Raw genomic sequence first — 137,520 nt, 5'->3', positions numbered from 1 at the left:
GGTGTGCCACTCGTACGGGCTGAAGCGGCTGACGAGGAACAGCACGACGCTGACGCCGATGTAGGCGAACACTATGCACATCCAGATCTCGTAGGCGAGCGGGTCCAGGAAGGAGAAGACTCCTGGTTTGGATTTTTGTGGCTTCTTTATCATGATGGAGATCCCCAGAGACATGAAGGGCTTGGAGAAGTCGATCACCTCCTCTCGTACCAAAGTGATGGTCAGGGGAGCCACGGCAATGTCTGCTTTCTATCAGACCAAAGGACAAAAAGAAACAACACTTCATATTTAAGTTGTAAATCAACATTACTCCATGTCGTCCGAGACCTAAACGAATAACTCACCCCATACACCAACTCTCCCACCATCCCATTCCAGATTTTGGTCTCGGCATCTCGGGCTCCATATTTCCCATCCCCCACTATTTTCAATTGATATTTGAAGCCGCAGTGTTTCGCTATCTCCGCCGCCAGATCGACACAGTATCCCTCGTAGCGGTCATTGTCTACGAAAAGGTCAGCGTTCTTTTTCAGCATTACATAGGGAGCTTCCTGAAGGACGGAGACAAGCGCAAAGAAAATACTGTTTTAGCACAAATGGGTTTTAATTACAATACAAAGAAGGCAGCTGACAGCTCAAAGACACTGGGCTCACAGGTCATTATGGATACAAGAGGGCTCTGGTCTTAAACAAAGTCAGGAGGAAATAAGGAGCCTGGTATTATTGTGGCTGCCAATCTGAAGGCAAAATTTCACAGATGCAGTATTTACCAAGATGGTGGTGACTATAACGGTTTTGTTTTCCATTCCTGTTGATTCATTTGCGAACACATCAGATTTGGTAACAGCCATTCTGTCCACCTCATTCCAGTATCCAATCTGTTGGCATAAAAAAGAAATTATTGACGACCGCATGTGTACCAAAAAAATATACAAAACTCAAATTCAAACCATCCACGTTTCAACTTGATTGCATTTTTTAATATGCTCACCTTTACGGGACCATTAGTCTTCAGTTCCATCACATTCACAGAGTAGTTGACTCTCTTGCCGTGTTGATCAAACTGGATGTTTCCCGTCAAGCCTTCCACACGGACCTTAGAGGAACAAAATCAAAATGTTCCTTTTTTATGTCTTACATAATTCATCATAGTGCATTCGACTATAACAGGAAGTTGCTTGTGAGTTAATGTGGTAGAGGACAGTTAGCACAGTTTTTAAAAAAAAAGCTAACTCCTTTTAAATACGTTCCTGCTACAGTGGGGACCCTGACACCCAGGAGATTTTTACAGATGGTATATCGGATGGAATGTGGTGATTGATGAAAAATCTGTGATAGTATTTTAATGAAAGCCAACTGCTGAGAGATAATCACTCAAAACGTTCTGTTTTTGAGTGAACATCTTAGATTAAAAGAGGTATTATCCAAAATAATAATAATACTTGGTACTAGTGACTATTGATTGATTTGTTGTCAAATTGTTCAGCCTTGTCAAGCAACTCATAAAATAAGATGTGAGATGGAAATATTAGTTTAGATTGTTGTTTTGTTTGCATTCTAGACGTGAATGTTTGTGTATTGTCACTGCTTGTTCTCCACCCAACATCCAATACTTTGCATTGTATTGTCGCCTATAATAATACATAATAGTTCAATCAATGTGGATTTGAGTCTGATTTTCCAGCCAGTGTAGAAAAGCATAGATTAAATAATTGACGTTCTCTGCTGCAACAATCCGTGTCGCGATCTGAAATATTTTTGTCTTTCTGCCACTTTGTAGCTCGACGCAGAACCTCTGCAATTATTTTTGAACACCAGGGCACTACCTTTATTGGAGAGGGGAGAAAAAACATGAAGCCACTGACATTTTCACTCTGTCCTTGTAGAAAAGTAGGCAAAATATGATGTCCACTTAATATGGAATAATTAAGGGCCATAAGGACCACACTACACGTATCTTAAATAAACAAAAGATCCTCAAATGTCGGTGAAGAGGTTTGGAAAGCAACATAATTGATTTTGGATGAAATCCTGAATTTCAAGCCTGTTTGATAGATTTATCATCTGCTCTCATCCCCACCCAGTAGCTCCTTTTGTCTTCATCGCGTGGCTTCAGGCAGCTATTCCTCATCTTGTACATGCACATCCAGACTCCCTGGGTATACCGGGCGATGGCATCCATGCCAAGTGCTGATTATTCCTCTGAGATGTTATCGACTGACAACTTCAATCATCACAAAAATCTTATGGCTGGATGCAGATGGTTGCCTCATGGCCAAAACGGTGGAGCACGGGGAACTTTCTCCAAGTTCGGATGGATGAGTCAGAGTGGTAGTGACACAGGGAGAAGAAAAAGGGGAAAGCTTTTGAGGATACTGTCAGTGGGTTGATTGCATGCATTGTTTAAAAATTGCACACAAATTCTAAGGTTAATCTCCTCCTGCAGGTAGTAGCCATCATATGATTTCAGAAGTAAACCTTTTCAGAAAACCAAGAGGTCAGAATAAAAGTCAGAGGCTCTATTGATATTTGTTATCCGTTTCTCTCGACTTAAAAGGCTTCACTTTACTTCACTCTGCCTCAATTCTGACTCGTATTCCAAGTTCAAAATCGCGTGGCCAACACCTGAAAAAACCTCAGAGAAAGATAAAATACACGTTCACTTTGGCCCTGGCCGTCAGGCTTCGTTACCCAGCAGGGGTGAAGCCAATCTTGCCTCGCATCAAAGCTCAGCGGACAGTCTGTCGGCCCTCTGAAGAGCAGCTGTCAGTATAACCGTGTGGTGGGAGGAAGAGAAAAAAAATTCTTTAATCAATCTCTGTGAAGCACTTTCTTGCCATTGTGGCCGTTTTTGTATTTCTTGAGGGAGATCTCCTGTTACCACGGCAACAAGGCTTTGCCAACAAAAGGATCTCTCTCTGTGTGTGTGTGTGTGTGTGTGTGTGTGTGTGTGTGTGTGTGTGTGTGTGTGTGTGTGTGTGTGTGTGTGTGTGTGTGTGTGTGTGTGTGTGTGTGTGTGTGTGTGTGTGTGTGTTTTACCTGTTTCAGTGCTCGCTCGATCTCCACACCCTGAGCCCAGGGCACAGCAGGGTTGGCCAGGCAGTCGCCGTTGTTGGCCCTCCTGGTGAAGTCGATGCGCTGCTTGTGCAGGTAGCGGAAAGCCTCCGTCATCACCTGCACGGCGTCGTAGGTCAACGCAGATGTGTACTAGGACAGGACAATGGGGAGAGATTATGGCGGTAGGATTCACTAAATTATTATTATTATTATTATTTTTCAACAAATACTATGAAAAGACCAGCAAACTTGCTGAAAAGTATTGCTTATGCAGCCAGAGAGAGAGGTTGTATGGGCCGAATATTTCATAAATAATCCTCTTAATTCAACATGTAATTGTATTTACATTGCAAGACTATGAGGAAAAACATATCCTGTAAAAAAACAAACATCTCTTGGGTCAAGGGGAAAATGCACCGTATGTAGGCTTGTGTAGCACTGCGTGAGGATATTTACTGAGCAATGTGTTTAATAATGCACAGAGCGTGTCCATGTGAGTGTAAATTGGGGGGGGGGGGTGCAGAGGGAGACAGAAGTTACCAAGACATTAGAGCAACTCGGGCACATTTAAGTGCTAACAAAGACATTTTCAACCAACCGTCCCACCCCGCCAATAAAGAAAGGAAAAGAAATAGACAAACGTGTGTGTGTGAGTGTTTGCACACACACTTACCCTTATTTTACTGTCAGCACCGGGATACTCCTTTTCCTCCAGGGCTTCCCACCTCTGGTCAAACTTGGACACCAGAGGATCCTCAAAGTCAACAATCTGAAAGCCCGAAACATTGGCACCGCCATACTGGATTTTGGTCAGATCTCCATCAATGAATCCCTGAAAACGTGACAATGAAAATCCCCATTATTGCCTTTGTGATCATTGCATAACAGTACATGGAGTTATAAATGACGGAGATAACACAATTCTTAATAAGTGACGAAGTAGTTTGAACTTACCAGATTGGCTATAATGTAGTGGTAGCCTTTAACATGTCTGCCAATTGTGATGACCTGTAGAAATGAGACACACAAATATAGCAAATTATAAGAAACCACCAAGTCTCAAGCAAACAAGATTTGACTTAATCAAAACCTCTGAATTACTGTAGTTTGACTTCTATACATTTTTTTCCCATTGTAATGCCTTTATGGACAAAATGTGTCACAGTGGGAGATGTCATACACACAATCATACATATAATAATGTCAATATCCAAACCACACAAATCCAAACATAATATATTCAGACATTACAATTTGTCGATCCCAACCCCAACATGGCTGACAGACAGCCCTGGCGGTTATCACAGAAAAAAATAAAGATACTGATGCGTTCGCGGTCACAAATGCTGCTTAACAGAGATACCCAATTCAGTGCCTTACATAAATGACACACCTGAAATTAATCCCTCTGCTTGAGTGGCACCTCCGTTTGTCAGGGCTGCTACTTGAGGCAGATTTGAATAATAATGTCTTGTATATGTTAATGTCTTCGACAAAAAAAAAACTTCCACCTGAACGGAATCGGTTTTCTCCCCCCGGCTGCAGGCACTGATTCAATTCAATATTCGGTTAAAAAGATGTCAGCGTGCTTTAAATGTTCATCGACAAGCATCTCTCGTGGGTAAAAGCTGGAGTAAAGATAACCTGTTCATGTGCATCTGTTTCACCTTTAATTGCAGCTTTGTTTACAGACCCAAACGAACAATTAGTGTAATAATAGTTACAGTGCTTTTCTAAATCCGCTGGACTGCTGGGTCCATGTGACGTTGTTTCTCTAGGTGCTGTATCAAAGGCACATATTTCTGTCCAGTATCACTTTTGCCCTGCAGGGATAATTAAAGGACAATGGGGTTGATTTGATATAATGCCCGAAAACAAATAAGAGGGTTAAAATGAATTGCGCAAAATCTTTATTTTGATTTATTGCAGCCGTCTTGTTTTGGGTTGAGTGTTAACTGAGTTGTGATATACCTAAAGTGAGACTATGTGACTTTTGAAACCTTGTAGGTGAATAATTTCTTGATCAAGTATAACCATACGCAAAATGGGGCTAGTGTTGCCTAAAGTTACTAAACTATAGATCGATATTTCTGTTGAAGGAATCAGTGAATGCACTGATTTTATGACTCTTCCTCACTTTTGTCTCTTGTTTGACTTCATGTAAATGTCACTTTTGGCCTCAAGTCATGCAAAGTTGAAATGGATTCAATTTAACCACATTAATTGATAATCAGAAAGCACAATTTGTCGAGCTGAAACCTGCTGGAATTAATTGAGTGAAAGTGAATGTGTTGCCTAATCTCACATCACACTGCAAAACACAGAATCAAATACAATAAAAAAAAAAAAACTCACATTCACTTACATCTACCAGTCATTAAAAGAAAAACTGTGGTGCGTTGGTAAAATTAGATATATTTTATGGATGAAATGCTTTTGCAAAAAGTCTAAAACATGACAGAAAACACACAACTTACAATAAAATCAAATCCCTCTGCATTCAAATAGCTTCGGAATGAGGGAACTCATATCAGCAAAATAAATACAGGCAGCAATCAGGAGATGTTTCAGCAACAATTCATCATCACATGTTTTGTTTTCATCAGTGTAACTTCTAGAAATATACAGAAGCAAAGCACAAAAGAAAAAAAAAGTGTACAGCATGTGAATTATTATCCTTTCCCTATTTAATTTTTTTTTCATCACTTGTCGCTGCACCACCACTGCAATCTGAAATCCCATTATAACTTGACCAAACCACAATAATCTGCCTCCCTGACAGCAGACGGCTGCTGTACAGTAAGTGCACTATTTGTTCAAACAGCGGAAAAACATGGCAGCAGCATCCACGGTTTCTTTACCTGAACCCAGGTTCACCTAACAGGCTTTAAACAGGCTGAAGTACAGAGCAGTTCCACTTACTGACACGTGAAATACAGGACACAACAACACCACTGAAGCTCCAGTGAGGACTTTTCATACATATATAAGAATTCATGTCAGAATGAGAGTAGCACTGCAGGTTCTCGATACAATACTGCAGGTTCATGAATTTACTCAAATGTTGATGCTCTCACAATTCTGATGCTGCATATATTTCTGCAAAAACCTTTCTGATATCTAGCATATCTAGCAATTCTTCATTCACGTACTGCTGCCCTTACTTAAAATCCACATGGAGTTTTAGAAAATTACTACGTACCGTTCTATAAGTAATGATAAGAACAATTCGCAGCGCACCTGGTCCATGATGTCTTTGACTTTGTCCTGTTCACAGTCCAGGATCACTCGCCTCTCCTTCTTGTTCTCCAGGTCTTGGAAGAGCGAGCGGTAGGCCTCGTCCTTCCTCTCGTCCTTCAGGTTGCCCACGTTGATGGCCGTCACCTGCCACTTCTTCTCCGCCGCCATGTCCAGGACAACCTGTAGCGTCGTCAGGCCTGCAGGATTGATGGGAATGTGGATTCAGGTGCAAACGGGAACTTCACAAAGCAAAGGGTACAGTGATACTAACGGAGCAAAGAGAGTAAGAATGCGAGACAGACACGGATGAACACGGTTCTTTTATCTCTTTTGTGCAGATCGACTGCGTTCACTGTCTGCTTAGTCAAACTCTGTGGAGTTTTGTACAGAAACTCTGCGCCTTATGTAAAGAGCTCATCCCGATGAGTCACAGGAGTTCTGGCGCGAACCCCGACCGACATGTGGGAGGAAAGTGGGTCTAACAAGTCACTTGTCTGCTCCGACAGCAGACATTTCATATCGCTGCTGTGTGACGACGGTGACAAAACAGTCTCTACCCAAAGTCCATTAACTTGCTTGTCTTGGACATTTCAGCTGTGTCATCGATCATTTTCATGGATCTGTAAAGCTTCTTCTTGAACAGTAACAATGTTTGACAACTATAACCAATCTTAATTCGCTGTTCGGCGGAATGTGTTAAAAACCCAAAAAGTTCAGAACAAGCAAATAAGTAAAGCAGGAATTTTGCTGGGGGCCACATGCTGAGCGGGGGATTGCGTTAGTCCAAACAGCTATCTACCGAAGACTGCTTATCCCATTCCTCCTTCCTATACACCATTACCACCCAACTCCGGTGTGGTTGAGTGCTGGTGGGAAGCCAGTGAGGGATGGTGGAGGGAGGAATGGGACGAAGCCACACCTGAGTTGACTGAAACCAGCTATTGATGGACGGTGGACCCCCACACCCCCCCCCCCCCCCCCGTCTTGTTTGCCTGGTTTTGGGAGGATAAAAAACAAAACCTGTAGCAGCTGCCCATCAATCTGAAGTGCAGTCTGTCAAAGGCAAAGCCCCTACAGTCTCCATTTGAATCCATTCATACACTTCTATTCATATCACCCTCTCTATCTCGTTTCACAGCCGGAAAAATCTCTGCTGGTATTGATCCCTGGCCTGCGGAGGGCAGTTGGAGAGCGGTTTGATAAAAGGGTCGAGTGTTTCATTCCGCCTTACCACAGCGAAGTGAATTACAGATGTAATCAATTTCATGCGACACTGCGGCGGTTTTATGGCGGCGCGGAGGAAAATGGAGGCTTGCAGTTTTATCTGAATGAGCTATACATCACAATTACAGTGAGGGTCGTTATGGTCTGGTAAAATATGACTGTTTGATCAATGCTTATTAAATGAGATAATTGGAATTCGGGGTGATTTACAATGACGATGATGCAAGGACATCAGCAAAATGTAAAGGTGAACGTTGATTCTCCAGTAAGTGTGATTAAGGTTGAATTATATACTTTGATGATTGGTCTCTTTGGCATGACTGCCACTGTGTCAGGCATGTGATCGTAATGTGGCTCTTTAGGTTGTCAATGTTTCTTAACGTCATTGCAAATTGCTTTTTATACCAAAGTGATTTTTTTTTCCTTTTCTAATTTCACACTTTTTAAAATCGTATTTGCATTATTCTTTAGAAAAACCTCTGAAATAGCAGCGTCATCAGTGTTTTACATGAGCATGCATAGCCGGGCGGCTAGTTGTGACTGATGTATGGCTCGGCAAAGGTAATGCCAACACAGTTTCAAATGAAAGAAAGTTGTCTATTGACCAAAATATACGCAAACATATATTTAACTTCATTTGAACAAGGCTTCCACTTCTGCTGCAGTTTAAAGATAAAATAAAATTCCCCTCCCCTTGTCAATAGTTTAACCAGTGTTCAAAATTAGGGCACAAGATAACCATAGCAACAGTGTTTTTCCCCCCTTCAGGTAGAATTCAAGTGATGAAACGCACCTAACCACGAGTGAAAATAGCTGCAAGCAAACTTTTCAAAAATAGATGAAGATTGGATAATGTTTTTCTTCTTGACCGTGGTACAGTCAGACACCTTCAGCGCGGGCAAAGATGTTTGAAAAATGCAATCACTTGCCCGTATTGAATTACGTCGGATTCACTTTTTAGAAGATATTGCCACGCCACGCGTCACTGCCTCTGCTTACACAAATCTAATGTTGTGGCGCTCTCTCTCCAATATGCTGCATATATGAATCGGGGGAATTATCTATTTATCTCTGCCGGGGAACCTTGAGACAACCTTACTATGAAAGAAAAAAAATCTCTGTTGTCGTGCTAAATCCTGAACTCACGTGGAGACTTGGCTCCTCTGATTTCCTCTGCAGCCCACAGATAGCTTGGTTTACCATCGCTTCTGTTTAGGATGAAACATATGTTGTGTCCTGGCTCGCAGCCTCCGTTGTGTCAGCCGTGTAAAAAGGCACGGCGCAAGTATTACGCCGGAGAACAAAGATGATGTGTGACCCCCCCCCGCCCCCAAATTGGCCAGGGGAGACTAAGAAGACGTGAACTTTAGTTTGCAGAGCAACGTGACGTTATTCGCCACATTAACATGTAGCAAATGAGAACAGTTTTGCTTGTGAGTGGGATTATTTCTCCGCTCTCTGTCATCGCAGATGCAGCATTGACCGCAAAAGCTTAACTCGGTGCTCATTGATCAAAACCATCTCAATGAGTTGATGTAAGGGAATGTGCGGGCATTTGCATAATATCATGCAAAACTATTCAAATGAGGCAAGAAAAAATGCTCATAAATAATGCATATGGAGGAAAGTAGTTCAATACCTACAAATGCAGCTTCATATTAGCAATAATCTCTTATCTTTAAGGTATTACTTCCTAACTCATCCATTATTATGGTAAAGGTCCAACAGCCTTCCCCAAGGCATACGTGTCCGCTTCCTGCATAATACCAATTGAAGCACCCACTTAAATAAATTGGTTAAGTGCTGGTTATAGGTTTTCTTTTCTTATATAACAAAGACAGCAGAACAGTTCTCCATTAAGGAAATAATTCAAATCTGCAATAATTATTTGCCTCGGGAATTAAGATACTCTCATGAATTATTTAATTGTTTGAATTTGTCCAAAGAAATTCCAATAGCTAAAGGCCTGAATGTTGTAGAACGTGCTAATTAAAGCAAACGGAACATTTGAATGAATTCATAGAGGGTCAGTAAAAGTAAGAATAAATATGAATAAAATGAGAAAACCTGCTATGCGGTTTTTGTCATGACAACAGTGATATTTCAGTATGTAAACGTTATTACAATTATATAAAACCCTCTGGATACCCAAATGATAACATTTAATCATTCTGCATAGAAAACGATCTGTTTCAGTTGTTTGATTACATGTTTCATTGCATTTTGTTTTCCCACTTGGGGTCGACAGAAGGATGTTCTAAAAACAAAATGGATCTCTTACCACCTTTGAGTTTACTGAACAAACTTTTAGCAAACAACTTCTCATTTGCAAACCGAGCCGGTTCAGAGCATCATACGCATACATTTGGAATTATGAGTCTGTGCACCTGATGAGTGTAAACCTTGTCCCCTTTAACTCCATTTAGCTGCAACACTGTGTGTGTGTGTGTGTGTGTGTGTGTGTGTGTGTGTGTGTGTGTGTGTGTGTGTGTGTGTGTGTGTGTGTGTGTGTGTGTGTGTGTGTGTGTGTGTGTGTGTGTGTGTGTGTGTGTGTGTGTGTGTGTGTGTGTGTGTGTGTGTGTGTGTGTGTGTGTGTGTGTGCACCAGCTAACCATCAGGGCTCCGACTGCAGCTGTTGCCACTGGCTACGGGAAAAACCATCTCAATCCAGATGAGCATTTTAGCTCCGTACAGAAATAATCTGCGTCCATACCAACACACGTACAACAGACATGTACATGCCAGTATATACTTGCAAAACAGCATCAGTGACTAGATAACACCAAATCAGGATTCCAAAGGAAATCCCAATTTCTTTCTGTCCATACTTAAAAGACACCCCGGAGTTTTCAAACTTGAACAGGTCCGGAAGCGTTTCGCAAAGTCTCCAAAACTGATGCGTTTAAAACTAAAACCCATTAGTGTGGAAGAAACCTACAGCGGCGTTCAGTGAGCCATAGGAATGCAAAGAAGAACAGTCAGAGAGCTTATCTGCGCCGCATACTGTACATACAGTACATCCATGATCTGAACTTACACACTGACAGCAGCTGACAATGTCGGTGTTGGTTCAACCACGAGTCTCAATATTCCAATAAAAATTATCATAACTATTCTCTCCCAAGACACACACACACACGCACACATACACACACACACCCTCCCATCCCTAACCAACCCTCCTCAGTCACTTACGATCTCTCGCTCTCCCTCTCGGTCTCTCTCTCCACTCTTTGGTTGCCATGGGAATGAGTGGATCACACTGACCTAATTAGACAGCCATGCAATGATGAAATATGCACAACAAGCTCTCTATTGCCACCGCGGACGTAAGGTAGCGACAGCAGGTCAGTGTGAGGACAATCGAAAACCAGCTGGTTGAAACCTGCCCTCTGATTTTTTTCTTTTTTTGGGGGGGGGGGGTATTTGATCCATCAGTCAGAGGAGGGTGGCGGACTGGGAACGCTTGACGTATGAAGAGAAAGTGGAGCAAGCGGAAAGAGATGTGTGGGGATGGGTACTGGGAGAGATAAAGCAGAGGGGGGGTGGATGAAGAGAAGGCAGAGCATGTGTTCCAGGGGGGAAACGTGCAGTGGGAGAGTTTATGAGAGTAAAACAGACTAAAAAAAAGAAATGCTCTTAATCCTGCTGAAGCTGTTGGCACTACGGCGTCGTGTATAGACGGCAGCAATCCCACTCCTCTGAGCAGATCCCATTCCTCTTATTCATATTAAGCCAGCACATCATTTAAATGTTCTTGTAAGAAGTCATCTTTGGGCATTCATCAGGTATGGTTCCAAACTTTTTGATGATCACAAAACTCCTCTCATAAATAAAAATAATGACACATTTTCATTCTACAATGAGAAGTAAAAAAGGGGGGGGGGCTTAAGAATCGGAAAGCCGAGCATCCCTTTTAGACAGAAAAGAAAGGAACTGACACGGCAGCAGGATGCTGTTGAGGTCTTAATTCTATTCTTTCGTTGCAGCGGCAGTATTAATATGGATGTGAACTCTATCTGGAGAAGAGATTTCCTTTTTTTCAGCCCCCGATGGTCCCCGCAGGAGGCGGCAGCACTGTTCTCCGAGGGTACAAGTCACTGAATCACAATTAGCGGACGCCACTGCGACACGAGTTACATGACAAAGCAAAGTGAGATAACTCACAATTAGAAAATTGTGCGTTCTTCAGCCCCTTTGCTGTTATCTTTTTACACTCAAGTATATTTTGTCCGCTATATTACACTGCCACAGTGTGTGATATTCAATCTCACATGTTGCCAGATCATTTAGAAAACTAGCATCCAGGCTTATGAAACATGTCCTATGGGTTGAACCATGTTGATAATTACTGTAAGAGAAATGTCTGTTTAAAAAAAATATTCTAATTTAATTTCCAGATTTTCGACACTATCAGCGTCTAATAGAAAAGAATGGCTTATGAAAGGGATGAAAGGGTAGAAACAGGATAGATTTGAATATGAAGTAAGTCTGGATATTACAGTTGGAGGGTTGATACATTATTATCTTTGACTGCTATGCAGAAATTCATACCATGGTCTCATCCAGGATTGAAATTACAGGTGCACACATTCCGTAAAAAAGCACACATTCCACAGAAGAGGGACATCTTAATGATTTTTTTGTATTTACTGTAAACGGGCAGACTGATCAATGAGTGCTGTTTATCGCCGAGCACTCTTTTCCGTGAAGCATCTACAAATCGTGTTGGGGCAGGTTCGTATATGACAGGGTGATTGACAACAGGAGGCTGGCGGCGCTTGACACTGAGAAAGTGCTCTTGACCAGAGAAATCACCGTCTTAAATCCTACAATCACCCGTTTGTGTGCGTGTGTGTGCGCGTGTGTGAGCACCACTCAGCCCCAGTGACCCGGAGGTCAACGGTACGAGACTAGGTAGCTCCCCAGTGAGAGTGTGAGTTCACCGTTTGATTGTGAGGCAGTGCAGGGCTGAAAAAGGACATAAATGTTCAACAAACCCTTCACATACCCTGGGATTTTTCAATTTCCATGGTTTTTTTTGAATAAAAATACCTTTTTATTACGGTTGTCATTCTTCGGAAAATATCAAATCAGAACGAAAACTAGGGAAAAAAACAAAAGATACTGTATATTATGTTCTCAAATGTTGTTATACCATTCACATTTTGTGGTAAGGCTTCAAAATGTGCTATTTCTTATATTTCAAAAGTTTCCCTCCTGATCTGAAGGTATTTGGGGATTTGGGGCGATTTGCTGCAGATACTGTTGTTCTCTCTGTGTACAATAACAAAATATTCTTTAACTACATATATCAATGAAAAAAATATCAAAGGCAACCAATGACAGATCCAATTTTCTATATAAACTCTATTTGAGGTATATGCTACGCGTTTAGGTTTGATTAAAACAGGACAGTCAGACGCATGTGAGACTGACCGCTAGGCCTGTCACATAACTACTTTTTGTTACGCAATATATATTGTCCCAGAAATGATTGCAATTAATAATATTATCGTCATTTTAAGACTATTTTTTGTTACTAAACCATGTGTGCTTGCCGTATAGTTCTATTGGACATTGCGGGTGCAAGTCCTACACGATATGTGTCGCTCCTGAGAGAAATGTTATCCAAAGTTTCGACTTGCGTTTAGCGCCACATTAGGCCTTTAGAAAAATTCTAATAATTTTCTGACATTTTATAGACCAAACCAGGAGAAGATTAAACATACGACGAGGACAGACGAGAGGACAGAAGCAGCCGGACTTGCTGGACTGTTGTTGACGTTCATTCTTATGTCGACAAACACGCATTTAGACACAATGGCTGTTATTGAGCTATCGTTAAGTCGATAAGGTAATTATTGTGACAGGCCTGCCGACCGCTGCCTTCTGTGTAGACACAAGCCTCACAACATTGGTGGGTGTTGTAATATTTCTCTGGTTAAATCGTAAAATCTTCGATAACTAACCGCAGACAGGATTGCAGACGGAAAGGTCAACGTTTGAGCTGTGAAGCATCGTGGGTTCATGTCATGACCACGGCCAGAGTGTGGAGGTCCACGCCTGCAGGGCGCACCACCTCTACTGTGTCGAAGAGGACTCTGACTGCCCCTCTTCCATTTGATATTACATGACACACAAAAGGTGCTAGAGATGATTGTGTATGACAAGCCATTTGCCCTGAACCAAAATGCCCTTTACATTGCTTCACCTGAACTACCACGTATATGCCTACAGTACGTTTCGCTTATGACCACAGTTTAAGCGGGAATTGACTGGTTTTAAAAAGCCTTTGCATAAATTCAACCCACTGTCTGTTGCAACAGAAGTGGCAGAATTCTTTTGTCTTCACAAATGGCAATAGCCAATGTCTTGTTAAAATGGGAAAAAAAGGAGTCATTTGATCAAGTTTAGACTTTGTATTGGGAACATAAAAACAGATCAGTTGACAGCAGCCTTTGTAAAATAAGTAATTTCAAGATTCCAACGCTGGGGACAACTCATTGGGGGAGTCAGAACTGGAAATGAATACAACAGTGTAAAAGTCTTACCTCGATCGCTGTCATACAGATAGGCAAACTTGTCCCACTTGTAGTACTCGATGAGGCTGAGGAGTGGCCCCTTGATATCCGGTCTCATCTGGATGATGAACTGCTGATTCCCGTCCAGGGGGAAGCTGGGCGTGATGAAGGAGACGTGGAGCGTGCCACAGAATGACGTGATGGTGTTGACGGACTTCTTGTCGTAGAACCCGAAGATGGCGTACACTCCTCTGGAGAACTGCGAACAGACTGAAAAAAAGAGGACAGAGGTATGTCAGTGGGTAAGGGTCTCTGTAGAGACACTGAGATTTTTTCCTTTCAGAAAACACTCTGCAATGACTCATAACAATGTATAAATCCAAGACCTTTATGACGATCCTTTATTGCACATTAGTGCCATGCAGGGCTATTGAGGGACATCTTCTCCAGTTTCTCTTTCAGCTGATGAATGGATAGCTTTCCATAACCTGCGCCAGGGGACTGCTTGTATTCAACAGCCAAAGATCCACTGAACACCAGTTACTATGTGAAACTTTTATGAGTTGATCTCTGATATAGTTGGGGGTGACTTGATGTTGAGTATGGGCTCATCATATGTGATATCAGTTTGTGCTCCACCGTGTCTTCTGTTTGAATTCTGCTCAGGCGGAAACCATTTCAGGCTTCTCCTATGAGAATACGTTGCAAGGAACACACAGTCTGCTACAGTCCGCTGCGAAGATGTGTCCACTGTGGATTAATACATCTTCTCTGGACGCCATTAAACTTGAATGGTTCTCCTTGTTATGATCATTTTTTTGGGGGTATGCGTTTAAGATGGCAAGATTATTTCTACTACACCATCACATTGTTGACTTCAAAATCACCTTTCTTCAATAATTCATGACCCGTGCATGGAAAACAAACAGAACCTTTGCTGGCCTCTGACATTCATTGTGCACAGATTACAAAATGGTACTGTGGACCGCCGGTAAACACAACACTGGACGTCTAAATAATCCTGAGGTTGCAGGGCTGTTTCTCTAACATTGCACCGGGGTCAGCAGATTGGCATGTTACTTGTAAATGTGTATTGATCAAATGTAAGTTAATCAGGCATATTGACTTGGACACGTGTGCCCTCCAAAGTAATTAATCTAATGAGGTATTTCCTCTTCCACGATATAACAGAAATGACCTGCTGACGGAGGGAAATGGAATCCGTACGTCAGATATTACCTAGCATGGCAGGCTAAGACAGCTACGTTCGATCAAATGGAAACGTTCAAGGCGTAAAGGGGACATTAAGGAACGTCTGCTGTGGTCTTAGCAACATGGGGAATGAGGAAATGCTATCAACGGATTCACCAAGACGCTTCCGTCATCAATCTTTACGTTGAGAGGGTGTTTTGGAAAAAGGTTGATTCAATTCCCGCTTCAAGGATTCACATACAGTGATTATTTACAGCAACTTTCTTGTGCTGCTAAGCAACGTGCGTCTTCATTAGCCAAACCTGGGTCGAAAATTGACAACGAATAAAGCAACTTGACATACCCAGTTTATATTCAGTCTTATATAGGGGTAAGTGATTCATCACGTTTTGCAAACCGCTCACCAGTATTAAATAGGATGCTATATGCTAATCCTATCACAGGTCACTAGCTAGTGTGACAGATTGCTAAACAACGACATTGAGAGGAGGTTAGCTAACTATCTAAAATAGCGAATTATGCCCACATAATTTAAATGCAATTAAAGGGGCAGTAAGCGATTTTGGAGAAAGCTTGTTTCTCTTTTTGTTGTTGTTGTTGTGATTTTACCGCTCGGGCATGGGAGTCTGACGCCCTAACAAAGCCCAAACCGTGGAGTTGCAGCACCGACCAGGACTGTGCCAAAAAAAAACAAGATTTTTTTTATATTTATAAATATTCGCAGATTTTTACAAAACTTGAATTGCTTCAGAATAACTTACTGCCCCTTTAAGTGCGTATCTCCTCCAGCGTTAGCGTGCACCAGAGAGCTACGTGAGTTGTGTGTACCAACAACAACCTTCGGTAGAAACCAATACCCCAGGGAAAGAGGGTGTATGAGTTTTTCATGAATAATGTCTATCATAATTTTTTTTTTAAATGTGTTTGACATAATTAACTGCATAGGGTCTATTAGAAAAAATAATTGTTCAAAAATAAACAGATTTCAAAGAGGACCACGCCTCGTAGTGGGTAGAAAACTGATCATATCTGAATTGTAAAAAGGAGTGAAATTATAGATGAATTTGGCAATTATGAATTTGGTAAATATGGAATAATAATAGATTTTTAATATAAACTTAGCAGCTACTTTTCTAAGTCTACCAGGGACGAGTTAGAATAGTTGACTGCTTTACTCAGGCACACAAAGCGATGTATAGAGAGTCAGTGAGTGTTACTCATTCACTTTAAACTTTGAGTTTTCTACCCAGCCGAGAGTCTTCAAACCATTCGCCCCCATAATCAAAAGACATCCTCCCCTTCCTGGAGGCTACTTTAGCCCCATGCTGCCTTTTATGCTGCAAACTTCCAAAACATGCAAAGCTCATCAAGAACAGGCCAAAATACGCGAGGCCAGGGCCCCGGCTTTCATCTGCCGCCAGTGATTCGGGTGATTCCAAAATCTGAACCGATCCATCAACTCGCACAATGAAATGTTCCTCACAGACAAACCGTCGAGGGTGTTCCATCAGTCTCAGGCACTGTTCCTAATCTTTTCAGCAGATGACCTCGCTGATCTCATCTCACTTAAGTCTTGATGGGAGTTAAAAGAGCTGGAGTTTTGACTGTCACAATCTGAACTGGAAATGGATTTCATCCAATTCTTATACGAAGTGAAATGGACTGAAAAATCCCTCACAAAAGGGGTTGGTCCTGATGAAAATACTGATAATACTGTATAGTTCTTGGTCCATACAAAAGTTTTGGACAATGTAGAAACTCAGTTCTTCGCAAAATCCATACGTGCATATCCTTTCTATCACCCTGGACTCCCCAGCCTCTTTCAGGATTTCAGATCATCAACTGTCGCTGATGAAATAGATGCCATTTTTCTTTGTATGCTCATGTCATTTTGTGCTGTAGAGCATGAGAATGATGGGACTTATAGCTCCCTCTATGTGCCAAGCAAAGCTGACATTTGTGTTCAGATGAAGGGAAAACGATCCTGTCATCATCGTGGCATCATAAAATAAACTGTATTCCCACACTCCGCGCCGCCATCCCCCGAAGCGAATGCAGCTGTAGAGTTCCTCCGTGTCACGTCTGTGTATTGTCATGTTTTCTAAGGCCGTCTTCGCTGACACTCCCTCGCTGGTGAGCTCGGCGAGTTTGCCCCCGGATTAAAACTCTCTGAGCTCATGCCAAGAGACTGGATCTCCCCGTGACTGTGCCGCGGCTTATGCCGGAGCAGAACGCTTTGACAACATGTTACTCTTATTACCCCAGTGTGCTAATTCACATCCAGAAGCAATGCACCACTTTCCTCCGTGCGGCGACCGTTCACAGAGGGGTTTTTTCTTTTCTTTTCCTGGGCTCCGGAACGTGACACAGCAGAAGAACGAATACGTTTTTTAAATGGGTGAGACGTCTGCATGTGCTGCTTCAATAAAGGAACTTAGAAATGTTTAACTACAGAAGAAAAAGCCTGCCACAAACAGTAACTCTCAGAAACAGTGAGGATTGTGGGGGGGAAAGAAGCCATTAAGCCTCTGTCACATCTGACTGCTTTTCAATGAATCCAGGGAGTTTTTCCGGCCCCTGAAACCCTCTGAACAGAGAGAGAGAGCGAGGACTGAACCACTGGGTTAATCTTTTTATTTCTAGTTTTGAGGAGGTCGCCCTAATTGACCACCACGAGCAAAAATGCTTCTCACTGTTATAAATTCAGTATCTATTCCGTTCGAAAAGATTAAATGGAAGAAGAAGAAAAAATGCAGTCGCCTTAGTCTGGGGAATGTTCATGTGAGATAAACACACGGTCGATTTGGGAACATGTAATCCCGACATTGTAGCCGCAGACAATAGTGCACAGCGCATAACACTGCTCGTGCATTGTCTGTCTGTGTTCGGTCGTGGGTGTGTGAGAGAATTTCCTCTTTAAAATGTTTAATTCTTTCATCGACACGCCGGCGGTGTGGAAGGAATGAGCCTGTTGTGAAAGGGCAATGTCAAACATATACAACCCCCTGAGGTGAATGCTGTAGAACAGGAGCAGGAGAAACGATCATTATCTATATCACTGTGGATGGAGAATAGATTTCACAGCACTTTATACGCCGGAGTTGTTGCAAAGATCATAACTGCTCCGACATTCTACGAGCTCTTCGCTGACGGCCTTGGTTTCTGCCACCTCGCCGCCTTCAGATCAACGCGTTCAAATGTGCCCTGATGAACGCGGCAGCCTCGAACGCACCACGCGCCACAAAGACTTGGGATCCGCCATCGTCGACTTCCTGATCTTCAGGCTGCATTACATGTCAACAGGCGCCCGTTGAGGTCGACAATGCTGACGAACGCATATGTTTTACATCAACATCTAGGCACAGCTTACAAGTTAAATAGATCCCTCTCTCTATCTTAACACACACATGGAGCGATAGGATGTTAGCCTTGGCTAGGTATGCAGTTTTGGCTATACACATTTTTAATGTTATTATTATATATTAATCATCTATGGCAATTTGATGGTAGTTGATTGATTTGATATAAAAAAGCAATACATTTTAAATTGTTTACAAAGTTGTTGTGATGACAATTGTAAATGTGATCAAGATTATACCTATTTATCTTCGGCTGGGGTAGAAAAAAAAGGAGTTGATTAAGCTGTTAAATTAAGTATTTAAAATTAATTCAGTTCATTTTTGTAGTGCCATAATCACGACATACATTTACTCAAAGCACTGTTGAGACCATGGAATATTTTAAAGAGACTAGTCAACTGTAATGGACATTGTTTCACAATAAAAGTCTTGTTAAGGTTTTCTTTCCAGTGCACGCTAGAAGGCTTTTAATTTGAAATGTCATGGTTGAGTTTGTTTTAACAGCGTACCGCCGTAGATTTAACAGGGCAAATCCTGTTACCTTCTGCAACTGAGGTAAATAAAGGCTCCAGTCCCTATGTGAGGAGATGCTGGCGATGTTCGTTGACTTGTCTTGGTGTCTGGATGATGTCAGCGTTCTGGGCAAAACGTAGCCTCTGTTGATTATTGGTGCTACAAATGTCTGGGCCCTCCGCGGACACTGTGCGGTCGTCAGCCGGCTCTAATCAGCTCATTACCACGAGGATGTTAAATCTGTCGCAGCCGTGACTCTGGCACCGCGTTTCACCTTCCGAGGAGAAGGTGTACCCTGTGAAATATATATTTAGTCCGCCCCAATTAGCTGACCTCCTTTTTTCGCCGCTGCGGCGCCGAAAGGTATCTCTCCGGCCGCTCCGCCGCTGTTTACGTTACTGCTCCGTCACTGGTCACAGATTCGATTTGCCTCGATTGCATGCAAATAAAACATCCAGGCTCAGATGGACATTGATTTGAATTGTGAAAAGCCATTGTGAAATTACAATAATTAAGGATACTGGTTATATTTGTTACTTTAATGATTTTAAGTCTGTCTGAATGACACCCAAACACTTACACCGAGGTTTGATTAAAATAAAATTATAATAAAGGCCACTATGATATTCATATTTTCAATAGGTTTGAATATAAAGGGGGATCATGCCATATTCAGGGCGTAAAACATTTGCAAAGTACTCTGATTATCATATCATAAAAAACAGTGCACTGATGTAATGGCAGAGGAAAAGTTTAGCAACATAACTCTTTTTTTTTATGTGGAGCAAGTTATAATAAGCAACAGAGGGGGACATCCGTTAAATCGACAGCGGACAAGATATCTTATGTTTAATAGATAACCAGCAGTGCATGTGAGAGAATGAGAGTGAGAGAGAGAAAATGAATCAGTCTCTCACACACACACACACACACACACACACACACACACATATTATGTCACCGCGGTGACAATCATCATCAGTCCAGTCACAGCTAACAGAACTGCCTGTTAGATGTCGCGCCCTCTCCGACACCCGTGTCCTCACCACGGAGAAGCGGCCTCGGGACTTTTAGGGGCTTTTTTACGTAAAGCTGATCTGTCACCAGTTAGCGAGGCAGCTCGAAGCCACCACCTCGCCTGTCGGAGCAACGCGAGCACATTTGTCACTGATACAGTAGCCGCGAGGGGAAGAATTTGACCTTGCACATCTCCCCAAAAAGAACTGGACTAAGTCAAGGTTTTATCCGTGCCCTCCACTTCAACTTATCTTACTGGTCCCAAAAAAACCTAATTTGAGAGATGTTTAATTTATGTTTAAGGTACGTTTACAGCAACCAAATAGTTTAGATGAGGGATAAATTCATATCAGTACCCGTCCCGTCTCTTTCCAAAAGAGAATGGAAAGACGAAAGTGATAAAGTATTCATGCTTTCTTCACCCACCAACATCTCAGACCCTCTCGCTACAAGTTTTTGCAATTTGCATTTGTCTATAGACCAAAATAGCAACCTCTTCCCTCAGAAATCATATTCATCTCCAACTAAAAAAACATAAAGCTGATTTTGGTTTTTTCCACTAAACATATCTGCAAAAAAGTTCATTGACCTTATAAAGGTCGTTAAGTTGTAGCTGACCAAACTAAAATTTACCTGCACATACAAAACCAAGTCAATGCTTAATGCAACTGCTCCTTGACATTGTCAAATCTATTGTGGACGGTACGGTACATGGAGCTGATTGTACTTATAATCACCAGCACTGCAAGGCAGCAGACGCCTTTTTCAAATATATATATAATTATATATATGTTTTCAGTCCTGTTTGTCGGTGAAGCAAGGGCAACACAAAGATGCTTTCAAAACCTTTGTATTTCTAAATGTTCTCGTAAAAACTCTTCTTTATATATCTATATATATTTGAATCCTTATCATTATGCCTCAGAAATAGACAATGGACAGACACGGTTCTGACGCAAGAACCATTAAAGTATTTTCATCTTTTCTTCCGGTCTCAATTAAAAACACTGTTAAGCCCCCAGTCGAATTCCTATCCACACGATTCCCAAAGGATTTCTTTAGGTTAAAGGATTAATGGAAGACTCAATGTGCAAAAAAAAAAAAACACACTTAATGTAAAAGCAAAACTATTCATCAATAAGCAGTCAAATTTGTGTTGGCAGTGTTTTATATCTTCTAACAGTTTTGTCTGCTTTTTCACAAAGGCACGATCCGGGTTTCATTCCCTCTGTAGACGGTTGCCAGGGTAACATATTCCAGCCATGTTCTCTCTACCCTCCAGAAAAAAAACCACACCATCGTCTTATGTAGTGTAGAGGCTTTAAATGTCATATTTTTTCTTTATTCCTTCAAAGCAAAAGAGGGAATCAGCCAAATGGCTTCGATTCACTGCTGCACAGTTCCACTTGTTTCCAGGCATTTTTCTCAAAGTTACCACACATCCAAAGATGCAGGAAGAGTTCTCACATTTTAAAGGGGGTTATAAAAAATTCAAACATCCCATAAAACCGAACAAAGTTGCGTCTGAGAAATCTCGTCTTGGTTTGAAATTCTTTCATCTGCTAAATTAAACGGCGCGTACGTGCTGCGCAGCACCGAGAGGCTGTTGCCTGGGCGACAGCTCCCAGTCACGCTCTCGAGCGGCCCGATGTAGGAAGACTTCTGGGAGGTGTCGCTGTGGGCCAGCGAGGCACACTGGGAGGTGTTTGGGGGGGGGGGTTTTGTCCGCCTTTGAGCAGCTCTTCCGGCAGCTGCTCTGTAGAAGAACAGTACGGCTCAGTTCTTATCAACTCCCGATTCCTCCCCCTCCCCTCCCCTCCCCCCTCGCCTCGTCTCTCCGTGTCTCCGTCCCTCCCACTCGCTCTTCTCCTTTTGTTTCGCTGACCTGTTTCCTGGAGGCTTTTCTGACGGCCGTGGACGGAGGATGTAGCTTTCTCAAGGACAGAACTCTATGAACTTCTGGATGCTTTAGCATGTAGCTGAAAGGAGGGCCGGGGGGGGGGGGCTCGGAAACTACAGGAACAGCTCATCCATGCCAGTTATTGACAAATCAGTATCCGTGACTGCTGCTTAACGCTATAACTAACAATGTACTCGACAGAATTTTGAATCAATAAGATTCAAAAAGTGGACGTGCATGTGTGCTGCAGAATTGCTGCCCGTTAAAACCTTCAACCAGTGTTTAAAAGATTCATCTTACACGTCCGTAAACGGACTGCGTAGTGCAAAGAAACACAAGTATCTATCCAACATGAGATAACCAAACCTTTGGTTTCTAGGTAACAACTAATCTTGACAAAAAATTAAGCAAAATTCCAGCACGTAGCAGCGTTCCATCTCACTTGTAGCTTATTCACAATCGTTATGCATTGCCTTTTTACAATATCTTTAAAACATCCCCCTATAAAACACTGCCTCCCTCCAAGATCTGAACAGAGGGAAGCACTGTGTTGTGCTGTGCCGTGATGTGTTGCTGCGCACCGGCACACATCCAGAGGAGCACAATACACAATTCTCCAGCCGTATTGATTCCGCGAAAGCCGGGCCTCATAGATCACACGCGGCTGCTTTGTTCGAAATTCCGACCGCCTCCTGTAATAATAATAAAAAAATGTTTGCATCCCCTGACCTTTCGTGCAAATACAAAAGCAGAACCGCGGCTCCGCGTTCTAATGATCTCGGAAGCCGCCGGAGCAAAATCAGTTACATCTCTCTAGAAAACGCAGCTCCATCCGGCATCCGGGGGAGCAGCTGCCATAGCAACCAGACAGCCAGTGTTTTGCTGAAGATGAGGAGCGGGGGATCAACTCAAAAGAGGTGAAGCAAAAGGGAAGAGGCATTAATGCTCATGATCCTGTGCTGGATGAGACTTGAATATATCACAAGCGTAGGTGCACTAAACCATGTTTCACCCTCTTCTCTTCCTCATTAGTGAAACCATACAGTACAGAGGGGGTGATGGAGCAATGATATATTCCATCTATGAGGCATCACCTCTCAGCTCTCAGGGCTGCGCGAGATGGCCTCAAGTCTCTCATCAGCTCACCATTCGCGCTTGACCCCTGACCCGTCCCCTCTTCTTTGACCCTTCAGTTCATCAATCTGCCCGTGACCTTCATTCAACCAAGCATCGAGCATCTCTTTCAATCAAATGCGAGGCGGAAGAAGGGCGGAGTAAAACTAAAGGTGAATTCACATTTGGTGATCCTTGTGTCTGCACCTCAAACAGTCGGGTGTGGGCCTCGTCTTTCTCTCTTTGGTCGAAATCGGAAAAGCTCAAGGAGAAGGAGGGATTATGTCCTTGTGAGAAGCTTTGTTACGACACGTCGGCGCAAGACGTGCCCGCTCGCAGCGCCGCTGACGCACTGTAGCACTCGGAAAAGTTGCAAAGTAAGAAAGACAAAAACAGTATTTCTTGGATGAGGGGAACTCAGAGCCTCAGATTGATGATGTGATACGGCACCGTTGTACTGATGGAATTCAGGCTGTTTGAGATTCAAATTTCACAGTTTCTCTTGACAAAGTACTGACAAAACAAGAGAAAATAAGAAATAGTCTGTTGCTTGAATTAGCTTGTTTTTTAAAAAATGTTATAGGCCTTCGTACATCTGCAGTTCCGCTCAATCAAGGCTGTGGCCCCTTATTGATAATGTGAGTAATACTAAACTACTGTATACTATACTATACTATACTGTCCAGGGAAACCCAGGATACAACGTGATTAAAGATACAGTATGCGGATGTCAAAAAAGCTGATGATGAGACGCACGCTGTGATCAGCACGATCACATCCTACGGGGGGGAAGAGAAGAGAGCGTCTCCTGAGAGCGGCTCCATCTTTCACACACAGTGTCCCCCTGGAAACAACACTTTTGACATTGTGTCTTTCCGCCAGAGCTTTACACTCTCTGAACCGGTGTCAGTGACAAAGTCTCATGTTAAAAAAAACTAACGGTGGAGATTACAAAAAAAAAATCTTGCCGCCGCAAAAGGGAGCGAGCGGGCGTTGCGACCTTCCGGGGGCCTTGGTCCAACGGAGTAGAAGGAGCATTAGGAAGTGAAAGATTGAGGTTGCGGCTGCAGCTGCAGCCCTCTCGTGGGATTTGATGCCTTCCCCCTTTTCTCTGGGGGATTTTCATGCAAATTTTTTATCCCCCCCCCCCGCCCCTCCTTTGATAAACACCCCTCTTACACAGAAGGTTGTGTTGCCGTGAAGACATGACACCAAATAGAACTTGTTACAGTGAAAGAACACAAACCGGTTTGCGCTCGGCAGCAAATGTGTCCGCTTGGCTTCAAAAAGCCAACACTTTGAATGGTGTGGCAGTCTATTAGCGTATTAAAATGCTATTGAGGTCATGATACGGTGGAGATTGCGAGGGGCTATGAATGGTTTTGCTCTCCACAGATGTGTCTCCCTAATTACGTTGAGTCCGACCGTCAGAAATGGTTTTTGGATAATCGATTGGCAACGAGTCGGCATCATGATTTTTTTTTTACGGAGAGAAGAGACTGATCTCCAGTATATATATATATATTTTTTTTTTAAAAGCACATATGTTGTAAATACAAGCAGGTTATTACAGCCCATAGATACATTCTATTGTTAGAGGACCTCCATTGGCTGTAGTGATTAGGACAGGAGCAAAGGATTTAGGTTATGTAGTAAACAGAGCGATGAAGTCGATGAAGGTATAGGAGGAGGAGGAGGTTTGCTCGATTTGATTGGTTTGACAAAAGCACTGAACTTTCAAACACGACACGGCTGTTCGTTCACCGAGTGACGCCAACAGTGGACATTGTGTCTTTTAACTTTGACCCACAGCTTTATATATCATGATCTTTACAAGTCGGTCCACTGCTTCCGTCCAGACCATAATGGTTCCCAGAGGACGAAGCTTTCTGACTTTTGTGATGCCTTGACTTTTTCTTCTGGCATTAAGGTTTCTTATGTTTTGAGTTGTCCTTTTTTATTTTTTTCGTGAATTTACTCTACAGAGATGAAATTCGGTCCGGAAACTTCCCGAGAGAAGTGATTGCAACCCCGTCATCAGGCCAAAATCTCAATTTGTACCATTCATTGGTTTACGACCAAACGGCTGCAAAACTAATGTCTAAAGTAATGTTAAGATTAGGGCTGCAACTAACGATTGTTTTCACTGTCGATCAATCTGTGGATTATTTTCCCGATTAATCGATTAGTTGTTTCATCCATAAAATGGTGAAAAATGTCGACCGTGTTTCCCAAAACCCCAAGATGAAGTTTTGTTTCGTCCACACACCAAAGTTATCCAGTTCACTGTCACAGAGGAGCAAAGAAATCAGAAAATATTCACATTTCAGAAGCTGAAATCAGAGAATTTGGACTTTTCGCCCCATAAAAACTACTTCGATCGATTATCAAAATAGTTGCCAATTAATTAAGTAGTCGGTTACCAATCGATTAATCGATTAACTGTTGCCGCACTAGTGAAGATAAGAGCATGAACGTGGCGAACTTAGCAGCTGCATTGACCATAAAGTGCATTTGCATTAGCTGATCTACTAGCTGAAAAAGAACATGATAATAACTAGAGCAGAACTGGGAGAGAAAATGATGCGCCGGCATATTTGGATGTAGCATTAACAACATTAATTGGATGTAGCGCTTTTAGCGCGACTTCCTTGTGGCGAGGAAAAAGGTGGAAAGAGAAATTATCAGATCTTTCATCCCGACGTTGAGGTGCGAAAGAGATTGTGAGACCTTGTGAACTGCGGGTCCCCAACACAAAACTCTAAAACCGTCCCGTGCACGAGCGACCACGCCCCCCCCCCCGGCCCCCCGCCTCTTCTCCAGCGTTGACACAGGCCGCAGACAGCTGCGGACCGTCTGCAGTCGCCTGCTGCGTCATCACGCTCCGACTGCCTGTCGACTGCCTCGGCGTGGACACAGCTGAAGATATCTGCGAGTGTGAGTGTGTGTATATGTATGTGTCTCCCACAGACACCTGTCACGCACAGAGATCTCGCCTGCCCGGGGACTCGGGGGCTGACTTCGCTTTTGTGCTCTCTCTCTCCCTCTGTCTCTCTCTCGCCGTGACTCATTGTGTTTCTTTTTCCTTATCCGCCTCTAATTGTCCATGTCATTGTCTGTTTAATGGGTTTTTGTTTGGCAGCTACTTACATACTTGGCCGTCCTTGTGGTCAATCCCTCTCCGGGATCGATTTTTACTCGTGGGAGCTTGACCCGATCTTATCCCGAAAACCCTGCAGGGGCCGACGCCGCCGAGCATACTCTACTTTCATATTAGCTTTAGGGCGTTGTCATATGCTGTTTGTTAATAATCATACTTTTTGTCCGTCATTGCTGTCACAAAGTATCATTTTGTCAATGATTCATCTGCTCAAAAAAACCTGGGGATTCAGTTCCTATGCTTACTCACTACAACTACTACAATTGAATATTGGCATTTGTAATATACCACTAGCGGTAAGTCTTTTCCCTTTGTCTGTGAAGTTGGTCAAAAACCATAAACACAGAGGAACATAAAAAAACATCCCAAGCCAAATAGGAAAACTTGTTTCCAACCTCCGAACTCCTTCCAGACTCGACTGAATCCTTCCATCATTCACCTACTGTATGAGATAAACACCCACCGGGGCGAGGGGATTTATTTAAATCAATAAAGTGTATTTTTTTATAATAGTTAAATAGTGTCACATGTTTGAAGGAGCAGTATCCAAATGCAGGTAAGGGAAAGGGAGTATTTAATAACTAAGGTAGCGAAATACAGACTTACTGTCCAACTCTCCAAAAACTCAAATCCAATACAACAACTGCATGATAGGATTATTGAAATTCAGTTATAGTTTTTGGTGTTTTCAGTCGCCCCATCTCACCACCTATGTGAAGAATGTCTAGGGGCACCACCGGTCACATTGTGAACCACCTAAGATTCCTTTAACCCGGGACAAACATCATCACAGAGCCAGAGAGACTTTCGTGAATGCTCAGAACTCATCTGTGACGCGTTTCCTGCATCGGAGGCCGTTTCAACTTTAACTTTACAGTCGCCGAAGGACAAAATCAAACATAAAAAAACATAATAAAATGAAACACTAAAAGCCCCAACACAAGCAGAATACATTAAAAACAACACTGATTATCAGTGACAGTATAACTTAGAAACTAGGGAGAACCCAGCCACCATGTTAAGACTCAAAATTTGAGTACACACATGTACAGCGACAGTACTTTGCAGAGGCCGTACTTAAAGAATGTTGGAAGTTATTATGTGAAATCTAGGAAACAAAAAAGAAAAGAAACCCGAAAGTGAAATGACCAACGCAAATTTCCTGTAATATTCCCGCATTGGCCGACAATATGGAAACTGTAATATCAGCTTATACCCTCTGATGCATAAGCAAATACTCGCCGTAATTATAGAGAATGTAACTGACAAGACAGCAGCTGCCGAGATGTGCTGGCTACGATCCAACCGAGGCCTTTTTGTTCAAGCAGGAAAACCGTCGGGGGGAACAAGTTCGTAGGAGAGCACAATAACTCTGTCTACGATACGGACCGTGCGCCACGGACCCCCCCCCCCCCCCCCCCCGCTGAAAACGCAAAGCAAATGTGTGCAGGGGACCACAGCCTCTAAATGAAGAGGACAAAGTGAGCTCGGGTTAAGAGACGGGGACAGGGCGGTGGTGATTTACTGGGCTGTTTGCGGTGCAGGTTTTACTGAGATACAAACAAGGTTCAGACCGGAGCGAGGTGAGCGTCAACACTACACAGAATCAGACATTATCCCTGGATGGATTTTTGGGTCGTATAGTGCTGAACATTTCACCCTGCGTCTCTATTTTCGTGCACAAGATGTTAAAGACGTCCTCCATCCTGTTTTCACAGCATGATGAATATTGAAAACCCAACTTATCAGAAACGTGTAACACAATCAGTGTGCTGTATTAAAAGTGTACTTTGATTTTTTTTTTTTGTTTTTTAAAGGTTCCATGTCCCATCTGCTAACACGGAGGAGGTGGGGGGGGGGGGGGGGGGGGGGGGGGGGGGGGGGGTTATGCTGCCAGCCACCAGGGGGCGATCCAGATGTTTTGGCTTCACCTTTGGCAGCTGTCACGTCCAACTTTATACACAGTCTATGGTCGGTATACTTACATTTTTCTTGTTAATACAGTAGTTTAGTATCCTGCCTGTCTAAAAAGTCAGAAAAGGCAGTGCAATATATAGATATATATATATATATCTATATATTCCTTGATTGTATTCACATTCAGCCTGAGTCGTCCTGCCCTTTTCCTTCACTGTTACATTTACATCTTGCTCAGTGAGACTTGACATTACAACAGACACGGACATGTCTGTCTGTTCACTGCCCCTTTGCTCTGCTCATCACACGACTCTGTCCTCTTATTTTCATTCATCATTTCCTATTTCTTAATCTTCCCCTTTGTCTCTCTCTCTCTCTCTCTCTCTCTCTCTCACACACACACACACACACACACACACACATACACACAGTGAAATACGTTTGACAAGAACATCCCCCGTGAGACCAGACAGGGCGACCGGATCAAATCTTAGTCTTCAGTTCTCCGTCTCTGCGCGCTAATAAAGCGTCTCTCTTCACCAGAAAAAGGTTGTTCGGCGAATTAAAGAAAAATCCACTTAACTCTCAGTTAATTCAACTTTGAGTTGATTTGACAAATATTTGAGTCAGTTTTATTAAGACCTGCACAAAAGAGTTTTCCTGAAGACGTGTGGAACAGTTTTCCTATGATATAAATTAATAATTGATTTGCCTTTTTTTGTCTCTGTTTTGCTTTACAAGTGTGCACAAGTTTGGATTTTAATTAATTACTGTTTTCTAATTTGAGATTTATTCAAACTCCTTACAGATGAAAACCGGAATTATGGCTAAAAAACTCGTTGTTCCATTTATTTTCATTTTTTTTATATATTTCAACAAGATTACAGTGAGACTTGCACCAACCTATTAACAATAAATCTACATTTTTAGGGGTGGTGACCCAATGGCACAAATCTTGTAAATTTCTGACCACCTGTAAACAATATCTTTACATACGTATACACTATTTATATGTATCTAAATGACGTTCTTCGTCATATCAGTGACGAACTGTACGTGGCACAGCCAGCTGATCTGTAATCATTCTCGCGACCCTGCGTCTCCAGGACACAGTACCTGGCTGTTGTGATGGATCTCGCCTCCGCCACAGCAACGGCCAAATTGTGCTGTCGGCGTTGATGTTGTTGTCACTGTATACAAGCTTTTGTGGCGTGATAAAAGAAAAAAGAAAAACGCTGCGGGAAAATGGACGAGTTGTTTTTAGTCTTTTAGATGAAAGATACGAGAGGGGACATCGAGATAAAGGGCCACGGATAAGCCTCAGATGCGTGTTTTAAAGATAAGGATCGGGGCTGTGCGGCGGCAATCTGTGGATCTTTATTCGCAAAACCCAAAGAAATGTAAAAAATAAAAAAATGTCCTCAGTCGCACTAATGCAGAGACACTGGACTGGTACTTTCGCCGGAGAGAAATCTGTTTACTGTGCTAACGTACGTGAAGAAATGAAAGATTGAACAAACCACAACTCTGTTCTGGGGTCATTTTTCTGTGCTACTTGCTCGCTCAGCTAAAGGATGGAGTCATCCGTGGCGATGCGCGCCTGTTCGGAGACTCCATACATCATCATCACTTCCTTATAATCTAACCATAAAGCAAGAAGACCTCTCTCTGTCTGTATGTACAGTATGTGTCCGGCATATCTCAAGAGCCGTTGATCTTATCGGCATCACACTTGGTACGTTGTACTGTGAAGGGGCCCAAGGACGTTTGGTGTCGAATTTGGTGCAATTTGTTTCACGCGATATATTTAATATTATTAAATGGACTTCTGTGCAGTAGCGGTGGGCGGGGGAAGCGTGCCTTAACAGGGAAACTGGGGACCGAGTTTAACATGTCTTCTTCTACGTCCGCAGTCTGCGTTTATCCACAGGCCGACGCTCATCCGCAACAGTTCACTTCAACCAAACCAAATTATCGACTCTATAAATGCTGGTGGTTATGTCAGATTAGGAGCCTAATGTGCCCATCTCCGGCATTAAGTAAGTAAGTTAGCAAGTATATTTGATATAATAATAACCTTTCAGAGCAGGTCACAAAGCGCTTTACAAGAAAAGCATACAATGATAAGATTAAAGAATGAAAGACAAATAGAAATTGCAGAAAAGTAGGCCAGTTTGAATAATTGAGTTTTGAGCTTCTTTTTTTTTTAAATGCATTGACAGGTGCTCTATAAGTTATAACAAGAACCTTAAAGCGAATTCTGAATTTAATAGGAAGCCAGTGTAGAGAATATAGAATGGGTGTGATGTGGGTGATTTTGATGGATCCAGTCAGGAGTCTTGCAGCAGCATATTTGGACCATTTATAAGCAGCCAAGAGATGATTTGCTGAGGCAGGTGAATAAAGAGAATCGCAGTAATCGAGTCAGGACGAAATAAATGCACGGATGATCATCTCGAGTTCAGGTTTTGATACAATATGGGTCGGTTTTTGCGATCTTTCTTAAATGAAATAGACAAGAAGGGGTTAGGGATTTGACGTGTTGCTCAGAATGTATAGTCTGATCAAAAAACGACGCCAAGGTTTTCGGAGAGTGGATTTTTTTGGCTGGAGAAAGAGACCCCATACACTGGGAGATCTTGGACGTGATGTTGTCATAATAAGGACCTCCGTTTTATCTGCATTTAACTGTAAATATGACGAGACGTACAGTTGAATATCATCTGCATAGAATGACCTAAAGGAAGCGTGTACAGAGCAAACAGAGCCCTGAGGCGTTACTGAATGACGCAAGCATTTCATGGCAGGTGTATTGCACAGAGCCTAAAGCACAGTGTCAAGTGTCAAGTTGTTCGTACAAACACACAATACCACAAGCCAAAGAATTGTACTAGCGCTGCTATTACTTTCAACAGCAGTTGGTTTAAATAACCAAAACAGTAGAAGATGGTTTCATTTGTTTGGTGCTGTTCTGTATCCCAACCTACTGTATTTCACCGTGACAACTAAAGGGAGGAGGAAACGCAGGTGAAATTCACTGTAATAACTCACTCTTGACCCTGTTTGAAAATATATCTTATAAATATATCTATCTTGACTCAAGGTTTGCTCAGTAGCTGTTTGCATTTTTCTTCCTAAAACTACATTTCGTGCTCTTCGTGAGTGGATGAAGTTGACCGATCACTTGAAGTCAACTCAGGATTAAATATTATACCAGATTAATGAAAAATCAATTTGTTTGATGAATAAGTCGTGTTTATGTTTGGATTTGCAATCACACTGCAAACAAAAGTCGCTCTTCTAGTCAGAAAACAAGTTTTTGTAAATTCATTTACCGTGTGAAAACCTGGTGATCTACCTCAGCCGGTCTATTTTGCCATTTAAAGGTCCAATTGAGGCTTTTTGAGATGCGCCAGCCACCACTCGCTGAAGGACAAAATCCTCCTGACTAGTTTATGGTAGAAACATGTTTGAGCCATGTTGCCTCGGAGGCACCGAGCAAACTGGTACACGAGACAGAGGGCGACTTCCAGCTGAGAGACTTTTCGAGCCGAGCCGTAACTGGTGCCATCGCTGTCTTGTGTGTTTTTTGAGGACAGAGTGATAAGGGCTCGGGTTGGGGGCTGTATTCAGGGCAAGCGGAGCTCCGCAGAGGGTTCTCTAGCCTCATTTTCTGACCGGCCGGCTCCCAGGCCTATTTAATATTTCACAGCTCCCTCCGAAATGGAGGGAGAATGCTCTTAATTAAGTGTGAACAATAAATAAATTGGCTATAACCAATGCTCTCCACCACACGAAATATGGTCGGCTTTCGGCTTTTGATCATGCAGCAAGGTCTCGCACACGTAGAGAGAGATTCACAGTGCGATCTAATTTCTGTATTAAAGGAAAAGTCTATTCACACGAAAGATGCGCTTACACTGTAATCATCGACCGGTAGTAAATCGTTTAGGATGATGGAGGATGACGCGTGTCTCTGGTTTTTTTGGTGTAACACAAAAGTTGTCAAAGAAGGTCACAGGCTGCACTAACTTCTGGAGACTGATTAATCGGATGTTCGCGAAAGATTTTTTTTTTGGGGGGAGAATACTGTGTTGAACAACTCCGCAGATCGCTTCGGTCATTTAACCTTGTCGGGGTCTCAGAGGTGGCGATATTCTAGGAAGTCTGAAATGAGATTCTCTTAAATTTATTGCTTTGGGGTGGATAGTACACACCGATGTAGCCGCACACACACACACACACACACACACACACACACACACACACACACACACATGCTGTCAGAGTGACTCCCCTGGTCTTGGCAGCCAACGCAGGCCTGTCCAGATGAACTGTTATTGATGGAGAGATGTATCATCCTCCCTCCCACTGTCTCTGACACGCTGCCTTGATGGAGTATGTTGCTGCTGCTGCTGATGCACGGGCCGAGTACGACCAGAGTGTGGCGCGTCTGTAGGTCACAGATCCATCTGTCCATCTGTATCCGTCTGTACTGAATCACATGAATCACATCGGCTTGGCAGGGAAAGGGGATAAATAAAAGACTAACATCGAACCAATAGGAGTTTATAAAATAGCGGATATGATCTGCTAGACTATGACAGAATACATTTGAAAATTGATGAAATAGTTTGTGCCAACTTGTGGTGCTTACATATTTTAGAACTCTAAAGCGCTACAGACACAGTTCAGTTGGGCTGTATGGATATTCTGCACAGATGTACTTCAAATATGTCATTAAAATATCTTAATACTTTGGATTGCAAATGTGTGAGGGGCGAAGCTGCATCTCCGTTTCTGTACTTCACGTCAACCAAAGTGTATTTACATTTTCCCCCTCGTGTTTCCCTCCATAATTAAAAGACAAATCGCCATCACCGGATCCAGAGCAGGAAGCTCACACCTGACAAAGCTCCTCCACATTTAGCCGCGGCAGCTCCCTGTAGAGACGACGTGGGCGAGGAGGAGTCCAAGCGGGGGGGGGAGAGAAAGCTTATAAAAACCCTGTCGTTGTAACGGTTTAGCGTTTTGAAAGCTGCAGCTTCGGCCTCAGTATTTCTCCTTTTATTCTCCGCCGTGTGCCGTCTCTTAAAGTGCATTTTAACAAAAGGCAGAGTGGTGGTGGTGTAAACACACTGTAATTACAGATGGAGGGCGGACTGTGAGGCAGGCTGCCATCTACCGGCTTAAAAGCAGACCCCCCCCCCACCACCACCACCACCACCTCCCCTCATCCCAGCCACCCTCACCCCCCCCGGCCTTCCAGCGCCAACTCAAGTCGTCCGTGGCAGGAGGTAGACGGAATTCTCATGCATCCAACACGTACATGTCCACGCATTCATCCTGATAGTGTGCATGGTTATGACTGGATGGGAGCATTTTTTTTCTTTTTTAAAGATGACCCCAGACGTCCGTCAGCCGGAACCATCATGCAGCAGCTCCATTCAGTTGACTACTCGCACACTCAGTACTTTGCTCGACCAAATTGTTAGCGCAAAGCTTTTACGAGGCTTACATACACTCGGATGATTTGATAGATTAAATGAAGCCAACTCTCATCATTTGGCTCATGTATTACAAATAAAAAACTGTCCCTTTTCCCACCGACGCTCTACATGCTGCTCTTTGTGTTCACCTCAAGATCATCCAGAAGGGATACGTTTATTATCGCACACCGTGACTGGCGCCTCACGTGAATTTAGAACTTTCCTTTGTTCTTCTTCCTCAGAAAAGGATGAAAGTGATTCAATTTTGTGTCGCCCTCATCCTTCCAGCTCGGTGGTGGTGTCTCCCCTCGCCGGCGAAACATTTCACCAAACAGCCTCTGCTTTGTCACGCCGGGAGTCTTTCTTCTGCTCTCATGGCAATATATCCAGAACGACTCCGGTGCTATGGTACTGCATGAAAACACACCGCCCCGTCCATCTCATCCAGCCCCACGGCTTTTCTGGAACAGGTGCAGAGTCGGAACACTTTACTGAATCACACTAATGTTATTGATCAGGCGACATTCTAGCGGTAAAATGGTAAAATGGTGAAATCCGACTAACGGTAAATGAATCAGGTTGTAGGAGAACTCCTACAGACTGGGATAACAGAGCTAATTGTTTGCAAGAAACTTTGTTGGATAAGTTTGGACCTGATCCGGAGTCATACCTTCGTAAAAAGATCAGTCAGTCAAACACACATCGCAACAAATTCTTCAGTCTCATCGTGTACTTTGTTTTTTTCAGTATATGGTTACATAGAAACCAATGTCGTCGTGACGTGTGGACGTGGAGCCCGACCCTCGTGTCTGTGTGTGTGAGGCCGTCGCGCGCACTGAAGCTCTCCCCGAGCAGGACGCTTTCATATGGTAACGAAAATCGATTGGGCCGATGCGCGCACCAATCAGAGGCGTTTGATTTATGTTTTTAAAGGGACTGTTGAGGGGAGCAGTCGCCTGGCAACCGCCCTAATGAAATGTGGGAGCCGAGGCTGTTAAAAAAAAAGAAGAAAAAAAACTGAGAGACCCCAGCCTCCTGCTGCCGGCGGCTGGTCCAGAGACAACGGTCGGCATCTCGATGCTTTGTGGTGAAAGAGAAGTGACTGGTCCAAGTCTGATCGAGGGGGGGGGGGGCTGCTGGAAGTGATGGAGTTGGATGCGAGTCGTGATTTCGGGGCTCCATCAAAAAGAACCTACAGTCCGACTGCCGGTCATCTATAGATGGCACCTTCTCATGAATCCTCCCTCGTGTCTCGCTCGTCGCTGTGAATCTATAATAGCGGAGGAGGAGTCTTCCACAAGGAAGCCGACAACGGAGGAGCACCGGGGAGAAAAGACGTGACATCCGTTCACACTGGGTAGATGAAGACGAGAGAACGAGAAGAAAAAAAACCCCAACATGTCCACCTCGGCAAGTTCTCATCTCATTTGTTTCCTCGCCATCCTTCTCGAAACGTGAGACGGGGCAATGCACAATGACTGAGGCGAGGACATATTGATTCCACTTGCTTTCTTCTTTTTAACGAGCAAAGGGAGAGAACAGTCAAATGTCTGAATCGGTCACGAACACGTCGATTCTTATTCGAATCAGATCCGATTACCCCCCCCCCCCACCCACTCCCCTCCACGAGGATGAAAAGAATAACTCGGATGGACATATAAATAAAATGCATGTTTGCAGTGTCGTCCTGACTGATCCCCGAATCTGACGGAATGAGAATGGGATGGATGTGACTGACTGTTACTGTGGAAACCAACTTTCCATCCTCCCGCCCACGCGAATCGCGCTCTTTCATCCTCAACTCCACCCGGCAGCGCAGAATATTGAGAAGACAGCTCGGGTGATCTCCACCATCTCCATGGTGACCGATACATGTAGCCCATGTACACCCCCCCCCCCCCCCCCCCCCCCCCCCCAAAAAAAAGAAAAACTCAAAGAAACAACATGGGAATAGATAAACCAATGGATGACATGGCGCACTCGAGGGGAAGCTCGTGTTCATTCACTGAAAGAGGAGAGGGATGTGTTTCTTGTCACTTACAACAGTTGGTCACGGCGAAACTGTTCGCCACTTCCAGATTGTCGATGTGAGGCGTCAGTCTGAATTCCGAAGTGCCAAACTGAACCATTCCTATCCGAAACGCGCTGTACTCTTGGTCCGCGCCCCTCGGAAAGAGTCCCCCTGGAGGCGACAACACATCACAAATTACACTCGAGACACAAATGTGCCAAGAGATAAGAAGACATTTGCCAAGCCCAATTTCTTTTCTTCTTCTTCTTCTTCTTCGCCTTCTTTTTCGCATTTTACGCACAGCGTCTTCGCCTTTCCACCCAAGTGGGAACTGATGGATATACATGTGTATAGAGATACGTACCGATCTGGACACTGGGCGAGCCTCCGAGCGCGCATCCCCATAAAACCAGCAGGACCGAAACGGATAAATTCACTATCTTGTCCATGTCCACGGTCTGTAGGTGTCCACATCCACCAAAGGGGAAGACGAGCCTTGGTATATTCCTCGTTCCTCTCCGGAAGGTGTTAGATCCGACTCATAGTGGAGACCTTTCAGCCTTGGAGGGGAGGAATCAAAAAAAAAAAGAATACTAGTAATTTTGCGGTGAGAAGAGATTAATTTTTCCTTGCAGGTGGCCACCAGCAAGTGGAGGAATTGTCGCCTGCACTGTACAGGGTCTGCTGCTGTCTGTTCTTCCTCCTCCTCTGAACGCGCGGGGACACTGCGCGTCTCCGCTCGGCGCGCCTGAGACCCCCCCCCCCCCCCCTTTTTTCAGCATCACACCCACAAGTGAGGAATGTTAATGAGGAAAAAAAGAAAAAGGGGCGAAGAGACCCGAGAGGAGCCGAGTGCGTGAGCGCGCCACACTCTCTCAGCTATACGTGGAACAATTGGGTCCAGAAGAGGCTTCTGCGTGAGCAGCACGTGAAATCCTGAAACACATGATGATTCATAACATCCTGCACGGGGGTCATCACATGTCTGCAGCTCTTTTAATATTTCTGATGCTTGTCACTGGCAGTACAGGAATCAAAAACAATTTGCAGTGGACTGATTCGTCTTGTAATCCCCCCCCCCCCCCAACCTTGACTCGTCTGAACGTTCTGTCCCCGCAATAAGCAAATATTAGTGTCAATATAGGCTTATAATGTCACATTTTACATGCGAGTAGCAAAAGAGCACCTTCATATATTGGTTGGTATTGTTTATTGAGTCTACAACCGGGGCTGCACGCTGGTGAAGGCACTGTCGCCTCACAGCGAGAAGGTTCTGGGTTCGAGTCCCGGTTCAAACCAACCAGGGCCTCTCTGTGTGGAGTTTGCATGTTCTACCCCGTGTGTGCGTGGGTTCTCTCCGGGTTCTCCGGCTTCCTCCCACAGTCCAGAGACATGCAGAATGGGGTCAGGTTCATTGGAGACTGTAAATTGACCGTAGGTGTGAATGTGAGAGTGAATGGTTGTCTGGTTCTGTATGTGGCCCCCCCACCGCGACCCCCAAGTGGAATAAGGGGTAGACAATGGATGGAGTCTACAATTATTGGAACTATTCTGTTGGTCGTTTTCTTGATTCTGTTTTTTGATTGAGCGCCAGAAAACAGTGAAATGTTGCATTTCTCTTTCATGTGACCTACAGTCCAGAACCCCACCAAAAATTAGAATGAAATAAAAGATAATTTCAAGAGGTAAAATCGGTGTGAGCTGTGGATCTTGACCTATGAGGTTATTGGTAACTTAACCGCAGCAGCAGCAGCTTTATCTCATATTTATGGCATCAAAAATGAGGGAAAAGCATTATTTTCTTTCTGATTCATAAGTGAGTCAGTCTGCTGAATATACTTTAGGTCATGATCATAAGAGACTATACAGTTTGATTCAAAACGCTGATTTTTGAGCAAGTGGAAGTAGAAATCCTCTCCTTCCTTACAATTTGACGGTCAGAGTTGATTCTTGAGATGATAAGACGAGTCTCGTCTCTGGGAGGAAGATCGCGTTCAGACTCGTGGATCCGATGGTTCGCAACACAATTCCAGTATGAGACAAGAGTTATCTCATGAGAAACAGGTTTTTGTAATTGTTGAATGTAAGAAAAGTGCACGCGCATGGGATGGACAGCTTTTGATTGAGATGTTGAAATGTTTTTGGTCATTTGGAAAAACACAGTGAACCGTTTCTTACTGACCAAACTCATCAAGTGCGTCAGCTGGAGGCCGTCGCTCATGCCCATCAGGAATAACCATCACACGGATCTGCCCTTTGACTTGGATCTGTTGCGCTTGATTTCCATCCTCTGCATACAAATCCAATGCATAATCTTTGGCTCGCTTGTATATATATATATATATATATATATTTATATATAGGTGCCATTTTTTTGAAACGCTGTTAAAGGGAGAAGAGTCGCCTCACAGCCAACAGGAGGGTAAATGGCAACGTCGTCGTCCTGGTTTTGTGATATTGCATATCTCGGCCACGCGCGGACAGATGTGTATTAATCACTGGACCGTGTCAGATGGCAGCCAGGGAGCCAACAAATGAGGCTGAGAGCGATGGGGGAGCGGAGGCAGTTAGGAGCAACGCGGTGTGCAGCATTTCAGCACCACGGACAGCACGTCACATTAACGCAGGCTCCTGTGCCAAAAGAAGAAGAGGAAAAAAAAACCTCTGCAGACATGCGAGAGGGAATTCTGGTTCAACCCGTTTTTCTTGGCTGTGGCCATCTTTACTATTGGTAAATGAAACGAAGGGACAAGGAGATACTAGAGAAAAAACACAAGTGGTGGAATGTGCAGGCAGTTTGTGAAGTTGAAAGAGAAAGTCCATCATGTCTGATTCTGCATGTTACGTAAAACAACGTGTCAAGAAAGAAAAACTGCCGGTTAAAAGGTGGTTTCAAATATAAAGTTTTTAATCCTCAAATATGAAAAATCCCATTACTAAATAAACAACAACCAAAAGCCTCAAATGTTATTCATTGAGAGTTTTACATTTAAAACTACAAAACATAATTTTGGTGTATGGCCACAATAACAAACAGTGTTTTATGTCTTTAAAAAAAACCAACTATGAGATGTATTGACAGCATTGGTAAAATGAACAACCATCACAAGAGCCGTCTCAAATGTCGCCCAGCTCTGATTGGTGCACACGAAGTACGTGATCAATACAGAAATCATTCAAATCTCCCAATTTTCAGCATAATACTTTATTTTTCTTTCTCAGCTCACTCACCTCTGGGGAGAAGCTTGATCCTAAATCTATTTATTATTGATTGGAAACTTTATTTGTCACATCCATGTCGCATGATTGATTGTAGACACGTTGTTTTTAAGATGACCTGCTGTACACTGACTTCCCAAGGTGACATTTCATTGCATTTAACTAGAATTCATCACATGGAACTATACTAACTGAACAATGACTGTATTCCCACTGTCGTTATCGCCAAAACACAGCGTTCTGTCCAGGACAAATGTTCAAATATTAGGCATAATTTCTGGGTAAACAGCATTGCAGATGGTTTTACTGTTTGCCGAAGTTTGGCAACGCTGCCATTTCGTTGAAAACCTGTGTTATTGTCCGACTGTGTGCGTTCCCTGTCCGGTCAGACTAGTTTAACCCGTGCTGCGGCATTCCCAGACCTCAGCAATCAGTCGCATTGTCCAGGAATTTTCCCCAAAACTGAAGGCATGAAGCCAGAATGTGTCTCCAACCCCAGATCCTTAGGGTCCGTATTCCCAAAAAGCACCTGTTGCTCTCAACGTGGACCAGCGATCCAACCCCCCCCCCCCCCCCCCCTTCCTGGAGAAACTCACGTGTCCATCCGCTTGTGCTCCTCGGGCTCCCAGATGTTCCTCCGTCTGACCTTGTCTCGAGGTCTCTGCCGTGCACGGATTCACTCGGCTGTTCTGGGCGTTCATGTGAGCGAGAAATAAGAGAGAGGAACTCGCGGTCAAATCATGAACCTCTGCCGGCTGCGGGACAACGTTCCCCCTGTAGGTCAAGTCACACAAATAAGCCACAGGTGCGAGACGGACATTTCGGGCGGCACCCAAATGAAAACACTTAGCCTCCCTGGTGAATTCACCCTGCGGCCTGTCGCATGCAGAACGCCGGTAAAGAAAACGAGTCGCTGACCTTTTAAAGAAAACTGTCTAAACACTGACTTACAATGACTATAGGGGGGGGGGGGGGGGGGGGGGGGTTGTGTCTCACTCACGGGGCACTTCAACACGACACTTAGCTCGTGATGGACAAACAATGTCGTTGTCGTTGTCGTTGTGGAGATGTGACGCGTGACCTTTCTCTAACAGGACGCACATTTCACTGAACGCCGAGCTGTGTCGTTAAACCGCGGTGCACAGAGGCGTTGGGACCCGGGTTTTTTTTCCCGCGTACGTCCTAAGGAAAGTCCCCATGGCCTTTTTTTTTTTCTGAATTACTTTTCTTCTCTGCTGCGTTGTTTTATCCCACACTTGGAAATTTCCCTCCATGTTTGGAGAATCTCAAGAGAGCGGCTACACGTTTTTTTTCAAATCAAAAATAAGATGAGACTGAGCAAATATTCAAAACATTAAAAAGAGATTGAAGGCCAAGGAACATGACGGCATCACACGTGTCACGCCGTCATCGTGTGATTTGTAGTTTTCATCTCGTTACTTGGTCAGAAATGATTGAGGTCAGGTTTTATGTTCTGTCTTTGTTTTCTGGTAAATTCCAGGGGACCTGACACCACCCGCCCAGGAAGTAGGGAGATGCTGCATTTTAAACAGACTTTGCTAACATGAATATGAGACATGTCCCATCCTGCTAAACTGTATTACTCTGGAGAAAACGTTGGCTTAAAAACCCACGAGGTGACGGCATCAGCAGCGAAACCACTGTGCCGCCCCTCCAGGCACAAGAACAGTAAGTCAGTTCTCTGCGTGATGCCGTGTGAAATATTCAGCACTTATCTTCCTAAGTGTGGCCCCCAGCTGGACAAACAGGCTGTAAAAAAATATGAATTATATCACAGGAAGTACTGCGCATAAAGTGTTGGTGATTAATAAAAAGATTTGTGCATCGCATTATTGAGTGCACATTTTGATTCATTGCATATCGTTCCACAATGACGCCGCCCCGGAATAAACTGAGCCTCCGCGGCACCTCTTTGTGTACGGCGGACATTTTCCATCACCTCAGGCGAAAGCGCTGATGCTAACCGCATCATGCTATTGAACAGCTGAGCGCGAGGGCAACCCACAAACCGAGAGGAGCATGTTGTGCCTCCTGCAGCACAGAGCGACACGGCGAGGAACGCGAGGAGAGCGTGTCCAAGCGTGGACGGGATAGCACACGCAAAACAATGGGAAGCTATGGCTAAGATGTTGGAGATATAAAAACACAATGAGAGCAGATGATTTCCCTCATTCTGACAAGGCTCTGGCGGTTCCCTCCGTCACGGCCAGTGGATCAGAGAGTTGACGTCGGCAGTGTGTCAGTGAAACAGTGACTTACAGGGGGCCGCTCCGGTGCATTCGGCCGAGAGGCGACGCCAATACATAAACGAGGACCTCTGGATGCAGAGGTTGCTAAGCCAAGCACACGGTGCCGTCGGAACGTTTCAGGGGAGTTAACAAAAAAACCAAAAAAAAAACCTGGAGGGTCCCAAGGTCAAGAAAAAGAGCGCTGAGACCGGATACTTTGACCGCATTGGTTTGCCTCAGGTTCAGCGTTCAATCCGGACCGATGTGGCACGGAGCTCCGTCAGCGTTTGACCTCAAAGAACCCTGTTTCAGCCTCGGGCCAGATGAGAGGTTCCGAGCCAAAAAAAACTTAAAACCCACTCGATCCAAGGATATGTAATATGTTATGCCATAACATCACAAAACATGACAAAAATGGACAATGAAAAAGGAAAAATTCTTTACCGACTTGAAAAGTTTTTGCTCCAGTAGGTAACACACAAAATAATTGAGTTGGTTCAACTGAAAGTTAACTAGTTAACACAATTAAAAACTTTTATTTAAAATAACTGAATTAATTTTCTTTCTTACTGATTTAAGTTATTTTTTTAAAGCCCCTGTGTGTAATTTCCTGGCGGCATCTGGTGGTAAAGTTGCAAACTGCCACCAACTGAGCACCCGACAGGGGACACGTTATGGTGGCTTTTAAGTTACACTGACTAGTATTGGCTAGTATTTATTTTTTGGCATCTATTTTCATTCCCCCTCTTTCTTTCTAATGACGCATCCTCCTGAACCCCTCGCTGCTTGATAGTGTTTAATGTTTCCAGCTGAGCTGAGCGTTTATACACTTTGCGTTTTATGACCCTGTATCCAAACACAAATATTGAAAATAATGAGATTTACATAAAAATAATCAAATGTTTTTCCGGTGCTTGTTAGTGTGATTAGAATTGAAGAAACAATATCTTCATTTGAGTAGTTTCATCTCTTTTTTATTGTTCTTTAGTCCACTTTTCCGTTTCTTTGCTTCTGCCATACCCCTCTCCCTTTTTTTTTCTTTTTCTTCCATTATCAGGCTTTTCAGATCTGATGATCTTTTCACCTTTGGCACTTCATCAGCCCGTCTCCCTTTAGCCTCCCGCTTGTCTGGTTTGTGCCGAACCGACTCTAATGATGGGACCTCAACGTGGTCACGGCTATTTCACAGATTGCTTCAGAGCGGCCGGAATTGAGCTTCCTCGCCACCTCTAACCCCTGGCATCCCTCCGCGCACACTTTCCTCGGCGTCCACCTCTTTCTGACTCGGGGCCACCGAAACAAGCAGCCGGTGACTGTGAGGGAGTGGAACAAATTGCGGCTGACCTCAAATCCGCCGTGGCATTCGGAAAATGGCCTATTACGTCTCGGGCTCTCGGATGAAACCCGGAAAATTGTCTCGTGACACTGTACAAATGTGAGAGCGAGCGAGCAAACAGAGGAGTCGCACACACACACACACACACAGAGTGCAGAGGTCACTGGACTGTGAGTACGAGTTCTTACTAATGGAAGGTGTGATGTTGCTTTACTCTGTGATCTGACACTTTGATGGGATATGATTATAAATGATGATGATACTATTTTAGACAGTGGGAGCGATGCCATTTCTTTTGAGGAAGAACATTTGTTTACTGTGTATTTATTTATTAATTTATCAAGTTGTATAAGCAAAACGCTGACTCCCAATAAGCCCCGTGGCCTCTCCTCCCCCCCGCTGCTCCCTCACTAATCATCTCCTGACTGTCATGGTGGTGTTTTTTCTTTTCTTCTCTTGGTGGCCTGGCTGGTTGCCGTGGTGAGAGGTCATGTCGGATTAGAAAGCGCCCTGTGTGATATAGGTTATGGCACTGTGCTACTCGCGGGGTGCTAGGGGGTGGGTGTCGACCGTGCACACACACATACACGCACACACGCACACACGCACACACACATGCAAATACATAAAAACACACACACACACACACACACACACACAGACACACATGCAAATACATACACACACACACACACACACACACATACACACGCAAACACACACACATACACACGCAAACACACACACATACAAACACACACACACACACATACATACGCAAATACATACACACACACGCAAACACACGCACGCACGCATGCACACGCACGCACACGCACGCACACACACACCATCGGGAAGAACTGAATTTGGTGCATTTACTGTAGTGCTGGGATTTTATTATTGTTCCCTGTATCATAAGCAGATTGTATTCTTTTCTTTAGATTTTTTTTAAAAGAATCTTGACATTATTAACTTAACGAAACATAACAACCTAACTGAACGCCTTTCAGAATATATGGGATTCAGCACGAAGTGGGAATCATCTTCCTCCCTCTCTGGCAGTGCCGTCATCTTACTTCACACACACTCAACTTGGCGCTGCGTCTGTTTTCCACCCAGGAGAGCGTTTTATTTCCTTATCGGCACATTAAAAAGACAAATATAGATACGGCCATTGGAGGGCACTGCGACCCAGAATCTCTCTAGATTCGGTCGAGGCCGAGATGATTCTTCTCATGAGTCAATATTAATTCCAAATCAATGTTGTTGTTTTTGTAACGTGACTTGGAGAAAACGTGTTTCTCTTAATCATGTGTGGTTCATCTGTTCCGTTAGGAGTTTCATCTCAGTCTTGGGGCGACGCCCTCCTCTTTCCCATGTCTGTAACCATGGCAGCCACAGAGAGAGAAATAAAGAGTCGTGTTTTCTGATTCTGTGCTATCCAACAACAACAACAATAACAAAAAATCCAGCCCCGCTATGACCGTTTTTTTTCTCTCTCTCCTTCACATGAGAGAAATCCTGAGCCAGTTTTGCCTCCAGCCTCATTAATATGGCCCTGTTGTCGTGACACGAGGGTCAGCGTCTATCTTGCTCCATTAAGCCAGCGACAGATTTCATACGAGGAGTCCCACACTGATAGTCAGGGGTCATTTTCCAAGCAGGTTTGTATGAATAATTGATGGACGGTTTGGCCTCAGTGGCAGAAACAGCTGTGTTGTTGCTGGGATGTGCGGGGAAACATGCCGACAGAGCAAAGGGGAGAACGCGGGAGACGCAGACCTATCATCGCGTCTCGAGCAAATATACAGACGCACGTAATGAAGCTGCCGCGAAAAAATCCCGCCCGCGCCCAAGCACCCAGACGTTCTGCATTGCCAAAGTGTGAAAAGTTATTTTATTGAATTTTCTTTGCTTGTAAATTGCACAAACAGTTTGGTCACATCACCAAGTGACCCGTCGACACACACACACACGCACGCACGCACGCACGCTACAACGGGGGAGGGGGATATCAAACGTTCCATTGGCTGGAGGAGTGGCAGTGTTACATGACCATCTAGACAGGAACAGGAGTGTTTCACATACAGTACCCAACGTTTCTTCCCAAGAGCAAATCATGAAGATAATAAAATGTAATAAATACTTAACATATATATATATATATATTCATATTTCATCTTCATATACATGCTGTTATTTTATTTTTTCTACATGCACGGCACTGTTACACTTTGCAGCGAAGCTTAAATAAAACGTTTTAAGTCATTTAAACTTGCGGCAAACTCCCCACTAAAAAATCTAAATAGACTATTTACAAATGCTCTTTTATAGCTCTGTGCATCTTCATCTGGGCCGTTAAGCAAACGATCTTTGTGGATCTGTTTACACAACCATTCATCACAACAGTTACATCTGCAATCCTGTATTGTCCGCTCGAGTACCATTATCAACAAATTACAAACATTTCCTTACAAGACGCTATATATCTATTTTAGGTAAAGAAAGCTTACGTTATAATCATTGTTTTATGCACAAATGATGATAGATGTCTTTTTTTTATGTGAAGATAAATGTAATAATAGTAATAATAGTAATGATAATACATAGGAATTTCAATTTTTTTCTCAACACATTTCTCAATGTTTACTTTGGAATCAAACTCCCCGAATGCAATCTGATCAACAAAGACGTCATGGGAGTGAAGTGGGGACGGGGTTAATAATACAAGAGGATTTCAAGGTGATCACAAGTATACGGACCAGTAGATCACATTGAAGAAGAGGAAGGAGAAGGGGAACAGGGCTCGGGAGTACAGGTCGACTCTTTTGGCAGCGGAGGGGATGACGGGTTTCGGGGGAGGAGGCTTCTTGTGGTTCTTGGCCTGGGACTTGCCGTGACCGTGGCCCAAATTGATGGGCTTCCCGTAGCAGTCAAAGTTCGACAGCTCAAAGTCCCGCGGGAGTGAGCCCACGATGCTGAAGTCGTTGGTGCGAAGGTCCGACTTGGAGGTGCACACCTTTTTGCAGCGCGTCTCCGCCACCTGGGCACAAGCAGAGAAAGAAGCAAGACGAGGGGGGGAGAGCAGGTTTGGTTTGTTAAATCATGCATCGTTTTCATTTGTCCACATGAAAACTTATGAGCAAAGATAACATTGTACTAACAGTGTGAAAGGGCGCTGCCGGCGGCCCCCGAGGCTGTGAAACGGAACCAAAGTGGTTTAAAAGTGATGACTGAGCAATAGACCCCGACACTATTATGGAGGCTCCCGCTCTCGCAGTGGCACTGCGAAGATCAGCCCATCCTCCCCAACGTTACATTGTTTTAAGAATAATGTAAAGAGGTGTGGCAGACAAGCAATACGACAGAAAAATCCTCGATAATCCTTTTCAAATTGTGAGACACACCAGAGTGATGCATCTTTGAATCATCTGAAGCTTATTTGTCTGGTAGTCCTTTTTTAAAAATTTTTTTTTACCATCCTGCATCTTCAAATAGAACAGAGATGTTGGCATTTATTTGTGGAACTCATGTCACATCCGTTTATTCTCCCCGTCTCTCCCACAGGTACAGTACAACGCTGCAACTACTGTACAGCGGCTTCAGGAAGTATCCAGACCCCGTCCCCAGCACATTTTATTGTGAGCCCATTATAACATAGTGAAATATAGAATTCACATTTATTAAGCATCAAAATCTCTAATTTACAAAAGTGTTCATAGGGGTCTTAGAGGTCTCTAGTCTTTTTTGGTTAATCTCTTCTACAAGCTTTGCTTTGCACACATGGACTTGGGCAGTTGACTCTTTGTTAATTCATCCATGTGCTTCCAGGTGGTAAAGTCCTGATGCTGGCACCGGAAACGGATAGTTTATACTATTCTGTCTCTTTCGTCAACAACAATAAAGAGTCGTCTTTTGTCGATGAAATCACGGTGAGTGTTTAACGACGTTGGTGCCGTCTCGCCGTCCTCTTGTCTCGGTGATGGATTAAATAGAAATACAAGTGACCACTGATTATGAATACATATGTAAATAAGATATATTAGATTTAGATTTGGATTCATTCAATCTGAATTTGTTTTTAGAAACCTATGATTTCTCAACATAGGTGAAGATTGATCGGAAAACATGACAATTTAATCAATTTGAAATTAAATCTACAACACTTTGCGGACCCAATGCATCTACAGTTTGTTCTCTGTACTGTATTTACAGTATGTAGTGGATGGAGAGATGTATGGATTCACAGACCACAACAGAGAGCCACTGCCGACTGAGCTCTCTTTGAATCACGGCCAATCATTTGCTATCACAAATCACTTTAAGCGTTCCGTCAAATGGGATATGGTAGTTTGAGAGTGGGCCAAAGACTCATTTAAAAAATGTCCTGTAAAAAAAACAAAACAACTACCTTGTAAACAACATAACTTGTTAGTGAATCTGACGAGATAGATCGTATTCTTTATAGCACTTACGGCAGCGATATGACGTAGATTTAGACTTCTCGTCGACTACAACACAAGATGTGGCCCACTTTGACCTCGGTTAACATCCAGGTCGTATCTGTCTCATGTACAAATATTTCTGAGGCTTTGAGGCTGAGGCTGTTTAGGATCGTTTCGTCTCCAAATGAGCTGCTTGATCCTGAAGCTTGGACATGGATCATGCCGATAAATCACACGCACTGTTTGAAAATAGAAAGATCTTTGGCGCCAATATGAGATTTGACTTTGTGCCTTCGAACACAGCGCAATACGGTCGCTCTCCATCTTGGGTTTTGTCAGCCCGATTCACCCTCTACATGCTGACGCAGTAAACAACCAGTGCTTGAATGAAAGAAAAAAAACATCGTGCAAACGGATGTAGTTTAATGTCATCCCAAAAACAAAATCCCTTTGATCAACTTCCCCGAAGGCCTGCGAGGGTGAACAGGATCTAATCAGACTACGGAAGCCTACTCACTGAAGTCATTAAGCTCATTAAAGATTCATAATTTTTTGATTTGCTTTTGACAAGGAAACCTATTAAGCCCCCGACGAAAATAACGTAATCCTCTCCAACCAAATATGGTCCGGACCCAGCGGAGACACAAGAGGCGTGCAACCGGAAGATCGGCACAACAGACCGCATGCCTGATGTGTGCGGGTGTCAGACTCGACTGAGCCGTTAGTGTTGGAAACGCTGCCAGGTTTTAATGATTGGATTTAAACGGGTTTTGCATAGATTTAGATCTGTATTTCTCCGACTCAACGCAACAGAAAGCACAACCATCGCAATGTTTCGGTGATTTACTGCCGCATCAACACCCAACGGGACATTATTTACACTCTAATTATGGATGTAATCATTATCATAGCCGATTCAAATTGTGCAAATATACGAGGCTGAATATTCCCACTAGGAAAAGCCTCCAATGAAAGTCAAGTCAGAATAAGAAGCAAAAGGTGTTTGGCAAGATTTCACGTCACCAAGATAAGAGAAACGTGATCACACTCTAAACTTAACCACCCTTGTCCGATGACATGCAACAAAGCACCAAGGCCGGAATTAGACTATGATATTTCAGTTATATGGGGTGAAACTTAATCTATAGGCCAACTCAAAAACACAAAAAAAACAACCTTTGAATTGTTGATGCTCCATGGGGTAAGATCTGATCTGGATGATTTACTCTGAATGGATATCGAAACCACCACAACCACTGGAAATAGTAAACTTCAGATTCCAGTAGTGTCTAGTGTTTTGACCAAGTGAAGATATGAAATCACCTTTGTGATCTTTGGATGATGAATCACACACACACGCCCACACAAACACACTCTCAAGTTATCAAACCACATCCACTGACATGCAAGGTGCTGACATGCAGTGGCGTCCCCCCGGTGCCGTTGACCGTGTTGGCCTTGGCAGTCGGGCTCTTTCCCGCAGCCTTCTCCTTGGACGCCATCTTGGCCTTCTCGGCCTCGATGCGCTTCGGGCTGTTGAGCATCACTTGAACCACGGCGTACTCCACCAGCGAGGCGAAGCCGAACAGCAGGCAGGCGATGAGCCAGATGTCGATGGCCTTGACGTAGGACACCTTGGGAAGCTCCGAAGCCAGGGAGGTGCACTCGGAGGACAGAGAGAGCACCGACAGGATTCCTGAACAAAGAGGGAAGACGAGTGACCTTGTCAATCAGCAGAGTGAGAGAAAGTTGTCCACCGGGGAATTTCTCTTTGCGCTTCCCGTCGATACAACCTGTATAGTGCGATTTCAGTTTTTCTTATCAATGCCAAGGTCTGTTTGTCTGTTTGGCTACATAAAACGTTTTTAATTAATTTGCCAATTTGGGAACAACCCAATAGATTTAGGTGTTAATCCACTTTTAAGTGGTAGATCTAGGATTCTTTTTTTTAATCGGCTTGACATTTTTGTCAATTTCTCAGGAAAACAATGTATGGATATTGATGTAAAAAATGAGAAATATATAAAATCGTTTGGCCTTGGCTGGGCTATACGCCAGCCAAGGCCTGACCGTGCCTTTACCCCATTTATAAGGACATCTCCAAGAGCTCAGACATCCTCTAATGACATAGCAATTTGAAATTGTTTTTTTTTTTTTAAATCTCTGATAGCAACAGGATTGCATGTTGGGGATTTGACCAACCAATGAACGGCATCACTCAAATTTTTAGAGACAATGAATTCTTTACAATGGTCGATGGGTTTCGTCTCTCATCAAAGACGGGGTTCATACAAGGTTCAGGACGTCTAATCAAACTGCTCCTCCTCAGTGGATTAATACAAACATTCGAGGAGAGCATTGTAAGCCTGGACAGAGAAAAACAAATTTTGGAATAAGCCTTGTTTGCCTTGTATGTCAATGTCACATTCAGCTGCGTGTACAAAATTAATCTGGTCCTTATATCGGACAGAAAAGGGTGAACATTTGTCTGTGATGCAATGGTGAACTACTTTGTCTCATATTCCCAAATTGGAAGGAAAATCCCGCTATGTTAACTTGAAAAGGCATAAAAACGAAAGTTAATAGTCAAATGCACACAAACTTACACACAAGTGTATATGGACACATGAAACGTGCACGCGCACACACGCGCACACACACACACACACACACACACACACACACACACACACACACACACACACACACACACACACACACACACACACACACACACACACACACACACACACACACACACACACACACACACACACACACACACACACACACACACACACACGCACACACACGCAGAGCAATAAATGAGAGTAGTCCCACACCTGGGTGATGACTGACCTGGGCTGATCCCATTTAGAGAGGAGTCAGAGGAGGCTTCCAGGTGGACTTGGAGTGATGATGGGATGAGAGTGGTGATAAACAACTGGAGGGAGGATGGAGAGAAGGAGGGAGTTTGACGACCCCAGAGTGAGGGTAACAATGGGTTTTTCTTATTCATTCATACTATATGAGGGTGACGCTGACATTTCACACACACTGGTTGAATTACGGAGGAAGAAGAATGAGCCAGAGGTAGAATTGACATTTTTCCAGCAAACACAACCTTTGTCCCAAATGTTAAAATTCTGCGAGTCAATTCTGCCATGTGCAACACCTGCAGTGTATTTATGTGAAACAAAAGTGTGTATAAAGCGACAGACAAATATGTTCAGAATAGAGGTTGTGGCCTCACATTCTACAATAACTCACTGGAGCCTGATGCAGACTTTGACTATTTAAATCTTCTTTTTGTTTTTCTAAGTTTATTTAATGAAAATGTAAAGTATTTAGGATATAAAGTATAGTATATAAGTATAAGCACATATAATTAATTGCTAGAACCTGGCCTTCCCCCCAAAAGTGATGTCCATTAGCTTAGCAATCACAGCTGGCCCAGCAGGAGTGTTTACCTTAAATCTGTCCACACGCCAAAAATAATCATTGTGGAAGCATTGTCTTTTTTATCTTATTTTTCTTAAAAGCATTTACAAAACCAAATCTCAAGAGCAAAGATATAAGCAGGGATTTGTGTGCTTGACTGCTCTAATATGAGCTAAAAACATTAGCATGTGTCTGGCAAACTATGTTTGCTACCTGAGCAGGAGCGTGTCATTAGCTAATGACATTATTGTCATTGCTACATTAGAGGAATTACAAATCAGGACTCAAATCACCTCGGACAATAAAAAGTCAAATTGCAGATAAACAGTTTAACCAACTCACAGCTACTAATTACCTAACATTAGCAAGCTAACGCTGAAAAGAGAATGCTAACAACAGTCATTTGCTAGCAATGAGAAGCCTGCTCATTTACTCCCATTGAATTAAAAAACAACAGATTGTGCCAGCAATTTCTACAAATTCTGGTGGCAAATCTGCCACCATTATTACTGCAAAGTGTATTTCTGCCATGCTAGAAATGATTTAATGGGTTGTTGGCCTTAGCAAATGGTCATTTAAGACACACATAAGCTCATTAGAAATGTAAGAATTAATAGTTTTATGTCCTTTCCTTCAAGCTGCGATCTGTTAAAATACTAACAAAAAGAAATATATAGTGAATGAAGTATATACATATATCTATGATTATAATAGCAGGCGTAAGCAGATGGATCCATCCATCTAGGCTTATTCAGCTCATTCTTACTTCCAGTACTTACTTTGGTGACACATGGAAATAAAAGCCACACTAAGAAATTAATAAGACGTTGAACAATGGAGATGCGATGAGAAGAGTGCGCCTCAATGAGGTGAGGAAAGGTCAACACAAAGTAACCAACAGAGTGAAACTGAAAGAGTGCCAGCACCCAGCAGTGTAAGCAAAAGGTACACTAGAGATCGCACATGTGCTCTCCTGCCTGTGATTCAATCCGTGCAAAAAAACTAAAAAAACAACCACTGAATAAATTAGTACTGAAAACATTCTTGCATCCCCCAGCGGGTCTGAGGCTAACAGCAATCTAGCTGCACTCTCCTCAGGCCACAGACATTTTGTTCCTTCCCTGGTTTTGGAAAAAACAGCGCTGCTCCTCTCGTCCACACTCGTGAGAAAAGATTCACAAGCTCTACGTGTTCCCCACCATCAGCTAAGCCATTGCGGCCGTATTTTAGATTCTTTGACAGTTGGCTACATTTGATGGCACTGAGATCAATGGAAATCCAACCAAAATTCACCTTTGGTTGAATCTTGATCTCTCCGATGACTAAAAACAACTGGTAAAGGAGCAGTAAGCGATATTCTGGAGAAAGCTTGTTTCTCTCTTTGTTGTTGTTGTGAATTTACTGCTCTGACCGGGCCACAAACCCGGTTTCCTCCGGTATGGGAGTCCGGTGCACTAACCTCTAGGCCAAAACCGCGGGGTTGCAGCGCCACCCGCCAGCGCGTCTCTTAAGGTGCCGACGAGTGATGTTCATAAACTGCCCCGGAATTGTTGTGTGGTGCAGTCCACTGCGCCGAAACCCATATTTTTTTCGGGGCGCACACAGAAGCGACAGCTAGCGGGCGGTGAGGAAATATTCGCTTTGCTTCAGAATCGCTTACTGCCCCTTTAACCAATAACTTTTCATGGACCGACCTGAAATGAACAGCTATTGCACATAAACACATGGCCACATAAACTAGTCTTGGCTCGCATCCCCATGTATTTACAGCTGCAATAGTGCCACTTGCACCAAAATCGCCACAGCCGAGGGTCCCATCTGTCAATTCCGACTACATTTAGTGATTTTTCCCACACACGCCCACACTGGACACAGCACCATGCTTGACAGATAAAGTCCTCCATGGTGTCAAAGTGATTGACGACGTCATGACGGAGATAATTGGGGCCATAATGTCAGTGATCCCTAAGAACATTTTCTAAAAAAAAAGGTTTTTATTTTTTATTTTAACGACCAGTCTTTTCTCCGTGGCTTTTTTACGACAGAGTTTTCGCACCTAATTACCTCAACAACTACACGCCCCCAAGCACTCCCTTTTTGATCCATCAGCAACACAAGTCTATGTGAATATTTACAGATCTTCTGTATTGGTGGCTGTCAGCGGAAGATGGGTCGAACTGATCTATAGACTTAAAATAATCCATACCCAAGGGGACCCTGGCAGCGCTCGCATCGGGATTGATCCAGAAGGACAGCCAGGAGAGGACGACGATGAGCAGCGTGGGGGCGTAAACACCCATCATGTAGAAGCCCACCTGTCGCCTGAGGGTGAAGATGACCTCCACACATGTGTAGTACCCTGCATGGGGAAGGAGTGAATGGTCAAATAACATAATAGCAGTTTGCCTTGAAATTCAAAAATGAGGGGAAGACTGTTCAGAGGCTCGTGACCCATGAAGGTGCCAGGGTCAGACTCACCCCCGCTCCTACGTCTGGTTGCAAAAAAAGCCAACAAGCCGTCGCTGATCAAAAAATGCTAAACTGGAGGCTTCAATTCCAAATGGGAGATATTGACAATGTATAAATTCCCAACAACTCACACTAAGAATTACAAGTTGGCAGTAATACACATCTTTTTCAACTTAGCAACTCATGATTACCAGTTTGACCGTTATGAAGGCAGCATCGCTGCATTTTTTTAAATAAATTAGTACTGAAAACAGTACTGAAAACTGTGTGCACAGTTATTACCAGAGAAACCGAAAGAGAAGGGAAACGCAGAAGACCCATCAAAGAGGCAGGGGCTGGATTTTATTTAACAACAGCGCAGCATAAATTACAATTCATAAGTGATCCATTTTAACCAGTCCATCTTCGCAGAAGTGTGGTTTCCATTAGTTGAACATAAACCACGTTTGGATTTAGCATCCATACACTTCAGTGTTGTGTTTTCGCCCTTTGAGGCTGGATGGTGGGTCCAATGGGACGGTAGGGTGGGATGGGCTGGAGCAATGTTTAAATATCGCCAGGGGATTTGCTGGGCGAGCTTTATACAGCGTATAAGGGCCGCCTATGTCGCGGCGCAGGCTCAAACCGGTCGTGCACAGAGGTGATCTTTGTGCCCGGCCAGGTTGTCAAGGCAACCCATTCAAAAAGGCTGCCTCGTTGCCAGCAGTGTGCCTCTCGAGCGCAAGAGCACCGAGGACACACCAGCTCTGTTTTTGCTGATGGAGATGTTTCCAGTACATTGCAAATGTGGTTTTACACTCACGACATTTTGAATATGTGTGTGGCACAGAGCGGTACAGTACTTTTCAATCGAGAATATACTCTATAAAATTTAAATTCCCTTCAAGTAATTTGGCCTCTGCCATTTTGAAAATCTTAGCAAACACGTCACAAATTATGACGAAATTCCGAGATATGAGGTTGTGAATACCAGTAAACACAAAACCATTTGAAAGCCGCGTATGAAAGTCAAGACGTCCACGACAATAAGGGGTCTATAATTTAAGACCATTATTAAGTGCTGGGGGTTTTCGTTCTAGCAGTTATTAGTTCACTCAGAGAGGAGGAGAGATTAACATTTCAGACACGACTATGGAAAGATTCAATATCTCTGGACTTGACTCAAGTCTCTTAATGTATTTTAGTTTGGTCTGAATGTTCATACAGAGGTACATGTACAACTCTGCTCTCTGTGATAAAAATAAAATAAAATAAATCTCTGCATCACAAAAAATCCCTAATCCTTCTTTACAAAACTGTAGGGGTGAGAAATAAGTCCGATGCATTTGAAGCCTGCAGCCAGCTGCTCAAATTCCTTCTTTCAATCAACAGCACCTAGCTAATCTTACCTTAGCAAAAAAAAAAACATCATCCTCTCCCGATTTCTTAGACTGGTTACCCATTACATCACTTACTGTACACACAGCGACTGCAGTGAGGAGGAAAACCTCGCACCACAACGCGACTCAAAGGGAATCACAAGATCACAATGAAATAATTAGTTGATGTTGTGCTCAAAGAACTACCTCGCGGGGCAGCTCTCGAGTTGTCACGACGAACGAAATAAAGTCGAAAGAGCGGAATCATAAGCTTCACAATAAATCAGCAGATGCGCCAGACAAGACGAACATACTCTTGTTCGTATAACAAAGACGCTGGAGCTCTGAGTCTTCCCAGAACAAAGAGAGAATAATTAATGACGGGATGAAAGTAACGATGAAAAGCACTGGAGTCAAAATGTTGTATTGTGGTTAACTGAAATGACGGAGAAAAAAAGTTTACTAGCTCAAAATATTTCACTGTACTTTAAAATGGAAACCTGGCTTGCAGGCCCTAAAAAAGGTAAGATATTTTTTCTATATCCACTTTTATATTGTTTTGATTTTTTCATAACGTAAGAAAAAACTGGATAAACAACACAAGGACAGTACCTGTTCCTGAATAGAATTTGGTGCAGTTCCCATAATCAATATCTTCTTGTCTGATATCAAACTGGGGCAGAGCGATGGCGTCCATCTGCACCGGGTCTCCCGTCTGCCACATGAACTGCAGGTCGTCCGTAGTGTAGCCAACTTGATGAAAGATTATGCGGAGGCAGACAAAAAGAGTCAACACGGACATAGACTTACATTGGTGAAACCCCAGTTTTCAAGCTCAAGTATGTTTGCATGTACCATCCATCCATCCATCGTCTACCGCTTAATCCACTTAAGGGTCGAGGGGGGGCTGGGGCCAATCCCAGCTAACATTGGGCGAGAGGCGGGGTTCACCCTGGACAGGTCGCCAGCCTATCACAAGGCCACAGTGACTACGGTCAATTTAGAGTCTCCAATTTTACCTAACCTCATTCTGCATGTCTTTGGACTGTGGGAGGAAGCCGGAGAACCCGGAGAGAACCCACGCATACGCGGGGAGAACATGCAAACGCCACACAGAAAGGCCCTGGTTGGTTTGAACCGGGATTCGAACGCAGAACCTTCTCGCTGTGAGGTGACAGCGCTGACCACTACAGCAGCGTGCAGCCTGCTTGCATGTACCGACACATACAATCACAGAATGAAACATGTGCAATGTGTATGCACACACGGACGCAGAATGCGATCAATCTCAGCACTTTGGGTTTTCGGAAATGGCTTGTTATTCTGTGTATTTAAGTCTAAACTGCTCTGTAAACACGATGCAATAACCACAGTCAAGCTCAATTAGCTCCGAGACTTTCACAACAAACCTTAAAATATGATGATTTATTCCACTCCTCTAAGTGATCGCCATTAAAAATCCGCTTCTAAACACGAGCCGAAGAGATTCGTTTACCCCTAAAAACAACTATTCTTTTTATTATTTCTTCTATTATTATTTTTTTTAAACGCACACCCAAATATATTCCCAACTCATGAATACTTTATCTCCCTAATAAGAACTACAGTACCAGATGTGTTAACTGTTAACTGATGCCGCGGTGTCAGGTGGTGCCATGTCGGGGGGGGGGGGGGACTCACAGCTTTCAAGTTGCATTTTACACCTCTGCGTGTCCATCGGGAACAACGTCAGGTCCAGCGGACAGGACAGGGTGACGGACAACCTGGAGGGAGCGTGGAGAAAAGAAACTGGTTTATAGGTTTTCCGTTTATTGTTTCGCTGCTTTTATCGTCTCTTATAACTCACCCATAAGACTCGTTTGCAAAGGTGCCAGTGTGGTGTTGCGATATCACAAGATTTAAAAAGGGTTTACACTCATGTCTATTTGATTTTTTTTAGTGGTGCATAAACAGCATGTGTTGCACGCAGTTTTCAACGATCGTCTCTGGAGATGATTGAGGCATAACAGTAACTGTGTCTGGAGGCCCGGCAAGTTTACACTGAGCCCCTTGGAAGATTAAGTTGGTTTTTTCTTCCGCCAACAGCCTCATTATCTTTGGAGATTTCACTCTCACAGACTGCGGCCGTCATCCTTATCAACCCAGAGACAAAACAAATAAGAAAGAAAAAAACAAGGAATCCTTGAATACATGGTGAAAAAATTTTAAATCTTGCCTCGACAGATTTGAAACAAAGCACTCAGGACTACAAATCATCATATTTGCAGAGCATTGAGAGCACAAATAAACAATTATCATATTATAGCGTTTGTGTCCCCAGGTAATTGTCCTTTGCGTTTTATCCCTTAAGTCGTATAATTTGTTCGTTTAGTTTTTTGATTACGCTCGTAGCTAAAACTACGATGGGTAAAATGCACTGTACGGCGATGAGTGATAACCCTGATTTTCCATTTAATTTCACTTGGCAGTCCATTTATCAAGCATGCCCTTGTGTTAATGTTACATTTAATGTATTGGTTTGTTTAGTTTGTGTCAGAGGCGAGTGGCGCGTCCAATGTAGTTTTCAGGTGACAATGGCGAAACTTATTCACCGACAGAACTGCTAAACACATACTGAAATATGAAAGATCGTTACCTCATGCTGATGAGGACGTCTCCGTTGCGAAAGATGAAGAGGAGGATGTTCTCCTGGGTGACGTCGTGGAAGTTGGCGCTCTTCTCGTTGGCGAAGAACAGGTCGGGCTTCCAGAGACACTTGAACATCCCCGGGTCGACCGTGAGGGAGTCGGACTTGAAGTCCTGCGGCAGCTTCAGCCGGGGGTCGTTCCAGCGCTGGCGCAGGAAGATGTTGACCCGGTAGTCCTGTCAGGGTTCAAGACGAGACGTTCGCACGCGCGGTTAATGTCGGCGCCGCGTCTCAATGACCAACAGAGGAACGAGCAACCAACTCCCTTGCGTGTTTCTATTTCACGTTTCAAACTGCCCAAGATGCAGCCAGATCGACCATGTTGATAGGCTACCGTGTTCTTCTCTGAAGACTTTACTTGAGTGACAAGTCATGTTGCAACCTCACTGCAACATGCAGCGTGACATTCCGCAGTCTCCTTTAAAAAAAGCCGTCAACATTCGAGACACTGCACAGTCCGGGGGGGTCAAAGGTTATCAATGCAGCCACATCTGACACAGCAAACATGTCATTAGTGGGCTTATTAGTGAAATTCCCACATTGCTGTTGATGCGATAGAATCACTCAGCGACGCTTTGGGTCTCATTTTGTGTGTGTGTGTGTGTGTGTGTGTGTGTGTGTGTGTGTGTGCGTGCGTGCGTGCGTGCGTCTGCTTTGTTTGGACCAGGTGCTAGAAAGGACTTTTAATGCTGAATGCGAAGATGGATGACATGTCGAACAAAGCCTCAGATATAACATGTGTGTGTGTGCGTGCGTGCGTGCGTGCGTGCGTGCGTGCGTGCGTGTGTGTGTGCGCGTGTGTGTTGTGTTGTGTGCTGTTTTTTTGCAGCACATTTGTCGATTTGGTTGCGTTTGTGTGCATCTCTTTGCGCCGTTGTCGATTTGAGCATTTGCCGCTCGTGCTGTCAAGCTGATTAGGACGTTTTCTCACTCTACTGCTTCTGATTCGCTGCAGTGTGTTGAGCTCTCGGGCTGCCGACGTAGTTTCAAGATCAAAAAGCAGCTCAATCCGTCGAGAACATTCCACCCGTTTGATTCGACACAACCCAAAGGTATTTCCACGCAGTCCACTGAGCACAAGGTCTGGAGTCCGCATGCCAGAGTGTCCTCGGGCAAGACACCGAACCCCCCGAACTGCCCCCTGACAGCTGTTCCGTCAGTCTGAGTGGCGAGTGATGGAAACAGCTCTGTGCGTAGAGGCACTGTACGAATGTGTGACTGCGACTTGCAGTGTAACGCGCGTTTTGCCCGGTTGATAAGACTAGATGAACACTATACTGTATATACAGTAGATTCAGTCCATTTATATGTTCATTCATTTTCTGGCTGAACATATTGTCAGGTTTGATGGGGAGAGACATCAAACTGACCAGAAGCCATTCTTCGTGGAAATATATGGGTTGCTATGGTACCCGGTACAAACAGAGGCGGACTGTCTTTGCATGTATTTACATATGCAAAGGATATGATTTGTGACTCATCCGTGTAATGTGCCGCAGATGAAAAATGTGGAGAAGAAACCACATGAAAGGTTTTCCCTCCTCTGTGTTTGGTAAATACATAATGAAACAGGAACAAACTTGTCCGAAAAGAGGGAACCAGGGTGCTTCATAAATTCAGCAGTAACCCGGGCGTGTGATTTATTTATTTATTTAAGCAAAGCACGTCTCATTCTCATTTCTATACAACCCAATTTCAGACTCCGGCGTCCAGCTACACTCGCCGAGCGACAGCGCCAACAGCTCCCGCTGGCTCATCTCTGTCTCTCTCGGGGGGGGGGGGGGGGGCGCGGGGCCAATTCCCACACCTTCGCCCGCCTCTCTGAGGAAAAAAAAAAACCAGACCGAGGAAATACATCCCCCCTTCCGGCCTCGCCATGGGGCTGCCAGCGCCGCGTTCGATTCCCCGAGACGTTCAACACGGCGAGGGCAACTCCAACTGAAGAGCAGTAATTGGGAAAGAAAAAAAACCAAAAAACGACGTACAGCTACGATTTATGTCATCTCGCGATGTGACATTAGTCATCCTCTCCTGGCAAACGCACTCATGAAAGTGAAAACAGATGTGTTGACTACAGAGGGACACGTGGCGGCGCTTGAGCCGGGGGGGGCGAGGTGTAAATGATGAGAGCGGTTTTCCCGGGATCCGATACCCCACCGAGTGATAGATTGGGGGGAGAGGTTGAGCGGCTGTCGCTTCTTCTTCGTCCCGAATTCGGTTTTTTTGGAACCGTCCGCACTTCCATTCTCTTTCTGTCGTTTGTCGCCACCCCCCCCCTCGGGAGGAAGAGGGAAGACAGACGCTGCCGTCAGGGAGTCTCTCTGCCTCTGTCCCACTCTTGGCTCTCACTTGAGACACGCTGTATCTCTTTCCTCCTCCTCCTCCCTCTTATTTCAAGCCTTCAGCTCGGTCTTATTTCTTTCTCGCCCTCTTGTCTGACTCATCTTCCTCCGACTTTCTTCTGCTCTGCTCAATTTCCTCATCCCCGTCTCTTATTTCTCATCATTACATCCTCTCTGTTTGGTTCCTCTTCCTCGTCCTCTCCCTTCCTCCCTCTCCATGTCATTTTCTGTCTCTTGCTGCTCATTGTCTCGCGTCCTTCTTACTTTCCTATCTTCGTTTTGTTCCTCATTCCTTTTTTTTTTTTACCTTTGCTTTTACTACTCTTTTTTCTCTCTTACATCTCTTACACATCCACCTAACACACTTCTATACCTTGCATACTTTGAGTTCATGCTCACATCACGGTGTGAAAGATTTTATGAGCGAACACACTGCACTGATCTGCAGCCAAAGGAAATCCAATTCCAGGATATAGCAGCTTTGCGGCTTTTTACACAGCGAGTGTCACATTAAGTAGGAGAAGAAAAAGTGATCACTGCTCCGGACTGAGAGACTGTGCAGACCTGCAAGAGGTCACTGAGGGCAAAGTTCGTAGAATCCCGTACTCTCCGTTCCCGCGAAGACGGAGGCGTTCATAGCTGAAATTGTATCTTTCAAACTTGCAAAATGGACGGATTGGAAGTTTAAAAGAGAAGGAAGCTCTTAATTGTGCCTCAGTTGCCACATGTCGGCCTGCTGCTTTGAAGAGCATTCACATTGTCTGGTTATCAACACAGCTTGCGGCCATTGTCACTGACCCAACTATCCTCTTATGTACACAGAATGCAAATGAAATTTGCTGTTTGACTTGCATTTAACAGCAGTTTGATAATATGACGAATCAGATTTTCTTTTCTTTTTTTTAATATTCTGTAGATAAATCCATAAAAAATAAGCCAAATTCAGTGTTTTTTTTTCTTTATTATTTTGTTTTACATCTGAATGGCTTCCGACATAAAATTACAATTTTAAAAAATTAGGCTGTAACTAAAAATCAAAGATGTATTAGGACCCGATGAAACATCTTGTGGTTGTGAGAGGCGTTTTACTCTCTTGAGGAAGAAAAGTCTGCAGACTGCTCGTGAACCATGAAACTGAGTTCATGAGACAGAGCCGAGTCTGTCACTCCGCGCTTCATTAATTAAAATGACCTTTTCATGAGACGGAATAGATTTATGCCGAGTTTACTGGCCCCTCCTTTAAATTAAGACACACCGCTGAACCAGGCTGATCAGAATCCTTCAGCGATGTTTCCTTCTGTTGTTTCTCAAGTGATCCGGGGTCGACCCAGGGACGCCCTTGAGTTTAATCTGTTCATTAGCATTAAAGCTGCGCGTCTCGATCAGTTATCAAGCCATCAGAAAAATGAGGCATGAAAGAAAAAAAAAACAGTTTTCATAATAATTCACAGCAATAATGGCCTGATATCATCTTGAAAACGCGGCCACGCCTTCTTTTCTAAATCTTGTAGAGGCTCCAAGCAGTTTTCAGCTCTGAACCGCCGCCTCTGACTGGCAGCGGTGAGTATGGATTATCAATACCTGTCAGGACAGTGAGATTGGAGTGGATTCTTACCATGGTCGTCTCCTGGATCGAGCCGAAGCTGTTGATGAAAATGTTGACTCTGTCCTCCACGGGGATTCCTGGAAAGTGAGTAAAAGGAGAGGAGTGATTGTCGTGTTGCCTCCTGGCTGCCTGGCGGTGCGAGTGATCCACACCCTCCGTGCGGTTATAGTTTATAGTGAGCGTCAGAAGGTTTCAAGGAACCATGTACTTCTTTATTTCTGCATTGCTCCCGTTGATTGAGCTGCTTCCTGCTACCGATCGGGATTTGCCAAGGACTTTATCAACATCGCAAGGCGAATAAAAGATGCCCTCCCAAGAGCGTCCCATTCCTCTCCTAAGCTAACGCTGTAGACATTTATGGCGTCGTCTCTCTCCACTCCGCCTTGTGCATGAACTAATGAGATCCTCCGCGAATGCAGACTGCTCGCGCTGCTTTGAACACGTTCCTCTCCTTTGAGGTGTTTACCTGAGGCGCGGGAGCTTCAACAGGATAATTTCCATCAAGCAATTTAAGAAATGACTGCACATAATATGGAAATGCAATACAGCGCTCACCTCCGATGCATTATTGCATCCGAGGGAGCTAATTGATATCCAGGAAACCCGACGGTCTCTAAAAGCGGCTCGCCAGTTTGTAGGCCTGGGCAGAGTTATGCACACGGCACAGTTTAGCATGTAATTTGGGAGATTATGACATGGATGTTAATGGACGGGGGAAGCTTTCAGCCCACCCTGAAATCAAGAGCAGATGTTTGGCCGCTGGACCCGTCGCAGGCAGTCGGGGCGGGGGGGGGGGGGGGGGGGCTAATTCTGCTCACAGCACATCAAACACCCGAGTCCCAGATACGGCTCCCGCTGCCAAGTGGCAGAGGATGGAAACTATCCGAGGAGCCACCTGAAGACTGACCCATCTGTAAGCTGTGTGTGCGGCGGTTTCTTTGAGACTGTAGCCAGTGTGATGTTTAAAGCACACTGTAAAAAATGGGGCAAAAGATGGGGACTGGGCAGACAAGAAAACATCTAGTCGGTGTTCAAAATGGATCCCAATTGATTGGTCGAATATGAAACAAGATTCACATTGTTTTGCAACAAGTTCAACACGGAACTGAGAATATCAGCTCACGCGAGCAGCGCTGTAGTGCATTTAACACATCAAAGTTCATGCAAAGAAGGAAATGCACTACTATTTATTAATGATTGATGTCATAATCACCATTTATAGTATGCAAATACTTCCTGCACCCAATTCTGAGGAGAAATATGGAGGTACGAATCCACAATGTACTCACTTTTTAGATTACCGTGACAAAAAAATGTAAATCAAAAATAGACAGAGATGGATGAGGCAGGGGAGAGACTTGCCTTTGAAGTTGGGCCTTATTCTGGGATCGTAGGTGATCAGTAACTTGTTCAAGATGTTGCTGGTTGAGTTCTCAGGGACTCGGGCCAGATCCTCAGATGACAGCTCTCTGCAAACAAGAAAGGAAAAAAAAGACGGAGAGGCAACTGTAGGCACGATCACATTAACAGGTCAAATTCCTGGCAGATGAACGCCGCAGATGCACAGTACATCAGCCTCTCACGCTGTGTACTCTTGATTAAACTATAGCCCCAGAGAGCTACCAGCTAGGGATTAAATTGGCTTTTAAGATCTGGACCACCCAGGCATTGTTAGAGTGACCTGAGTGTTTAGAAATGTGATGTGGTTCTATTTTGAGATGTTTCCAGATCGCGATCCCACGGGTTGACGGAGGATTATTTTCCAACTTTTGCAGTACAGTTATTTTTTTGCCCCCTACACGACTATTTTACGAAATGCTCTAAATACATCCTAATAGACGGCATAAGAGTAGCACGTCATTCAGCCTATACACTAAGAGTCTTGTGCGGAAGTGAATGTTTGTTTTAATGTGTCCAACTTTTGGTTCCGTTAAACATTCCCCAGACATTTCTGTGATATGCGGCTGATCAAAATTGACAGTGTGGGGCTTTGAGGCCGCCGTCGAATCGCTGCAATACCGCTTCTCGCCAAAGGGTCGTCGCAGTGCACTTCGACTTTAAGTTTATCATTATAGGGACAAAAATGTGACACGTTCCAAATTTTATCCTCAAAAGAGACAACAAACGTTAACAACATAAACAGCATCTTTTAGCAATAAATATCAAACTTGAGTGCAAATACCAGATCACTTGCGCTCACCGTCAGTTTTTTTTCCAGATTCTCCCTTCTGAGGATGATTATTGATTATGATCGTGTAGTTTGACAGATTATTTAAAAAAAAAAAAAAAAAAGACATGACGGCACTGGAATGAACACTGTTGCTATGTTCAGATGTCCCTGGATACCGTATTACCTTATTACTGCCCAACCTGAGTCAGTTCATCTGCCATGTGGGAGGCGAAGAGTATAAATTACTTTGTCAAGACAAACAGTATACTCTATTTCCACTTTTCATTGCGACCAAAGTGGAATTTTCCATTTTGAACCCTCCTGCAAACAGGGAGGGGGGGAGGGATACAGCTGTTTACTAAAAATTAACACCGTAACATAAAGTGGTGTTTTTCAAAAACGTTCAGCCAAACATCATTTGTTCTCCGGGGTTGACCGATGAGAGAGAAATAAAACAGAGGGGACAGAGAGATGGAAAGAGGAGAAGAGGACCTGGCCGGAGAGACAGGAGAAACAGAAAGCCTCCTGGTGGGTGGCAGTGAATCCTCCTGCCAAAGAATTTCCCCTCCTCAAAGCACTTTATGTATCATCATGTAAACCTTATCACGCAATGAGGATGAGCTAGAGTGCTCCACAGGAATGCTGCACACTGTGCGGATGTTCTGCGGTTCCCCTGATCAAAGTGGAAAAACATAATTCCCATCCACTAAACCTTTTTTATTTTTTCTCTTTTAACAGACCTTTCTGACAACCGCAAGCACAACAGCTCAACTGGAGCAAAGTGGTTCCTTAATCCACAAATGCATCCACAGCGCTGAAATACACTGAATATGTCTCACAGGTTAGACCTGCCAATACTGGGACGACATCAAACAGAGTCTCGACGGCGGGCCATTCGTGATCACTTGGGGAAGAAGAGGGTGCAGCCCTGCAATGCGTTGAGACAATGGACAGGTCTCAGGGATATGTCTGGACATGTCGGCGTTGACTCTTTGGGGGAAAAACTTAGCATGTATGCTATCCACTGCACTAATGTAGCTTGTAGAGCCTTGATACCGAAAAGTTGTTTTAAAGTAGATGTTACCGCCACGCTACTGGGAAATGCTGTTAAACCAGTAATGCAGAGACTGCCTAAAACTAGAAGTAAATGTGTCATACGTTTTGCACTGTACGAAAGCACAAAGTGTTGTTCGTCCCATACTTACGACGGGCAGAACACCTGCTTCCCCTTCTTCTTCCCCTTCTTCGTTCTCTTTTCTTTGGCAGAGCAGCCCTCCAGACAGAGGCTGAGCACCAGGAGAAAGATGACGAGCTTCTTGACGGCCATTCTGGTGAGCGTTGAGCCTGTGGAGGAGAAAAACGAACTGTTCAAATAAAGAGAAGGCGCCTCTGAATTTTAAATTACTCAGGCTTGATGGCGTGCAAGTCAAGAAGCCAAAGAGAACGGCTTCATCACGTTCGACAAATGTTAGCTTTCATTTGCACGTGACAGAGGACAGCGGCTGCTCCAGATGTACCCTGGGGTGGGAGTGCAAAGCTTTCTTTCAGGATGCTGTGACTTTGCCCCTTCGCCTGATCCGATATGATGCACGCCTGTCTTCTTTCTTTCTGCATGTCACATACAGTAAACGTCTGAAACGCGAATTAATCAATCTGACAAGGTTTAATCAAGCAGAGCAAGTCCAAGCATAAATCCAATCAGCGGAGCAATGCACCTGAATACCGATGGCCACTCAGGACCCGTCAGGTGAACGTGACCTCTAGAAGGACGGCTGAAATAAATGTCATTTAAAGTCCACGACTTCATTGGAGAAGCCGCACAGAAAAGGTTGAACGACGCGGCTCTCATCCATCATGATGTCCACAAACTATATCTTTGGGTTGGATCTGCGATCGCCGCGGTTCGACCCTCCTTCACACCTTGAATACTAAAATGTCTGAGATAATGCGGCCCTTTGTGTTTATTTCGAAATCTGGAGGGCCGGATCCAACAGTGTAGCACAAACGTACATAAACAAATGCACACTTGTGCTCAGGAGCAGTGCATTTTACACTTCTCGATAGGGGTCATTAATCACAGAGCAGCCATAGTACCTGTGTGAATCCTTCCCCCCCCATCTAGGTAAGTGGTGCCCTCTCATTGCACTGGGACACCGAGACCAACAGCCAAGAGTCTCATCCCCCCATTCCACCCCAATCATCCTCCAGCCCGCCGGCACCACTGTATATTAACCGAAGCAGTTTATTGTCTAGACAGAGACACTCTCCCTCTCTTCCCCGTGGCCTTGGCCCAGTGACTCCCCTGTCTGCTCCTCGCCTGCACATTGATCATCATGTTCTCCAGCGCAGGCAGCTCAGCAACTTTTTGCCTCCATGCAAACGCCTCACTTCGCCCCAACCTAAGTCAACATCGCTGGATTGATTTTGGCGAGCTGGTGCGTCGGTGCCTTCTCCCTGTAGGAGAAACAGGGCAACACTGACCCACAAATACCAGAGGGTCAGCAGTCTTGGCGATCGTTTCTTATCTGACCTACAATGTCTCATCTTCCCTCTGGCTTTTCTCTGAGAACTCGTGTCGGACGGTCTGATGCTACAGCTTCCTGATCAGAGGGAGACGAAGAAGGAGGTGTCCATGACTCGTATGCATGACACTGGAGAAGTAAGGAGTGTTATTATGAAACACTTTGGAAAATCTTGATCACAACATGACTTTTGGGACGAGTTCTCAGCGTATTTAGCGCGTTAATCCTCAATCCAATCCATTGTCACAGGGAGGTTGCCTTCTCAGATTCCCGATTTGGAAACAGAGATGATGGTCAGAGTTAATTAAAGTAATCAAAACACTGTTTGTTACAGCGCTGGATCGATGCCGTCTCCGCGTCGAGCAACTACGAGGATCAACTACAACAGCGCGACGCAGGAGTTTACGCGCCAAACAATTGACTAACGAAAATTTGGATTGTAACGTATATAAGGTTTCGTTAAGTTCTCCTAGCATTGCCACGTGTCCGGTGACCATGACCTCTACACTTAAATCCTCTGGCCTTGAAGCGAAGGCGTGTCATCAATTTCATATGTGACGTGAAACTAAACAAGCCCAAACTGATGATCAGTTTTAATAACAAGAAAGGTTTCTCTCTCTTTTGTCTGAATCGCACAGCGGATCATTTAACAAGATTTATTCTTGAGATGCAGTCCTCCTTTGTCAGGGTGACATTGAGTCCTTGGATTTATAAAAAAAAAAACTAATATTTTCTTATTGTCAGGAAGAGATATAACAGAGAAAAATAAATAAATAAATAAATAAATGAATGCTTGGGCCCAACAGTGTCTTGCTGGGTCCCAAGATTTTTACATTAAACATACACATGTAACACAAGTCCTCTGTTTATTATGCAGACTCAAGCCTTTGCTGTAAGAGGATGTTTTCTGTTGTATGTTACTGTATATCGCAGCACACTTGAATTGGAAATTCATAAGGAATACGGCCTAGACCTGCTCTGTATGAAAAGTGCCCTGAACATAAAAATGGACCTGATGAGAACGACTGGTTTTCCGTAAGAGAGAGAGGCGCGGACTTCATGCACAGCCGTGCTAAACGTGCTGAAGCCTTAAAAAGGGGTTTGCCCCACGGGGTCCAAGGTCAATAAGCGATTCTGCTCTGCCCACATTACTCCTCCCAGAGAGGGGAATTCTTTTTCAGATCCTGGTCAATAAACATAAATAAATAATACGTGGAAGTGATGAGAATAATAGAGGTAAATTAGATTATTATTATGATGATGATGATGATGATGAGCCACGAAACGACAAACCTGTGTGTTGCGGTGTAAATCCTATCTGACCATCAGGGTTCTTGTTGATTTACACGTGACACAATGCAATTCAGTGGCATCTTTAAAGAAAAAAAAAAAATGCCAGGAGGACAGGCCTCGTCAAAAAAAAACGCTGACGTGCATCCTGAACCTCCAGTGATCACCATGGGGGGGGGGGGGGCCACTCGCAACCTGTGGCCCCTCGTCGCCCCGGCCCCCCCGGTGACAACGAGACAGAGAGAGGGAGACAGAGAGAAAAAGTGAGAACCGGAGGAGGCGGACACACTCGAGCGAAGGGCTGAGCAGCATGGGGGGGGGACAACACACGGAGAGAGAAGCACAGCGACCACCATGGCGGAGGAGTGGGGGGTGGGGGCGCCGAGCGCACGTCAACGCGAACAACAACACCACAGTCGTCGATCGTACGAGTCGCCACTTACCGTTTCGTGCGCGTCACCCGTCAATTCCTTTCAAACACCAACCACCCCCCCCCCCCCTCCCCCGCCCCACCCCACCCCCCCAAAAAACAAAAGAAATAAAATAAAATAAACCCAACTAGAGCCCAGTGTGAGCGCGGCGCGCAAAGAGCCGTCAACGGAGCCGCTCGGCGCGCTCCTCCTCCATCCTCCTCGTCGCGCCCAAGCGGCGTCTTTTTCTTTCTTTTTTGAAGGGAAAAAGAGAAAAAAGTTACATCTCGGCAAATTGCCAATTTTTAGTTTTCTTTCCGCGCCCTGCTTGTTGTTATTTCGTACCAAAGTGTGTGTGTGTGTGTGTGTGTATTTATGGCTGCTGCCCTTTCGCCTGAGCTCGGGATGCCCAAGATGGAGGCTCGCGTGTACCTGTCATGCAACATGCGCAGTAGCGGCTGCACGGAGCCGGAGCGCATCAGTCCTCCCATCAGCACCACGGACAGCCGCCGCCCCCCCCCCCCCCCCCCCCCTAAACGCTGGATTCGTGACGCGGTGGCCAAATGAGACGCACCCATTCGCGTGACGGGAGCGAAAACACGCCTCGGTATTTATAGGAGCGTCGGTGCGTCGTTTAACGGCAGATGGACGCGAGCCATAAAGCAGAGACAATAATGGATGGCTGCACCGTCCAGGGCAGCCCATGGCTTTCATGACTCTAGAATATTCCACTTGGCTTTGCAGAGGTTGTCATGTGGTTTGGTAGAAATGGGAAGGTTACTGTCTACATGCAAACAGAATGAATGGACCAGTCACATTTAATCTCTGATATACCAGTGCATTAATTATCTATATTTCGCATGATATTAGGCGATTAAACAAACCCGGAAGAAACCGTCAGAGGAACGATCTCAGCAAAAAGGTCAATTTCAGTCAGAGAGAGAGATCAAATTGCTCAGAAACATTGTGGGACAAGTTCAACAGCTCCTCCGTGTCAACTGGGCGACACAATGAGGAAGGCGATGTGATGCGATCAAAAGCTCCAGAGCTGCTGCTAATCGGAACTTCTGTCTTCTCAGCTGCTGTTTACAAGGTATGAGACGCCAGTGTGATGAAATGTCACCGTTTCCCGTTTGTTCCCGCCAAAACTGTGAATGTATAAATGAATCGGCGAAGAGATACATGACAGAGTGAGCGACTGAATGAATGACTGACAAATCCATTTTGGCACCAGACCAAACGCAGAAGAACTCTAAAGCCCTTTATTTATGATCGCCGCACCGATTCTCGTCCCATGGTGTGTAAAGTTTTATTTTGCGCAGCGTGTACAGGACTTGTGGAGCAAGATTGATGATCCTCTCGAGGACAGAGTTGTTGTTTTTTTCCATACAGAGCTGGAGCTTTGTGCTGGTGATATGGCTGCATGTTATGTATTTCTGCTAGAGAAATTGAAAACCGAAAGGCTCAACTAAGGGTGAATCATTGTTGTTGTTGTTGTTTTTTATGCACAAGATCGATTTGTGAGATTCAGGGCTATGTTGCCCCGATAGCATTTCTTCCAAGATACATACAAGTGTTTATTTTACTACACGTTGTCTACTTGCTACTGTAGATTTCAATTACAATACTGTTTTGGGTTTTTTTCTCATACGCTGAGCCGGGGAATCTCCACTTCACTTATAGACACCAAACTTTCAAATTTATTCCTAATACAAATGGGCGTGTTCATACATTTTCATAGTTTTATTTTTTGTATCCTCTCCACTTCTTGCCGAAAAAATCATTTCAAAAAACATGATAAACTATGATTTGTCTTTGACAATACTGAGTTCAGAAATGAGTTTGTAACATAAATCGTATGAATTTCATTGTCAAAACAGAGGTAATTAAATCCTTTATGGGATTAAATACATATTATACGATATGCTATGTTCATCTGGTTGAAAAAAACAACCACTATTGGCATCAAATATCAGATACTCACCATCAGTAATTTAACAGTTCGAACAGTCCAAATTCTATATAGAATGATAAATCTGTAATTAAGTTGATCTTTTGTTCCGATTGTAGCTTTCCAGTATTATAAAATGTGTCAAAATGGCTGAGACCAAAATGTTGTGGGTCATAATTAAGCTAAGTTTTTAAAAGTAGGTCACATTTAGACACGCGTTTTGATTTGACCTTTCCGTGACCCTTCATCCTGTTTCCTCCTTCCTGGGATGCGACGGTTGTTCTCGTTTTGTCTTTGTGACTGTATTGTTTGTATTGAAGCAGCAGTTCATCCTCCCACACTTCACCAGATTTGTACCGTCCCACGCGGCGGCACTAACACCGCTGCCACTCTCCGCCTTCGATATTTTGGATTCTGCTATACAGTCTGCTTCGTAATCTCCTGCCTCTGCTCGGCCTAATACCCGTCTGCATGTGGGTCTGATCCTCTACTCACCTGCCGTACCTGCCACGCTCAGCCAGCTCGAGCCCGCCCGTCCGCCTGCTCTCCTCATCAGAGGCGGCTCTGGACGGAGTAACAGTCTGAGCCCCTCATCTGCTCCACTTCCCCCCCGGGGAAACAAGACCAAATTCAACCCTTTGAACGTTTGTTTTGATAAGAAAAACTTTGAAAACTTCTCCCGTCTCCGTCCCTGTATTCGACTGTACATCCGAGTCCAGGGTTAAACATGGAGACAGAATAAATAATGTGGGTGATGATAGAGATTACTTTTAACATTTGACATGACACACAGAGCACTTCCACCAGATATTTTTTTTCATTCATTTCTATAAACCACACCACATGCCCCTGGACTTGGTTGCGGTCATAGCTTTTATACATTCATATTTTTACTTGTCAGAACTGTTCTTGTCATTTTGTGTTTGGTTGAAACACTTAAGAGAACTGAGCAGGAAGCCCAATGTTTTTTTTCTGGTTTTTTTCTTTTAGTAAAAATAAAATCCGTCGCAGAAGCAAGTAAGCTGATTTTTCTCCCCCCCCCCCAAAAAAATGTTGATCCTATCTCATTCATCACTTTATGTCAAACAACTTGGGAGGCCTTTACATAATGATCCCCGTGGTATGATTTTGATTGACATTGCATGCCTTTCTCGTACACAAATTAATCAGCACCATATGCACAGAGATTAATGATTTATGTCACAGGGGCATGGCTTCGGTATTACAATCAAGAGGCGCGCGGTCGGAGCACAAGGATCCTTTTGTGCTGACTAGAAAAAATGTGCGCCGGCTGGCTACGAGCCACGCGTGACGGACAACTATGTGCCATTCCAGAAGTATGTCAGGCTGGATTGAGCCAATCTGTTGTGGTATTTATACCTGGCATTCGCACCACATTTTCCTGCTACCGCTGCAGCCAAGAAGAGTTATGAGAGTTGTCATATTCTTATTCAACGCGAAAGTGAAGCTTTTGACAGCGCGGGACTCGTGCAAGTGTTTCTGCGCGAAACTCGTTTTCTACTGCTGAGCAGCATTTCTTAGTTTTTCTGGATTCAGAGTTGACGGGCGTTTGTTCAGGCTGACCGCGGAGATGAAACAAAAAAGGACAGACAGAGGTGTGTAAGGTATTTTGGCTCAAATGTCAGAGGAAGGTGGTAGGTAGGCAGACTCCGCAGACATGTGGACTCTTCAAGGTGAATGTTTATCTACAGTGCTCCACTATCACACGCGTAACTTAGTCAAAATCAAAGAAAACAGATCTGAGAATGAACTCACGAAAAGCAGCAGGGCCTCACCTTGTTCCTTCTCCTCGAGAAGCGAGGAGATGCTACTGAATATATAGGGTGTTCAATCAACGCCTATGCTCCTTCGGCCCATACCAGCATTGACTGAGGGGTGAAACATACAGCGACCGTAACACCAGGAAGTATAAATGATCATTTAGCTCCTTCCCCAAGCTTATTACATTTCTAAATCACTATCTGAAAGGTTTTTTCATCTCAACCGCTTTTACTAACAAACAATAAACTATCAAATTAAGCATTTTGACTAAAAAAGAACCCCCCCCACCAGTTGGTTTAACCCATGATGTCAGCGATGACATCACCAACACCCTAAACACCAGGACATTCTGGGCGGGGCCTCTTTCAAACAACAGACCTGCATCATGGTGGCTCTGAACAAAGGAACAAACATTTGTAAGTATGGACAAAGAAACAAACAATTTCCAAACCCGCCACTTAATAAAGACAACTAAAAAGTAACTTCTGGCTGTTTGCTGTAACTTACATATGCGTTAATGTGAACTGGAACGTAACGCTAACACAAACAAACCCGGGATAGCGAGTGAAGCAATGCTACCTTAGCAAATGCTAAATTATAGCAAATTGAACACATGTAGAAAGTAATATGATGATGTGTGCTGAGTACAGAGATCTCTATATCTAGATATTTCATTTATTTTTTTGTTTAGCTGTACATGTGCAAAGTGGAATTGATGCTGGATTTGAAATGTTTGTTGAACACTAAAAACTAGATGGTAAGTTGGGACGTATAATTATTGATATATTCATTGGCTATGATGTCAACTCTATACCCAACTATTTATATATGTTTATATACATAATTAATCATATAATAATAATACAATATATGCCTTTATACAGTATTCCTTTCTGGTCATTTTACTTCATGTATTGTTTTTACTCCTGTTTAATAAAATAACTCTTGTCACAGTGAAGTGGAATCTTAAAAAAAGTTTTTTTGCTTTATAATAAAGCAAACATTTTTTACATTTTCTTGAAATTGAATGATGATTCAGTTGGATCTATAGTCCTAGACATGTGGAAAAACAACCCGTATTGGGACCGCTGTTCGTTTAAGGACATTTATCAGGCCCGATGTCGAGGGAGGGTCGTCATCCGTGACCCAGCTCGCCCTCCACCATGACCTCTTTAAACTCCTCAAACGGGACGAAACACACACTCTCTCAAGTATGCTGTGTATTCATATGCTGCTGATCATTTGTTAATTTTCTTACACAATGTTTTGTGTGAATAATACCTTATTTTCATATATTTCCTGTTATACCCTTACATCTATAGTTCTATACTAAAAAATAGTTTAACGTTTGTATATTTTTCTATATTTGTATTGTGCTCTCTCTATGTATTTTCTAATATTTTAATGTTTTCCAAATCTCAGGGACTGCCTTCACTATTTAAGCTGTTTAGTTGTTGTCGGAGCGAATGCCCGTCCGATGGTTCACTTATTCTTTAACCTGTTTTCCTCTCACTCTCCTTCACCTGATATTGTTACGGTTGTGTTGTATTTTGTCAATTCAGCCGTGCCACCGTCTGCTATCTCCGTCGCTGTGGATGAATACCAGTCTCGTCCTTGTTTTGGCAAGGCGATGGGTGCGGCGGTTCCTTTTGTGCCGTAAATCCAGCCGGCATTTTTCGCGGCACAAGAGAGTATCGTAGTGAAGGCAAGGCTTATAGCTGACCAGTACAAACACGAATGGGGTCGTTTTTCGTCATCATGACAAGTTAATCCAAAATCCTATTTCCCCCCTAACTATACGTTCTTTGTAAATTCATTAGGTCAGAGTAGAGGTCTGCGCAGAGTAGCATGTTTGCAGATGTTCGCTGTCAAACCATCGATCACCGAACAGCTTCCAGCACAATACCGTTCTGATGAAATTTGGCACTGTGCTAGTTTTGCAACCCCCGGGTCATTAGATAAGCAGATTGTCATAATGGACAGTGAGTCTTCCATCCCTCCCCGCCCCGTCAGCAGATGTGTAGTATTTGCGCAGCACCAACCTGGATTACGACGGAGTCTTCGAGCCAAAGAGCTGTTCAGCAGGAGAGATCCTCCCGCTAATGCTGGAGGGAAATCCTCGAAGAGCAAAGAGATTCTTACCAAAATGACAAGTCCAGCTGGGTTTTTTCTCCACCGGATGGGATGACGGGGTTTTTTTTTTATTAAAAGTTGTTGTACATTTACAGTGTTTTGCTTTCGTCAGACAAACTCCTGCAACATTAAAAGCGATGGAGTTCAGCGTTTCTCTCTCCTCGGTTAAATATCTAATGCCTACAACGCAGCGAGTTCGAATCCGGTTCACTCCGGCTTTTTGCCATCGCCCCGCAGACTTCCTCCTGTCTCATTGTCTGAGCGTCAAACTGCGGTGACAGTTCCAAAAAGCAAAGAGTGAATTTCAGTCTGGTTTAGTTCAGGTCCATCTGTGAAACAGCCTTGGACTCAGCACTTGTCACAGAGCGAGCAAAAGACAAAAACAAGGAAAAATGTTAGAGAGAAACGCTGCACGATTGTTGGATGTCAGAGAGCCGGTACATCGTTGCACATCCTTCCCAGTGATTGTCATATTAGAAACCGGAGACTGAAGTTGATTTATATTATATATATATTTTTCTGCAAAATGTCAGTTCTCACCTTTTTTTTTTTTTTGACTTTTCAGATTTAATTTATAGGTTATGTAATTAATGAACATAATCCCCTTTGGTGCGCAGCCCAATCTGAGAAGCAGCCCGATTGTCATATAATCTGAACACTCAGGAAATCAGGAGAAAAATCAATTCACATCTCTCTACGATGTGGTAATTAATTTGGTGGAATCTTCCCGCGACTCCGAACGGGATAGGTACTTTAGAAACCGGTTGGATGGTGGATTCCAATAGAAGACAACATGTTAATGATTTGAATGACACTGTGAACTGTGCCTCCCCTTTCTTTACAGGCTGGAATCCAAAAAAGCGCGCCACTTGCAGTGGCATCAACAACTGTTCAGGGGGGCACGAACCCCGGCTGTAGCCCTGAGGGGCACCACCAGGGGGCTCTGGTTTCAAAGCCAAGTGCAGCCAGGGGGCAATTCACCACTGTGATGCCCGACATCTCAAAGTGAAGCATAAAACTGTAACCTCCAGGATTCAGGGATATATAATATCAATATACTGAAGGGACACGATGATAGCAATTCACCAGATGCATTAGAATAAGAAGAAAAGAATTGAGTTTGTCATAAAATGTTAGTCATTTCTCTCTAAATTCCTCTGTTGGCACATTTCCCACGTAGAATAAAAACCTCAGGAAAGGACCACACAGCAAAAGCTGCTGCAGAAGGTTTTACCATATAAATGAAGTCATCTCAAAGCCCCCCCCCCCCCACAAGGTGCCATAATGAGGCGCAATCTAGATTTAGCAAAACACGTCTGCTCCGCTGTGTTTCCCATTCATTTCACCTGGAACAAAACCGGTGTTTCGCAGACGCTGCGAGAAACGCCGGTCGTGTTGTACAGTGCCGACTGTTTGGGGGAGACGGCATTTTGTTTGTTTCACAGCATCTGTCCCAAAAAAAAGGCAAGCGAGTCTAATGGGATTTCGCCGTGAGCCCAAGAACTGAGAATTCTCCGTTGTATACATTTCCATCTCCAGTCTGCAAGGCGGACACACACACACACACACACACACACACACACACACACACACACACACACACACACACACACACACACACACACACACACACACACAAGAGACTCCTCCATGGCTGGCACGTTTCTTTCTCTCTCTCTCTCTCTCTCTCTCTCTCTCTCTCTCTCTCTCTCTCTCTCTCTGTCTCTCTGTATGTTAGCCGTGACCCAGAAGGTCTGCCTTGTTTCTAATTTCCTCTGTTTATTATATTTCTTTGTATCAAAGCCTCCGAGTTTCACGGGACCACCGTGGAAGCGGCAATCAAACGTGGACAAACGAGACAAAATAACCCGACTTCTACAGACAAAACCTCAAGGGCTCTGTGTGTGTGTGTGTGTGTGTGTGTGTGTGTGTGTGTGTGTGTGTGTGTGTGTGTGTGTGTGTGTGAGAGAAAGAGAAAGAGAGAGGGATTCCACAATGTGAAGTGCTGACATCTGCTGCAGGCCCTTGCAGGGCTGGAATGTGATACTCTCCTTTACACAAAGGGCCTTGGCCCTTGCAGCAGGCACAAGAAGACCTCTATATGCCCCTCTCCACGGGGGCAACGCTCGTACCAAATGACTGTATCAATGCCCCGCGCACTTCTTTTCCCAGCCATTAACTTTGATTAAAACCACACAAAAAACAACTCCCGGCATACCGTGATGCTGGGGAGATGTCTGCGCTGCACTTTCTTTGAGGTGGTGGTTTCTGAGCTGAGTGTGAGACTGGGGGTAAATTGCTGCAGCATTGCATCATGCGTCTGGCTCAATGGTTTCAATATGTCCCCGGCTCTCCCTTTGATTGTTGTGTCTGTGCTGCATGCAGGCTCGCCATTCGACTGGGGCGGGGGCTGGGGGGGGGGGGGCGCACCATGTGGACGTTGCCAACAATGGGATGGGAGGAACCACATGAAACGCAGTTGACGAGGTGCAACAGTTACGCCGGGGAGAAAGGAAATTGGGAACAGGAGGGAGTATTGTTCCAAGTGGTGTCTCTGCTTTGATATGACAAATTGAGAAGCCCTTAAACATTTCCTTCCACAGAAACCTTTAGGCAGAATCCACAACAGAATTTTTTTTTTTTTTTTTAAAAACTGCATGGGAACACATTTATCTTTCATCTCTCTATTGGGGAAAATGAATCGAGGGTTTAAACAATCACTCCATGGCTTTTTAAACAAGCTTACTTTGGGCATATTTTCTTATGGAAACTTTCCTTTCGAATCATAAAGGTCCCGGTGTTTATATACGCGGCGGAATCCATTGTTTAACCAAGCATGAATTCGATGGACCGTGATGCTCATTGGGGGAAGAAGAAAAAGTGAATGGGCCACAAGGACCACAGCCAATGTTGTAGAATAAGTAAGAAGAAATATTGTTATGAACACAACAACACGGCGGGGGAGAAAATGTGCGTGCACGATAGGGAGTTGGCCACAAATCTCTGGCACGAACATCTGTCAAATCCATGGCGATGAACAAAAAAAAAGAAATGACATGAATGATTTAAATCACATGAAAAAAGTATAAATAAAAATGTCCTCAAGTTGTTTCTGAGTGGGATGATGGTTATAGAGAGTTTAAAAATCGCATGCCTTCAAATATTTTTCATAGAAATTACAATCTGCAACTATAGAATCAGATGCATTTTTTTTTCATCCTGTTTATTTATTTTTTTAAAAATCTTTTTAGTTTCAGCAGTTGTGGCAAAGTTTTTGGGTTAAATTTGACTCATCTAATCTGGTGTTCGTGCCATTTTCTACCGTGTGCAGAGCTGTTCCTTATATCCAGACTATGTCCTCTGCTGCCTCGCGCCGTGTTATCCGAGGATGCTGACGCCTCTTCCTGGAAAACGCACGCGCGCGCGCGCGCGACGGGGACTTGCCAACTTGTAACTCGCCGTGTGATGGAACGCCTCGTCGGAGCAGGCAGCCAGCGACGGAACAGTTAACATCCCGGGGAGTTCCCTCGCCAGTGGCGGAGTTGTACTTTATGTATAGCACCTGTTGTGCCGTCAGTTGGCAGCCTCCGAGAAAACCCAACCCCGGCCGCGCGGCGATATTTCATCCCGGTCGTCTCCGCCCGAGTTATGACTCGAGACCTCGCCAGACAACAGAAGTCGTCTCGCCGCTGCGCATGGTTTTCTGGGCACAGACTGTATCGGGTTGCCGGACTCCCCTCGCCGTGTCTCCGCGTGTGCGCGAGAGGTTTCGCCGTAGTGCGTAAAGAGCGGCGGGGGTTTATCCAGACGGAGGCTCGTACGCACCGTGGACGCACGCGTCAGCCCAAAACGCGCATCCGTGCATGTCCAGTGATCTCGCAGCGTAGATGATATGTCTGCACGCGGACGCCTGTTGACCTAATTCCAGGATTATCGTGACTTCCAACAAAACTTTGTCCAACTCGCTATCCCAACTTTCCGCGGCGCCACAACAGGTGCGCACTTGCGTTGCGCAGCGAGCGTCCGGTTTTTTTTTTGGGGGGGGGGAAAGCCTTTTGGAAGAAGGATTTAGTCTTTGACTTGAAGAGTGACAGGGTTTCACTTTCCCCAGGACTGACGATTAAGATTATGTGGATTCTACTCTGCTTCTATCGTCTCCAAATGTGTCCCAAACAGCACTGGTGTCCTGTAAACGACGCGTGCGCGTGGTGATGATACGAACCGTCCCGTCTACAGCGCCCTGCGACCGCCCGCCACCACTCATCCAAATGATCCTTCCATTTCTCTGCCTCCTTGCATCGCTTCTCCAACACTATGGCTCGGGAGCTGAATCAAGTCACGTCACCAAATTCCACCTTCCAAGTGTAAAGGAGCAAAACGGTGAGTTTTGTTGCATCGGTTAAAGTTGCCGGATTGAACACACACACACACACACACACACCAAAAAATGCTTATTTTGAACTTGGCTTCTAGCCATTGATTTGGAACAGAACATCTTGCTTGAGTTTAAGCCGCAATGAATGAGAGCGTTTCATTCTGTTCAAATAGCATTATCCAGCATAGGAAGTGCAAAATTACTTTTTTTTTTTTTTTACCTTTAAAGTGTCCTGGTGTATGTTTAAGTGGGGAAAAAAACCCCTCTGAAATTTCAGGTCCCCCAGGGGGAAGTTTTCCCTGTGATCATAAAAAAAAGGGCTCCATTCATGCAGCAGTCGTTCCAGGCGATGTGATTCGGTTAACCCTCTGAACTGCTCCGGGCTGCACTATCAAATTTAGCGATCCAAGTTTTGTTAATGTTTAATGACACGTTCCAGTTCGGGCTGGAGTTTAAAACGTCTCTGTCCATTTCTACCTTGAGCTGGATGAGTGAATAATGACCCTGCAGGGTTTTAGTTTTTTTTGCCATCGTGGGTTATTTAGTAATCAAGTATGTGGTTGTAGGGGAGTGTGCCGTGTGCAGGAGGCCATTTCTTCAAACCTTCAAATGAGTGGTTTTCCAACGATGGGCTTGATTTATGTAGATTGTGTTTCCTCTCATCCTGTTCCACGACTGTCTTCGAAAATTAGCCTTTTATAGTCATGCATCTAAATCAAGGAGGCAGATAAGAGCAACAGTACAAGCCGGGGCATATTGGTACAGGATGGAGGCCAAAGAGACCCAAATTAGTTCATCCTCAATTGGCATTTCGCCAAACCCGAAGCATGTTGGCTTGAACAGTCAAGAGCAGTAAAAATGTGGGGTTTGAATACTGATATGCATGTTCATGTCCCAGCTTCAGCAAACTGTACAGTCAAAGAAAAGCAAAGGTTTATTTCTGAACACAGACGAACTGGCACGTTGCTGCAGATCTTATAGAACGGCACGGAGAGAACAACAAGGACCTCACAGGGGAACAGTTCAAAAGGTGCCGACGAGCCCCATTGCCCTGCAGATGTTGCACCGGTCAAAACCCCTCATTCATTACTCAGCCCTCCGCAGCCGCTGGGTTCGCCTGGCGTTCTGTGAGGACATGCGGCGCTGACTTCACTACAGTAACAGTCAGGGCTGGGAAATCAGAGCCTCCCGCCGGGATCCCCGAGTTTAATCAGGACGGCTGAGAAAGGAAAACAACGGGGAGGAGAGAGGAATGAATGAGGTGGAGGGGAAGGGGTGAGATGTTAAACCGTCAAAAGAACTCTTTAAATTGGGGGCGGTCTCCACGTTGGCCGAGGAGGGCGCAGCCGGCCAGGGCTGTCTGTAACCTTTGACTGGAGCACCTCTGAGTGCTCACCGTTGTGGCGCGCACTCGATTGCCGATGCTCCGTGAGACAATTCGATATCGATCCGAGGGAGGAGAGGGAGCCGTGGCCTGTCTGGCATATTTAGTGGTATGTAGTTGCCAGGAGAGTTACAGTCTCCAGTGGTATTAAACTTAGCAAGTGACTGCTGATGACTCCATAAGATATCGGAGGGGTTCCACTTCCCGTCGAGGGCCCGAGCTATCTGTCACAGTAAATGACTCTGTCTCCAACGTCAGAAATGGACACTTTCTGTGCCGCGGTCGTAAATAACGCCGCACCGCCGAAGATTTTGTTACAATAACATGTATTGCACATGTTATTTTCATGTGTTCGCCACATGGCTGTGAGGTTTCGCGGTTATTAAAGAAAAACCATTGCAAAAAAAAGGAAAAAGACATCTGCAATTGCACTACAGGAATGCTTTGTACAGTTTCAGAATTCGGAAAAAGGATGTAGCCATTTCCCACCACGACTACCACCGCCACCGCAACCTCCGGCTACTCCTGCCAGCTTCTTCTATTGTTGGTATTGTTAGACTATCATTTCCTTATATTTGGAAATCATTTCCTCATATTCGATTGAAGTCCAAAAAAGTCTTATTTTGCACTATACTTCATGAACATGTCTGTCAAACATTTGCCGTCAACACACTTTTTTTTGTCGACGTGATTGTTTTGTAATATTTTGCTACTGGAAACTAAAGCTGACGGACGAGTTTCTGGTTTTGTTTAGGCAACTCGGAGCACTTTGGTTTGGTCTGGATTTAAAGAGTCATTCCTTCTCTAATCTTACAAAACAGTTATATTTGCCTGAACATAATAACATGTGTGGTGCAGGACCTGGACCACAAGCGGACAATGTGACCGTCTGTGTATTTGTAAGCCAATCCATTTTTGGGTGGAACAAATAAAGCCAGTAAATATAATCTGAGCAGCATTATACGTCCTCCTCAGTCGTTTTGGAAAAGTGAGGTAGTGTACGAATATTTTTTCTAAGATATGTTTTTGTCAGCAATAAGACTGGAACAGGATTAATAGCCTGTGCCTTTGATGGAGTGTCAACCCAAGAGACAGTTTCAATCCACGTCGTCCTCCTGTCTAAGCAAACAGACCCCGGGCGCATCACGGTGAAGCTGCGCTGCGTCCAAGCTCATTAACGAACAGGCAGAAATAACTCCATCACACTGATGTGGCCCTTTTTGTTCACGCCACAAATATTAACCGTGCCTCCTTTCATTAGGGCTGCAATTTGCTGGCAGCGCCACCCGTTTTATAACACCGCGCATCCAGCTGAAGACGCATCTCGGCTCCCACAATCACACAGGTCACCTCGTCCAATCACTTCTCTCAATCACGGGCTTTACTTTCCCATAGAGGGCCGTGTTTTGCCCCCCCCCCGTCCCCCCCCCGTCCTCGCCCACCTATGGGCCCCGGGCCTTATTAAAAAAATCCGGCGGCAGATATTTGCGGTGGACGTGGATTACCTGCAGATATTCCCACATATCCCCCGCTGAGCGTCACTGGAGGAAGGTATGCGCCACGCCCGACCTGCCAATGATCACAGAGGCTGCTGTTCCTCTAAAGATTACAAGATTAGGGAGGGGGGGGGGGTGGCAGACTGGGGTTAAGGGGGTCATAGGCCCAAGGGGGAACATGTGCAGGTTTCCACACATACATACGCGTAATAGGGTTGAAGATACAGAGTTGCATTGTGCATTCATTAGATTATGATGCGGACAAATACGCGGTTTAGAGTGGGGATTTAAAGGCAGGAAGGAGACTGGGTGGCCTTGTGAGGAATCGTGACTGGTTCAGGTGTAATGAGAAGTGGACATCACCCTTTCGTTCATCCATAGGCGGCTGGGGACAACTGTTAATGCCGCAGTCAAGAGTGTGGCTACGGCCGAGGGGCTATTTTGGTCATTCAGGGAACCACCGAGTAAAAGTACAGTCGTTTTTTTTTTTTACTGAGAAAATGTTAGGTGACTAACGGCTGAAGTATTTCTAAGGCTTGTGTAGGCTTCTCCTGTGTGAGTGGTGGAAGATTACCAACTTGAATAGGAAATATGGTTCAGCAATAGGTACAGCAACATATCACAGCTTAAGCTTCCGTTGGGTAAGTGACTACAGCAATGGTGAGCTAAGGCAAACTATTCTAGTTCATCAGAACATGACAATGCATTCACCAATTTAAATGACCTGTAATTCACTTTAATCAGATTTGCTTCTATCTTATTCCCATTAAGCGGCCTTGGTAACGTTTTTCTTGTTTCTGTTGAAGTGACAGAACATTCAGAATTTCTTTTTCCTCCGAGTTTTGTAGTATTAAGAGCCATCCTTCGTGCAAAACTGAAGAGCAAAGATGAAGGATATATTCATGTTGTCTTATCAAAATCAGTCCGAAGACTCCCAGGTTTCTGTTTTTTGGGGATATTTGGAAACTTTTCCATGGGAGTTGAGTCTCCTGCCACTTTAACTCTAATATTAGCTCTGAAGCATTTGAAAACCCCCCAATATTGTCTCAAATACAAGAGTAGCAATATTATGCTGTCTCAAATTATACATTTCTGTTGAGTTGAGAAGCCTCAAGATCACTTCTTCTCCTTCTCGGCCAATTGTTACCAAATCTGTCCTGACTAGAACAAATACAGTGGTTTATATAGGTTCAAGGCTTTTTTCTACTGGCAGCCACAAGTGTTGCCAGCTGGAATTAAAGGTTCCACTATGTTGTTTTAAGAGGTTTCCATAGTGCTTAGCTCTGTGTTTTAATTTGAAATTGCGATATGGCTCTTAAACCGATGAAACAAAGCGAGCCGGTCTCGGAATCTCCATTCTTTGTTTAATACAGGTCAGATGTTTCCTGAGCCCCGCTTCCCTGGGAAAAGCTTGTTTCCACTCAGAAGACGCTGTGCTTTGATCGATATGCTTGAATGAGTGAATGCAGCACTATGCATTTAATCATTGTAGTGGGCAGCGCAATAGCGGCCGGTATGCTCGGCTGAATTAAAACCATCAAAGAAAATATATGGCTCGAACGTTCAATGAGCTCAGGGGGAAGCAGAGAGGGCAACAATTACACTGAGTATATCACGGTTGTCAGATGAAAACCACATTTGTAAAGGGGGGATTGTCAGGCTGGTTAGGATGATTTCTTATTTTCTCAATGAAGTCGATGTAGTTTATAATTCGAACCGTGGATTTGTGAACTGTATTTATGGGTTCGTCCGTCCTCAAAGTCACAAAATGCATGGGTTCCCATGTAAACACTGAGTGTAAGTAAAAAAGAAAAATCCCTAAAATCTGCAGTAAAGTGATTTTTTTGTCCAGGCTAGCAGCGGTAGAACCACTCGGCCGGTGAATACAGGCCGGCCTATGTCTCCGGGCTGGAGGAGTTTTTCCCCTCAGTGTCTCACTCCGGAGTGGGGGGACCCTGGATAACAGTGTCTATGTTTTCCCTGTCAGCACTATTTGAACATGGAGTGCTGTATTTGGCAGGCGGTGCATGCCACCGCCTGCCTGCTGTTTGTCGTTTCGGGCAGTCTCCCCAACCACCTCGAGCGGCCAAGTGACTCTTTCAAGGGATCTGGGTCACAGGTTTCACGGCCGCGCTGAAGAAGAAATGTTTCTCCACAGACCCGGCCTGTCTGAAACAATGTTTCCTTTAGTGACAGACAAGAGGAGCAAGATGCATTAAACCTGCAATAATAGATTTAGTTTGGCCACTCGGGGGGGGGTACAACAAGCTGTGCATGCAACAATGACGTGGTGGTGAACTTGTTGGACGTTTACATTTATTCTGTCATTGCTCACTTGAAGAGCACTCTCCTTTTAGCTCTGTTCTGGGCTCCACCGACTCCTGCGGGGAGCAGTTTGCTCCTCAGCAGATAAGCACTGCGCCATGGCAGCAGACGGTGTTTGGGTGGATTCATCAGTGCTTTGTCCCGAAAAAAACGACCACTTTTATTTCACACGTAGGTATGATTCATGATCACTGTTAGACATTTGCGTAGCTCTAAAGTTATATTCGCGCGGCATAATCCAGCGGTCTCTTTTCCATATCTGTGTATATTCCGCATATTCGAGACACTGTTTTAGTTTTCATCACTCTTAGAATAAAGGCAGAATGCAGCATTTGGCCTTTGAGGTTTTTAACTGAACTTAATTGGGCAACGGTAATATCAGCATTGGACAAATCAGAAAAGAAAATTAGATCATTTAAATACTATAAACAAGAGTTTGATCTAAATGTATTGTAGAAATTAGATAGTAAAGATCAGTTGCATTGTCTCCCATGTCGGAACATCTAGCCAAAATATACAGTGTAACATCAACAGACCGCCAAAACACGTGTAATGGAACACCACAGCCCCAGAGAGCTACTATCATGGCTAGCTTGGTAAGAGGTAAACTGATTGCATAAAATCTAGATGAAGAAATTAAAAATTGCTGTAATAAATGAGCAGCCGTCATGACTCCAACAAAGGTAATGTGGGGAGCAGATGAAAGATGTCCATCGATATTCGCTCGTAGATGATATGGCACTGATCGTTAAATGCCAAAGTAGATGTTGCTACCAGCAACGGAAGAGTAACGGGATGAAATTATGAAGCAAGTCGCTTGCGAGAAAGTGAGACGAAAAGAATTCATAAATCTGTTTTGGTTTTTTTGGGGGGGGGAAAATATGAAGGAAGTGCCTGCGGCAGGATACTTAATCCCCGAGCTTCTGAGTGGCCAGTATCAGAAGTTCAGCGGGTGCACTCGCAGCTCCCAGGTGTGTCTGAAACTGTCTGAATAGAAAATCTGGGTGTTGGTGAGGAAACACATTCATGCTCGGCAAACATTGCTGGATAAATAACACGCATATATATTTCAATAATATCTTTGATGTGGCAGTGCAGCTTTCCGGTCCTTCAGCCTCTTATCAGTTCCGAATCTGTAGCGGTCTCATTGTCCCGCCTCCGTCTGCCGCCCCGCAATAAGCAGCACACTTTCGGCGATGTCAACAGCTTGCAGATAAGGATTGTCAGCGGGGGTTGCACCATCAGCTGCGCAATATCATTTCAAAGGTTCGGCTTTGTCGATTGTTCTATTGCACATGCTCGTTTGCGAAAGCCCTTAGTCACATTGGCGGTTGTATTACCACTCTTCCTCACAAGCACAATAAATACAGATAACATTTCTTCTTCATGTCCCCCCCCCCCCCCCCCTTATCTACTAAGAGAAATTACTCGAATTGAAAAGCAATTTAGTTTCCTCGGCGGAAGAGCTCGGTGAATATTATCAGCTGCTTGTGCACAATGACTCAATTAGCGGCGAGTCTGACCGGCTGGCACGCGGCAAAGTCTGAATAGAACAAAGCAACAAAAAATTTGAGTCAAGTGCAGACCTCTGAGACTCCCAGAGCAGAAAAAAAACATACCGTTTATAAATTTAGACTTCTAAACACGGAACAGCAAATATCTCCAATGCTAACATTGATTCTGGCAGGCAGAGGGAAAGAGTCTGCCTGGTCCAGTCTAAACACGAAGGGTAGAGCGTATCTGCCCTGAGTCAAGATTACTTGTTAGAGCAAATACCTGTCATTCACTGAGGCGGCTTTGCTTCCTCACCTCCCTTTGTTTTTGTTACCGGGCCTGATTTTTTTCCCGCCCCTGACCCATCGTTTTAATGCTCACACTGACATACTGATGCTATATGGCTCAAAACATGTCCACCGAGGAAGGTGCGTTGACTTGTTCCCCGTTTTTCTTTCAGCAGCTCTGAAGAACTTCAGGGTCACGACGGCTCAGTAAAAAACACAACGCCATCTCCATTCCAGGTCAAACCCTAGAATCTATCCGACCCGACCAACATAAATCGCAAATTCTGCAGAGTACACCACGTTTGCACGGTTGTGTTGAATGAATTCATCGCCATCGAAAGGGTGCACCAGAAATTAAGCAACGCTGTGGTTCGTTTCTGTGCATTTTCCATTGAACACCAAGCATGTCAAGGCAAGCAAGTGTCCTCCTGAGCTGCACAGTGTGATAGTACGAAAGAAGAAAAGAGGAGCCCTGAAAGATTGTTTGATCTACTGTAAACGCTGGCAGCGACGATTGCCACTCTTGTTGTTACGAAAAACCGATTCCCTCTAAAGCAGAGGCCCGCCATTGATAAAACATTTGGCTCCACTTGAGGCTGAGGGGTTCTGAAAAGTTGCCAGGATTTTTTTCCTTTTTTCTTTTTCGTACAGACCTCGGTTGTCCCGTGTGAGCATTGGCTGTCTTATGGCGACCGGAATTCCAGCTGGACGGAAAATCTTGGCAGCGAGACGCGTTGACCTTGGTAACCATCTCTGGAGGGCATTGGCTGCGTAGCTCGGCAGATGTCATCACCTCCTAGCAGAGAGGGATTTCAGAAGTGTCCTGTAATGACTTTGCCCCTCAACGCACTGGGCTTCGTGGGCGTCACCTTGCAGTTGACTGACAGGGAGCTTGACCCGGAACAAATGCTGAAGGGTCCCACAGCTGTGTCTTTTTGTGTTAGAATGTGAGATTCTTGGGCAAGATTTTACAGTCGGCTTGTCAATTGTCTCCCCCGAAAAATAGAGAGGAGCTAGACATGGTCACGCGCGAAACAAAAGCAGGACCTGAATCGTGATTGATAAGCAAAAAGTGGCCGAGTGTTTTCTCAATGAATGGCTTTCCTTTGCGCGCTTGTGCTCCAACGCGGTGTTGCACGTCGTACAAAATCCTTCACGTCTGATTTCATGCACAACAATAGGGGATTGGCCCCGCACACTTTACACCGAGCAGTCATTTTTAGAGCTGCAACAGTTAATCGATTAGTAATCCACTGCTAAATTCATCGCCAGCTATTTTGATAATCGATCAGTTCAATTCGTTTTTATGGGGGGGAAATTCAAAATTCTCTGATTTCAGCTTGTGAATTTGAATATTTTCTGGTTTCCTAGGCTCCTCTATGACAGTAAACTGAATATCTTTGGTGTGTGGACGAAACAAAAACATAATCTTGGAGTTTTGGGAGAACAACTAATCGATTAATCGAGAAAATAGTCGACAGATTAAGCGATTATGGAAATAATCGTTAGTTGCAGCCCTAGGGTTTTTGTCAGCAAATTAAACCATGACATCACTTGCATATTTTCAATTTTACAAAGCGGCTGGCAGGAAAAGTTCCGGAAAAAGTCATTTGCAGATATTTGCGTTCCCACAAATTGGTGGAAAAGTTGCGGGGATTGGATAAAATTGAAAGGTGACGTGAGGGGATTGGTTGAAATTTCATAAATTTGTTGCGACGTCCCGGAGGGACCGAACGTCCCCACAGAAGCACTGTAGACGATGAACTGTAGCATCGCTGCTCGAGGCAACAACACAAACCCCAATGGTTTCACTTTGTCCCCCGCCCCTCTTCATGATGATATGAAAGCTTTCCTCATGCGTGAAACCGAGCTGCTAGATTCATCCGGCGCAGCAGAGGCATTTCATGGTTATCAAGCACCGTCATTAAGTATGCTAATTTTCACGACGCGGCAATGGGAGCAACTGGTCCGTGAACAGCCTCGAACAGTTTAGAGAACACATTGGAAACAGAACTCATGCGAAACCCGAGTTTCAGCAGTTGAGAGAATATGTGACGATGTTTCTATAGTTACAGCTTTTAACTGACTTCTAAATATTATTGTGACTCATGTGCTGTAAGTACAGAATGCATTAGGGAAGATTAAATGCCCGTTGACGAGGCTCACGGATAATTAGATGAATCAATAACAAAAATAAATAAATTACAAAAGTAAAGCCACCTCGTGTATTCTGTGTTACTGAAACGACTTACAGCCTGTTAAGGCTCTGACTTATAACATGACAATTTCCTTTAGAATAAATTGCAAGTATGTCAATAAAAGTAAACCTTCGAGCTATTGTAAAATATATCTTTATGGTTTTGATTTTTTCCCTTAAATGTTAATCTATGTGTTTAAATTTCTTCTCGGCAGCTTGGTCACAGATGATTTCAATGCCCAGACTTTGCAGCGCGTTGCTCTTTTTTTTCTGGGCTTCCTATCAGAGATACCGCTGGGACATTGCGCTGGCTGGCTTTCCTCCACCACAGCTCATTTACGCCTAGCTGAACTGATGGACATCTTCATAGAATTGCTTCTTTCTTTTTCCTTCCTCTCTCCATTTGGCATGATGCAGGTGAAACATCACTCAAGTATTCACCCCTCCAAGAGTTCATACGCAGAGACGTTTCTGGCTTTTCAGCTCCCGTTACTGACAACACTAACCCATAAGTCATGCGCGCACCCTGGAAATCAAACTACCACTGTGTCTTCTTTATGTAGCGTACCACCGAAGAGTCGGAGAGTGAGAACCAGAAGCTATTAAATAGAGATGTGAAGTATCCCAGCCCTAATGCGTTTAAAGGGTGGGAATAAAAGAAACGCACCTGCCGCAGTAATCATCAGCGCAGCGCCGTCCCATGCTGGCTGGATTATGTCACCTAACACATGGCGAGATGTGATATACGACGCCATGCGAGTGGCATACGGAGACAGTAACCCAATCACACATACTATTTTGAGAATGTATGGCTTTTCCGACAGCACAAATAGGCTTTCGGCGTGGACTGGGTACGGTCTGCCGCGGCATGCTCACACTCGGATCCCCGCGGGGAGGGTATCCATTTCTACGGCCTGAATGGAATGAAAATGCACATTAGCTATTAGGTCTCATGACCGACTGGAATGGTTTCACCAACTGGGCTCGTGTGTCGCTGTCTGCACGCTGGCCGCGATCTACGGCAATCTCTTTTTAATGAAATCAGAGTGAAATTACCCCTTGGTGATACGGGATTGTTCAGCAGCGCTGGAAAAGGTTTTGTCTGCGGGGTTCATAACCCTTCCTCTCTCTCTGGTAGCGTCTACTTTAGAGATCTGGAATTCTACTCTGCTGTAACACTCAATGACGACTGATTTTGAGGGTAACACAGGACATCCGTCAATACCCATTCAATTATTATTTTTTAATTAGTTTCGGTCCGCATGCTATCCTGACACTTGGCTCGGCCTTTGGGTATTCCATCCACTGTTGTTCACTATGGAAACTGACGGATATGACACAATGTGCAGCGTGAGGAGCTGTCCTTGTCCCGTTCCACGTCAAAAAGTAACTTGGCAACACTGACCGACTTACGGGAAAAGGCGCACTTCATTCGTTCAACTGCTGCTGACACACACTGACTCTTCCAGTAAGTCCGTCAGATATGTCCAGTTGCTTTTCGCATTCTGTGCTCTTGTTACTTGGACATCTAGCTGACTGCTGAAGTAGTTACATGGCGGGTGTGTGCTATGGCTAGCCGCTGAGCACACGCTGACATGCTCAATGCTTGTGAACGTACCACTTGATGATTTAAAGGGAATCTGATTGCGGTTGCGGTTAGGCATTTGGTGCGAGAGGTGTGGAGAGGAAAGGGCTTAATGCCCAGATGTTACGTGGCTCAGGACCAGTTGAGGCATACAGCACATGACAAATTCAGTCGAGTGCTGAAAAGACAGGCGAGTTCACAGAGGATCTGGAATTTAAAAAATAAATAAACAGGGACTAGATGGTGTAATCAAGGGATGTCAAACAAGCTTAGGAGTGAAAGTAATGCAATGTCTTCCAATTGGTTGATTTTTTTTCCTTCTTTTCTTCCATGGCTGTGCCAAAGCACCATGGAAGTCCAGGGGGAGTGTGCGGTAATCTAGTAGGAGGTTTTCGGGTATAGTGTAAATGTTCTTTTTGACTATAGTGTTGACAAATAAATAATAATAAATGGAGAATGCTAATCCTGGAGGGGTTTGACTTGTCTTGGCAGGAAAAGCACAGGTGTAAGTAATAACTTTAACCGTGGCTCTCCTCCAGTTGGGCGTGCCAGGACGCCGTGCCAATAGCCCACAATGCACGAGGCGAGAGGGCGCTTGAACTGGCACAGCTAAATGCAGTTATTAGTTAGACCTGTGATTGACGAGTGAAAATGCCCACCGTACGAAAGGTCTACTCAGTATCGTCGGTGACACCTGCGTTCACACCAGACGCCATGTCGTCGGTTTACTCGCAGGATCCTCTGTGCTTGTTCACGCGAATAACGCGCATTTGCCCATTCCTACTTGCAATTTTCTCCGACAGACCTCCTCTGAACAAACACATGAACTGTTGAGTGTAAAAGAGCCAGACGAAGCGGTTGCGCTCACTGGGGCTAAAGCTAGCGTCCAACCTCCCCCGGTGGCAGTGGCGCCGGGAGGATCTCAACGCTAGTTGGCTTTTGCGACAATGCGTCACGCAACTATTTCGTGGAGTTGAAATATTTCAACTGGAGAGATAGAAGGAACTTATGCGATCTTCCAGTTATTTGCCTTGCGCCATTCACTCGATTTTGCGTGGCCACACGCGAGCGACGCGAAATCTACTAGCGTCTTTGCTTTGACTTTGTATGTAATCATGTGAGTAATCGGCGTTGTGTCCGGTGTGAACGCACCCTTCTAGTATAAGCAATTTACTGCAAATCCCAGAAAGGCTTTAAAAAAACCAAAACTGAAATTATATTGTGTTTATTAAAGACCTTTAATAGCAGCAGTGTTTTTCTTTTTTCCGTGTGCATTTCAGTTCAGGAGATAATATACATGACAGCTCACCTGGTTAGTCAGTAATGCTCAAGGAAAACACTATTAATTTGAGTGTTTTTAATGTGTACATTAAAGACATTGTTAATTTGTTGCAGGAATCCTGAGCTCTGGTTTCCTAATGAGCATTTACACCAGGCCCACACTAAGCTGAAATAAATATATATATATATATATATATTCATATTTGTTCGGGCCACATGTTCACAATACACCAAGTACCTTCAGAAAACAACAGCTGCTGACTCTTCGAGTGCCACCTACAGACACTCAAACACTTACAAATAAAACCCGAGAGAAAGTTCTGATGAGACCAAATGGCAATCGTGCACTGGCACGCAATCGTCGATCGAAATAGATAACACATAGAGAGAGAGAGAGAGATACAGTATGTAGGTTCTTCTACTCAGAGGTGCCTTCCAAGCTGTATGAAAGTGACTGAGCGTTAAACGTTAAATGTTAAACATTTTACCGTCACCGTTCATACGTCTCCTTTTCCAATCCCCTTTCTTCTTCTTCTTCTTCTTCTTCTTCTTCTTCTTCTTCTTCACAGGGAAGATTGCGCGGTGACAGCCTGAAGGACACCTTGTGAATGAGTATTGCTGTGAGAAAGAGAGGCTCTGTAAGAAGAATATGACAGGTTACCAACCAGTTAGTGGAAAGGGTGTTAAAGCCCCCTGTCCTCCTCCTCCTTCTTCTCCCTCTTCCTCCACAGTTTACATCTGTTCGGCAGCCTCGAATTAGCGCCAGCCAATGAGACGCCATTGACAAGGCGCATCTTTCACGCATAACGACCTTTGTCAAAATCTGTCTTTCTGTTTTTTTCTGCCACGACGGGCAGGTTTGTTCAACACTTTGTTTCCCTTCACACCTGTTGACAGGTTCTTAGCTGAGATTTACAGTGGGGCAGTGAGCTGGCTTGTTTTTTTGGCGCAGTTCGCGGCGTCGGATGCTCGCGGTGACGGGTTTTTTTCGCAGGCAGATCGTTGACATCTTGAATGCGTGCTGTGGACACGGACCGCTTTTCACCACTCCCTTGCTGCCAGTATTTTTATTAGGGTTGATTGTTCAGCACTCTTTGCGAAAGCATCTTTGTTCACAGATAACAGGTCTTTTTTCATATACAGAGAAAGCCTGTGAGCTTAATTCAGAAATTCCAAAACAAAAGCATTCATATTAAAATAATGAGACCATTCTTCAACCTGAATTCACAATGCCGTGATTAAAACACGTTCAAAATGTATCTAACCGACTTGCCCCCAAAAATGAGTGATGGTGAAAAGAATCAGACAATGATGACGAAGCAAAGACCATCATAGGAACGTAGTATATTGGAGATACTGTTGGAGGGTTTTTGGGGGTTTGTGAAAAAGGGGGATTGTTTGCATCCACTTCCAATTAAGGCCTCCTGTTAGCTGGCTGTGAGTTTATAGATAAGGAAACTATGAGCTTATTAGACCTCCTTTCAGGGCTGTGGCTGAAATAAGAGGTAGAGAGAAGCAAGACTGACTTACACTCAAGTCACGAAATATTGTATTGACAATCATTTCCAGGACTCTTGTATCGCAAGAAAGCACAAACGAAAAGGTATTATACCCAAACAAAAAGCAGGATTATAAGATACATAATTACTTACCAGCTAATTTCCCCAGTTAATTCATTGTTGTTGAGCAAATTGCTTGAAAATATGAATTCAGCCACATTACGTAAACATATTTTTCGTAGAAAAAGTTACATAACATTGCCGGACTAATAACTCTTCGGCGGAGGTAGCTCATTTTCTCCAGATATAACATTATATTGTATTACTTGTACGTAAATGTAGGTAAACTGGTTCAAAAAATCTGAAGTTTACATTTCCGATTATCATTTCGTCATGAAAGGCAGAAAAAAAAAGAAGGAACAAACTCAAACATTCCAGCACCAAAGCCGCCACGGCCTCACTTCCTGTCCACTTTTGCTTTCACATTTTAAGTGTTCAACACGACATTGTGGTTGAACAGGCATCCGGTGCACAGTTTACATATTTACTCAACATTAAAATTGAATGTTAGCTTTGCCCCCAGTGGCTGCGTTGCAGCACTCCCTGGCAGAAGTCTTGTCCTCACGCCGAGGCCACTGGGTTCACAGAAACTCTGACTTCCAACCTGAGTTACGGGGATTAGTAAACCCAACATTGGCCGCCGGCATCCTGAGCAGAAGCAAGACAAATGATTTAGCATGTTGTCATTGGTCGCGCATGACATCGTGCGCACCCATTGACAACACAATGTCAGAAGTGCAATTATTCATCCGGCCACCTGGGGACAGTGCAAACGGCTAACACAAAATTGACATTATGACCTTTTTATAATTTATGCGGTGAACATTTTAGCAGAAGCTTGCTTTATTTATACATCCTGCAAAAACAGAGCGACTTTATGATCTATTTTGAGACACTGAATTTAGTTTTAATTCATTCTCCTTGTAGCTCTGTCTTGGTTTCCATCAAGACATGTTACCGAGACATTGTTCGTCTGCCTTTTGGTGCCAGGATCGTGGAGCACTGTGGAGGTCATAAGAGCTTTTTTTTTCTTCTATTTTGCGGAATGTAGCTGCTGATCTTGAGGACAGATGTGAGGCCAAAATAAAAACAATGAACTGAAAGATGATAAAATGCTCCGTAGAGCTGATCGGAACTGTCGTTTAGTTTCAAACTGCACTCCATGAAGTCATGTGATCCTGTTTTGATCAAAATAAATATTGATTTGAGGAACTTTCGGTTACAACACTGATCATATTAGCTTGATGATTGGCAAATAAACATTTTTTCTTGATTGTTTTTCCTGATGATAAACACAACTATTGGCTAATCAGTAATACGTTGAGTGTTTATTAGAAACCAACTCTCAGTTCCTCACATACAAGCTAAATACAGGTGATTGTTCAAGCCATAGGAAGAAATATTTACCCATATCCACTTTCTGCTTGCAGTGGCAAAAGGCATCTGTTTTGTAACCATTTATCTCGGTATGTAATTACGCCGCTATTGTCCCCTTGACTGCAGCTTCACGAACATCTATTGTTTCCAAAGACAAAATAAGGCGTTTAGTGGCCGGCTCTGTACTTGAATTCCTTGTTTATGTTCCCGTGATAAAGATTGCATTAAACAGTGGCGTTATATTTAGAGGGAAAATGGACTTCGGATGATAGAGGGGGCCTATTTATAAGCAGTCGGAGCAAGTCGGAGGGGAGTTCTAGGAGGCCTTTCTTCAAACAGGGGACAGTCAGCGGCTTAATGGCCCGTGTCGTCAATTAAATGGGCAAACTGGGTGCTGAGTGCCATCCATTTATTTGTCATTTCTAAAAACCGCTCCCAAAGGAAGAGCATAAAAACGAGTCTGGTGACGTCATCGAAATCCTCAGTGGGGGGAAAGGCGTGCATGTGGTTATGGATGCAAAGGCGGGGTTCTCGTTAATTCTATTATACCTGGGGAACTCGATTGTACCGACCTCCGAGTTGGAAGTTGCAACTGGAACAATAGGAACAATGTCAGACGATTTCTTGTTGGGAGGGGGGGCGGGGGGGTTATTCAGTGATATTGTTTTTTGTTTTACATTTTCTCTCCCTAGGAGGTGACACATCAATCTCATTGGTTTGATTTAAGCCCGTACAACTTGCACCGGTGTGATGATCTTAACCAAGCTTGTCATTTCTCATAGGGATATTTTTCATGAATGTAGCGAGGAAGCTGACAAATATGTGAAGATGATGTCCCACCTAAGCTCTGATTGGTCTGTTGTTCCTCTAACGCATTGGTTGTTTTGGAAAAAAACCAGCTATAAACACCAAACCCATATAAATGGCAGATTTGAAAACAATTTGCAAACGCCAACGGCACTTTTATAACATCGGGTTTTTCCGCATTTGATAACAATAAAACAAGTAGCAGAGGCAGGGGGATGGGGCAATTCATCAATTTCAGCGTTTTAGCTTTTTGTCAGTTTGATTTCCAAGACCGCGTACAGTGCACCCCTTTGTATTTCTCTAAACAGTGCTGCCACAATGATTGAAATACAAATCCCTTGGAAACCCTTGGATGCATGGCTCCATAGAGAGCTGCTCTGTGAGCAACATTGCAATTATACAATTATTGTATTCCCCTCTCAAGGGAATTAACCTGCAGACACTAAGTCACTGCCCTCGCCTACAGACGTTTCCCCTCAGAAACATAAATTTTCCCATGTTCTAATCCTCAAATTGCTACTCACGTCAACTCCGAAGATCCAGGTACAAACTTGCTTGGTTTAGCGAAGGCAGCCCTTTGGCAAGTTGCTATTCCGGGGGATGTGTGCACAGATATTGTTACCTGGGCTTTGGGAGACATGTATTGGTGGTTGTTGGGAGCCAAATTATTGCGGGGGGGGGGGTCAGGTTGAATCCTGTGAGAACTCCTGAACGGCGGTTTAGACGCAGCCATTGCTGCCACTGGTGCTTTTGACCAAAACAAGAAAACGAGGCCGTAGTGGGCAGCAACAGGCCTGTCGGTGTGAGTAACAGGAAAAGAGCAGTTGCGCTCGGTAAAACGCTCCCTTGGTAAATAGTGGTTGAAAGGAAATACACTTTCATCACCCCGGGTTCGGCAGTGCAGCTCCTCTTCTCAAGACAGCTGGCGCAGGAGTTCCACGCAGGCTCTCTGGGGGTGGCGGTAATCAGAGATCCGGGACAACCCACGCGAAGATATCGATCGATTTATTCTTAAACTGCCGCACTTGACACTTTTGTGTGCTTACTGTCATTCAATTTGCCACAGCTGTAAACTTCCATCGGACCTTCTGAAAGGCTTTGCTCCAATTTGCTCGCGTTGCTCCAAGCTTCTTAAGGGGGTTGTTCAGAGGTGAAGTTTGCTTTGTAAATTGTAGGAGTTTCAAAAAGTGTCCTAGACAGCTCTTGTGTTCAGATGGACATTACTTTGTGGCTGCTGCACTCCTAGTGTTCAAGAGCCGTTGGAGGTCTGCGTTACTTGGATTTCCATGATTTAAGATAAGATTGAAGTAATGGGACAAGGGGAGGAAGATGTGTGAAGACAAACTCGCTCAGTGTGTGAATTTGGCCGCCGTCCAAGATGCAACCTAAGCTTTACTGAGATTCCACCGCAGATACGCGCGGTCCCAGATCAATTTAGAAATCATTAGCTGAAGACATTATTGACCCCCTCCGAGCTGCTCACTGCGGATTTGAGCGTTTCTGTCTCGGAGCCAGGGAGCAACAAAGTGGGTTGCGATCGGCCATCAATCCGCCCGTGCGACGTTCATTGCAAAACCTGGATCTCTGATCAGTCTTAATCGCACTTGTCTGGATCTGGTGCGGCGAAAGCCCCCTTCCAATCTGCGGCGGGCCACAGATCAAACTGCAATTTTCTCCCACCATCCAGCTGTCCAGCGCACAGATGTGACTACAAAGCAGCCCGGAGCTGCCATCCGCAGCTGCGGAAAGAAGTTTAAATAAGACGTGGTTCGTCTGTCAACGCCTGGTTTCCAGCCAGAAGGGGCGGTTAGTCTCATCGCTCAATGTTTGTGAGAAAGACCTCACAACCTTTCTTTGTTTTTTCTGCCTGACTATCATTCCATCCGCTTAAGAAAGATAACGTCGATACTTATTCTGAGTTTGACAGCGGACAAGGAGGTTGAGGCTGATTTTGGGCACCCAGCATTAATGAAGGCACGGGGCTAGACTGTAATTTGTATGCATTTATAACTGGTCCTACACTCAAAAATGAAATATATTCATATAGCTACGGTTCTTGTTCTTTCCTGAAGGCCTCTATAACTGTTCTGGTTCATTTTAATTGCCACCACTCTTCTTGGTTATTGATTCCCCAGAGCTCATTTGTCAAATAATGCTGTTTTGTTTGTTTTATTCCCAACAAATTTGTGACAGTGCTACTCAATGTTTTTGCCTTTTAAAGTTGGCATTTATAGAAACAAGTAATGATCTTAAGATGTTATAAGATAGACTATTGCTTGCTCGCCGTCGGTGCAGTTTATTTCATAAATGAAAAAGGAGTAATACTGAGACTGGGCCGGGTTTATATTTCACTTTATGACTGATTCTGGTGCTGATATCATGGTCTAAATCCAGGCTTAGGGGCTCAGACGCAGAATTCCAGAGGGTCAACGCGAATGGAGCGGCTGTAGTGAAAAGACTGACACTCAATCTTCCTTCCCCGGGATGCCAAACACAAGTGTGGGCACTAATTAGAGGCTCTAGGAAATCATTCAGGGGGCGGGGGGAACCGTCGTAACCCGAGGAGGGGCCGTTGTGCGCTGGCGAGTTTCGCCGTGGACGCGGCCAAAGCCCGAGGCTTGGAAGACTTCTGTTCAGCTTTTGGCGTGTCTACTTTTCACACAATTCCACCTCGCCGTGGGATTACTGCCCTAAGCAACCCAGTGGTTTTACAAAACCATATTATGTTTGGCAGTCAAGTATTTTTTTTGACCCCTTATATCACACACATAAATACGCAATTTTATTTTATGAAACATTGACTTTGGCCTAAGTTTTTAAGTTCCTGCACTTCTAAATGTCCAAGTGCTTGCCGCTGCAGTTCCACACTTTATCCTGTGAACATACAGATTACGACATTTTGTAATCAACGTTGGAAGAGTACACTTAACAAGCCCTTATCTGATGGACGTCGACCAAAATTGTTTTAAATGCTATGAAGTTTAAGATTCCTTTCTTTATAATTCCGTATTACTTATCTGTTCTAGGCAAATATATATACGCATATATGCCTAAAGCTTCTGTGGGAAAGCTGTAGATACACACACACAAGCATGCAAACACACACACACACACACACGCGCGCACAAACCAGTGGTGTCAGGTTGGGCCATTCGATATGATCTGCAGATGTTTTGTTTTGCCTCTGCAGCAGGTGTCAACAGACGTCTCTCCGTTCTGCTCGGCCACCGCATGGAGAGAGAGACTGTACCCTTCAGTCAGGTGCAGCAGGTCGTTCTCACCCCCCCCCCCCCCCCCCCCCCCCCCAAGATCACTCTCCTGACCTCCCTGTAGTAAAGAAAAAAATTTACCATTTCATTGCAGGGATCAATGACCCGTCACCTTGTTGTGTTGCCACACAGCAAAACCAAGGTGTTTGGCGATTTCAGCGCTGGCGCTTATTACATTTCCTGTGACCTTTGACCTCTCCCCTTAAACGGCCTCCTCGGGTCATAACTGTCCACCTGTTGATGAAAGGTCTGAATGGGGAAGTAGACAGTAGACGGAGCTTGACTCCTTTTCCCTCCCGCTCCTCTTTCAGTCGGTGTAAAAGCTCGTCTGAGATCTCTGCTCTGCATGCAGTCGTGGGTTAAAGTACATTAAGTACTGAGCCCCCTAGAGGATCGGGGGCCAAACTGCACTTGCACTCCCTCCATCTCTCTAGCATATATATATATATGGATATTTACCTGCCAACCATACATACAGAACAGAGATGGCCAATCATGATCTATTAATTCTACATCATTACTTCATCATTTATGTATTTATTTATTCATTTGTTGTCGTTTTTGCTCAAGGGCTCTTCCCCAGGTCAAAGAGAGTATTGACAGTTGTGGATGGACTCAGCGATTCCTATTATCCGTGACAGTTCTACCATGAGTTGGTGTGTAATCTCGGGCACTGTCGTGCGTGGAGATAAGCAAAGGCTTTGCAGATTTGCTCATGCTGTCAATCAACTGTTGTGGATTTAAAAAATATATATCTTCCATCGCATTGAATGCAAACGTATAAACTGTCAAACGCAGCATATGCGAATAAAAATATTAGAAAAAGGGGTAGCTCCTGTTGGATCACACTAAATACCTCCACCTGAGTAAAAGATCCTCTGCGGAGACTTAACATGGAACGGAGATGGATATGTGAATCTATTTTTGGTATTCTCCGCGTACCTCGACGTACACGCGTTCAACGATCATTCGGCGGCTGAGACGTGTGTAATCTGGTGAGTGATGTGCGGTATATCATCAAAGCCTGCTATCTGTCTTCCATTTCTTCGGCCGCGTCCCCGCGGGGAATCCGGTTGTCAAGCCTGTTACGCTCCAGTCCTGCGCACGGGAGCATATGCCCGGCAGATCAAATCGCCGCAGAAGGGTCCCACGCAGGCAAATTCTATTTTTTTAATGGTATGAAAGATTCCCATGGCGTATTTCAGCGCTCCTTTTTTTTTTTTTTGCCCGACCGACTGTAAAAACCCCAAAGCAATAAATATCCTAAGCAGGCTTGGGAATTTACTGCACCTGTAGTAGCCACTGCACTGTCTTAATAAGCAGCAGATGTGGGGGGTGATTGCATCAAAACCCGAAACGCATGCGCTGAAAAAAAAAAAAAGGGAGTTCTTTGTTAGGTACGGTTTCATCACCTGGCCAAAAGCTGCTTCAACTCCGTGGCTCGCGGGGGGGGTTCACATTCATTTTGACCAGCAGGTAACGCGGCCGAAAATTAAAAACAATTTGGATTGAGTGTCACGGTGACCCGGCTGTCGATTACGGGACAGGAAATAGCTGTCGTGAGCGGTTAGCCGTGATGCATGCGGGTAGCTGCCGGGAGAACACGCTTGTGTTGGACCGGGACGATCTTCAGCCCACAATGTGTGAAAATAATCGTCGGGGGCCGACTCACTGAGCAACTGCAACCATATGGAAGAGTAATCCATACCAGTTTGATACCATATGGAAATTTATATATATATATATATATATTTATTTTTTTTAACTTTTAGTCAGAACCGATTGCACGGGGGCATTTTTAATTGCTGTGGCCTGAATGCTCCCCCGCTCTTTTCGGGGAGAAAGCCAAAGGTACGTCGGCCGCATCAGGCGGTATATGACCACCAGATAAACTCCAAAGCTGAGACACATGTGGCGAGTTACCGTAATGATATCATGTGAAGAAAGATGAATTTGGTGAGCCCTAACAGAAGCCAGGGAAGAATAGTTCTCATTCCTCCCGTTGCTTTCGAAATGAGAAACATGCAGCCGTCTGGACGAAAAGGGGGCCGGTCTCATTAGTTAATCTCTGCTTGAGGGCATCTTAATATTTATTAATGCAAAGTGTGTGTGTGTGTGTGTGTGTGTGTGTGTGTGTGTGTGTGTGTTCGTTGTGCAATCTTCTCTCTCTTTTATTACTGTTATAATTTTTTTGTGGCTGTCCTCCCCAGCAGTAGCTGTAGTATTAATACAGTTAGCTCTATGTACACTAACGTAATGGCGTGCACAAGTCCACAGTCCTCTGCGTGCGCGCTCCAGTTTTGCCTCGGCAGGGGAGAGGTTAATGTTTAACAGCATGAATGGTTCACCGACTAATGTGTGAACAAAGCACAATGGCTGCACTGTATAGGCTCCTATTTATTCAGAGTCACTTCCTCCCTTAATAGTCGGCTCCGCTTTCCTCACGGAGGGAAGAAAGACGGGAAAAAAAAGTAGGTCAAGGAAAAGTCATGTTTGAGGTAATTCACTCTAGGGGGACCGCTTCTCTGATCATTAGGTGACATTGGTTAACCCCCGAGAGTGAGGTCATTTTCAAGTCAGAGTTACGCCCTGAATCCGGCTGGTGATGTGTGTGTGTGCGTGTGTGTCTGTCTCTGTGTGTGTGTGTGTGTGTGTGTGTGTGTGTTACAGTATATCCAGGGCAGGGTGAATCCGAGAGCGAGGATGTCGACCGGGAAAGGTTGAAAAGAGACGAGCATGAAAAGACGGTGCTGTTTATTAGAAATGATAAAGAAAAGCTTCAGGCGGGGAGGGCTGTTTTGTTTTGATCTTGCTGTTTTTTCTTTAATCCAATATTGGTTTTCAGCTGAAGGAGCTGGCTCTTGAGGAGTTTTCTGCCTTGGTGCAAGTGAACAAAAGATCCCGGAGAAGAATCACTTGGATGCAGCTCGTTCTTGAGCCTCGCGCACAAAGACCTGAACAAAAGAGGAATGCAAAACACATTGTTCCCCCCACCTACTGAAATGACTCGTGTTAAGTGTGCGAGGATTTAGCAGGATATTTGCAGACTTCTTTTAGGGGGGGGGGATGCTTTCATGCATGCATATCTCTGGACTACCTTTTCATCGGGGGCCTAATGCTTTAATTCAGGTTTCAGAATTCCAGTTTTTTTCTTCTTCTTCTTCTTCTTCTTTTTCCTCCTTTATCTGCAACATCAAGCTCAGATTTTCCATTCAGATGCTCCCCCTTGATTACAGTCATAATAAAAAAGGCATTTCAGTCAGTATTCAACAGATTCTCCCAAAGAATGATGCACAGGGAGCACTCTGAAAAGCAGACGCCGCGCAAATAGATTATATTAATACCATACGCACACCCACTATCACACATGCAATACAGTACATATTGACTCATGTATTGAATGACATTATTCAATATGAACTTTGCGAGCCCGTATGTTAGAGCCCACACTAATGGGGATGTAATTAAAAACACGTCATTGTGATGGAGGGCCGAGCTTTAATAGCCTGAGAGCTATCGGCTTGTTTTCCTCCTGAGCCAGCAGATGGATATAAAGACAGTCAATCAAACCTTTAGCGTGTCGCAGCTACTTGCAATCAGCTTCAGCTTCTTTTTATTTTTTACAATAAAATCAAAGAAATATTGATTCCAGGATCAAAAAGTTTGGTGGATCTACTTAAATCGTATGATGCAGTTATGAACCCCCCTGAGAGAGTTTGAATCCTGAACCAGAAAATATTGCTCAAAAAAGTATTTATTTTTCAAATCCAAAGTGTATTTTCTATCCATCAAGGAGAGCATATATGATTTTGCAAAAAAAAAAGGGACGATCTGCCAGGAGAAAGTGGCCTTTGCTCGGCGTATGACAGCTTGCACTCGGGGTCAAACGCTTCACACAGTTATGAAAGAGGCTGTTCATTGAGAAGAAGTCATGCCCGGGCGTCGTTTTTTGCTCTGCATCTGGCACGCTGTCATCCAGCCTCTTCCCACCTGGCCCTCTACCAAATACAAATCAGAACATCAAAGTGAATCTGCAAAACTGAAGGGTTTTTTTTTCCCATTAAGTGTCACTGGTGTATCATCTATTCACTCTATTGATAGAAAGCGTCAGTCAGGATGCCAGGGCAGAGAGTCCGGATGACATCAGGTTACAGTCTCGACGAAAATGGCTGTTTATTTGTCGAATCGGGGGAAGAGTTGGGTGCATTCCCGTTGGCAAGTTGACTGGTTTTAATACAATTGCTGTATGCTGTAAAATTATCGTTGCACTCTGAAGAGCGAACGTGAAAAAAAGGCTGAATAGACAATGATCGACTCCTTTGAAAGTTTAAGAAAGGTGCCTCATTCAAACCCTTCCCCCGAGCAGTGATTGTCCTGTGGCAGGGTGGTAATCATAGCCAGGCACAGGAAGCTTGGGATTTCTCCACATGTCGAAGGTCTGTGCACGGCGCTAAAGACAGAATCATATTCTAAATGCAAAGAGTTGTTTTTTTTTATTCCCCCTTTTCAAAAAATGTGGCTTTAGTGTCTTCATACTGTTTCACCAAAAACACGGGTTGGTCCTCATCCCCCGCGTCCATAACTGTTTCAAAATATGAAAAAAAAATAAGACACATTTTTCGCAATCACTCTTTTGATGCTAAGACGAACCGGATCTCTGATGCAATGCGAGAACATGACTGAACCGTCTGACTTTAAATTTAGAGTTTGAGCTGCAAGCGGGGAAAAAACAACGGACCCAGCCGAGGTTCGACTATTCCGTGACCTGTCTTTGCACGGATTTGTTGTCCTTGGAACCGTCCTGAGTTCTTACGGAACTTGTTATTTGACATTACGCAGGGTGAGCACATGGCACAACCTCAACCTCGCTGTGTTTTTGTTTCTATTGCAGGCAAATAACCTCAGAATGATTCACACCACTGTGAGAATTCCCCCCCCCCAATCAAACGTCTGACAAAATAAAGAGTAATCAAGCTCGAAATGTGTCTCAAAGGCAAATATGTCGATGCAAGTTGCACCAGAGGAAATGGATACTCGTACGTTTGATGCAGCACACTTCCTCTCCTGAGCATTTAAAAACCCCTGCTGCAGGCTCCTCTGACGGCTGGACGTATTGGATCGGTTTATGAATATACCTGAATGTTCATCAGTGGTTTAAATACAGCTCGCACAAAAATTGAGAGCAGGCTGAGGACCGAATACATGTAGTAATCTTTGAGAGAGAATTGTCAACATCAGCATGTTGAAACTAGTAACAATGTATTGAGCCAGTGTTGATATTAGTATATTGTTGTGCTGACAATTTTTGTAAAGCGAAACAAACTCTATGGGAGTGTTGATCGAGTGCTATATGAATTTTCATACATAATCATATGAAAAGGAGTGGGCAAATATTTGTCGCCTCAACCGTTAGCCTCTGAAGGCTACTTCACTCTGCACCGTTTAATCATCCTACAGACATGCGTGTAACTACAACAATACAACATTTTTAATATTTAATTCGATACGCTACATATCTTGGTAGTTCTATATGTTACATATGGACTCGTATTGCTTTAAACATGGAAATGGTAAATCTGTCTTCTCACTTACTCACACTTGATCCACCGTTGTATTGAAACTGTCGTGTAATCAGAAGGACTTTCAGCGTGTTGTCATTTGCAATGAACGTGAAGCTCAGGTGGAAGCGGCCTGGCAATTTTTTCTCTCCTGAGGGTGACGGCGCCCGATGGGGCCCCGATGGGGCCCCGAGGGGCCGACTGACAAGCTACATCACTGTGATTAAAACCCTGCAGTCGCTGGTCCCAGTGCGCCTTCATGGCACCATGAGAGGAGCTTGGTGAAACCCATCAGGGTTAAACTCAAGACCGTATAAGGCCTACATACGGCAACAACAAAAAAAAGCACTTATTGCTTTAACATATTTGACCAAATCGTTTTAAAAACGTGCTTAATTTTTTGTGGTTGTTTTTTTTGTTCCCTGCGTGTTAGGAGTGCAAGATTCCCATCAGGAGAAGATCATAACAGTGTCCGGGGAGGGGATGGTCCAGAGCCCAGACTTCCCGCGTCAGTATCCCAGGAATACTGTGTTGACCTGGAGACTAGTGGCACCGAGCAACATGTGGATCCAGCTCACCTTTGACGAGCGGTTTGGTCTGGAGGACCCTGAAGATGGCATATGCAAGTAAGTGCAAGTAAATACCATGTAGGGGGACAGTTTTTTGGTTGGACAACATTTTATATCTCTGAGTGTTGAAATGAATAACTTTATTGATATAAGACATTATTTTGTAAGATGTTCTCATCCACCAATAGCGCTGGTTTTCTAGATCAATGCGATTTGCGCCAAAAGGGTTAGCATGCACAAAAGCTTTACTCATTTCAATATTGAAGGATGCTAAAAGGTAGCTGTCCCTTTATTACACCTAATGAATGATCGACAACCTCCTCCAGCAGTTAGAAGAAGTTTCCCTTTGCTTCGCTAGACCAGCTCTCAATTAGATCAGGCCTTCCCCCAGTTGGCAGGCCGGATACTGTACGTGTCCGTCTGAGGTAAAGCCGCGTCCGGCCTGTGTTGCAGTCCGTCTTTAAAGATTTAGAGTCAGAGCGTGGCCATTTGTGTAATTGCCTTTGGTGTGCCGCGGCAGCTCGTGAATATTGAAAACCCGGCCGCAGCAGCAGCAGAAGCAGCGCAGTGATTTGTTTTACCCAAGACGCCACGATGATGTCGTTGAGGCCGGCATCTATTTTACGCGATGTAGTCGATATCTATATCAGCCCCTCTCTGACTGGCGGCACATAAACACAAACACACACATATATACGTACATCCTCTACTTTACTAAGGAGCTCGCTTTCAATCACCGCCTGGGCCTTGCCTCTGTTCCCATTCAATTTCAATGGGAATTTCCGAGCGCCGCAATCGGTTTACATTATTGTCAGTGCTCTGCTGTCAGTATATCACATCTGACTGGTTAGCATGGAGGGCCCCAATCAGGGGAAGGTTGGAGAAGAGCTGGGGGGAGGGTGACCTCCACAGTCCTTCCTGGAGAGCCCCCTAATGGAGGGAAAGGTGAATAACAGCGGCAGTTTTCTACTAGAGCTTTACATGATGGGACGTGGCAGCACCGGATGGATGTTTCTTTTGTAAGGAGTTCACTTAGCGTAGAAATTGAGAGGAGTATGCGGCCGTGGGCCTCTGTTCCGGTGTCGGCTCCGGTGCATTTAATTACACTGATCGGTGAACTGTTTGAGATGCCGACGCTGATTCTGGTCCGTCGGAGATGAGCTGTGGCCGATTCAGCCGACCCGAGTGCTGTGATGTGCTGCCGCACCGAGATCCATGCCTCTGTTCCACATTATGCTTTCCATATCATGTCTTTTATTGGGTGTTTTTTTTCCCCCTGTAAAACTTGAAGATCAGTATGTGAGCGCAGGGAATTCGAGCCCCCGAGCAACGACTCCGAGGTGGGCCAGGTTCCCATTGACGAATGAGGTTACTTTTGCTGTCAAAAAAAAACCCCATGAGGGAAAGTTCCACAGCGGGGCAGGGTGCAGACTGACAACTTTTGTGCCGTCCTGCCTTCACAAGACTGCTCTAGTCGGCGTCCTCGGGGGGGGGGGGAGAAGAGCGAGAGACAATTACAACATCCTTTTTTTTTCGAGTCATTGCGGGGTCTACCGCGCCGGCACTCGCATATTTCATTCTCCTCGTCACGCCCCCTCCCCCCACGGAGGCCCGGTGGGTTTTGATCAGATCTCGAGATCCACACTCTTGGCAGCGTTAGCGGACAAATGAGAGCCGCATGCAGTCACAAGCAGGAACAGACACACACACACACACACACACACACACACACTCAGGAGTTCGTCTACACACTTTTTCCTCCCCATCCCACGTACACGCTCACTCACATGCATGGGAGACCTTGGCCTCGTCTGCATATCCACTCCATATTTCATGTCCGTTTTAAAGTTTAATCGCAGAATTCCCTTCGTTCCAGTGGTGTTACAGCCAAAGACAGTCATGACACAACGCCGTTGAAACGCCCCCGCTGCACAAATGGGATGCCAGTTAACAAGGCTGTATTCTCCCGTCCAGTGAATCGCAGCAGTGGCTGGCGATAAAAACGCAACAACAACAACAACAACAACAACAACGGTGGGAGAAAAAAGCGCCTCGGCCCCGGAGCGGGGAAGTCTTTGCAAAGATGAGAGGGCGGCTGTGTAGTCGAGATGCTCATCTTTTATTCCGTTTGTCTGTGGCGCGATGAAAAGCATTCTTACCAAATCCACTGGAGGAGAGGCATGTCGGAGAGGGGATTGGCCTTTGCCGCTGTTGGCATGGCAGCAGAGTCGTGCTTGACGGCCTCAAAGACCGGCGCTGTTCTCAGAAAACGGCACTGGCGCTCTCGGTCTTCTTGTCTGAAAGGAGTGAGGGGTAAACCAAAAACAGGGTTTTGTGTTCCTTATCCGCGTCATCTCCATGGTAGATATTCTATCTATTAACAATGTGCGCGGGAGAAAACGACGTGGGAGGGGGCTTTTGTGAATATTAAGCACAGTTTTTCTTTGCAGTGTGCAGCACGAGGATCCTTACCGGTTGTGTCGTATGTATAAGATTTCCAATCCGGTTTCGCTCTGACTGCAAACATGCAGTTTGGTATGTATGTCAGTGCACTTGTAAATTCGGGTAAAACCGCTGTTCGACACGGTGTTTCTGAGCACACGGCCGTGTGTAATGATCAGGGCGTCCTGCATTATTGATGAGCCATCTGTCAGAGCGCTGGAGCTGCTCGGAGAGGAAGAGAAGTTTCTCTCCCTTCACCGACCCCCCCCCGTCCGAGGAGCAGCGAGAAGCTAAACTGATATTTTATCCTTTGCCAGAATCGTTTCACGCCGGTCTACTTTGGATTTTATACGAATGGATGTTTTTTGCTGGACGCGCAGTGGTCCCAACAGTTCTTCATTTCAGTTTGAGATTTACCTTTCCCCAATAAGTTTTGTTTGGGCAGATTACACTTCCTGTATAACCTTCCAAATCAAAGGCGGCGGAGTCAATAAATCAACCCCCCCCCCCCATTGCCCCTCCCCTTCAGTTTATTTTACATCAGAGAAAATCCATTTTTAGTCTCGCTCATGTCCCTCGGTGTTGTTTCATTGGAACCAGCTTGAACTGAATCTGTCAAGCCCGTGCAAAATGTAAACAATGTCCCCCCGAAATCCAAATATCCGAATTGGCAGCGCTGAATGAGAGGTTGGCGTGCCTGTTGACGCAAATGGCAAAGTGATTAATCCCAGACTGGGGAAGAGTCAGTGAAACACAGGCTGTATTGAATGCGGCGCAGCCACCGCTTACACACACACACACACACACACACACACACACACACACACACATACAGGTATAAATAATAAAGGCTGAACTCCTGAACTGCGTGTCTTAAGTGCTGAGGTTGGTCAATGTTAGCCTTGGCACACCAAAGAAGTCTGGAGCGCGGCCATGTGCTTCTGCACCTCATAATGTTTACTGGTATTATGGGTTGGCAGGGCGGCCGGCGGAGGGAGAGAGAGCGAGGGAGACTGTCGTGTACAGTAATTGCAGGTTTTGCTAAGTTTGATCCACACAACAAGCAATATGGTGCTTTTATTCATAGTTTATTCACCCAAAATAACTGAAAACTGTTCAATCAATCACTTTGAAACTAATGTGTTATTTAAAAATATGCATGGGATTTCTTCAGATCTATATTTTTGGTGTTCAGCCACTTCTGCCACTTTCAGTGATTACATGGATTATTTCTGTCGCTACTGAAGAGGAGCTGTTGACGGCGACGATGGGAATACAAATCTGAACATGATGGAATGAAACAAAATTGCACAAAAAACCCCAAATTTGTCCACACCGGCGTACTGTAGCACACGTCCGTGAAAGTTTAATGATTTGCAAAACGAGCGTGTCGGACGAACCGAGACTTTGTTTGCGGAGCCCAAGAAAGGGAGACGCACAGCTCTCCCCACGGTGGTATCGCAGGCGTTTTAATGTTTAATTTATTACGACAATTTTTGCAATGACAACATGTAGCGCCAGCGAACGCCAGCCGCCAAACAGTAAGAACAGCTGCTTACGCCGCGCTGCCAGCCAACCTGAGATTTGTCCTCGTTTAATTCAGGCAGTGAATAATAGACACGTCTCGTATGTCAGTGCTGCGAGACTCGAGGCTGCTGACATTTTTTTTAATGAGGGGTAAACATTTATTTCCCTGGGCAGCTTCTTTTGTGCGTTCAACATCTCTGTCGGTAGAGCACGGCAGAGCTGAGGAGACAGCACCGTGGCGAACAGACTTAACAAGCAAAGACGTAATTGAAAAGAGCAACAACTGTCAGGCACACAAAAGCTCCCGAGCAGTCTGTGGCGGCCGGACGTCTGCGCGCGCAACGTCATGACGCGAGGACGGTCTCGCGACGGGGCTTGATAACCAGCGACAAACCCCCCCCCCCCCCCCCCCCCCCCCCCACAAATGATCTCTCCCTGCGCTTTTTTCTCGATGTCTGAACTCCGCCAGGTACGACTTTGTGGAGATAGAGGAGCTGACCGAGAAGACGATCCTGGGCCGTTGGTGCGGGTCGCAGTCGGTGCCGACCTGCCAGACTGCCGAGGGCGCTCAGATCAGGATCCGCTTCGTCTCCGACGAGTACTTTCCCTCCGAGCCGGGATTCTGCATCCGCTACTCCCTCCTGCCGGTGGTAAGTACACTGTCAACGCTCAGGAATTTGAGATCAAAAAAGAAGAAGGGAGAGGTGTGCGCCGAGAGTAGTCGTGAGTGTCGTAGCATTTCGCCGCTTCGGTCTCCAACCTCGGGGAGCGGGCAGTGGCCTCTCCGCGCAGGCACAGTTAAAATGATGTTCTTGTTGAACCATCCATTCGAGGTACTAATCATCTTTGGGGTACGTCTGAGCGCCTCTGGGACATTGGCACGCGCACTGTCATTTGTTTTAGTTGTGGAGATGCACAAAAAGCGAGGACAACTCTCGACACAGACAAACCACATCTGCATGATCTCTGCAACGTGCGGAGCGTATGATTATACGTCCCGAGTTGTCACCGTGAAGGGAGACCGTAACTCGGCAGTACCTGGGTTTTCCTTCAGGAATGAAAATAGAGAAGGGACCTTGGAACAGTGAGCGACACAACAAACATATCAAAAAACACATTGCCTTATGTGCTGCGTCCGCGCGTTTCAGATGACAGATTCTATGTGTACGGTTTCAAGGCCTGTAATTTTTCACATTTCCCGGGACTCGTATGGTTTCCACTTCAAAATAACCGTTGTGTTCCTTCTCCATTACGGTGCCATAAAAAGCCACATGCCCTCTTGGGCTCGCGTCGGACGAGTCGGACAGACGAGGTGTCTCCGTGTCACCGGCGGTGTCGCTTGATACTGAAATGGAGGAAATAAGCGGTTTCACGTCCACGATGAGGTCCTCTGACCCCCCCCCCCCCTGAAATGAAAGTGGGAATTAAGAGATAAAAGTGCCTTTTGTGTGGCGAACTGTCGGGCTGCTCTCCGTCTGTTTCATTTTCCTTTCACGGGATTCTTTTCTTTTTTTTTTTACGATACTCCACTACACAGAGATTTGACTTTTTTGCTTACCGCTGAACTTCATATCAAACAACATGACGTAATCCGTCTTTCTTTCAGCTGTTTCCTGTTATTTCTCCCCTTGGCCAGTAAAAAAGACTATAATCGCTAGTTTCAATTTCACCTTTTAAACTTTTGGCCGATTTTTTTTTATCCAATAAAACTCGAGAGTGTTTGCACGGCATCAGCCTTAAAGGGACAGTTCGGTGATTTTGAAGTGGGGTTGTATGAGTTACTCATGCATAGTCAATGTGTTACATTATGGAGATGGTGGTCAGCGATGTCATCTAACGGAGTTTGGAGGAGAAGTAGAAGTAGCGTAAGACGGATTCCCACTGTTGCAGAGGGGACCACCGGGTAAACGTGGTCGCGCCAACTCAGGCCGGTGCCGTGCCCCTCCGCAAATCAGCTGTTCTGACTCAAAGCTACCGCGGCGAGTTGTAGAAGAAGAAGTAGAAGAGTATGAATGTGACCCAGAAGAGAGGCACGTCATCATGTCAGTGACTGTTACATTATGAACCATCTACGTCTGATGTCACACGGTGGTAAAACACACTGAAACATGCTGATGGAGACGCTGCGTTTGGCACGTCAATAACATCCGCCTGGACTTTCACTATACTTATCTTTTATGCTCTTCCCAGGTCCTCCGTTTACACCTTTCCTTGACCTCGTGGCGTTTTCCACTGAGGTCAAGGAAACAGCAGATGGGAAGGACAATACGACCCCACCCCTAGCCCCAATGCTAGCTTGACACTTCCTTAGCAGTTAGGATAGCTACCGTTCTTTGGCTCCACCCAGAAAATCTGAGTCATTATATTTTGCCGCCAGAGTTCAGCTTCCAACAAACGCTTCCACAGAACCACTGTAAAGTTCAAATATCTGAAAAATAAAGACTTCTTCGCATGCGTATGTCATTTTTTGATCTCCTTCTCCCGGAAAGCTACTCTCGTTCACAATCTCCTTCATTTTTTTTTTCAGTCCAGTCCAGACCACAAACACACACACACACACACACACACACACACACAGACACACACAGACACACACACACACACACAGACACACAGAATCCCTCCGTCCCCGCGCCCCCTCGCCGACAAGAGCCCAGAGATAAACCGAGGAGACAACTGCCATGTTTTAACCTGTCATGTTTTAGCTCTGTTCACTTGCTTTAAGTAAACAGCTCTACTGCTCATTAATCCCTAATGGCCTGCAGCGCTGTGAAATCTGACAAGCACAAAATACGCAACTGAGGTCACTGAGAGTGATTTGTATTCTCCTCGCAACAGTTCTTTTCTTCTCTCTCTGCCTCTGTGGCTTTTTATTTTGTTCTCTTATTCATCATTAATGCCGTCTTTCTACGCCCCTTAAAAACCCCAAACAACGTCACCGACCGACAAAGGCTTCAGTGAAACGGCGAAAAACCTTCACGGTCTTAACAGGGATATATCAACACACTGAGAATCTACACGCTGTACACTCCTGCATATTGTTCTGTAGACATTTTGCATATTTGATCATGTCGATCACCAGGGTCGGTTACTGTTTGAGCTTTTTTTGATATTAGTATTGATACAATACCTGAGTTTCACTACTGGCAGACACGCAATTAATCTTTCCTTTTTTGTGTATCGAATGTACATAGAAGAAGAAGAGTTATGAAATGAGACTAGGAAATAATAACAATAACAAAAAAGATTTTTTTTATATATCATAATAAGCCAGAGTCAAAATATGCCTGAATTAAATCAATCAACTAATGTAGGAACAATCTGGTCACAGAAACATAAAAAAAAAAATACAATTACACTTATTTCGTATTTCCTAACTATACCCAACAACTATTAAACAATTCTCTCTATGAGAACATATTGGATTATTACTTTAATAATCATGCAACGGTTCGTGTTGGAATAGGTCATGAGGTCAAAGACAAGTGTCCCCTCCCTGGATGAAATAACTCGATCACCTGTAAGTAAACGGTCAAGAAAAGTGGACAATCTAAAAATGCTTCGTGATGAGGCCGTTTTTCTGCCTCACGAAAGTTTTTGAGATACATTCATTTCTCTGGACTGAAGTTAGGTCATTTTAAACGCCACTCAGTTTGTTTACCCCAGAAATGAGAGTATTTCCGTGTGCTGTTAGCATATCGACCTCCAACCGTTTGATGGAACAAGGGGCCGAGTTTGTGTTTGAAATGCCCAATCTAGAGGGTGTGGAAACCATGGGGCGGGGGTGGGAAGGGAAGCTTTGGCCTCTGCACATTCAGCCCGGCTTCCCTTTGAACCTTCCCCCGGCAGAGGAGGAGCAGCGCTGGAACAGCAGCGCTCTGTTTCCTCTGCGGTCAACCGGCAGCTACCGAGACCTCGTGCCACGCAGGGGCCAGGCACTTGAGTTTTATATTTAAACAAGCAATAATTCCTCCCCACCACTTCCGTGGAATGGAAGAGGGGGTGAAAAAAAAAAAAAGAAAAATAAAAGACCCGGTCTGTAATTCACAGGAAGAGATTTCCTGGGGGGGGGGGGGGGGAGCCGAGGCACGGAGGTCGTTAAAACACAGAAGAGAGGGAGTCTGTTGAGCGGAGAGCGTGAGGGGTGTCGAGCGGGCGGGAGGGCGTCGTGGGGTTTAAAGGAGCAAACAAGACATGCACCGTTGTCTCTGTGAGGTCCGGAATTAGACCGCATGGAGATCACTCCATCGGCGTCGTTTGTCTTAAAGGATTGAAGGGAGTTCCACGCTCACGGGATCTAACGCACCTGCGTTGTGTTGGTCTGCGTAACAGCGCGAGCTAAACTCTCCCACGTGAGCAGATGCGGAGAGACCTTAGCGATGGCGCGGAGGAAGCGGGGACTAGAACTCTAGTTAAAGCAAACGTTAATGACCGGCAAAGCCGTGCAGGAGTCTCACTGCCGGCATGATGAAACCGAGGGTCTGTTATTATACCAACCTCAATTGCAGCGTGCGGCGCGCATGGTGAAAAAACACTTCTTCTTGTTTTTCACGCACATCGGCCCTCGTTGCTTACTCGGGGCTTTCTTGTGCGAGGAAGTGGTTTTGCGACTTCATGTGAAAGGGAGAAGATATTGTTTTCCAGAGCTCTCCCAGGATGCTATTTCGGAATTGTCATCTCAACACAGTTAGCTCAACCTGTCATTTGAGGTACCAGAAATAAGATCACGCGGTTGTGCAAGTTTTTTTTTATTTATATATATATATATATATAAAAGAACAAAGAGGGTTGGCAATGAGGTGATCACCGTTTGGAAACAAGGTTATTTCTCTGGGGTGTCGGAGGGCACGAGAGTGATAAGCGGTACATTACACTTTGATTCTGCCTCGGGTCACGAAGAGGAAAAGATAGACACCTCACACACCTTTAGGCTTTTACAGTTTCAAAAGAGAGTGCCCTCTCAAAATACAACATTCATCCGAATCCACTTTTGCTTGTTAAATGGTTGAAAGAAATGGCAGGGTTCTACTCTGCCTACAACTGCTTATAATGAATCATGGGCGTGATTTAGGCCTTACCTGCAGTAAACCAATCAGAATGGCATTCCCTCAAAAAGCCTGGTGCGCTTGCATCTTGGTGGACTGCTGTTATGAGGGTTTCCCTTTGTGCACAAGCATTGGGGCTAACTGCAAAAAAAAAAAAAAAAGAGCTATCACTCGTATGAGTGTCTAGTAAGTAACAGTATCACTAGTGCCTCAAGATAGCAAGGCTCTAACAATGCATCTGACAACACCTCATTTTTAAGATAAGATTAGGTCAAACTTTATTGATCCCACGCCAAGGGAATTCTCTCTTTACTCAAGCAAAAAGTCAAAAAGAGCAGGACAATAGGTTCTAATAAAACAAACATAAGGTATGCCAAATACCGAGGTATGGACTTGACATACAAGACCAACACTCTGGGTGGGAAAATGACAACTGTGTTGGTCTGAAACAAGCAAAGACACTTGCATTGCCGCCTTGATCTGCTCCCCCGTGATGTGTTATATGGTGATTGGAAACAGCTTTTCCACTTTTCACTGTTTAAAATTCCTGCGGGTCATCAATCTGTCATCGTACGGATTCCCAACAAATCATTTATGCAGCTCGCTCCGAAAAAGCCTCGCGAGGGCAACCCTCTCTGTTCCCGACCGTATTTTATATACGTGTCGATCTTGACACACACACACACACACACACACACACACACACACACACACACGCCGCATGAAATTCGTGCCACGTTAAGTTGACCGGTCCATTAAAAAGGAACTTTTGTTCCGGAATTTCTTAAATGGGATCTTTTATCTGCTGCTCACAGCTTCATTTTGTACACCGTCTCGATGCGTCTCTGAAGGAATTGCTCGGCGTCAGATGAAGCCCGAGCTCGCAGAAGCGCCGCTAATTGGGGGGGGGTGTTGCACCGGCCTTTGGAACGGACTGTTCCATTTCGCCCGCGCGCGCTCCTATGCGGCGCGTTATGACCGAGGCCTTCCTCGGTGAATATTTCTTTCCCATTTGCCTCCGCTTATCCCAGTAGGCGCCAAATAGACCAAAGACGCGCTCCGGCGGTTACGAAGGCGGCCCTCCTCCTCGGAGTGAGTCGAAAGCTGTGGCACATCAGCTGTGTTATTTATCACTGGAAGCCCGTGGCGTTGCCATGTCAAACCACCGGCAGCTTGTTTTGAGGTCGACGCCAACGGGACTTGGATCCTGAGTATTTTTTTTAATTTATTTTTTCACGTGGTTTTATGCCGTCGGTAAATCTTTGGGGCGTCTCCCGTGTGACGAGTATTGTTCAGGACGGAAAAAATTGCAAAAATACTTGTTGATCTGATCACCGGTAAAAGAAAAAAGTACTTTTATATTTGCTGAGGAGTGTTTAAAAAGTGGCTGTATGTCAACGTGATATGGTTGGAAGTGGTTTGACAGTGCCATTAATACTAACATTTTAAGCATAAGTAATATAACTAGTCAATAGGAATCTAACCACAAATCCTTGCTATGTCAGTACCATGACTTCTGGTGAAAGGAAAACCTTTCCCTCTCCAAACCCCCATTCCTCACGGGATTCCTCTCGTAATTCTCCCCTGTAAGTCGCCAAAGGGAAGATACAGATTCCTGGAATCATCTTTTCTTTTCTTTCTTTCCCTCTCAAACGTGTCGGCCTCCCCAACAGCGTTGAGACGCAGCTGCCAACCGCCGATGTTTTCAATGTTCCCCGGGCTGCATTGCTTTCTCTTTCTTCTTCTTTTCGTACGTGTCACAATGCCGCCTTCCACCCGTCAGTCACGGGAGATCAGGGCGACCAGCGGAGCTGACGTGTTGGACAAACGCCGCGTCGCAGCACTGAGAGGTTTAACAGATTAGCCCCTTCTCTCGCGGGAAGACCAACACCCCAGGTATCAATCATCTTTTGTGAGCGCGCGCCGCAGCCCGGAGGTGTTTCGGGGGCTTGAAACAAATAACGCCACTGTAGCCTGTGTAGGAGCTGGGGGGGGGGGGGGGGGGGGGGGGGGGGGGGGGGGACATTGTTATGCAAAGTGATCACGTTTGACAGGTAAAAAAAAAAGCACGTTAATTTAAATGGACTCTCGGCTTCAGTGCCTGAAATCAGCTCAGGTATAGAAGTATAAAGAATGAACCTTGATGGAGCTCAGCCTCGCAATTAAAATGTTTTTTTTTTTAATTTTCTCCCGGAATCGTGACAAAGAGAGTTCATTCAAGATTGAGGGTTTTAACGCGCTGAACACTGTGGGAGCGCTCTTAAAATAAATACCAGTCTGCCTGTGATGTTGAGGGGCTCTTATAGTCACACATTACCAGGTCTAACACATAGAGCTCAAATTGGGCCCCTGCTGGTTCCCGGGCCCTCGTGGTTTCTGTTTAACTCGACTCAGATCCAAAACCGCTGTAGGGGTTTAATGAGCCCGAACCCAATTTAAACCCTGTTTTTTTTTTTTCCTTTTTTTATCATGACATAAACTTGAACCATTGCAGTCACAGAGTCAAACTTTCCTTCTTTACAGGGTCGTTGTTTTCCTTCTTTTCTTTCCACATAGTTAAGACATAAAACACATCGTGCCACTGTCAACAAACTTGTTCCCCTCTGTGTAATTTTCCAATTCACAGTTAATTAGACAAGCTTAGCGCAGGCACAAATCCTTAAAAATGGCGTCATTGTTTTCAGGTTCTAACGCAACTTGTGTTTTTTCCTAATCCTGTCGCCTTCGTGAAAGGGATGGTTCCGATGACTTATTAACATAATGAGTAAATGTAGCGTACATGGGGTTACTATATTGTACATATGTGGCCTCCCTTTTTCTTCTGAAGTAACATGCGTTTACTGAAAATCTTGGAAAATCAAATGTATATATATATATATATATATATATATATATATATATATATATATTTCATGCCTGTAACGGACTAAATATATGCCCCTGAGTATTCAAAGTATTCCATTCAAACACCATCAAACTTTTATGACAGAAATGTAAATGGGGCTTGATATTTGAGTTTAACCATAAAATATCTTAACTATAAATTGAAAAAAAAATTACAAATACAACCAAAAAAATTGAATTTGAATTAAGAAAATAAACATAAATTTACCTAAAATGTAAACATAAATGCACACTTAAGGGCACATATCAGCCAACTGATATATATGGGTCGGACTCTAGTTGATAGTTGTATTTATCTAATAGGAGATTTGCACGAAAAGCACATTATAATCATCTGGCAGAGAAAAGATAAGACATTAGTGTCCATCAGGTCAATCCCTACTTGTGTAGTATGAATGACCGTCTCTGTTTCGTCTCTCTCCGTCATCACGCTGGCTCTCTCCCCCGCAGAGAGCATCGGGACCACAAGCTCCTGCCGTCGTCGCTCCATCCCTGCAGGGTATCGAGGATCTGTCGGAGGCCGTGGCCGGGCTGAGCACCGTGGAGGAGGTCATGAAGTACCTGGAGCCGGAGCGGTGGCAGCTGGACATGGAAGAGTTGTACAAACCCACGTGGCATGTGCTGGGCAAATCCTTCATTCATAATAAGAAAGCCAGAGGTATGACATTTTTCACTTGGACACCATTACGATATTCAATAAAATGGACGTAAAGGTAAAGGGAGGCAGCTTCCTTGGGGGCGTGAGGCGATTCCGACTGTCTCCTCTGTGTCTTTAAAGGAGGGGCCGATCTCAATCTGTTGAGAGAGGACGTCCGCCTGTACAGCTGCACGCCGCGCAACTTCTCCGTGTCCCTGCGCGAGGAGCTGAAGAGGACAGATGCCATTTTCTGGCCAAGCTGCCTCCTGGTGAAGCGCTGCGGTGGAAACTGCGCCTGCTGCTCGCACCGCTGCTACGACTGTCAGTGTGTCCCCGCCAGGGTCACAAAGAAATACCACGAGGTAAATCCAAAGCATTCCTGGTCGGTTGAGTAGCGCAATCCCGCGAACTGATAAACCCGGGAAACATTAGCTCCTTGGTGGAGGCGACACACAAAAGATTTTCTCGAACGAGTTTCATCATTCGATCCTGTGGCCTTTCCCTTCCCTTCAACCCAATACTTCCAATTGCACACAAGTTACATCATGATGTAACCTATCGCCGTCCAATGTGTTCCAGTTTGTTGCGTCGGTTAGTTATTTTTCACAATCGGGTCAGAATCAACACTTTTAACCCTCCGTCTGAAACTACTGTATTAAAAATGATTTCATCCTCAGTTTAAGAGAAGATACTCGGGATGAAATGTAATGCCAGTGACCTGAGGTTTAAAAGACAGAAATCAGAGCGCCTGATGGGACAAAGTCGGTGGCCTTATTAAAACCAAATTGGAAAAAGCCATAGTAGCTGGTGTCGTTTCCTCGTCACTGAACCTGCTCTACATTGATTCCCATTGCCCCCCCGCCCCCCCGCCCCTTGTTTTTTTCCCCGCAGGTTCTCCTGCTGAAACACCGGAGCGGCGGACGCGGCCTGCAGAAGTCCATGACTGACGTGCCCTTGGAGCACCACGAGGAGTGCGCCTGTGTGTGTAACGACGACTGGGACTGACCTCGGACACGTGTAACAGCCGCCACTGGAATCACACGGGACGTTTCGAAAAGAAAAAGAGGAAAAAAAAAGAAAAAAAGTTTTAAAAAAAAAATGAACCTCCGCCACTGTCGCAAGGCTCCGAGGTCTCATCCACTTCCGCCTGGGGAGCTAACAAGATCTTTACCCTTCATCCCATTGTCCCTTTTCGCTAAATTGGATGGAGCAGGACAGACTGGAATCTAATAAAAACTTCTGAATCGATTTGACTGCTGTGGAATACCGATAGAGTGCATTTTAGAGAGACGAAGAAGAAAAAATTCACTGGAGCAGATCTGGACTATTACCTTTGTGCCCTGAAGACTGTTTTCCGCAGCTCCTCAGAGATAAGGGCGTCGGGGGGCGTTCTTTGCCTCGTCGTCGTCGTCGTCGTCGTCGTCGTCGTCTTCTCGTGGCCTTCTTCAACGTTCAGCCAGCGTGGGCTGATGGTGTCATGGAAAATGGGAGCTCTCTTTTGTTCAAGTGCTTCTCTTTTTAAATGTCTGTACTGTACGTGAGCTGACTCCAGCCACCTGGCTCCCTCCGCTTCTCTATTATTACCATCACCTCCCTGCGCTCTCCCCAGATTGAAATCTGCAGCCACAGCCTCCCTAAAGAAAGACTCTATCACACATCATGTAAATATTTACCTCTCTCTCCTGTACCTTTGTGCCTTTTTCTACCAAAGATTCTCAAGGAGGAGATTCATTAGGGCTCCTCCCCCCGGCCCATCTTAACAATACCACAGTCCGTTTCTGTTTGTGTCGAGCGGCGCCTGCTTCCAATTGTTTGAATTAGATATTTATTTGTTTGATGAAAGGGATTTTTTTTTTTTTTTGTGTGTGTCTATAATGTCTTGTTTTTGCGACACGCGTCACTGTGCAGCAGTAGTATTAGCATTTTCATTGTTACTCATTTTACATTTTCATTGTGTCATGGATGTTTTGGTTTTTTCCACTTCCTGTATGCCAAAGTTATTTATCTCCTACTTTTGCAACAGCTGTCTGTGTATTTCATTTTACTGAACATCAACAATAAAGTCTTCCGTTTCTAGCAGGAGTTGCGGCATTGGGGCGTAATGAACGGCGGAGAGAACGAAAAGATGGAGGTGACAATGTGTCAAACGACAGCTTATGTGTTTTTCAGATGGCTGCATTGACCGGAGCTCTGAAGGTGTCACTGGAAGAGATGACGCTCGCGGTTTTTCTACATCACAATTAGCAGAATATGAATGTGACTCAAGACCCTGTCCGGCGCAAAATATTCCTCTGTGCAACATGTTCCTCTCAGCGCTTTCCTTCAACACCAATCAGGGGATTTTCACAACAGTCAGTCACTTTCTCCTCACAGCGTTTCTCCGAAATGCAGTTTACAAATCCTTTTTACGAAAAGACAAATAGGAAGGAAAAAAGGAAATGAATGCAATGACAACGTTCTCCAAACTTTGAACATTTAAATAATGTTTATTTACTTTTGCAAAACAAACAAACAATGAGTTGGAACGACCGAACAAGATAATTTTGAATTATTATTTTTTACTATTGTCTTATCAGTGGGGCAACAGCACAAAAATGCCAAAGTACCCTGTTTGTCTGATACTACAGGGAAAAAAAAAATTAATATTGATATCTTGTACTATTATCCTAAATAGCAACCTTGGACCTTTTGCCTCTGAATGTGCACGATGAGCCATTCAGCTCATTAATCACATTCAGGGATGGTAACTATATCAGGAAGTGTTCATTTAAAAAAATTTAAAAAATGATCACCCTCAGTGTGTTGAGCAGGCAGCTGAAACATCGCTCACAGGATGTGTGTGTGAGAGAAGATCCCCTGATATTTCAAAGCTTTTAGGAATGAGTACGTGTGAGTCGGTCCAAATTTTTCCTTGCACCACATTTTAACCTAAAATTCCGAGCATTATCTTAATGCCTACTTAGTAAGCACTTCTTCCACGTGTCTTATCTAGCTTTTCTTTTCCTTCGCTCCACGAGCTTCCTATCGGACAAAATGAGCGGGGGTTGTTCATTCTCCCCCCTCAGCCATCGGGTCACCCGGGAGGAGGTTTTCATTTGTCCATCTCACGCTGCTGTCCTGGCCAATTACTCTGATCTAATGTGCGGCCTGGCAGCCATATGCGGTGACGCCAGATGCTACTGTATAAACACACCGGCTCCCGGTGTGGTTTTTTTTTTTTTTTACAATAAACAGACTGCCTTCCTTAGTGGGCGCAGTGTTACTTTGCAGAGGAAACCTCAATGCGCTGGCACAAGATGTGACACAGCATGAGCGGTCGCCGCCCTGCTTCCCGGCGCGACCTCGCACACGCTCTTGCGTGACCGACGGCAATCCAGCACTTGACGCCCTCCGCCCACGCGACCCCTCTGCTCATTGCCTCTGTTGCCGCGACAACAACGCGGCCTCGGCCAGGTTGGACCGCAGCAGCGTCATAGTGCAATTCAAGTGTCTCTGCCTGAACTGAATTTTAATTCATTTTGTCTGAGGAAAAAAACAAACTCTTAACCGGCAGTGTTTTTGAGTCGTGACCTCTGATGGCGTACTTACGAAGATAAAAGTCTAACGAGGTTATTAGTGTGGGCTGAACAGACAAGAGCGCCATTCAGACACGCACTAAGTCCTGATATTTTTGACCGTTTGACCCGGGACAATCTATCGCGTCGCTCTCTGTCTGTCTGTCTGTCTGTCAATGGCAAATTGCATAATGTCTGGAGATTTTCCCGCGTTCATGTCCGAAAACAGCTAAACGGTTGAGTTCCCGCGCTCAAAACGTTCTGCCAGGAAGTCCAAATGTGCAGAGCTCAACACCACGGACGTCACCGAAACAATGAACTGCACAATATCTCAATTTAATTGTAATTTTATTTTTTTTATAGCGCCAAATCACAACATGCATTATCTCAAGGCACTTTACATAGTCAAGTCCAGACTTATATAGAATAACAAGGAGAAAACGCAACAGTTCCCACAATGAGCAAGCAATTGGAATAAGGGGAGAGAAAAGAAAAAAAACTCCCTTTGCGGGAATAAAAAACGAGAAATGATGGGGAGAGAGATTTCTCTCTGCGCTGAAGTCCTTTAACACTTTTGAAGGTTGACACTTCCTCTGACCGAAGGCTGAGGCACGGTGACAATGTCTCTCTGCCTCCTCCACGCGCTGCTGCCAAGTGCATATGTACCTACAAATGTTTGGATTTCAACTTACCTTTCAAAGGACAACGTGACATTTTGATTGCAACTCGCCGAACACTCAAAGGGATGTATTCTAATGTGTGTTTCCCTGAAATAGCAGTTAGCATGCCCCCCAAACAAAAGCACGGGTCGCACCTTGCCGCGAGCGCACTGCTAACTGTGTCTGTGCATAGAATGGTAATGATGAACAAGTCGTTTCTGGGACGAAGCACAGATAAAGAAGCTATTCTTTCCTTTCTTTAACACCTTATTCTGAATATCTTTTCACTTTGCCAATCAGAAAAAGAGTAGACATGGACGAAAAATTGAGTCTCACAGTCTTGTCCTATTTGCCATCAAGTCTTGTATCGACGAGGTCGGGATACTCTTGGGAAGATTCGCAACAGCCTTTGCAGTGTCTCCGCATTCGCAAGCATCCGTCTCCTGTAACTGGCAACTGACTATAAATTTCGACGTGCGGCCTGGGAATCAATTGCGAGTTAAGGTCGTTCATAACCGCGCCGGGTCTTTGAGCGCTGACGGATGGGGGGAAATGGCAGCCCCATCCAGATTACATCTCCAGCGTCCCTAATTGGTTCACGGTATATGGACGGTGAGGGCCAAATTTACGGGTGCCTGTTATGTTTTGATGATTATAGGGCTGCTGCAGCGGCGGTTTTCGAGGAACTGCCTCTTGTTGCTGGGAACGTTCTCGTTCTCGACTTTAGCGCGGCATTAATCATGGGTCAGGAAATCGTTTACGAAGCGGCCCATCAGAGGACAGCTCCGCGTTAAATATGCTGTAGGGTTGAATCGTATGACAGACGTCTCCCATTTCAGCCTCCATCTCCTCATTACGTCCAGCGTTTAACCGCTCCGAGTTACCGCACGTAGATGAAAGGATTCCAGATATACCCCGAACTCTATAATACGCTATGCGTTAGACATCCGCGCCGTGAGTCATATGCGTAAGCGTACAGCATACACAATCATTTTACCAAACTGGGAAACCGCAGGCAAAGTAGAGTACTGTACCTGACTATACCAGAGTATAGGTTGAACGCTGCCACAGCTTCATGACCGATTTAGCATTTTTCTTCCATCTTCTTAGGCCGCGTAGTCAGCAAAGTGCCATGTTCTGACTTGTGTTCCAGTTAAAAACTCAGCCTTACTGCAAAAGTCAACGTGCTCACACCCCGGGCAGGAAGCTGGATTGTGTTTCATGTAAAGCGGACAAAGACCTGTCATCATTATGTTAAAACTGATTTCACTTGGCCTTGGCCAATATTACGACTCGACTTGCGGCACAGAGGAGACTGGGATTCATCGTTGTTTTCCGCTTTGGACAGTTGCCAGGCTGCTGGCATTGAGTTAGCCATGATGCTAACGCCGCCGCTAGTTAACGCTAGGAGCCAGAAAAGGAAGTGGGAGCTTCAGGGAACATATTTCTTCATACTCCTCTGTCCTCTCCAAAGTGGCAGTTGACTCTGAGTATAGCTCTGAGGAAAAGTACCTGCGTCCCTACTGGCGTCTTGAACAATAACACCACCTGGAACCACTAGGGGCACGAAAGTTGTCCGTTGCGCCTTTAACCTTAAATTCCAGGGTGAAACAGGTGATCCAAATTTACATCCCAGCCTCACCGACTGTGACGTGCTAAGTCTCTGCTTTGACTGTATCATGTCACTTTTAAATCGCTTAGGAAATGCCACGTCAGCAAGCGCCGTGCTTTATTCCTATGGCACATCTGTGCAAGTGATTGTGTTGACGTCATAGCGAATCTCCCACGATTCACACACAAAGCATAGTAGCGGTGTTGTTGTTGTTGTTGTTGTTGTTGATGCACTGTGGGTCCAGGACTGATGAGCTCTGACAAACCCTGCCGACGGCCACGAGGGAAACGCATCCTTAATAGAAAACAAGGTCAAAAGTCACCGATTCCTGCGCCATCCAGTTAATTGGCACTGAGCTTTGTCCACCCTGAAGGGATCGTCTAATGAGGAGTTCAAACAAAAGAGGTAGCAGGACTGTCTTTTTTCTTCTTCTTAGGTATGCTATTTTTACATTGTAAGGAGCTAAAATAGAGTCTCAAATAAAAATTCCCTCGATTTATTTTTTTTTACATTTTTTTCTGTGAGTGAAACTAAAGATGCTTGGGCTCCGAGCGAGAACAGTCAAACAGAATTGAATGGGAGAAACACAAATTCTCTTAAAAAAGGGTTCATGTCGTGTTCCTACGAAAAAGAGAATTTGCGGCGATAGCTTGATTTCAATTTTTACTCACATGAAAATGATTAAAACATTTTTAAAAAAGACCAGCTCATGGAATGGTTGTGGTTTAATATGACTGAGCACTGAGATTCAAAATGGAAAGCTTAGCTTGTGGTAATTAATGTGATATTGTCATACATTTATCCTCAGGTACTAATAAAGAAACTTTGAACCTTATCTGCATAACAAAGCAAACGTTTTTAATATATCATAGGAGAGAAGGAACATGCGTTGATAATATTTCCTTTAGATGTGTCAATTATGTGCATATTTAGCTAGTTTATTGGATGTTAAAATGCCAGGTTTTTATCTGCCAGAGATGAACTAGCCCTTCCATATCAAACAAAAACTGTTTGAAAGTGTTGTACCTGCAAGATGGTGCAAAGCCAGAAACGTATGCATATATTGTTAACGCTGAGGTGTCGTGGCAGCTGATTGATATGTTGTGGGCACATAGTTGACAGATGTCTGCTCCATATGGCCCCGGGTGGATACAGGTCACGTGATCTCCCGGGGGGGTTGTGTATAATCATTCACTTCAGGAGCTCCCTGTGGGTCGCCAGGGGACCTGGATCCCAATACTCCGGTGACACTGACACATACACAATCCGACTCCTCCTGACACTTCAGGACATATATGGAGCTGATTAGGCTTTTACTTTTTTTCCTTTTGTTTTGCAAAACAGAAATATACACAAAGACACAATCTGGTTTTATATGTTGGATGGATTTAAAACATATATATATATATATAAATGTTTTTGTGTAAATTTGATTTATAGTTTGCATAAATAACTTAATTGAGAGTAAAACTAAGAGATTAGTTGATTTTTATTCAAAACGCAAATGTAAATTTTACACACATTCTTTTGCACATCAATTACACTTAAGAGTTAATTTACTAACTTTTGCGAAGAAGTTTTAGTAACATTTTTTTCATCGCTCTACTCGTCTAAAGTTTGTTTTCTTAAGTTAGTAATATTGTAATATTTTTGTGCTCATGTTCATTATGATCGAGGCTATACGCAATTCTCATGTTGCCAAACCTGACTTACACAGGTGTAATGAATGATATTAGCATCATCTGCAATTTTCTTCAAAATCAAGTCAACATTTAAAGGCCTGTATCAACTGTGACAAGGTTAACTTTTCATTACCATTTGTGTGTTACTGTAAATAAGTCATGATACACTACATTTTCTCCACTGTTGTAACACAGATCTTCCCGCTTTGTGTTCAGTCATGTTCGATCTGTTCTCATGACAAACATATAAGACGCCAAGCGCGTGGTTGCACATATTTATTCCAACACAGTCACCTTAATTCAACCCGTAACAAGCATTAGTTCGCAACCGTTAAACCAGTTCACCTCTTTCTTTCTTTTTGAGTTTGAGCTACAGAGACTCTTCAGTTACAACATGGTCCTCGGCGAGAGAACGCTCGCTGCTGCTCCGCGTGCCCTTCTACATCTGAGCATCGGCGAAAACACAAGGCCTCTCTGTCCGCACACGAGACAGAGATTGATGGATGCTAATGCCACTTTGTGTTTCTTCCCCCGGGGGGCAGAGGTGTGACATGGTGCAAATGCAAACTAGACTTTTCCAGGTAGTGTTGTTTTTAAAGATGCATACCTAATCTTAAACTGAACTGCCTCTGTCTCTGGGGTTTGATCACAGATATGGCGGAAAAATCCAGAAAATACGCTTTGCGCTTTTAGGTTGAACTTTTATTCAAGTAGGAATTTCTTAAACAGACAATAAAGAAGTATGGAAATCAATTCAATTCAATTTTATTTGTATAGCGCCATATCACAACATACATTGTCTCAAGGCACTTAACATAGTGAGGTCAATAATATTATAAAAATAATATAATAATTTCTAAACTCCAAAATTCTCTGAAGTGACAGTTGTAATATAGGACGTTTAATTAACAGGAACTGTTTTGGTGTTGAATAGGAAATATTTACTGAAGAACCCTTTGTCCATGTTTGTTTCACTTTAACACAAAAAGGATGAATATACAGTGTATATATATATATATATATATATATATATATATATAGTGTGTGAAAGGATGTGGTTCAAAGTTTGCTTTGCATTTCAAAAGCCGAGCATTCGAACACAGCAGGCGCAGGAGACTCTGACCATCAAGGAAGTTGTTTTCTTTTCTGCACGCCCGGGCCTGCCCCGTCGCCTCACTTCTTAGTCACACGCACAAATGGGCCGAGTCAAATGGTTCAGGGGCATCCTGTTTTCCTTTTTCCGACACTGCCTGAAAACGAGGGGTCACGGACCACATGTGAGGCACAACACAGGTCCCAGTCAGCAGTCGTCTAAATGTCCCATTCATGTAGCGGCAGCGCTGTGCCAGTTTTCCTAAAAATCCACCTCGACTGATGTGGTCACGGGGGGGGGGGGAAAGAACCACAACGGACAGGGCCGGTTTGCGCTCCAGCGGCGAAGGTGTACAGATTTAGGAAGCCGGCCCCCCGATCCCGATGACACGGGCATCTTCGTTCCTCTGCAGACTTTCCAGGCCATTTCGTCTCCTGGAAAATTCTCAGCGCGACATCTCTGTAATTATGTGACGTACCGGTGAACACCCAAAGATCGGCGCCGATAGCATCACCGTTATAGCACTAATCCGAAACAAATGTTTGCCTTTTACTTGAGACCGGTCGAGCGCACGGCACAAACTAGGAATTAAAGGCCGCCCCTTAAATATCCTGTTTTATTTAATGACACGCACACACACACACACACAGTTAAGCAGGGCTCCGAATAAGTCGGCCTTTCTCTGTTAACAATGTGGACAAAGTGTTTCAAATTAAGTCCCGAGTGAAGCTAAAATAAACTCCCCCGTCACATTAACCTTATAAACACAGAGCAGCCGGTCTCCTTTTAAGGAAGACGGAACCATGTTTGCGCATACCGCCCGTTTCTGAAACACGGCGGTCGGTGGGGGCAACATGCACTTCGGGGGGGAGACAACATCAGATGCCCAGTGTTCGTCTGTGCTGCCAGTCTCTTAAACTCCCCTCCGACTCTTTCATATTTATTTTCTACATTTTTTAAACTCCGCCACCACATTTCATTTTCGTTTGGTTTTTTTTGCTCGACCGCTCGCAGCTTTTTCCCCCCTATTAAGTTTATATTGTGTGGCAGCAAATTTTAATCCGAGCGGTGCTACGGGGTGGGGGGGCGGTGGGGGGCTTGACTTTGATCGCCAGCTGTTTCCCTCTGAGCAGTTGTCAGGGGAGATAAGCTTACAGGAATCGCAGGTGTTGGTTTACAGTTTTTATCGTCAGCCGTTGATTACTTGAAGGCTGCGGCGCGACCTTGTTAACCTCGCGCCGCTCGTTCATGGCCCTGCGACAGACAATGCGATTCGTTTGTGAAGGGTCTCTTCAGCAAAGAGCATGTGCGGTAAGGTTGTTGGTACCGTTTCGTCCTTTCTAGTTACCGAAGCTATCTGTGCCGTCTGTTTGTGTGAAAAGGCTCTGGCGGTGAAAGAGGCCAACCAGCCCAAGCGTGCTCCGGAAATCTTTGTGCCATTTCCAAGGTGCTCGCCAAGTGGTAACCCACCCTGACGTGGCCCGTAACCCATTGCTTTGTGAACTGCCATTTTGAAGCCTTGAGTTTTGCATTGCTGCACGCTGGTGTAGTGGTTAGCACTTTCGCCTCACAGCGAGAAGGTTCAGGGTTCGAGTCCCGGCTCAAACCAACCAGGGCCTGATTCTGTGTGGAGTTTGCATGTTCTCCCCGTGTATGCGTGGGTTCTCCCCGGGTTCTCCAACTTCCTCCCACAGTCCAGAGACATGCAGAATGGGGTTAGGTTCACTGGAGACTCTAAATTGACCTTAGGTGTGAATGTGAGAGTGAATGGTTGTCCGTCTCTGTATGTGGCCCTGCGATAGGCTGGCGACCTGTCCAGGGTGAACCCCGCCTCTCGCCCAGTGTCAGCTGGGATTGGCTCCAGCCCCTCCCTGACCCTTAAATGGATAAAGTGGTAGACGATGGAGTTTTGGATTTTGATAGAATTCAGATTTCAGAATTCAGGCTTCACTATCCAGTGACTACGTCCATTTTTATGTACCATCTATGGTCCTCACCTAACAGTGCCAACAAAAACTCTTGATCCAGCCACCTCCCATCTATACAGTATCAGTACCATTATAGAATTCACCGGTCATGGCCTTGCGTTCCCTTACATAAAAAAAAATGATTCAAATTAAGGCGTTTGAGGAACGAGAGCAGTGACATTGGTTCCATTGAGCTGAGGTATGAGAGAGACACTGGGAAAGAAATAGTTGAATCCGTGCGTCATAACCTTTTAAGAGAATAGCGAAAAAGAAAAAATCAGCCAAACAAATGGGAGACCAAGGACCAGTTCACAGTGTGGTGACGTTTCAGCAGACGGTGGCGGAAAATATTTCAGCATGTTGATTGTAACCGTTAGACCAAAGTTAGACCTTGAAGTGGTTTTTCATTTTGCGGTGATAGAGTGAAATATTAACCAGTGGCTGACGGTCAGTTTGTCTCAACTGGTTAACAAGAGGTCCGTGTGGCCACGGTGAGTACGGCAGGGTCGTCTTAAGGTCTTCATTTTGTAAACGAAGGGCGGGTCGGGTTGGCACGGTGAGTTATGGAATGAGAATATTTTTTTGCGGTGCGTGTCAAATTGAGGCCAAAAATAAAGCTGCGCTGAAATGGGACAGGCCTCGTCGAGATGTTATGGTGTATTTACTGGCGACTTTGAAAGATCCGGTTCCGCGAGCTGGGACATAGCTGTTGTTTGAGCGCACACTTTTTTTCCCCCCTCCCATCAAATGCCACTGGGAATTCTGAGATTCTATTTTCTATTGTTCTATGAAAGGTCTGCAAACACTTCCCTGATAATGGACAATGGAAATCTGCCAAAAATCCCTCCCCGGGTCTCTGGAGGCTGCACAATAAACAAATCTAATAGATATAAAATGAATAGATATCTTCACTGCAGTCTCGAGGTCAAAAGATGCTTTAGCGGGGAAACTCGTGACAGTCCAAGGGCGTGAGAGTGTCGAATTATATATAATCTGAAAAGCCTTCGCCTCCACATTTTATTATCGAAGAAACTGAACACGTACATTAGATGGAAAATGGGAAAACACCGGCCGCGACACATGTTGCAGGTCACAGAAACGGTGACATCACGCTCCGTTTCCATCTGTGAGAACAATGTGGTGCCGCTGCGGTAGGTTATTCAGCAAAGAGGATAATTCCAGTAAAATGGCGCGATCTCCCATTGTCCATTCGAAAGCGTTCCACAACCCGTCTGACAGATTTATGGTCGGGATTTCACTTCGTATGCCGTAATAGAATAACCTTTGAAGTAGAAATTGCGAATCACACCCCTCGATCTCAAGAGTTGGCCTCGGTTTTCCAGGTACCCTTTTTTTTTATCTCGAGACTATCTGGCATTTAGTGCACTGAATGTTTTTTCCCCTCTCTCTCTCTCTCTCTCTCTCTCTCTCTCTCTCTCTCTCTCTCTCTCTTTGCATCAGCTGCTGAAGTTTTTTTTTGTAACAAAAATAATGTGTCTTTGAAGTCTGCGTGAGATAAGATCAAACATTCTAATATAAAAACCGCGGCGGAATTATTAAACGCAGAACTTATTAAGGAATTATCCACCTTCTTTCTCTTTGTCTGCGAAAGGCATCAAAGCCGCCTGGCTCCCCCGGGTATTGGCGGGAGGACGTTTGAGGGAAGCGTGACGAGACCTGTGCGTCGGCGACGTGCCCGCCGCCGCCCCACAAAACTCATATCTCCTCCAGCGTGTAGCTGCACACTCTCTCTTTTTGCAACAAACAAAACAAATGTCCCAGCAATGGCGGCATGATTTTCGAAGACATTTTTGCAGCTTGAGGTCGATGAAGGCCACGAGAGAGAAAAAAACGGACCAACCGGCAAATCCGTTGAAGTTTAACAACCAACAACGGCGACCTTTGTTCCCGCAGATGCACAGAAAACCGCCCAACAACAAGGGATCGATAATCCCATCATGCTCTGAACAAACCCTTTTTTAAGTGACGCAGAAGCTCTACATTCCTTATTTCCACCGACGTAAAAGTTGTTGAATGGACTCTTAACAGGTGAAATTGCTGCCCTGAACTGGAAAATTACAATCATTCAAGTTGCGTTTAGGCCTCGCAGCCTAGGCCTGTAATTTATATATTGGCTCTTCCGGAAGAACAAGCGCCGACTTCACCTCCCGTTTGACTGTGGTTCCTTTGCCCAGCTCGCACACTCTACTGTACATGCACGACACTGCACGCAATGGACGTGGGCATAGAGGGCTGTTTTCATCGGAACGCACGGTTCGCCAAGTAAGTGCTTTTATTGGCTCCTTGGTGTTTGGCCCGCGGAGAGTTTAGCTCGAGCAGGCACGGCCCGCGGCGTCTTGAGGAGCTTGTGAGGCGCTGACTCACTGCATTCGACTCCGCCATGCGGCGAGCGAGGTAGGCGGTGGTTTGCCATTAGCCCGACCACAAAACAATCATTTGCATTCCATCTAATTGATAAAAGCTTCTCCCTCCGCATGCCGTTTGGGTTTTTTTTTTTTAAACAACACTCCCTGTGCTACTGACTCACGCCCGTGGACCCCGGCGTAACGGCCCCCGCTGAATGTCGCTGTGGCAAACGCGAGGACCCTCGTTCACAACTCAGTGCAGCTGCGGTGCGATTCTGTGTTTAATGAGGAAATGGCCTCGGGGTATAAATCGGAAGCTGTTGCTTTATGTGCGAAAGATGTGAATGGCGCATTTACCATGCAGCACTTTCATCACTTCCACTTACAGCAAATCTTATTCATGTGAAGTTGTCCAGAGGCAGAGAAGATCAAAAAACCCTCTCACCCCCGTCAACTGCACGACTCTTGGGTCCATCCGAGGATTATTAATGATTAATAAACTGATGACGTTCGGTTGAGGTCCCAGATGGGACAAAGACAAAAACCGGTCGGCGCCCGCAGCACTCCAGCGTCCTTTTGGAAAAGTTGAGATTTTCACCATCACTATTATAGAGTCGGTAGGGGGGGATTGTGCCACAGGAAATCAATGCGTTTGTATTGATTTATTAAGTGAAGAAAAAGGGAAGAAGAAGAGAGAAATCCAAGAATAGAGAATTCCATTTGTAACGGAATAGGAAATTGCATTATTTGAGGTCTTAAACAGGCAAAAGGTTGAGGTTAACTTTGGATTAAATATGTTATTTTTTATTTAAAAAAGGCAATAAAGGTCATAACCCTTTTCTTCATCCTAATTTTTATATTTTTTGGTTAATATTACCCATAACACATCATTCCAAGTTTCTGAGGAAGGGATGATGTAAGGAATCGGAAATGACGCATACTCCAATTGTCTAAGGAGAAGAACAGTCACTATGAGCAACAAAACGAATATGTGAATACCTGATGAAATATTTCATTAAAAAATGATATATTTATATTCATTTTTATGGAAGATGAAATGTGTGAGTTTGATGTACACAGCAGGCAGCAGCAGCAAATCTCAGACTGGCAGTTCCTCACGCGTCAACATCTGCCACCTACTGGCCAGGAAAGTGAGTGCAGCAGCACTTGTACTATAGATCTCCACATAGAGCTTCTATTTCTAACTGCTTTTTAAAAAAAAGAACTTTTTAAAGTTCTACGTGAATCCTTTTTTAACTCCTCACGAACAGCACCACCTACAATTATTGGCGCAATGTAGTGATGTATTGATAATAACGATGTATTCAATTTACAGGCCTGGGACACACACAACCAAACACACACAATGTGTTGGGACACAGAAATGCTCACAAACACCTGTAGATATACAGTATATTATATGAATATACATATCTACACGTACTGTATATGCATAAGAGCTGCAATGATGTGATGCTCGGAGAGACCGGGCCCCATGTGCCCCCCCCCCTTCTGTCTCCATGGGGACCGTCAGACACTTTTCTTTTTATTGGGTTACCTCAGGAAACCATTACCCACGACACCTTTCAGGTTCATGTTTTTACAGCAGTGAGGGGAAACTTCTGTTTTTCACCCCCAGAAGGCAAAACTACGGCCTCCTGATCTAATTTCTGGGGCATTTCGATCTCATGTCACCGACTCTCTTTTCTCACTGTTGGAAACTGGACTCGCGCCCGACAGTGTTGTTCTTCCTATTCTCTGCACTTGATACTGATTGGCTTATATTTTTGGGGGGTTAGTGCAGTGGTTTTATGCCGCTCAGTATTTTATCCTGAGTCAGTCGTCCAGTGTTATTTTTCAGGAATATACTTCAGCTTGTTGTTACAGGCTTTATTTCTTCGGACTGGATCAAAATCCCAAATGTATTTTTGCGAAGAGAGACCCAGGACCAATTTATGAGTTTTTTTCCCTTTTTCTAATGTACACAATATGACGTGACGAAAAATCAAAGTTGCTGTAAATGTGTTGTCTCACTGCTTGTCCAGCTCTTTAGCACCGAGAGAACTGCAGACTGGCGATAGAGACGACCTGAGGTAAAAATGAACCGCGTGGGCGGGAAGCATGCAGGCATTGGTCGCCTGCCACCGCTGGCACCGACTCAGAGTGTTTCCACTGGAGAATCCAAACGGTCGCAGGCCGTGCCAGCGGGGCGACGGATCAAGGCAACGAGGGGCCCCGTGGCGTTCCCGTGTCTCTGATCACAGAAGGTAAACTCTGCAGGGCAACCTGGGAAAAATCTTGGAGGTGGGAACGGCTTTCTCTGATTAGCTCCGTGAGCACAGAGCTAGAACTCGTTCAGTTTTCTTTTTTTTTTTGCATTCAGATCAAAGGGGCCCAACCCCAATTCCAAGCATGCAAACACAGTGAAACAGCCGCGGCAGAATCAATGATATTTCCCCCCCCCGAGGATTTTTCCAGAGTGGACATATTAAAACAAACCCCTCTCCGTGCTGTTGGGGGCCACACCCCCGGGCCGCTGAGGCTCGGGCCGCTCCACGTCCACATCGGCGTCGCTTTGAAAGAACAACAAACCCCGAGCGGCTGGTTCTTGATCGTGGGAAAAGACGAGCACCAGCAATTTTCCGCGTTGTTTGGTTCATTTTGAAAATATGCGAGATGATAAACTGCAGCTCCGTGGCATATTTATCACATGAGTCTTCTCTTCCAGTCAAGCGCAGCAGAAAAAAACATTTGTTTCTCGTGCACATCAACTGGCATTTGGGGATTTTTTCTTTTGGACATATTTGAGGGATGAGGTTAGCTTTCGCTGCCATGTGTAAAAAAAAATAAAAATAAGAACCAGATATTGAAACCGCCGAATCAACACATAAAACATCTGCACGTGTCTCATTCTTCTGCAGATTTGAATGTCACGTGCTCCACGAAAGAAAGATGATTTAATCACCGATTTGACATCTTTCGGTCTGCATAACCTTCCGCATCATCTAGTCCATGAGACACTAAAATCAGAACATTTTCAAGTGCAGCCATCTCCGCAACAGTCCGCTTGTCTGTATTAAACCCCCCCTGCTCCGGGAGACAGTGTTGCTATGGCGATAGGCATCCTGGCCGAGTCCACAGGAGAGACTGTCTCTGTAAGTTACAGAGTTATGAGTTACTGTACGCAAACATCTCCCTCAGGCGGCACATAAATGAGACTGAAGAGCTTGCCTGGGGGGCGAAGCTGTTGAGATAGGGTCATACTGTCATGGTACTTGCTGAGATTACCTATGAAATATTGATAAACTGACAGGAGTGAACGTGAAATTTTTTCATTTGTCTCCATCCAATGCAAATGCGTATGTGTCGATGACACGTTCTGTAAATGAGGCGGACAACAAATGAAATCGATCAACAAATGAGCAACACTACATTTGAACATTGATTACATAATGACATTGGGTAGAATAAATGAATAAATACCTTCGCCAAGGCCTGACAGTCCACTCAAATTCACTCAAGCTACACACAGTCATAGACATCAGTTCCCTTAATATGCCAATTTTTTTCATCAGGATCCATAAATAGTTTCCTGGGAAATCAGCGAAAATGTCCAATGAAAGCGCCCTATTCCTGGATCTGCCCCTTTGTCCACAAAAGATATTTGGGACATGCACCACATATTGCAAGTTACAGCAATAGAGCCCAAATGGGCGAGACATTATTTTGTGTTCTCTTCCAGACATTTCCGCGCTATTTATACATTTTCGACGGCCCTTCAGTCAGTTCGAAACCCAAAGCTCACGATGCATTTCACTTAAATCTGGTTATTCTGCACGCAAGAGGAGTAAAATGTGTGAATGTTTGAGATATAAATTTGGTCTGGGCGATGAAACTGAGCAACAAGATTTTTCTTTTCTTTTAATCTGAAAAGCCACGGGAGCATTATCAAACAGTGACATCGGAAAGTAACCAACTCCTTTTGTGACAATCTGTGAAACGTATTTTAAATTCGTTTCAGGAAATGTGAGATATCACAAAGCGTGGTGATGGATTTTGAAATTTCAAATGTTGACATGTGAAGGTTCAGTGGCACTGTTATGGCTAATGTGTGCCACTCAATATTAGGGGACTGAAATGAGGTCAAAATAAAGTGTGATTTCTTATTGTTTCACATTATGAAAGTTGGTTTTTTTTATGTTTTTTGAGTATATTACAGAATATCACGTTTATGGATGTCAATCGTCTCTAAACGGCTGTATGGAAGAAAGCCACATGAACGATGTCCACAGCTACGCAGACACTTGAATTCCTGTTCGACTCGGAGGAAACTCCCAGTTTGGTCATTGCCTGCAGACGAGTGGGTTTATATTTTTGAGGCTGCAGCTCAGGATCGGAGACTATACAACTGGTTGCCAGGCAACAGCATGGCCAGCTCCTGGAACTCTGAAGTCTCTTCAGAAGCTACACACACACACACACACACACACACACACACACACACACACACACACTCTTAATTTAACTATTTAGATGAACATGGCGTCGGTCTGGATTTTTAAAAGGAGATTAAGAGCAGACACACGGAAATATACAGGCTAATCTATTTATATTATGCTCTCACGCAGTGTTTTATTAAAAGGGTTCAAAAAAACATGTGTTCAGACTGAACATGAAACACATCTCAGAGGCAACACTGTTACACATGAAGTCAGTGAACAGACATAGATTTGCCCTGAGTGGTGCTTAGTGTCCTGAGACACGTAGACCAAAATATATAAATAAAGCAGCCTATAACTTTCTGCAACAACATGTTTTCTCTAAAAAATATAAATATATTTCTAATTAAAGGTCCCTTTTTATACTCACTCGTCAGTCCTGCAGTGCCGAGAGAAGCAATGTGTTCATTTGGATAAAAATCAATTATGATTAAGTTGAACATTAGAAGGTCTGACTCTGAGCTCACTTTTAGTAATGACAGAAAAAAAGTAGGAGTGATTTAATTAGAAAAAAGCTGATTGAATTCTGCCTTGCAGCATGTGGCACTGGCACATTTAATTAAAGACCCTTAATACTCGTCTTTCTGGATAATGTATTGAATAACAGTGGAAGTGATTAACCCGCCCTGTGACTTGCTGTTGGGATCAAACTCCATTTGATCCCAGTAAAAAAATATGTGTCTGCTAATAATAATCACATAACGGACTATTGTTTCCACTCAGGTGTGAACTTCACTCATTGGAATTAGAAAGTCTTCATTGTCATTGAACAAGTGGAGAACGAAATTAAATGTGCTTCTTTTGAAAACAAATGTATTGTTGACAGTGACTGGTCACACAAAACAGTCTAATTGAAATTTTTTTTACAGTATATGACAGATTACCCCAAATTGTATCTGGTCCCATCTGACACGCAATTTTTTTTTTATGTCATACTTTTTTTGTGTATATATATATATATATATATATATATATATATGAGGCCAGGCATAAGAGGGGAAGATTTTTCTTTTTTATTAATGAGTGGGAAGATTTTTAAAATGTATTTAACATTTAGACAATAAAGTCGAAATGTCGAGATTAAAGTCGAAATGTCGAGAATAAAGTGGAAATAGCCCTAAAGGTCCGTGTTGTGGTACTAGTCCAGCATCCACGTTGACTGACGTTAGCAAAGCTACGCTAGCTTCGCTAACTGCGCGGCTCTCAAAATGGAACAATTGGACGTGCATGTGCAAACAGCCGTTGTCACCGCGTCGCTTCATCCAGATTCAGCCGGTCAATAATAATATGGCAACTTTACAACTTGGTTAGCAGCTAGCGTTAGCTTAGCAAACTGGCTAGCAAAACGTCAACGTCTGTTTTTGGCGGTGCTGCGCAAAAGTGCTTCCGGGTCACAATTGTTGACTTTATCCTCAACATTTCAACTTTGTTGTCAACATTTCCACTCCAATTGGAAAACTTCCCCCTCATTATAGTATTTCAACTTTATTTTCGACATTTAAAAAAATTAAAATCTCCCCCCTCGTTTTTTTTCCTTATGCCTGGCCCTAATACTCTTCTGCAGCTTAGGGCTAATGGCATCATGCTTCAGACAGCGTCGCTAAATAACTGAGATTAAAGGAAAAACTGAAAATGACCGTGGGAGGAAAACGAAGATGGACTTCCTCCGTCTGTGTTGGCGGCGGGAGTCACGCCGGGAGATCACCTGAGTGCGACGGGGCCCATTATAGAGCCGCTACGAGGCCATTTAGAGGGACGACCACAAGAGGCCAATTGGATAATCATAGCCTCTTTTTTTCCTCGGAACGGAAAACTTAAACTCACGCGTGGCGAACGGTTACCCTTCAACCGTCTGGTGGTTTAGGCTCAGCTGGACGCGGTGGGAAGGGCGCGAGGGGGTTTGACGGTAAGAGGAAGGCGTACGTCTTTGTCAGCACACCGCAGGCCTTGTTTGCTCTCTTAACCCAAGTCATTACTGCCGCAGACTGGGGAGAATAAACTGTGTCGGGATTGCATCTGAATTGCAACCTGCACTAGATTACACATTCTCTATAATGTCGAGCATTGTTTAAGTGAGATTGAGGTCCATCTTACCTATAAACCTTTATGTTACGTATTTTTCGCAGGATGTTTAGATGTTTAGAACCAACTCTGTCAGGACTAAAAGTCCATGTTTAGGGTTTTTTTCTTTCATAGTATTTTGTAGTATGGATATTTATCCATGAATCCATCATCTGCCCGCTGCAGAGCTGAGGCATTTCCCAGCAGCAGACAGTTAACCTTTACTACTCATGCCCACACCCGGGGGGCAGTTTTAAGTCTCCAATTAAAATGCATGACTTGGACTTTATGGGCATATAGTCCAACATATATGATGTTTGAAAATGCCTATAAAACATGGACACAATAAGAACCAGAAAGATAAAAGAAAAGTTTTAATAAATGTTGACGACACAGGATTGTTACACAGCCACAGTGGACCGAGCAGAATGGAAACCATTAGTCCTTCCTCCAGTCAACTTCCTGTGTTGAAAAAATAAAGTGAATTATTGCACATACATACTACTGAAAAAGCAACAATCTTTTCAAGACTGGACAGGAAACTTGGTTGCATGTAATTCCTTTCTCTCCCCGTTTCCCGTTCTGCCTCATAAATAATATCAATTATAATAAAATAGAATGAAAAATGCTCCAAAAATGGTCTTTGCTGAAATGTATTTAACAGTCATATTTAAGGTAATGCACTGCGCCATTGAATTACACTTTGACAAAGAATGGCTACTAGCAAAACTTTATCAATAAGAAAGATAACATATAAGAAAATCTGTCAAAACCAGTTAAAAATCATGCATCAAAAGACTTTCATACGTATGATACTATGATTTATGAAGTGCTCATTAAGTCTAATCTTCGGTCAAGGCATTCCAGAGTGTCAAAAGCTCTGTCCCCCTTAGTTGCCAGCCTTGACTTAGGAAAATCAGTCGAGACAGAGCTGGTTAGAAGATCTAAGGTAGCGGCTTGGAGTGTAGGGAGATAGTAGCATAGTGTAGCATAGTGCGCCCCGAAAAACGTTGTGACTCAAATCTAACGGGTATAATTTTTCATGAAACAATGGACACTGGAGGCGGCAGGTCGCTGGTGAATGTTAAAGCGATGACGCCGGCTGAGAGGGACCAATTAAAGCTCGCACTGACACCGAGCACTCGCTGTTGTGTGTGAGGAGGTGCATCAAAGAATAACAGATGATGAGCATTGCCCCCCCCCCCCCCCCCCCCCCCCCCCCCCCCCATCTCCCTACACTGAATGATAAATAATAGAACTCAAATGCAGCCCGAGGCGGCGGAGGACGCGGCAGCTCCCCGAAAAATCAAGGCCTCAGATGAAAGGATTAGCTGAGGAAAACTATGCACCGGTCACAGTAATGGCTGTGTGTGCGCGTCTCGCCCGTGTGTGTGTGTGTGTGTGTGTGTGGGTGTGCTATTATCTCTGAGCTGTATAAGTGATATAGAGAGCGAGAGAGAGAGTGAGATAGAGATTGTAGGTGTAGCCGTCGCACTAATTGAGTCACCACTGATTGCGTTGAGCCTGTGATTTCACTACTTCAGTGAGATGCAGGCTGAGAATATTCACGCATGATTGTCCTCCGCATACCGAGGATGGAGTGGCAGTGTGTTTTGTGCGGGAAGTAACGGTGAGGAGGACTGTGCCCAAGAAAAAACTTCTGCGCATTGTCTCCCAGCGCACCCAGCACAGTCTCCGTACCCTCTGAGCCCCCCGCCTGCTCCTTTTCATCCGGCCCCAACCCAACAGGCTCGCCGCCGCCCTCGAGTCAATCACTTACAAGCTGTCAAGGTTGTAAGTTCATGACACGTCCCATCCTTGAGCTCCGTTCCTCAACACCACCGCCAGTGTGCTACTTCGTACCTGAAGCGCCTAATTCATTGGACCGCCCCCGAAGGCGTTCCACATCCTGTTCGGGGGCTGAGCGCCAAAAGGCTCTTCCTCTATTCTACTTTACCCGTCTCACTTGTTTCTACTGATTGAACATGTATCGGCTGGGTATCCTTTGTGCGTGAAGATAGTTCCATAAGAGCTGGACAGTCATCGCACTGATCATAAACACCATAGACTCACATGCACAAATGATAATCAACAGTAAAAAGAAAATTAACACCAGACAAGCTAAGATGACGCGAGTGCCCTTGGTGTAGTTTCAACACAGTGCCGCACCCGTGTTGCACTGGCACCCGTCTGAGTGGTGTTATGATGACTTGTGGTCAGAGGCTTTTTTTGGTGGATTGCCATCTCGAGGCAGTAATCTTGGTTTCAGCTTTGACAAGTATTTAGATAAACCAAAGCTACATGACTCGACAGGGGGATCACCCGAGTTATTACAATTCGTCCCGAGGGGGAACAAGAAGCTCGGTGCCAAATTTCCTTGGAACCAATTTCGCAGTTGTTGAGATATTTCACATTATAGACCAAAGTGGTGGACCGAAATAATCGATCGCCATTGCCGTGCCTAAAGCCGCCATGTGCCGCCATGTGTTCCCCCTTTAAGTTCATGCATTTAATGCGCAGGTCATATTTTTTTCATTTATCATCTGTTTTCATCTGTTGTCCCCTCTGGAATGCTCAACGGACAAAAAGAGTCACACACGAAAAAAAGGAAATGGGAAGAAAAGAGAAGAGTCGCATGAGACAAAATAAATTTGATCCTTCAAAAGATAAATCAGAAAGTTTAAAAAATGATTTAGGGTTATCTAGGGTGATTAAATCATGTTATCTTGCCCTGTCAACCTTTATCGCTGATTGTTTTTAG

At 44.5% G+C, this 137,520-nt stretch overlaps 3 protein-coding genes and 1 long non-coding RNA gene across 15 annotated transcripts in view; 2 read left to right on the top strand and 2 right to left on the bottom strand.

The window, feature by feature from the left end:
- Positions 1–1,659, top strand: part of LOC118319481 — a 46,127-nt gene extending 44,468 nt beyond the window's left edge. For all 4 annotated transcript variants that reach the window (XR_004795999.2, XR_004796004.2, XR_004796000.2 and 1 more), the window contains one exon: positions 1–1,659. This exon is cut by the window's left edge and continues 115 nt beyond it. This is a non-coding gene — a long non-coding RNA (uncharacterized LOC118319481).
- The window catches only part of gria2b (glutamate receptor, ionotropic, AMPA 2b), a 44,700-nt gene extending 8,248 nt beyond the window's left edge, over positions 1–36,452 (bottom strand). For all 4 annotated transcript variants that reach the window (XM_047334542.1, XM_047334540.1, XM_035649895.2 and 1 more), the window contains exons 1-11: positions 36,101–36,452; positions 35,767–35,907; positions 14,076–14,315; positions 6,298–6,494; positions 4,012–4,065; positions 3,731–3,889; positions 3,040–3,207; positions 992–1,096; positions 771–878; positions 345–551; positions 1–249 (exon numbers count right to left, since the gene is read on the bottom strand). The exon at positions 1–249 is cut by the window's left edge and continues 119 nt beyond it. In XM_047334542.1, the coding sequence (XP_047190498.1) occupies positions 1–249; positions 345–551; positions 771–878; positions 992–1,096; positions 3,040–3,207; positions 3,731–3,889; positions 4,012–4,065; positions 6,298–6,494; positions 14,076–14,315; positions 35,767–35,907; positions 36,101–36,185 (1,713 nt within the window). In that variant the 5' untranslated portion in view covers positions 36,186–36,452. The remainder of the gene's footprint in view (positions 250–344; positions 552–770; positions 879–991; positions 1,097–3,039; positions 3,208–3,730; positions 3,890–4,011; positions 4,066–6,297; positions 6,495–14,075; positions 14,316–35,766; positions 35,908–36,100) is intronic.
- A 7,969-nt stretch (positions 36,453–44,421) lies between these two features.
- glrbb (glycine receptor, beta b) lies at positions 44,422–76,601 on the bottom strand. 6 transcript variants are annotated; one of them, XM_035649896.2, is made up of 10 exons: positions 76,471–76,601; positions 64,266–64,404; positions 62,253–62,359; positions 60,900–60,967; positions 56,892–57,118; positions 55,937–56,019; positions 54,869–55,009; positions 52,636–52,788; positions 48,392–48,684; positions 44,422–45,586 (listed from the first exon to the last, which is right to left on the bottom strand). In XM_035649896.2, exons 2-10 carry the CDS (start codon positions 64,385–64,387, stop codon positions 45,290–45,292), a joined length of 1,491 nt encoding a protein of 496 aa, XP_035505789.2. In that variant the 5' UTR covers positions 64,388–64,404; positions 76,471–76,601; the 3' UTR covers positions 44,422–45,289. The 6 variants fall into 6 exon arrangements, with proteins under 6 accessions (XP_035505789.2, XP_047190463.1, XP_047190459.1 ...); XM_047334507.1 differs by lacking the exon at positions 76,471–76,601 and adding an exon at positions 73,058–73,077; XM_047334503.1 differs by lacking the exon at positions 76,471–76,601 and adding an exon at positions 67,715–67,767.
- A 1-nt stretch (position 76,602) lies between these two features.
- On the top strand, positions 76,603–117,348 carry pdgfc (platelet derived growth factor c). Its single transcript, XM_035649897.2, has 6 exons — positions 76,603–77,528; positions 102,576–102,768; positions 107,150–107,330; positions 115,080–115,287; positions 115,408–115,628; positions 116,158–117,348. Exons 1-6 carry the CDS (start codon positions 77,360–77,362, stop codon positions 116,269–116,271), a joined length of 1,086 nt encoding a protein of 361 aa, XP_035505790.2. The 5' UTR covers positions 76,603–77,359; the 3' UTR covers positions 116,272–117,348.
- Positions 117,349–137,520: the final 20,172 nt, after the last annotated feature.

Source organism: Scophthalmus maximus, chromosome 9 (genome assembly GCF_022379125.1).
Source record: "Scophthalmus maximus strain ysfricsl-2021 chromosome 9, ASM2237912v1, whole genome shotgun sequence".
NCBI classification, from domain to species: domain Eukaryota; kingdom Metazoa; phylum Chordata; class Actinopteri; order Pleuronectiformes; family Scophthalmidae; genus Scophthalmus; species Scophthalmus maximus.
The sequence above is the reverse complement of the archived record's forward strand: the minus strand, read 5'-3'. Positions and strand labels throughout refer to the sequence as shown.

Bases quoted from the DNA above. Each gene is read 5' to 3' on its own strand.
- glrbb (XM_047334503.1), bottom strand. The intron at 56,020-56,891 runs GTAACGATCTTT...CGCTCCCTCCAG, and splicing joins GACGTCCTCATCAGCATGAG to GTTGTCCGTCACCCTGTCCT. The intron at 45,587-48,391 runs GTCAGTGGATGT...GCTTGTGCCCAG, and splicing joins TGCATGTCAGCACCTTGCAT to GTGGCGGAGACGCGCTGCAA.
- pdgfc (XM_035649897.2), top strand. From the start codon at position 77,360: ATGATACGAACCGTCCCGTCTACAGCGCCCTGCGACCGCCCGCCACCA. The intron at 77,529-102,575 runs GTGAGTTTTGTT...CCTGCGTGTTAG, and splicing joins AAGTGTAAAGGAGCAAAACG to GAGTGCAAGATTCCCATCAG. The intron at 115,288-115,407 runs GTATGACATTTT...GTGTCTTTAAAG, and splicing joins TCATAATAAGAAAGCCAGAG to GAGGGGCCGATCTCAATCTG.